We start from the raw sequence: 144,179 nt of genomic DNA, 5'->3' as shown, positions 1-144,179 counted from the left end.
GTTTTGATGGTTTTCAGCAAATGAACATATTTCAGCGAGCTGGAAGTTTTTTCCTTAATAGAGTAAGATTTTATCTTAAAATACAAGAACTTTTCATGGTTCTTGTCAATTTTTGTTGGTTTTCATCGAATGAACTTATTTCAGTCAGCTAGATCTTTCTTCTTCAAAGCAAAAAGATTTTATCTTCAAATACAAAAACTTTTCGTGGTTTTGATGGTTTTCAGCAAATGAACAGATTTCAGCGAGCTGGAAGTTTTTTCTTTAATAGCCTAAGATTTTAGCTTAAAATACAAGAACTTTTCATGGTTCTTGTCAATTTTTGTTGGTTTTCATCTAATGAACTTATTTCAGTCAGCTGGATCTTTCTTCTTCAAAGCAAAAAGATTTTATCTTCAAATACAAGAACTTTTCGTGGTTTTGATGGTTTTCAGCAAATGAACATATTTCAGCGAGCTGGAAGTTTTTTCCTTAATACAGTAAGATTTGATCTTAAAATACAAGAACTTTTCGTGGTTCTTGTCAATTTTTGTTGGTTTTCATCTAATGAACTTATTTCAGTCAGCTAGATCTTTCTTCTTCAAAGCAAAAAGATTTTATCTTCAAATACAAGAACTTTTCGTGGTTTTGATGGTTTTCAGCAAATGAACATATTTCAGCGAGCTGGAAGTTTTTTCCTTAATAGAGTAAGATTTTATCTTAAAATACAAGAACTTTTCGTGGTTCTTGTCAATTTTTGTTGGTTTTCATCTAATGAACTTATTTCAGTCAGCTAGATCTTTCTTCTTCAAAGCAAAAAGATTTTATCTTCAAATACAAGAACTTTTCGTGGTTTTGATGGTTTTCAGCAAATGAACATATTTCAGCGAGCTGGAAGTTTTTTCCTTAATACAGTAAGATTTTATCTTAAAATACAAGAACTTTTCGTGGTTCTTGTCAATTTTTGTTGGTTTTCATCTAATAAACTTATTTCAGTCAGCTAGATCTTTCTTCTTCAAAGCAAAAAGATTTTATCTTCAAATACAAGAACTTTTCGTGGTTTTGATGGTTTTCAGCAAATTAACATATTTCAGCGAGCTGGAAGTTTTTTCCTTAATAGAGTAAGATTTTATCTTAAAATACAAGAACTTTTCGTGGTTCTTGTCAATTTTTGTTGGTTTTCATCTAATGAACTTATTTCAGTCAGCTAGATCTTTCTTCTTCAAAGCAAAAAGATTTTATCTTCAAATACAAGAAATTTTCGTGGTTTTGTTGGTTTTCAGCAACTGAACATATTTCAGCGAGCTGGGAGTTTTTTCTTTAATAGCGTAAGATTTTATCTTAAAATACAAGAACTTTTCGTGGTTCTTGTCATTTTTTGTTGGTTTTCATCTAATGAACTTATTTCAGTCAGCTAGATCTTTCTTCTTCAAAGCAAAAAGATTTTATCTTCAAATACAAGAACTTTTCGTGGTTTTGATGGTTTTCAGCAAATGAACATATTTCAGCGAGCTGGAGGTTTTTTCCTTAATACAGCAAGATTTTATCTTAAAATACAAGAACTTTTCGTGGTTCTTGTCAATTTTTGTTGGTTTTCATCTAATGAACTTATTTCAGTCAGCTAGATCTTTCTTCTTCAAAGCAAAAAGATTTTATCTTCAAATACAAGAACTTTTCGTGGTTTTGATGGTTTTCAGCAAATGAACATATTTCAGCGAGCTGGAAGTTTTTTCCTTAATAGAGTAAGATTTTATCTTAAAATACAAGAACTTTTCATGGTTCTTGTCAATTTTTGTTGGTTTTCATCGAATGAACTTATTTCAGTCAGCTAGATCTTTCTTCTTCAAAGCAAAAAGATTTTATCTTCAAATACAAAAACTTTTCGTGGTTTTGATGGTTTTCAGCAAATGAACAGATTTCAGCGAGCTGGAAGTTTTTTCTTTAATAGCCTAAGATTTTATCTTAAAATACAAGAACTTTTCGTGGTTCTTGTCAATTTTTGTTGGTTTTCATCTAATGAACTTATTTCAGTCAGCTAGATCTTTCTTCTTCAAAGCAAAAAGATTTTATCTTCAAATACAAGAACTTTTCGTGGTTTTGATGGTTTTCAGCAAATGAACATATTTCAGCGAGCTGGAAGTTTTTTCCTTAATAGAGTAAGATTTTATCATAAAATACAAGAACTTTTCGTGGTTCTTGTCAATTTTTGTTGGTTTCCATCTAATGAACTTATTTCAGTCAGCTAGATCTTTCTTCTTCAAAGCAAAAAGATTTTATCTTCAAATACAAGAACTTTTCGTGGTTTTGATGGTTTTCAGCAAATGAACATATTTCAGCGAGCTGGAAGTTTTTTCCTTAATAGAGTAAGATTTTATCTTAAAATACAAGAACTTTTCGTGGTTCTTGTCAATTTTTGTTGGTTTTCATCTAATGAACTTATTTCAGTCAGCTAGATCTTTCTTCTTCAAAGCAAAAAGATTTTATCTTCAAATACAAGAACTTTTCGTGGTTTTGATGGTTTTCAGCAAATGAACATATTTCAGCGAGCTGGAAGTTTTTTCCTTAATAGAGTAAGATTTTATCTTAAAATACAAGAACTTTTCGTGGTTTTGATGGTTTTCAGCAAATGAACATATTTCAGCGAGCTGGAAGTTTTTTCCTTAAAAGAGTAAGATTTTATCTTAAAATACAAGAACTTTTCGTGGTTCTTGTCAATTTTTGTTGGTTTTCATCTAATGAACTTATTTCAGTCAGCTAGATCTTTCTTCTTCAAAGCAAAAAGATTTTATCTTCAAATACAAGAACTTTTCGTGGTTTTGATGGTTTTCAGCAAATTAACATATTTCAGCGAGCTGGAAGTTTTTTCCTTAATGGAGTAAGATTTTATCTTAAAATACAAGAACTTTTCGTGGTTCTTGTCAATTTTTGTTGGTTTTCATCTAATGAACTTATTTCAGTCAGCTAGATCTTTCTTCTTCAAAGCAAAAAGATTTTATCTTCAAATACAAGAAATTTTCGTGGTTTTGTTGGTTTTCAGCAACTGAACATATTTCAGCGAGCTGGGAGTTTTTTCTTTAATAGCGTAAGATTTTATCTTAAAATACAAGAACTTTTCGTGGTTCTTGTCATTTTTTGTTGGTTTTCATCTAATGAACTTATTTCAGTCAGCTAGATCTTTCTTCAAAGCAAAAAGATTTTATCTTCAAATACAAGAACTTTTCGTGGTTTTGATGGTTTTCAGCAAATGAACATATTTCAGCGAGCTGGAGGTTTTTTCCTTAATACAGTAAGATTTTATCTTAAAATACAAGAACTTTTCGTGGTTCTTGTCAATTTTTGTTGGTTTTCATCTAATGAACTTATTTCAGTCCGCTAGATCTTTCTTCTTCAAAGCAAAAAGATTTTATCTTCAAATACAAGAACTTTTCGTGGTTTTGATGGTTTTCAGCAAATGAACATATTTCAGCGAGCTGGAGGTTTTTTCCTTAATACAGTAAGATTTTATCTTAAAATACAAGAACTTTTCGTGGTTCTTGTCAATTTTTGTTGGTTTTCATCTAATGAACTTATTTCAGTCAGCTAGATCTTTCTTCTTCAAAGCAAAAAGATTTTATCTTCAAATACAAGAAATTTTCGTGGTTTTGTTGGTTTTCAGCAACTGAACATATTTCAGCGAGCTGGGAGTTTTTTCTTTAATAGCGTAAGATTTTATCTTAAAATACAAGAACTTTTCGTGGTTCTTGTCAATTTTTGTTGGTTTTCATCTAATGAACTTATTTCAGTCAGCTAGATCTTTCTTCTTCAAAGCAAAAAGATTTTATCTTCAAATACAAGAACTTTTCGTGGTTTTGATGGTTTTCAGCAAATGAACAGATTTCAGCGAGCTGGAAGTTTTTTCCTTAATAGAGTAAGAATTTATCTTAAAATACAAGAACTTTTCGTGGTTCTTGTCAATTTTTGTTGGTTTTCATCTAATGAACTTATTTCAGTCAGCTAGATCTTTCTTCTTCAAAGCAAAAAGATTTTATCTTCAAATACAAGAACTTTTCGTGGTTTTGATGGTTTTCAGCAAATGAACATATTTCAGCGAGCTGGAAGTTTTTTCCTTAATAGAGTAAGATTTTATCTTAAAATACAAGAACTTTTCGTGGTTCTTGTCAATTTTTGTTGGTTTTCATCTAATGAACTTATTTCAGTCAGCTAGATCTTTCTTCTTCAAAGCAAAAAGATTTTATCTTCAAATACAAGAACTTTTCGTGGTTTTGATGGTTTTCAGCAAATGAACATATTTCAGCGAGCTGGAAGTTTTTTCCTTAATAGAGTAAGATTTTATCTTAAAATACAAGAACTTTTCGTGGTTCTTGTCAATTTTTGTTGGTTTCCATCTAATGAACTTATTTCAGTCAGCTAGATCTTTCTTCTTCAAAGCAAAAAGATTTTATCTTCAAATACAAGAACTTTTCGTGGTTTTGTTGGTTTTCAGCAAATGAACATATTTCAGCGAGCTGGAAGTTTTTTCCTTAATAGAGTAAGATTTTATCTTAAAATACAAGAACTTTTCGTGGTTCTTGTCAATTTTTGTTGGTTTTCATCTCATGAACTTGTTTCAGTCAGCTAGATCTTTCTTCTTCAAAGAAAAAAGATTTTATCTTCAAATACAAGAAATTTTCGTGGTTTTGTTGGTTTTCAGCAACTGAACATATTTCAGCGAGCTGGGAGTTTTTTCTTTAATAGCGTAAGATTTTATCTTAAAATACAAGAACTTTTCGTGGTTCTTGTCAATTTTTGTTGGTTTTCATCTAATGAACTTATTTCAGTCAGCTAGATCTTTCTTCTTCAAAGAAAAAAGATTTTATCTTCAAATACAAGAAATTTTCGTGGTTTTGTTGGTTTTCAGCAACTGAACATATTTCAGCGAGCTGGGAGTTTTTTCTTTAATAGCGTAAGATTTTATCTTAAAATACAAGAACTTTTCGTGGTTCTTGTCATTTTTTGTTGGTTTTCATCTAATGAACTTATTTCAGTCAGCTAGATCTTTCTTCTTCAAAGCAAAAAGATTTTATCTTCAAATACAAGAACTTTTCGTGGTTTTGATGGTTTTCAGCAAATGAACATATTTCAGCGAGCTGGAAGTTTTTTCCTTAATACAGTAAGATTTTATCTTAAAATACAAGAACTTTTCGTGGTTCTTGTCAATTTTTGTTGGTTTTCATCTAATGAACTTATTTCAGTCAGCTAGATCTTTCTTCTTCAAAGCAAAAAGATTTTATCTTCAAATACAAGAACTTTTCGTGGTTTTGATGGTTTTCAGCAAATGAACATATTTCAGCGAGCTGGAAGTTTTTTCCTTAATAGAGTAAGATTTTATCTTAAAATACAAGAACTTTTCATGGTTCTTGTCAATTTTTGTTGGTTTTCATCGAATGAACTTATTTCAGTCAGCTAGATCTTTCTTCTTCAAAGCAAAAAGATTTTATCTTCAAATACAAAAACTTTTCGTGGTTTTGATGGTTTTCAGCAAATGAACAGATTTCAGCGAGCTGGAAGTTTTTTCTTTAATAGCCTAAGATTTTAGCTTAAAATACAAGAACTTTTCATGGTTCTTGTCAATTTTTGTTGGTTTTCATCTAATGAACTTATTTCAGTCAGCTGGATCTTTCTTCTTCAAAGCAAAAAGATTTTATCTTCAAATACAAGAACTTTTCGTGGTTTTGATGGTTTTCAGCAAATGAACATATTTCAGCGAGCTGGAAGTTTTTTCCTTAATACAGTAAGATTTGATCTTAAAATACAAGAACTTTTCGTGGTTCTTGTCAATTTTTGTTGGTTTTCATCTAATGAACTTATTTCAGTCAGCTAGATCTTTCTTCTTCAAAGCAAAAAGATTTTATCTTCAAATACAAGAACTTTTCGTGGTTTTGATGGTTTTCAGCAAATGAACATATTTCAGCGAGCTGGAAGTTTTTTCCTTAATAGAGTAAGATTTTATCTTAAAATACAAGAACTTTTCGTGGTTCTTGTCAATTTTTGTTGGTTTTCATCTAATGAACTTATTTCAGTCAGCTAGATCTTTCTTCTTCAAAGCAAAAAGATTTTATCTTCAAATACAAGAACTTTTCGTGGTTTTGATGGTTTTCAGCAAATGAACATATTTCAGCGAGCTGGAAGTTTTTTCCTTAATACAGTAAGATTTTATCTTAAAATACAAGAACTTTTCGTGGTTCTTGTCAATTTTTGTTGGTTTTCATCTAATAAACTTATTTCAGTCAGCTAGATCTTTCTTCTTCAAAGCAAAAAGATTTTATCTTCAAATACAAGAACTTTTCGTGGTTTTGATGGTTTTCAGCAAATTAACATATTTCAGCGAGCTGGAAGTTTTTTCCTTAATAGAGTAAGATTTTATCTTAAAATACAAGAACTTTTCGTGGTTCTTGTCAATTTTTGTTGGTTTTCATCTAATGAACTTATTTCAGTCAGCTAGATCTTTCTTCTTCAAAGCAAAAAGATTTTATCTTCAAATACAAGAAATTTTCGTGGTTTTGTTGGTTTTCAGCAACTGAACATATTTCAGCGAGCTGGGAGTTTTTTCTTTAATAGCGTAAGATTTTATCTTAAAATACAAGAACTTTTCGTGGTTCTTGTCATTTTTTGTTGGTTTTCATCTAATGAACTTATTTCAGTCAGCTAGATCTTTCTTCTTCAAAGCAAAAAGATTTTATCTTCAAATACAAGAACTTTTCGTGGTTTTGATGGTTTTCAGCAAATGAACATATTTCAGCGAGCTGGAGGTTTTTTCCTTAATACAGCAAGATTTTATCTTAAAATACAAGAACTTTTCGTGGTTCTTGTCAATTTTTGTTGGTTTTCATCTAATGAACTTATTTCAGTCAGCTAGATCTTTCTTCTTCAAAGCAAAAAGATTTTATCTTCAAATACAAGAACTTTTCGTGGTTTTGATGGTTTTCAGCAAATGAACATATTTCAGCGAGCTGGAAGTTTTTTCCTTAATAGAGTAAGATTTTATCTTAAAATACAAGAACTTTTCATGGTTCTTGTCAATTTTTGTTGGTTTTCATCGAATGAACTTATTTCAGTCAGCTAGATCTTTCTTCTTCAAAGCAAAAAGATTTTATCTTCAAATACAAAAACTTTTCGTGGTTTTGATGGTTTTCAGCAAATGAACAGATTTCAGCGAGCTGGAAGTTTTTTCTTTAATAGCCTAAGATTTTATCTTAAAATACAAGAACTTTTCGTGGTTCTTGTCAATTTTTGTTGGTTTTCATCTAATGAACTTATTTCAGTCAGCTAGATCTTTCTTCTTCAAAGCAAAAAGATTTTATCTTCAAATACAAGAACTTTTCGTGGTTTTGATGGTTTTCAGCAAATGAACATATTTCAGCGAGCTGGAAGTTTTTTCCTTAATAGAGTAAGATTTTATCATAAAATACAAGAACTTTTCGTGGTTCTTGTCAATTTTTGTTGGTTTCCATCTAATGAACTTATTTCAGTCAGCTAGATCTTTCTTCTTCAAAGCAAAAAGATTTTATCTTCAAATACAAGAACTTTTCGTGGTTTTGATGGTTTTCAGCAAATGAACATATTTCAGCGAGCTGGAAGTTTTTTCCTTAATAGAGTAAGATTTTATCTTAAAATACAAGAACTTTTCGTGGTTCTTGTCAATTTTTGTTGGTTTTCATCTAATGAACTTATTTCAGTCAGCTAGATCTTTCTTCTTCAAAGCAAAAAGATTTTATCTTCAAATACAAGAACTTTTCGTGGTTTTGATGGTTTTCAGCAAATGAACATATTTCAGCGAGCTGGAAGTTTTTTCCTTAATAGAGTAAGATTTTATCTTAAAATACAAGAACTTTTCGTGGTTTTGATGGTTTTCAGCAAATGAACATATTTCAGCGAGCTGGAAGTTTTTTCCTTAAAAGAGTAAGATTTTATCTTAAAATACAAGAACTTTTCGTGGTTCTTGTCAATTTTTGTTGGTTTTCATCTAATGAACTTATTTCAGTCAGCTAGATCTTTCTTCTTCAAAGCAAAAAGATTTTATCTTCAAATACAAGAACTTTTCGTGGTTTTGATGGTTTTCAGCAAATTAACATATTTCAGCGAGCTGGAAGTTTTTTCCTTAATGGAGTAAGATTTTATCTTAAAATACAAGAACTTTTCGTGGTTCTTGTCAATTTTTGTTGGTTTTCATCTAATGAACTTATTTCAGTCAGCTAGATCTTTCTTCTTCAAAGCAAAAAGATTTTATCTTCAAATACAAGAAATTTTCGTGGTTTTGTTGGTTTTCAGCAACTGAACATATTTCAGCGAGCTGGGAGTTTTTTCTTTAATAGCGTAAGATTTTATCTTAAAATACAAGAACTTTTCGTGGTTCTTGTCATTTTTTGTTGGTTTTCATCTAATGAACTTATTTCAGTCAGCTAGATCTTTCTTCAAAGCAAAAAGATTTTATCTTCAAATACAAGAACTTTTCGTGGTTTTGATGGTTTTCAGCAAATGAACATATTTCAGCGAGCTGGAGGTTTTTTCCTTAATACAGTAAGATTTTATCTTAAAATACAAGAACTTTTCGTGGTTCTTGTCAATTTTTGTTGGTTTTCATCTAATGAACTTATTTCAGTCCGCTAGATCTTTCTTCTTCAAAGCAAAAAGATTTTATCTTCAAATACAAGAACTTTTCGTGGTTTTGATGGTTTTCAGCAAATGAACATATTTCAGCGAGCTGGAGGTTTTTTCCTTAATACAGTAAGATTTTATCTTAAAATACAAGAACTTTTCGTGGTTCTTGTCAATTTTTGTTGGTTTTCATCTAATGAACTTATTTCAGTCCGCTAGATCTTTCTTCTTCAAAGCAAAAAGATTTTATCTTCAAATACAAGAACTTTTCGTGGTTTTGATGGTTTTCAGCAAATGAACATATTTCAGCGAGCTGGAAGTTTTTTCCTTAATAGAGTAAGATTTTATCTTAAAATACAAGAACTTTTCATGGTTCTTGTCAATTTTTGTTGGTTTTCATCGAATGAACTTATTTCAGTCAGCTAGATCTTTCTTCTTCAAAGCAAAAAGATTTTATCTTCAAATACAAAAACTTTTCGTGGTTTTGATGGTTTTCAGCAAATGAACAGATTTCAGCGAGCTGGAAGTTTTTTCTTTAATAGCCTAAGATTTTATCTTAAAATACAAGAACTTTTCGTGGTTCTTGTCAATTTTTGTTGGTTTTCATCTAATGAACTTATTTCAGTCAGCTAGATCTTTCTTCTTCAAAGCAAAAAGATTTTATCTTCAAATACAAGAACTTTTCGTGGTTTTGATGGTTTTCAGCAAATGAACATATTTCAGCGAGCTGGAAGTTTTTTCCTTAATAGAGGAAGATTTTATCTTAAAATACAAGAACTTTTCGTGGTTCTTGTCAATTTTTGTTGGTTTCCATCTAATGAACTTATTTCAGTCAGCTAGATCTTTCTTCTTCAAAGCAAAAAGATTTTATCTTCAAATACAAGAACTTTTCGTGGTTTTGATGGTTTTCAGCAAATGAACATATTTCAGCGAGCTGGAAGTTTTTTCCTTAATAGAGTAAGATTTTATCTTAAAATACAAGAACTTTTCGTGGTTCTTGTCAATTTTTGTTGGTTTTCATCTAATGAACTTATTTCAGTCAGCTAGATCTTTCTTCTTCAAAGCAAAAAGATTTTATCTTCAAATACAAGAACTTTTCGTGGTTTTGATGGTTTTCAGCAAATGAACATATTTCAGCGAGCTGGAAGTTTTTTCCTTAATAGAGTAAGATTTTATCTTAAAATACAAGAACTTTTCGTGGTTTTGATGGTTTTCAGCAAATGAACATATTTCAGCGAGCTGGAAGTTTTTTCCTTAATAGAGTAAGATTTTATCTTAAAATACAAGAACTTTTCGTGGTTCTTGTCAATTTTTGTTGGTTTTCATCTCATGAACTTATTTCAGTCAGCTAGATCTTTCTTCTTCAAAGAAAAAAGATTTTATCTTCAAATACAAGAAATTTTCGTGGTTTTGTTGGTTTTCAGCAACTGAACATATTTCAGCGAGCTGGGAGTTTTTTCTTTAATAGCGTAAGATTTTATCTTAAAATACAAGAACTTTTCGTGGTTCTTGTCAATTTTTGTTGGTTTTCATCTCATGAACTTATTTCAGTCAGCTAGATCTTTCTTCTTCAAAGAAAAAAGATTTTATCTTCAAATACAAGAAATTTTCGTGGTTTTGTTGGTTTTCAGCAACTGAACATATTTCAGCGAGCTGGGAGTTTTTTCTTTAATAGCGTAAGATTTTATCTTAAAATACAAGAACTTTTCGTGGTTCTTGTCATTTTTTGTTGGTTTTCATCTAATGAACTTATTTCAGTCAGCTAGATCTTTCTTCTTCAAAGCAAAAAGATTTTATCTTCAAATACAAGAACTTTTCGTGGTTTTGATGGTTTTCAGCAAATGAACATATTTCAGCGAGCTGGAAGTTTTTTCCTTAATACAGTAAGATTTTATCTTAAAATACAAGAACTTTTCGTGGTTCTTGTCAATTTTTGTTGGTTTTCATCCAATGAACTTATTTCAGTCAGCTAGATCTTTCTTCTTCAAAGCAAAAAGATTTTATCTTCAAATACAAGAACTTTTCGTGGTTTTGATGGTTTTCAGCAAATGAACATATTTCAGCGAGCTGGAAGTTTTTTCCTTAATAGAGTAAGATTTTATCTTAAAATACAAGAACTTTTCATGGTTCTTGTCAATTTTTGTTGGTTTTCATCTAATGAACTTATTTCAGTCAGCTAGATCTTTCTTCTTCAAAGCAAAAAGATTTTATCTTCAAATACAAAAACTTTTCGTGGTTTTGATGGTTTTCAGCAAATGAACAGATTTCAGCGAGCTGGAAGTTTTTTCCTTAATAGAGTGAGATTTTATCTTAAAATGCAAGAACTTTTCATGGTTCTTGTCAATTTTTGTTGGTTTTCATCGAATGAACTTATTTCAGTCAGCTAGATCTTTCTTCTTCAAAGCAAAAAGATTTTATCTTCAAATACAAAAACTTTTCGTGGTTTTGATGGTTTTCAGCAAATGAACAGATTTCAGCGAGCTGGAAGTTTTTTCTTTAATAGCCTAAGATTTTATCTTAAAATACAAGAACTTTTCGTGGTTCTTGTCAATTTTTGTTGGTTTTCATCTAATGAACTTATTTCAGTCAGCTAGATCTTTCTTCTTCAAAGCAAAAAGATTTTATCTTCAAATACAAGAACTTTTCGTGGTTTTGATGGTTTTCAGCAAATGAACATATTTCAGCGAGCTGGAAGTTTTTTCCTTAATAGAGGAAGATTTTATCTTAAAATACAAGAACTTTTCGTGGTTCTTGTCAATTTTTGTTGGTTTCCATCTAATGAACTTATTTCAGTCAGCTAGATCTTTCTTCTTCAAAGCAAAAAGATTTTATCTTCAAATACAAGAACTTTTCGTGGTTTTGATGGTTTTCAGCAAATGAACATATTTCAGCGAGCTGGAAGTTTTTTCCTTAATAGAGTAAGATTTTATCTTAAAATACAAGAACTTTTCGTGGTTCTTGTCAATTTTTGTTGGTTTTCATCTAATGAACTTATTTCAGTCAGCTAGATCTTTCTTCTTCAAAGCAAAAAGATTTTATCTTCAAATACAAGAACTTTTCGTGGTTTTGATGGTTTTCAGCAAATGAACATATTTCAGCGAGCTGGAAGTTTTTTCCTTAATAGAGTAAGATTTTATCTTAAAATACAAGAACTTTTCGTGGTTTTGATGGTTTTCAGCAAATGAACATATTTCAGCGAGCTGGAAGTTTTTTCCTTAATAGAGTAAGATTTTATCTTAAAATACAAGAACTTTTCGTGGTTCTTGTCAATTTTTGTTGGTTTTCATCTCATGAACTTATTTCAGTCAGCTAGATCTTTCTTCTTCAAAGAAAAAAGATTTTATCTTCAAATACAAGAAATTTTCGTGGTTTTGTTGGTTTTCAGCAACTGAACATATTTCAGCGAGCTGGGAGTTTTTTCTTTAATAGCGTAAGATTTTATCTTAAAATACAAGAACTTTTCGTGGTTCTTGTCAATTTTTGTTGGTTTTCATCTCATGAACTTATTTCAGTCAGCTAGATCTTTCTTCTTCAAAGAAAAAAGATTTTATCTTCAAATACAAGAAATTTTCGTGGTTTTGTTGGTTTTCAGCAACTGAACATATTTCAGCGAGCTGGGAGTTTTTTCTTTAATAGCGTAAGATTTTATCTTAAAATACAAGAACTTTTCGTGGTTCTTGTCATTTTTTGTTGGTTTTCATCTAATGAACTTATTTCAGTCAGCTAGATCTTTCTTCTTCAAAGCAAAAAGATTTTATCTTCAAATACAAGAACTTTTCGTGGTTTTGATGGTTTTCAGCAAATGAACATATTTCAGCGAGCTGGAAGTTTTTTCCTTAATACAGTAAGATTTTATCTTAAAATACAAGAACTTTTCGTGGTTCTTGTCAATTTTTGTTGGTTTTCATCCAATGAACTTATTTCAGTCAGCTAGATCTTTCTTCTTCAAAGCAAAAAGATTTTATCTTCAAATACAAGAACTTTTCGTGGTTTTGATGGTTTTCAGCAAATGAACATATTTCAGCGAGCTGGAAGTTTTTTCCTTAATAGAGTAAGATTTTATCTTAAAATACAAGAACTTTTCATGGTTCTTGTCAATTTTTGTTGGTTTTCATCTAATGAACTTATTTCAGTCAGCTAGATCTTTCTTCTTCAAAGCAAAAAGATTTTATCTTCAAATACAAAAACTTTTCGTGGTTTTGATGGTTTTCAGCAAATGAACAGATTTCAGCGAGCTGGAAGTTTTTTCCTTAATAGAGTGAGATTTTATCTTAAAATGCAAGAACTTTTCATGGTTCTTGTCAATTTTTGTTGGTTTTCATCGAATGAACTTATTTCAGTCAGCTAGATCTTTCTTCTTCAAAGCAAAAAGATTTTATCTTCAAATACAAAAACTTTTCGTGGTTTTGATGGTTTTCAGCAAATGAACAGATTTCAGCGAGCTGGAAGTTTTTTCTTTAATAGCCTAAGATTTTATCTTAAAATACAAGAACTTTTCGTGGTTCTTGTCAATTTTTGTTGGTTTTCATCTAATGAACTTATTTCAGTCAGCTAGATCTTTCTTCTTCAAAGCAAAAAGATTTTATCTTCAAATACAAGAACTTTTCGTGGTTTTGATGGTTTTCAGCAAATGAACATATTTCAGCGAGCTGGAAGTTTTTTCCTTAATAGAGTAAGATTTTATCTTAAAATACAAGAACTTTTCGTGGTTCTTGTCATTTTTTGTTGGTTTTCATCTAATGAACTTATTTCAGTCAGCTAGATCTTTCTTCTTCAAAGCAAAAAGATTTTATCTTCAAATACAAGAATTTTTCGTGGTTTTGATGGTTTTCAGCAAATGAACATATTTCAGCGAGCTGGAGGTTTTTTCCTTAATACAGCAAGATTTTATCTTAAAATACAAGAACTTTTCGTGGTTCTTGTCAATTTTTGTTGGTTTTCATCTAATGAACTTATTTCAGTCAGCTAGATCTTTCTTCTTCAAAGCAAAAAGATTTTATCTTCAAATACAAGAACTTTTCGTGGTTTTGATGGTTTTCAGCAAATGAACATATTTCAGCGAGCTGGAAGTTTTTTCCTTAATAGAGTAAGATTTTATCTTAAAATACAAGAACTTTTCATGGTTCTTGTCAATTTTTGTTGGTTTTCATCGAATGAACTTATTTCAGTCAGCTAGATCTTTCTTCTTCAAAGCAAAAAGATTTTATCTTCAAATACAAAAACTTTTCGTGGTTTTGATGGTTTTCAGCAAATGAACAGATTTCAGCGAGCTGGAAGTTTTTTCTTTAATAGCCTAAGATTTTATCTTAAAATACAAGAACTTTTCGTGGTTCTTGTCAATTTTTGTTGGTTTTCATCTAATGAACTTATTTCAGTCAGCTAGATCTTTCTTCTTCAAAGCAAAAAGATTTTATCTTCAAATACAAGAACTTTTCGTGGTTTTGATGGTTTTCAGCAAATGAACATATTTCAGCGAGCTGGAAGTTTTTTCCTTAAAAGAGTAAGATTTTATCATAAAATACAAGAACTTTTCGTGGTTCTTGTCAATTTTTGTTGGTTTCCATCTAATGAACTTATTTCAGTCAGCTAGATCTTTCTTCTTCAAAGCAAAAAGATTTTATCTTCAAATACAAGAACTTTTCGTGGTTTTGATGGTTTTCTGCAAATGAACATATTTCAGCGAGCTGGAAGTTTTTTCCTTAATAGAGTAAGATTTTATCTTAAAATACAAGAACTTTTCGTGGTTCTTGTCAATTTTTGTTGGTTTTCATCTAATGAACTTATTTCAGTCAGCTAGATCTTTCTTCTTCAAAGCAAAAAGATTTTATCTTCAAATACAAGAACTTTTCGTGGTTTTGATGGTTTTCAGCAAATGAACATATTTCAGCGAGCTGGAAGTTTTTTCCTTAATAGAGTAAGATTTTATCTTAAAATACAAGAACTTTTCGTGGTTTTGATGGTTTTCAGCAAATGAACATATTTCAGCGAGCTGGAAGTTTTTTCCTTAAAAGAGTAAGATTTTATCTTAAAATACAAGAACTTTTCGTGGTTCTTGTCAATTTTTGTTGGTTTTCATCTAATGAACTTATTTCAGTCAGCTAGATCTTTCTTCTTCAAAGCAAAAAGATTTTATCTTCAAATACAAGAACTTTTCGTGGTTTTGATGGTTTTCAGCAAATTAACATATTTCAGCGAGCTGGAAGTTTTTTCCTTAATAGAGTAAGATTTTATCTTAAAATACAAGAACTTTTCGTGGTTCTTGTCAATTTTTGTTGGTTTTCATCTAATGAACTTATTTCAGTCAGCTAGATCTTTCTTCTTCAAAGCAAAAAGATTTTATCTTCAAATACAAGAAATTTTCGTGGTTTTGTTGGTTTTCAGCAACTGAACATATTTCAGCGAGCTGGGAGTTTTTTCTTTAATAGCGTAAGATTTTATCTTAAAATACAAGAACTTTTCGTGGTTCTTGTCATTTTTTGTTGGTTTTCATCTAATGAACTTATTTCAGTCAGCTAGATCTTTCTTCAAAGCAAAAAGATTTTATCTTCAAATACAAGAACTTTTCGTGGTTTTGATGGTTTTCAGCAAATGAACATATTTCAGCGAGCTGGAGGTTTTTTCCTTAATACAGTAAGATTTTATCTTAAAATACAAGAACTTTTCGTGGTTCTTGTCAATTTTTGTTGGTTTTCATCTAATGAACTTATTTCAGTCCGCTAGATCTTTCTTCTTCAAAGCAAAAAGATTTTATCTTCAAATACAAGAACTTTTCGTGGTTTTGATGGTTTTCAGCAAATGAACATATTTCAGCGAGCTGGAGGTTTTTTCCTTAATACAGTAAGATTTTATCTTAAAATACAAGAACTTTTCGTGGTTCTTGTCAATTTTTGTTGGTTTTCATCGAATGAACTTATTTCAGTCCGCTAGATCTTTCTTCTTCAAAGCAAAAAGATTTTATCTTCAAATACAAGAACTTTTCGTGGTTTTGATGGTTTTCAGCAAATGAACATATTTCAGCGAGCTGGAAGTTTTTTCCTTAATAGAGTAAGATTTTATCTTAAAATACAAGAACTTTTCATGGTTCTTGTCAATTTTTGTTGGTTTTCATCGAATGAACTTATTTCAGTCAGCTAGATCTTTCTTCTTCAAAGCAAAAAGATTTTATCTTCAAATACAAAAACTTTTCGTGGTTTTGATGGTTTTCAGCAAATGAACAGATTTCAGCGAGCTGGAAGTTTTTTCTTTAATAGCCTAAGATTTTATCTTAAAATACAAGAACTTTTCGTGGTTCTTGTCAATTTTTGTTGGTTTTCATCTAATGAACTTATTTCAGTCAGCTAGATCTTTCTTCTTCAAAGCAAAAAGATTTTATCTTCAAATACAAGAACTTTTCGTGGTTTTGATGGTTTTCAGCAAATGAACATATTTCAGCGAGCTGGAAGTTTTTTCCTTAATAGAGGAAGATTTTATCTTAAAATACAAGAACTTTTCGTGGTTCTTGTCAATTTTTGTTGGTTTCCATCTAATGAACTTATTTCAGTCAGCTAGATCTTTCTTCTTCAAAGAAAAAAGATTTTATCTTCAAATACAAGAACTTTTCGTGGTTTTGATGGTTTTCAGCAAATGAACATATTTCAGCGAGCTGGAAGTTTTTTCCTTAATAGAGTAAGATTTTATCTTAAAATACAAGAACTTTTCGTGGTTCTTGTCAATTTTTGTTGGTTTTCATCTAATGAACTTATTTCAGTCAGCTAGATCTTTCTTCTTCAAAGCAAAAAGATTTTATCTTCAAATACAAGAACTTTTCGTGGTTTTGATGGTTTTCAGCAAATGAACATATTTCAGCGAGCTGGAAGTTTTTTCCTTAATAGAGTAAGATTTTATCTTAAAATACAAGAACTTTTCGTGGTTTTGATGGTTTTCAGCAAATGAACATATTTCAGCGAGCTGGAAGTTTTTTCCTTAATAGAGTAAGATTTTATCTTAAAATACAAGAACTTTTCGTGGTTCTTGTCAATTTTTGTTGGTTTTCATCTCATGAACTTATTTCAGTCAGCTAGATCTTTCTTCTTCAAAGAAAAAAGATTTTATCTTCAAATACAAGAAATTTTCGTGGTTTTGTTGGTTTTCAGCAACTGAACATATTTCAGCGAGCTGGGAGTTTTTTCTTTAATAGCGTAAGATTTTATCTTAAAATACAAGAACTTTTCGTGGTTCTTGTCAATTTTTGTTGGTTTTCATCTCATGAACTTATTTCAGTCAGCTAGATCTTTCTTCTTCAAAGAAAAAAGATTTTATCTTCAAATACAAGAAATTTTCGTGGTTTTGTTGGTTTTCAGCAACTGAACATATTTCAGCGAGCTGGGAGTTTTTTCTTTAATAGCGTAAGATTTTATCTTAAAATACAAGAACTTTTCGTGGTTCTTGTCAATTTTTGTTGGTTTTCATCCAATGAACTTATTTCAGTCAGCTAGATCTTTCTTCTTCAAAGCAAAAAGATTTTATCTTCAAATACAAGAACTTTTCGTGGTTTTGATGGTTTTCAGCAAATGAACATATTTCAGCGAGCTGGAAGTTTTTTCCTTAATAGAGTAAGATTTTATCTTAAAATACAAGAACTTTTCATGGTTCTTGTCAATTTTTGTTGGTTTTCATCTAATGAACTTATTTCAGTCAGCTAGATCTTTCTTCTTCAAAGCAAAAAGATTTTATCTTCAAATACAAAAACTTTTCGTGGTTTTGATGGTTTTCAGCAAATGAACAGATTTCAGCGAGCTGGAAGTTTTTTCCTTAATAGAGTGAGATTTTATCTTAAAATACAAGAACTTTTCATGGTTCTTGTCAATTTTTGTTGGTTTTCATCGAATGAACTTATTTCAGTCAGCTAGATCTTTCTTCTTCAAAGCAAAAAGATTTTATCTTCAAATACAAAAACTTTTCGTGGTTTTGATGGTTTTCAGCAAATGAACAGATTTCAGCGAGCTGGAAGTTTTTTCTTTAATAGCCTAAGATTTTATCTTAAAATACAAGAACTTTTCGTGGTTCTTGTCAATTTTTGTTGGTTTTCATCTAATGAACTTATTTCAGTCAGCTAGATCTTTCTTCTTCAAAGCAAAAAGATTTTATCTTCAAATACAAGAACTTTTCGTGGTTTTGATGGTTTTCAGCAAATGAACATATTTCAGCGAGCTGGAAGTTTTTTCCTTAATAGAGTAAGATTTTATCTTAAAATACAAGAACTTTTCGTGGTTCTTGTCAATTTTTGTTGGTTTTCATCTAATGAACTTATTTCAGTCAGCTAGATCTTTCTTCTTCAAAGCAAAAAGATTTTATCTTCAAATACAAGAACTTTTCGTGGTTTTGATGGTTTTCAGCAAATGAACATATTTCAGCGAGCTGGAAGTTTTTTCCTTAATAGAGTAAGATTTTATCTTAAAATACAAGAACTTTTCGTGGTTCTTGTCAATTTTTGTTGGTTTTCATCTAATGAACTTATTTCAGTCAGCTAGATCTTTCTTCTTCAAAGCAAAAAGATTTTATCTTCAAATACAAGAACTTTTCGTGGTTTTGATGGTTTTCAGCAAATGAACAGATTTCAGCGAGCTGGAAGTTTTTTCCTTAATAGAGTAAGATTTTATCTTAAAATACAAGAACTTTTCGTGGTTCTTGTCAATTTTTGTTGGTTTTCATCTCATGAACTTATTTCAGTCAGCTAGATCTTTCTTCTTCAAAGAAAAAAGATTTTATCTTCAAATACAAGAAATTTTCGTGGTTTTGTTGGTTTTCAGCAACTGAACATATTTCAGCGAGCTGGGAGTTTTTTCTTTAATAGCGTAAGATTTTATCTTAAAATACAAGAACTTTTCGTGGTTCTTGTCATTTTTTGTTGGTTTTCATCTAATGAACTTATTTCAGTCAGCTAGATCTTTCTTCTTCAAAGCAAAAAGATTTTATCTTCAAATACAAGAACTTTTCGTGGTTTTGATGGTTTTCAGCAAATGAACATATTTCAGCGAGCTGGAAGTTTTTTCCTTAATACAGTAAGATTTTATCTTAAAATACAAGAACTTTTCATGGTTCTTGTCAATTTTTGTTGGTTTTCATCGAATGAACTTATTTCAGTCAGCTGGATCTTTCTTCTTCAAAGCAAAAAGATTTTATCTTCAAATACAAAAACTTTTCGTGATTTTGATGGTTTTCAGCAAATGAACAGATTTCAGCGAGCTGGAAGTTTTTTCTTTAATAGCCTAAGATTTTATCTTACAATACAAGAACTTTTCGTGGTTCTTGTCAATTTTTGTTGGTTTTCATCTAATGAACTTATTTCAGTCAGCTAGATCTTTCTTCTTCAAAGCAAAAAGATTTTATCTTCAAATACAAGAACTTTTCGTGGTTTTGATGGTTTTCAGCAAATGAACATATTTCAGCGAGCTGGAAGTTTTTTCCTTAAAAGTGTAAGATTTTATCTTAAAATACAAGAACTTTTCGTGGTTCTTGTCAATTTTTGTTGGTTTTCATCTAATGAACTTATTTCAGTCAGCCAGATCTTTCTTCTTCAAAGCAAAAAGATTTTATCTTCAAATACAAGAACTTTTCGTGGTTTTGATGGTTTTCAGCAAATTAACATATTTCAGCGAGCTGGAAGTTTTTTCCTTAATAGAGTAAGATTTTATCTTAAAATACAAGAACTTTTCGTGGTTCTTGTCAATTTTTGTTGGTTTTCATCTAATGAACTTATTTCAGTCAGCTAGATCTTTCTTCTTCAAAGCAAAAAGATTTTATCTTCAAATACAAGAACTTTTCGTGGTTTTGATGGTTTTCAGCAAATGAACATATTTCAGCGAGCTGGAAGTTTTTTCCTTAATAGAGTAAGATTTTATCTTAAAATACAAGAACTTTTCGTGGTTCTTGTCAATTTTTGTTGGTTTTCATCTAATGAACTTATTTCAGTCAGCTAGATCTTTCTTCTTCAAAGCAAAAAGATTTTATCTTCAAATACAAGAACTTTTGGTGGTTTTGTTGGTTTTCAGCAAATGAACATATTTCAGCGAGCTGGAAGTTTTTTCCTTAATAGCCTAAGATTTTAGCTTAAAATACAAGAACTTTTCATGGTTCTTGTCAATTTTTGTTGGTTTTCATCTAATGAACTTATTTCAGTCAGCTGGATCTTTCTTCTTCAAAGCAAAAAGATTTTATCTTCAAATACAAGAACTTTTCGTGGTTTTGATGGTTTTCAGCAAATGAACATATTTCAGCGAGCTGGAAGTTTTTTCCTTAATACAGTAAGATTTGATCTTAAAATACAAGAACTTTTCGTGGTTCTTGTCAATTTTTGTTGGTTTTCATCTAATGAACTTATTTCAGTCAGCTAGATCTTTCTTCTTCAAAGCAAAAAGATTTTATCTTCAAATACAAGAACTTTTCGTGGTTTTGATGGTTTTCAGCAAATGAACATATTTCAGCGAGCTGGAAGTTTTTTCCTTAATAGAGTAAGATTTTATCTTAAAATACAAGAACTTTTCGTGGTTCTTGTCAATTTTTGTTGGTTTTCATCTAATGAACTTATTTCAGTCAGCTAGATCTTTCTTCTTCAAAGCAAAAAGATTTTATCTTCAAATACAAAAACTTTTCGTGGTTTTGATGGTTTTCAGCAAATGAACAGATTTCAGCGAGCTGGAAGTTTTTTCTTTAATAGCCTAAGATTTTAGCTTAAAATACAAGAACTTTTCATGGTTCTTGTCAATTTTTGTTGGTTTTCATCTAATGAACTTATTTCAGTCAGCTGGATCTTTCTTCTTCAAAGCAAAAAGATTTTATCTTCAAATACAAGAACTTTTCGTGGTTTTGATGGTTTTCAGCAAATGAACATATTTCAGCGAGCTGGAAGTTTTTTCCTTAATACAGTAAGATTTGATCTTAAAATACAAGAACTTTTCGTGGTTCTTGTCAATTTTTGTTGGTTTTCATCTAATGAACTTATTTCAGTCAGCTAGATCTTTCTTCTTCAAAGCAAAAAGATTTTATCTTCAAATACAAGAACTTTTCGTGGTTTTGATGGTTTTCAGCAAATGAACATATTTCAGCGAGCTGGAAGTTTTTTCCTTAATAGAGTAAGATTTTATCTTAAAATACAAGAACTTTTCGTGGTTCTTGTCAATTTTTGTTGGTTTTCATCTAATGAACTTATTTCAGTCAGCTAGATCTTTCTTCTTCAAAGCAAAAAGATTTTATCTTCAAATACAAGAACTTTTCGTGGTTTTGATGGTTTTCAGCAAATGAACATATTTCAGCGAGCTGGAAGTTTTTTCCTTAATACAGTAAGATTTTATCTTAAAATACAAGAACTTTTCGTGGTTCTTGTCAATTTTTGTTGGTTTTCATCTAATAAACTTATTTCAGTCAGCTAGATCTTTCTTCTTCAAAGCAAAAAGATTTTATCTTCAAATACAAGAAATTTTCGTGGTTTTGATGGTTTTCAGCAAATTAACATATTTCAGCGAGCTGGAAGTTTTTTCCTTAATAGAGTAAGATTTTATCTTAAAATACAAGAACTTTTCGTGGTTCTTGTCAATTTTTGTTGGTTTTCATCTAATGAACTTATTTCAGTCAGCTAGATCTTTCTTCTTCAAAGCAAAAAGATTTTATCTTCAAATACAAGAACTTTTCGTGGTTTTGATGGTTTTCAGCAAATGAACATATTTCAGCGAGCTGGAAGTTTTTTCCTTAATAGAGTAAGATTTTATCTTAAAATACAAGAACTTTTCGTGGTTCTTGTCAATTTTTGTTGGTTTTCATCTAATGAACTTATTTCAGTCAGCTAGATCTTTCTTCTTCAAAGCAAAAAGATTTTATCTTCAAATACAAGAACTTTTCGTGGTTTTGATGGTTTTCAGCAAATGAACATATTTCAGCGAGCTGGAAGTTTTTTCCTTAATAGAGTAAGATTTTATCTTAAAATACAAGAACTTTTCGTGGTTTTGATGATTTTCAGCAAATGAACATATTTCAGCGAGCTGGAAGTTTTTTCCTTAAAAGAGTAAGATTTTATCTTAAAATACAAGAACTTTTCGTGGTTCTTGTCAATTTTTGTTGGTTTTCATCTAATGAACTTATTTCAGTCAGCTAGATCTTTCTTCTTCAAAGCAAAAAGATTTTATCTTCAAATACAAGAACTTTTCGTGGTTTTGATGGTTTTCAGCAAATTAACATATTTCAGCGAGCTGGAAGTTTTTTCCTTAATAGAGTAAGATTTTATCTTAAAATACAAGAACTTTTCGTGGTTCTTGTCAATTTTTGTTGGTTTTCATCTAATGAACTTATTTCAGTCAGCTAGATCTTTCTTCTTCAAAGCAAAAAGATTTTATCTTCAAATACAAGAAATTTTCGTGGTTTTGTTGGTTTTCAGCAACTGAACATATTTCAGCGAGCTGGGAGTTTTTTCTTTAATAGCGTAAGATTTTATCTTAAAATACAAGAACTTTTCGTGGTTCTTGTCATTTTTTGTTGGTTTTCATCTAATGAACTTATTTCAGTCAGCGAGATCTTTCTTCTTCAAAGCAAAAAGATTTTATCTTCAAATACAAGAACTTTTCGTGGTTTTGATGGTTTTCAGCAAATGAACATATTTCAGCGAGCTGGAGGTTTTTTCCTTAATACAGCAAGATTTTATCTTAAAATACAAGAACTTTTCATGGTTCTTGTCAATTTTTGTTGGTTTTCATCGAATGAACTTATTTCAGTCAGCTAGATCTTTCTTCTTCAAAGCAAAAAGATTTTATCTTCAAATACAAAAACTTTTCGTGGTTTTGATGGTTTTCAGCAAATGAACAGATTTCAGCGAGCTGGAAGTTTTTTCTTTAATAGCCTAAGATTTTATCTTAAAATACAAGAACTTTTCGTGGTTCTTGTCAATTTTTGTTGGTTTTCATCTAATGAACTTATTTCAGTCAGCTAGATCTTTCTTCTTCAAAGCAAAAAGATTTTATCTTCAAATACAAGAACTTTTCGTGGTTTTGATGGTTTTCAGCAAATGAACATATTTCAGCGAGCTGGAAGTTTTTTCCTTAATAGAGTAAGATTTTATCATAAAATACAAGAACTTTTCGTGGTTCTTGTCAATTTTTGTTGGTTTCCATCTAATGAACTTATTTCAGTCAGCTAGATCTTTCTTCTTCAAAGCAAAAAGATTTTATCTTCAAATACAAGAACTTTTCGTGGTTTTGATGGTTTTCAGCAAATGAACATATTTCAGCGAGCTGGAAGTTTTTTCCTTAATAGAGTAAGATTTTATCTTAAAATACAAGAACTTTTCGTGGTTCTTGTCAATTTTTGTTGGTTTTCATCTAATGAACTTATTTCAGTCAGCTAGATCTTTCTTCTTCAAAGCAAAAAGATTTTATCTTCAAATACAAGAACTTTTCGTGGTTTTGATGGTTTTCAGCAAATGAACATATTTCAGCGAGCTGGAAGTTTTTTCCTTAATAGAGTAAGATTTTATCTTAAAATACAAGAACTTTTCGTGGTTCTTGTCAATTTTTGTTGGTTTTCATCTAATGAACTTATTTCAGTCAGCTAGATCTTTCTTCTTCAAAGCAAAAAGATTTTATCTTCAAATACAAGAACTTTTCGTGGTTTTGATGGTTTTCAGCAAATGAACATATTTCAGCGAGCTGGAAGTTTTTTCCTTAATAGAGTAAGATTTTATCTTAAAATACAAGAACTTTTCGTGGTTTTGATGGTTTTCAGCAAATGAACATATTTCAGCGAGCTGGAAGTTTTTTCCTTAATAGAGTAAGATTTTATCTTAAAATACAAGAACTTTTCGTGGTTCTTGTCAATTTTTGTTGGTTTTCATCTCATGAACTTATTTCAGTCAGCTAGATCTTTCTTCTTCAAAGCAAAAAGATTTTATCTTCAAATACAAGAAATTTTCGTGGTTTTGTTGGTTTTCAGCAACTGAACATATTTCAGCGAGCTGGGAGTTTTTTCTTTAATAGCGTAAGATTTTATCTTAAAATACAAGAACTTTTCGTGGTTCTTGTCATTTTTTGTTGGTTTTCATCTAATGAACTTATTTCAGTCAGCTAGATCTTTCTTCAAAGCAAAAAGATTTTATCTTCAAATACAAGAACTTTTCGTGGTTTTGATGGTTTTCAGCAAATGAACATATTTCAGCGAGCTGGAGGTTTTTTCCTTAATACAGTAAGATTTTATCTTAAAATACAAGAACTTTTCGTGGTTTTGATGGTTTTCAGCAAATGAACATATTTCAGCGAGCTGGAAGTTTTTTCCTTAATAGAGTAAGATTTTATCTTAAAATACAAGAACTTTTCATGGTTCTTGTCAATTTTTGTTGGTTTTCATCGAATGAACTTATTTCAGTCAGCTAGATCTTTCTTCTTCAAAGCAAAAAGATTTTATCTTCAAATACAAGAAATTTTCGTGGTTTTGTTGGTTTTCAGCAACTGAACATATTTCAGCGAGCTGGGAGTTTTTTCTTTAATAGCGTAAGATTTTATCTTAAAATACAAGAACTTTTCGTGGTTCTTGTCATTTTTTGTTGGTTTTCATCTAATGAACTTATTTCAGTCAGCTAGATCTTTCTTCAAAGCAAAAAGATTTTATCTTCAAATACAAGAACTTTTCGTGGTTTTGATGGTTTTCAGCAAATGAACATATTTCAGCGAGCTGGAGGTTTTTTCCTTAATACAGTAAGATTTTATCTTAAAATACAAGAACTTTTCGTGGTTCTTGTCAATTTTTGTTGGTTTTCATCAAATGAACTTATTTCAGTCCGCTAGATCTTTCTTCTTCAAAGCAAAAAGATTTTATCTTCAAATACAAGAACTTTTCGTGGTTTTGATGGTTTTCAGCAAATGAACATATTTCAGCGAGCTGGAAGTTTTTTCCTTAATAGAGTAAGATTTTATCTTAAAATACAAGAACTTTTCATGGTTCTTGTCAATTTTTGTTGGTTTTCATCGAATGAACTTATTTCAGTCAGCTAGATCTTTCTTCTTCAAAGCAAAAAGATTTTATCTTCAAATACAAAAACTTTTCGTGGTTTTGATGGTTTTCAGCAAATGAACAGATTTCAGCGAGCTGGAAGTTTTTTCTTTAATAGCCTAAGATTTTATCTTAAAATACAAGAACTTTTCGTGGTTCTTGTCAATTTTTGTTGGTTTTCATCTAATGAACTTATTTCAGTCAGCTAGATCTTTCTTCTTCAAAGCAAAAAGATTTTATCTTCAAATACAAGAACTTTTCGTGGTTTTGATGGTTTTCAGCAAATGAACATATTTCAGCGAGCTGGAAGTTTTTTCCTTAATAGAGGAAGATTTTATCTTAAAATACAAGAACTTTTCGTGGTTCTTGTCAATTTTTGTTGATTTCCATCTAATGAACTTATTTCAGTCAGCTAGATCTTTCTTCTTCAAAGCAAAAAGATTTTATCTTCAAATACAAGAACTTTTCGTGGTTTTGATGGTTTTCAGCAAATGAACATATTTCAGCGAGCTGGAAGTTTTTTCCTTAATAGAGTAAGATTTTATCTTAAAATACAAGAACTTTTCGTGGTTCTTGTCAATTTTTGTTGGTTTTCATCTAATGAACTTATTTCAGTCAGCTAGATCTTTCTTCTTCAAAGCAAAAAGATTTTATCTTCAAATACAAGAACTTTTCGTGGTTTTGATGGTTTTCAGCAAATGAACATATTTCAGCGAGCTGGAAGTTTTTTCCTTAATAGAGTAAGATTTTATCTTAAAATACAAGAACTTTTCGTGGTTTTGATGGTTTTCAGCAAATGAACATATTTCAGCGAGCTGGAAGTTTTTTCCTTAATAGAGTAAGATTTTATCTTAAAATACAAGAACTTTTCGTGGTTCTTGTCAATTTTTGTTGGTTTTCATCTCATGAACTTATTTCAGTCAGCTAGATCTTTCTTCTTCAAAGAAAAAAGATTTTATCTTCAAATACAAGAAATTTTCGTGGTTTTGTTGGTTTTCAGCAACTGAACATATTTCAGCGAGCTGGGAGTTTTTTCTTTAATAGCGTAAGATTTTATCTTAAAATACAAGAACTTTTCGTGGTTCTTGTCAATTTTTGTTGGTTTTCATCTCATGAACTTATTTCAGTCAGCTAGATCTTTCTTCTTCAAAGAAAAAAGATTTTATCTTCAAATACAAGAAATTTTCGTGGTTTTGTTGGTTTTCAGCAACTGAACATATTTCAGCGAGCTGGGAGTTTTTTCTTTAATAGCGTAAGATTTTATCTTAAAATACAAGAACTTTTCGTGGTTCTTGTCATTTTTTGTTGGTTTTCATCTAATGAACTTATTTCAGTCAGCTAGATCTTTCTTCTTCAAAGCAAAAAGATTTTATCTTCAAATACAAGAACTTTTCGTGGTTTTGATGGTTTTCAGCAAATGAACATATTTCAGCGAGCTGGAAGTTTTTTCCTTAATACAGTAAGATTTTATCTTAAAATACAAGAACGTTTCGTGGTTCTTGTCAATTTTTGTTGGTTTTCATCTAATGAACTTGTTTCAGTCAGCTCGATCTTTCTTCTTCAAAGCAAAAAGATTTTATCTTCAAATACAAGAACTTTTCGTGGTTTTGATGGTTTTCAGCAAATGAACATATTTCAGCGAGCTGGAAGTTTTTTCCTTAATAGAGTAAGATTTTATCTTAAAATACAAGAACTTTTCATGGTTCTTGTCAATTTTTGTTGGTTTTCATCTAATGAACTTATTTCAGTCAGCTAGATCTTTCTTCTTCAAAGCAAAAAGATTTTATCTTCAAATACAAAAACTTTTCGTGGTTTTGATGGTTTTCAGCAAATGAACAGATTTCAGCGAGCTGGAAGTTTTTTCTTTAATAGCCTAAGATTTTAGCTTAAAATACAAGAACTTTTCATGGTTCTTGTCAATTTTTGTTGGTTTTCATCTAATGAACTTATTTCAGTCAGCTAGATCTTTCTTCTTCAAAGCAAAAAGATTTTATCTTCAAATACAAGAACTTTTCGTGGTTTTGATGGTTTTCAGCAAATGAACATATTTCAGCGAGCTGGAAGTTTTTTCCTTAATAGAGTAAGATTTTATCTTAAAATACAAGAACTTTTCGTGGTTCTTGTCAATTTTTGTTGGTTTTCATCTAATGAACTTATTTCAGTCAGCTAGATCTTTCTTCTTCAAAGAAAAAAGATTTTATCTTCAAATACAAGAAATTTTCGTGGTTTTGTTGGTTTTCAGCAACTGAACATATTTCAGCGAGCTGGGAGTTTTTTCTTTAATAGTGTAAGATTTTATCTTAAAATACAAGAACTTTTCGTGGTTCTTGTCAATTTTTGTTGGTTTTCATCTCATGAACTTATTTCAGTCAGCTAGATCTTTCTTCTTCAAAGAAAAAAGATTTTATCTTCAAATACAAGAAATTTTCGTGGTTTTGTTGGTTTTCAGCAACTGAACATATTTCAGCGAGCTGGGAGTTTTTTCTTTAATAGCGTAAGATTTTATCTTAAAATACAAGAACTTTTCGTGGTTCTTGTCATTTTTTGTTGGTTTTCATCTAATGAACTTATTTCAGTCAGCTAGATCTTTCTTCTTCAAAGCAAAAAGATTTTAACTTCAAATACAAGAACTTTTCGTGGTTTTGATGGTTTTCAGCAAATGAACATATTTCAGCGAGCTGGAAGTTTTTTCCTTAATAGAGTAAGATTTTATCTTAAAATACAAGAACTTTTCATGGTTCTTGTCAATTTTTGTTGGTTTTCATCTAATGAACTTATTTCAGTCAGCTAGATCTTTCTTCTTCAAAGCAAAAAGATTTTATCTTCAAATACAAGAACTTTTCGTGGTTTTGATGGTTTTCAGCAAATGAACATATTTCAGCGAGCTGGAAGTTTTTTCCTTAATACAGTAAGATTTTATCTTAAAATACAAGAACTTTTCGTGGTTCTTGTCAATTTTTGTTGGTTTTCATCTAATGAACTTATTTCAGTCAGCTAGATCTTTCTTCTTCAAAGCAAAAAGATTTTCTCTTCAAATACAAGAACTTTTCGTGGTTTTGATGGTTTTCAGCAAATGAACATATTTCAGCGAGCTGGAAGTTTTTTCCTTAATAGAGTAAGATTTTATCTTAAAATACAAGAACTTTTCGTGGTTCTTGTCAATTTTTGTTGGTTTTCATCTAATGAACTTATTTCAGTCAGCTAGATCTTTCTTCTTCAAAGAAAAAAGATTTTATCTTCAAATACAAGAACTTTTCGTGGTTTTGATGGTTTTCAGCAAATGAACATATTTCAGCGAGCTGGAAGTTTTTTCCTTAATAGAGTAAGATTTTATCTTAAAATACAAGAACTTTTCGTGGTTCTTGTCAATTTTTGTTGGTTTTCATCTAATGAACTTATTTCAGTCAGCTAGATCTTTCTTCTTCAAAGCAAAAAGATTTTATCTTCAAATACAAGAACTTTTCGTGGTTTTGATGGTTTTCAGCAAATGAACAGATTTCAGCGAGCTGGAAGTTTTTTCCTTAATAGAGTAAGATTTTATCTTAAAATACAAGAACTTTTCGTGGTTCTTGTCAATTTTTGTTGGTTTTCATCTCATGAACTTATTTCAGTCAGCTGGATCTTTCTTCTTCAAAGAAAAAAGATTTTATCTTCAAATACAAGAACTTTTCGTGGTTTTGTTGGTTTTAAGCAACTGAACATATTTCAGCGAGCTGGGAGTTTTTTCTTTAATAGCGTAAGATTTTATCTTAAAATACAAGAACTTTTCGTGGTTCTTGTCAATTTTTGTTGGTTTTCATCTAATGAACTTATTTCAGTCAGCTAGATCTTTCTTCTTCAAAGCAAAAAGATTTTATCTTCAAATACAAGAACTTTTCGTGGTTTTGATGGTTTTCAGCAAATGAACATATTTCAGCGAGCTGGAAGTTTTTTCCTTAATAGAGTAAGATTTTATCTTAAAATACAAGAACTTTTCGTGGTTCTTGTCAATTTTTGTTGGTTTTCATCTAATGAACTTATTTCAGTCAGCTGGATCTTTCTTCTTCAAAGCAAAAAGATTTTATCTTCAAATACAAGAACTTTTCGTGGTTTTGTTGGTTTTCAGCAAATGAACATATTTCAGCGAGCCAGAAGTTTTTTCTTTAATAGCGTAAGATATTATCTTAAAATACAAGAACTTTTCGTGGTTCTTGTCAATTTTTGTTGGTTTTCATCTAATGAACTTATTTCAGTCAGCTGGATCTTTCTTCTTCAAAGCAAAAAGATTTCATCTTCAAATACAAGAACTTTTCGTGGTTTTGTTGGTTTTCAGCAAATGAACATATTTCAGCGAGCCAGAAGTTTTTTCTTTAATAGCGTAAGATATTATCTTAAAACACAAGAACTTTTCGTGGCTCTTGTCAATTTTTGTTGGTTTTCATCCAATGAACTTATTTCAGTCAGCTAGATCTTTCTTCATCAAAGCAAAAAGATTTTATCTTCAAATACAAGAACTTTTCGTGGTTTTGATGGTTTTCAGCAAATGAACACATTTCAGCGAGCTGGAAGTTTTTTCCTTAATAGAGTAAGATTTTATCTTAAAATACAAGAACTTTTCGTGGTTCTTGTCAATTTTTGTTGGTTTTCATCTAATGAACTTATTTCAGTCAGCTAGATCTTTCTTCTTCAAAGCAAAAAGATTTTATCTTCAAATACAAAAACTTTTCGTGGTTTTGATGGTTTTCAGCAAATGAACAGATTTCAGCGAGCTGGAAGTTTTTTCTTTAATAGCCTAAGATTTTATCTTAAAATACAAGAACTTTTCGTGGTTCTTGTCAATTTTTGTTGGTTTTCATCTAATGAACTTATTTCAGTCAGCTAGATCTTTCTTCTTCAAAGCAAAAAGATTTTATCTTCAAATACAAGAACTTTTCGTGGTTTTGATGGTTTTCAGCAAATGAACATATTTCAGCGAGCTGGAAGTTTTTTCCTTAATAGAGTAAGATTTTATCTTAAAATACAAGAACTTTTCGTGGTTCTTGTCAATTTTTGTTGGTTTTCATCTAATGAACTTATTTCAGTCAGCTAGATCTTTCTTCTTCAAAGCAAAAAGATTTTATCTTCAAATACAAAAACTTTTCGTGGTTTTGATGGTTTTCAGCAAATGAACAGATTTCAGCGAGCTGGAAGTTTTTTCTTTAATAGCCTAAGATTTTATCTTAAAATACAAGAACTTTTCGTGGTTCTTGTCAATTTTTGTTGGTTTTCATCTAATGAACTTATTTCAGTCAGCTAGATCTTTCTTCTTCAAAGCAAAAAGATTTTATCTTCAAATACAAGAACTTTTCGTGGTTTTGATGGTTTTCAGCAAATGAACATATTTCAGCGAGCTGGAAGTTTTTTCCTTAATAGAGTAAGATTTTATCTTAAAATACAAGAACTTTTCATGGTTCTTGTCAATTTTTGTTGGTTTTCATCGAATGAACTTATTTCAGTCAGCTGGATCTTTCTTCTTCAAAGCAAAAAGATTTTATCTTCAAATACAAAAACTTTTCGTGGTTTTGATGGTTTTCAGCAAATGAACAGATTTCAGCGAGCTGGAAGTTTTTTCTTTAATAGCCTAAGATTTTAGCTTAAAATACAAGAACTCTTCATGGTTCTTGTCAATTTTTGTTGGTTTTCATCTAATGAACTTATTTCAGTCAGCTGGATCTTTCTTCTTCAAAGCAAAAAGATTTTATCTTCAAATACAAGAACTTTTCGTGGTTTTGATGGTTTTCAGCAAATGAACATATTTCAGCGAGCTGGAAGTTTTTTCCTTAATACAGTAAGATTTGATCTTAAAATACAAGAACTTTTCGTGGTTCTTGTCAATTTTTGTTGGTTTTCATCTAATGAACTTATTTCAGTCAGCTAGATCTTTCTTCTTCAAAGCAAAAAGATTTTATCTTCAAATACAAGAACTTTTCGTGGTTTTGATGGTTTTCAGCAAATGAACATATTTCAGCGAGCTGGAAGTTTTTTCCTTAATAGAGTAAGATTTTATCTTAAAATACAAGAACTTTTCGTGGTTCTTGTCAATTTTTGTTGGTTTTCATCTAATGAACTTATTTCAGTCAGCTAGATCTTTCTTCTTCAAAGCAAAAAGATTTTATCTTCAAATACAAGAACTTTTCGTGGTTTTGATGGTTTTCAGCAAATGAACATATTTCAGCGAGCTGGAAGTTTTTTCCTTAATACAGTAAGATTTTATCTTAAAATACAAGAACTTTTCGTGGTTCTTGTCAATTTTTGTTGGTTTTCATCTAATAAACTTATTTCAGTCAGCTAGATCTTTCTTCTTCAAAGCAAAAAGATTTTATCTTCAAATACAAGAACTTTTCGTGGTTTTGATGGTTTTCAGCAAATGAACATATTTCAGCGAGCTGGAAGTTTTTTCCTTAATAGAGTAAGATTTTATCTTAAAATACAAGAACTTTTCGTGGTTCTTGTCAATTTTTGTTGGTTTTCATCTAATGAACTTATTTCAGTCAGCTAGATCTTTCTTCTTCAAAGCAAAAAGATTTTATCTTCAAATACAAGAAATTTTCGTGGTTTTGTTGGTTTTCAGCAACTGAACATATTTCAGCGAGCTGGGAGTTTTTTCTTTAATAGCGTAAGATTTTATCTTAAAATACAAGAACTTTTCGTGGTTCTTGTCATTTTTTGTTGGTTTTCATCTAATGAACTTATTTCAGTCAGCTAGATCTTTCTTCTTCAAAGCAAAAAGATTTTATCTTCAAATACAAGAACTTTTCGTGGTTTTGATGGTTTTCAGCAAATGAACATATTTCAGCGAGCTGGAGGTTTTTTCCTTAATACAGCAAGATTTTATCTTAAAATACAAGAACTTTTCGTGGTTCTTGTCAATTTTTGTTGGTTTTCATCTAATGAACTTATTTCAGTCAGCTAGATCTTTCTTCTTCAAAGCAAAAAGATTTTATCTTCAAATACAAGAACTTTTCGTGGTTTTGATGGTTTTCAGCAAATGAACATATTTCAGCGAGCTGGAAGTTTTTTCCTTAATAGAGTAAGATTTTATCTTAAAATACAAGAACTTTTCATGGTTCTTGTCAATTTTTGTTGGTTTTCATCGAATGAACTTATTTCAGTCAGCTAGATCTTTCTTCTTCAAAGCAAAAAGATTTTATCTTCAAATACAAAAACTTTTCGTGGTTTTGATGGTTTTCAGCAAATGAACAGATTTCAGCGAGCTGGAAGTTTTTTCTTTAATAGCCTAAGATTTTATCTTAAAATACAAGAACTTTTCGTGGTTCTTGTCAATTTTTGTTGGTTTTCATCTAATGAACTTATTTCAGTCAGCTAGATCTTTCTTCTTCAAAGCAAAAAGATTTTATCTTCAAATACAAGAACTTTTCGTGGTTTTGATGGTTTTCAGCAAATGAACATATTTCAGCGAGCTGGAAGTTTTTTCCTTAATAGAGTAAGATTTTATCATAAAATACAAGAACTTTTCGTGGTTCTTGTCAATTTTTGTTGGTTTCCATCTAATGAACTTATTTCAGTCAGCTAGATCTTTCTTCTTCAAAGCAAAAAGATTTTATCTTCAAATACAAGAACTTTTCGTGGTTTTGATGGTTTTCAGCAAATGAACATATTTCAGCGAGCTGGAAGTTTTTTCCTTAATAGAGTAAGATTTTATCTTAAAATACAAGAACTTTTCGTGGTTCTTGTCAATTTTTGTTGGTTTTCATCTAATGAACTTATTTCAGTCAGCTAGATCTTTCTTCTTCAAAGCAAAAAGATTTTATCTTCAAATACAAGAACTTTTCGTGGTTTTGATGGTTTTCAGCAAATGAACATATTTCAGCGAGCTGGAAGTTTTTTCCTTAATAGAGTAAGATTTTATCTTAAAATACAAGAACTTTTCGTGGTTCTTGTCAATTTTTGTTGGTTTTCATCTAATGAACTTATTTCAGTCAGCTAGATCTTTCTTCTTCAAAGCAAAAAGATTTTATCTTCAAATACAAGAAATTTTCGTGGTTTTGTTGGTTTTCAGCAACTGAACATATTTCAGCGAGCTGGGAGTTTTTTCTTTAATAGCGTAAGATTTTATCTTAAAATACAAGAACTTTTCGTGGTTCTTGTCATTTTTTGTTGGTTTTCATCTAATGAACTTATTTCAGTCAGCTAGATCTTTCTTCAAAGCAAAAAGATTTTATCTTCAAATACAAGAACTTTTCGTGGTTTTGATGGTTTTCAGCAAATGAACATATTTCAGCGAGCTGGAGGTTTTTTCCTTAATACAGTAAGATTTTATCTTAAAATACAAGAACTTTTCGTGGTTCTTGTCAATTTTTGTTGGTTTTCATCTAATGAACTTATTTCAGTCCGCTAGATCTTTCTTCTTCAAAGCAAAAAGATTTTATCTTCAAATACAAGAACTTTTCGTGGTTTTGATGGTTTTCAGCAAATGAACATATTTCAGCGAGCTGGAAGTTTTTTCCTTAATAGAGTAAGATTTTATCTTAAAATACAAGAACTTTTCATGGTTCTTGTCAATTTTTGTTGGTTTTCATCGAATGAACTTATTTCAGTCAGCTAGATCTTTCTTCTTCAAAGCAAAAAGATTTTATCTTCAAATACAAAAACTTTTCGTGGTTTTGATGGTTTTCAGCAAATGAACAGATTTCAGCGAGCTGGAAGTTTTTTCTTTAATAGCCTAAGATTTTATCTTAAAATACAAGAACTTTTCGTGGTTCTTGTCAATTTTTGTTGGTTTTCATCTAATGAACTTATTTCAGTCAGCTAGATCTTTCTTCTTCAAAGCAAAAAGATTTTATCTTCAAATACAAGAACTTTTCGTGGTTTTGATGGTTTTCAGCAAATGAACATATTTCAGCGAGCTGGAAGTTTTTTCCTTAATAGAGGAAGATTTTATCTTAAAATACAAGAACTTTTCGTGGTTCTTGTCAATTTTTGTTGGTTTCCATCTAATGAACTTATTTCAGTCAGCTAGATCTTTCTTCTTCAAAGCAAAAAGATTTTATCTTCAAATACAAGAACTTTTCGTGGTTTTGATGGTTTTCAGCAAATGAACATATTTCAGCGAGCTGGAAGTTTTTTCCTTAATAGAGTAAGATTTTATCTTAAAATACAAGAACTTTTCGTGGTTCTTGTCAATTTTTGTTGGTTTTCATCTAATGAACTTATTTCAGTCAGCTAGATCTTTCTTCTTCAAAGCAAAAAGATTTTATCTTCAAATACAAGAACTTTTCGTGGTTTTGATGGTTTTCAGCAAATGAACATATTTCAGCGAGCTGGAAGTTTTTTCCTTAATAGAGTAAGATTTTATCTTAAAATACAAGAACTTTTCGTGGTTTTGATGGTTTTCAGCAAATGAACATATTTCAGCGAGCTGGAAGTTTTTTCCTTAATAGAGTAAGATTTTATCTTAAAATACAAGAACTTTTCGTGGTTCTTGTCAATTTTTGTTGGTTTTCATCTCATGAACTTATTTCAGTCAGCTAGATCTTTCTTCTTCAAAGAAAAAAGATTTTATCTTCAAATACAAGAAATTTTCGTGGTTTTGTTGGTTTTCAGCAACTGAACATATTTCAGCGAGCTGGGAGTTTTTTCTTTAATAGCGTAAGATTTTATCTTAAAATACAAGAACTTTTCGTGGTTCTTGTCAATTTTTGTTGGTTTTCATCTCATGAACTTATTTCAGTCAGCTAGATCTTTCTTCTTCAAAGAAAAAAGATTTTATCTTCAAATACAAGAAATTTTCGTGGTTTTGTTGGTTTTCAGCAACTGAACATATTTCAGCGAGCTGGGAGTTTTTTCTTTAATAGCGTAAGATTTTATCTTAAAATACAAGAACTTTTCGTGGTTCTTGTCATTTTTTGTTGGTTTTCATCTAATGAACTTATTTCAGTCAGCTAGATCTTTCTTCTTCAAAGCAAAAAGATTTTATCTTCAAATACAAGAACTTTTCGTGGTTTTGATGGTTTTCAGCAAATGAACATATTTCAGCGAGCTGGAAGTTTTTTCCTTAATACAGTAAGATTTTATCTTAAAATACAAGAACTTTTCGTGGTTCTTGTCAATTTTTGTTGGTTTTCATCTAATGAACTTATTTCAGTCAGCTAGATCTTTCTTCTTCAAAGCAAAAATATTTTATCTTCAAATACAAAAACTTTTCGTGGTTTTGATGGTTTTCAGCAAATGAACAGATTTCAGCGAGCTGGAAGTTTTTTCTTTAATAGCCTAAGATTTTAGCTTAAAATACAAGAACTTTTCATGGTTCTTGTCAATTTTTGTTGGTTTTCATCTAATGAACTTATTTCAGTCAGCTAGATCTTTCTTCTTCAAAGCAAAAAGATTTTATCTTCAAATACAAGAACTTTTCGTGGTTTTGATGGTTTTCAGCAAATGAACATATTTCAGCGAGCTGGAAGTTTTTTCCTTAATAGAGTAAGATTTTATCTTAAAATACAAGAACTTTTCGTGGTTCTTGTCAATTTTTGTTGGTTTTCATCTAATGAACTTATTTCAGTCAGCCAGATCTTTCTTCTTCAAAGCAAAAAGATTTTATCTTCAAATACAAGAACTTTTCGTGGTTTTGATGGTTTTCAGCAACTGAACATATTTCAGCGAGCTGGGAGTTTTTTCTTTAATAGCGTAAGATTTTATCTTAAAATACAAGAACTTTTCGTGGTTCTTGTCATTTTTTGTTTGTTTTCATCTAATGAACTTATTTCAGTCAGCTAGATCTTTCTTCTTCAAAGCAAAAAGATTTTATCTTCAAATACAAGAACTTTTCGTGGTTTTGATGGTTTTCAGCAAATGAACATATTTCAGCGAGCTGGAAGTTTTTTCCTTAATACAGTAAGATTTTATCTTAAAATACAAGAACTTTTCGTGGTTCTTGTCAATTTTTGTTGGTTTTCATCTAATGAACTTATTTCAGTCAGCTAGATCTTTCTTCTTCAAAGCAAAAAGATTTTATCTTCAAATACAAGAACTTTTCGTGGTTTTGATGGTTTTCAGCAAATGAACATATTTCAGCGAGCTGGAAGTTTTTTCCTTAATAGAGTAAGATTTTATCTTAAAATACAAGAACTTTTCATGGTTCTTGTCAATTTTTGTTGGTTTCATCGAATGAACTTATTTCAGTCAGCTAGATCTTTCTTCTTCAAAGCAAAAAGATTTTATCTTCAAATACAAAAACTTTTCGTGGTTTTGATGGTTTTCAGCAAATGAACAGATTTCAGCGAGCTGGAAGTTTTTTCTTTAATAGCCTAAGATTTTAGCTTAAAATACAAGAACTTTTCATGGTTCTTGTCAATTTTTGTTGGTTTTCATCTAATGAACTTATTTCAGTCAGCTAGATCTTTCTTCTTCAAAGCAAAAAGATTTTATCTTCAAATACAAGAACTTTTCGTGGTTTTGATGGTTTTCAGCAAATGAACATATTTCAGCGAGCTGGAAGTTTTTTCCTTAATACAGTAAGATTTTATCTTAAAATACAAGAACTTTTCGTGGTTCTTGTCAATTTTTGTTGGTTTTCATCTAATGAACTTATTTCAGTCAGCTAGATCTTTCTTCTTCAAAGCAAAAAGATTTTATCTTCAAATACAAGAACTTTTCGTGGTTTTGATGGTTTTCAGCAAATGAACATATTTCAGCGAGCTGGAAGTTTTTTCCTTAATAGAGTAAGATTTTATCTTAAAATACAAGAACTTTTCGTGGTTCTTGTCAATTTTTGTTGGTTTTCATCTAATGAACTTATTTCAGTCAGCTGGATCTTTCTTCTTCAAAGAAAAAAGATTTTATCTTCGAATACAAGAACTTTTCGTGGTTTTGATGGTTTTCAGCAAATGAACATATTTCAGCGAGCTGGAAGTTTTTTCCTTAATAGAGTAAGATTTTATCTTAAAATACAAGAACTTTTCGTGGTTCTTGTCAATTTTTGTTGGTTTTCATCTAATGAACTTATTTCAGTCAGCTAGATCTTGCTTCTTCAAAGCAAAAAGATTTTATCTTCAAATACAAGAACTTTTCGTGGTTTTGATGGTTTTCAGCAAATGAACAGATTTCAGCGAGCTGGAAGTTTTTTCCTTAATAGAGTAAGATTTTATCTTAAAATACAAGAACTTTTCGTGGTTCTTGTCAATTTTTGTAGGTTTTCATCTCATGAACTTATTTCAGTCAGCTGGATCTTTCTTCTTCAAAGAAAAAAGATTTTATCTTCAAATACAAGAACTTTTCGTGGTTTTGTTGGTTTTCAGCAACTGAACATATTTCAGCGAGCTGGGAGTTTTTTCTTTAATAGCGTAAGATTTTATCTTAAAATACAAGAACTTTTCGTGGTTCTTGTCAATTTTTGTTGGTTTTCATCTAATGAACTTATTTCAGTCAGCTAGATCTTTCTTCTTCAAAGCAAAAAGATTTTATCTTCAAATACAAGAACTTTTCGTGGTTTTGATGGTTTTCAGCAAATGAACATATTTCAGCGAGCCAGAAGTTTTTTCTTTAATAGCGTAAGATATTATCTTAAAATACAAGAACTTTTCGTGGTTCTTGTCAATTTTTGTTGGTTTTCATCTAATGAACTGATTTCAGTCAGCTGGATCTTTCTTCTTCAAAGCAAAAAGATTTCATCTTCAAATACAAGAACTTTTCGTGGTTTTGTTGGTTTTCAGCAAATGAACATATTTCAGCGAGCCAGAAGTTTTTTCTTTAATAGCGTAAGATATTATCTTAAAATACAAGAACTTTTCGTGGCTCTTGTCAATTTTTGTTGGTTTTCATCCAATGAACTTATTTCAGTCAGCTAGATCTTTCTTCATCAAAGCAAAAAGATTTTATCTTCAAATACAAGAACTTTTCGTGGTTTTGATGGTTTTCAGCAAATGAACACATTTCAGCGAGCTGGAAGTTTTTTCCTTAATACAGTAAGATTTTATCTTAAAATACAAGAACTTTTCGTGGTTCTTGTCAATTTTTGTTGGTTTTCATCTAATGAACTTATTTCAGTCAGCTAGATCTTTCTTCTTCAAAGCAAAAAGATTTTATCTTCAAATACAAGAACTTTTCGTGGTTTTGATGGTTTTCAGCAAATGAACATATTTCAGCGAGCTGGAAGTTTTTTCCTTAATAGAGTAAGATTTTATCTTAAAATACAAGAACTTTTCGTGGTTCTTGTCAATTTTTGTTGGTTTTCATCTAATGAACTTATTTCAGTTAGCTAGATCTTTCTTCTTCAAAGCAAAAAGATTTTATCTTCAAATACAAGAACTTTTCGTGGTTTTGTTGGTTTTCAGCAAATGAACATATTTCAGCGAGCCAGAAGTTTTTTCTTTAATAGCGTAAGATATTATCTTAAAATACAAGAACTTTTCGTGGTTCTTGTCAATTTTTGTTGGTTTTCATCCAATGAACTTATTTCAGTCAGCTGGATCTTTCTTCTTCAAAGCAAAAAGATTTCATCTTCAAATACAAGAACTTTTCGTGGTTTTGTTGGTTTTCAGCAAATGAACATATTTCAGCGAGCCAGAAGTTTTTTCTTTAATAGCGTAAGATATTATCTTAAAATACAAGAACTTTTCGTGGCTCTTGTCAATTTTTGTTGGTTTTCATCCAATGAACTTATTTCAGTCAGCTAGATCTTTCTTCATCAAAGCAAAAAGATTTTATCTTCAAATACAAGAACTTTTCGTGGTTTTGATGGTTTTCAGCAAATGAACACATTTCAGCGAGCTGGAAGTTTTTTCCTTAATACAGTAAGATTTTATCTTAAAATACAAGAACTTTTCGTGGTTCTTGTCAATTTTTGTTGGTTTTCATCTAATGAACTTATTTCAGTCAGCTAGATCTTTCTTCTTCAAAGCAAAAAGATTTTATCTTCAAATACAAGAACTTTTCGTGGTTTTGATGGTTTTCAGCAAATGAACATATTTCAGCGAGCTGGAAGTTTTTTCCTTAATAGAGTAAGATTTTATCTTAAAATACAAGAACTTTTCATGGTTCTTGTCAATTTTTGTTGGTTTTCATCTAATGAACTTATTTCAGTCAGCTAGATCTTTCTTCTTCAAAGCAAAAAGATTTTATCTTCAAATACAAAAACTTTTCGTGGTTTTGATGGTTTTCAGCAAATGAACAGATTTCAGCGAGCTGGAAGTTTTTTCTTTAATAGCCTAAGATTTTATCTTAAAATACAAGAACTTTTCGTGGTTCTTGTCAATTTTTGTTGGTTTTCATCTAATGAACTTATTTCAGTCAGCTAGATCTTTCTTCTTCAAAGCAAAAAGATTTTATCTTCAAATACAAGAACTTTTCGTGGTTTTGATGGTTTTCAGCAAATGAACATATTTCAGCGAGCTGGAAGTTTTTTCCTTAATAGAGTAAGATTTTATCTTAAAATACAACAACTTTTCGTGGTTCTTGTCAATTTTTGTTGGTTTTCATCTAATGAACTTATTTCAGTCAGCTCGATCTTTCTTCTTCAAAGCAAAAAGATTTTATCTTCAAATACAAGAACTTTTCGTGGTTTTGATGGTTTTCAGCAAATGAACATATTTCAGCGAGCTGGAAGTTTTTACCTTAATAGAGTAAGATTTTATCTTAAAATACAAGAACTTTTCGTGGTTCTTGTCAATTTTTGTTGGTTTTCATCTAATGAACTTATTTCAGTCAGCTCGATCTTTCTTCTTCAAAGCAAAAAGATTTTATCTTCAAATACAAGAACTTTTCGTGGTTTTGATGGTTTTCAGCAAATGAACATATTTCAGCGAGCTGGAAGTTTTTACCTTAATAGAGTAAGATTTTATCTTAAAATACAAGAACTTTTCGTGGTTCTTGTCAATTTTTGTTGGTTTTCATCGAATGAACTTATTTCAGTCAGCTAGATCTTTCTTCTTCAAAGAAAAAAGATTTTATCTTCAAATACAAGAACTTTTCGTGGTTTTGTTGGTTTTCAGCAAATGAACATATTTCAGCGAGCTGGGAGTTTTTTCTTTAATAGCGTAAGATTTTATCTTAAAATACAAGAACTTTTCGTGGTTCTTGTCAATTTTTGTTGGTTTTCATCTAATGAACTTATTTCAGTCAGCTAGATCTTTCTTCTTCAAAGCAAAAAGATTTTATCTTCAAATACAAGAACTTTTCGTGGTTTTGATGGTTTTCAGCAAATGAACATATTTCAGCGAGCTGGAAGTTTTTTCCTTAATAGAGTAAGATTTTATCTTAAAATACAAGAACTTTTCGTGGTTCTTGTCAATTTTTGTTGGTTTTCATCTCATGAACTTATTTCAGTCAGCTGGATCTTTCTTCTTCAAAGCAAAAAGATTTTATCTTCAAATACAAGAACTTTTCGTGGTTTTGATGGTTTTCAGCAAATGAACATATTTCAGCGAGCTGGAAGTTTTTTCCTTAATACAGTAAGATTTTATCTTAAAATACAAGAACTTTTCGTGGTTCTTGTCAATTTTTGTTGGTTTTCATCTAATGAACTTATTTCAGTCAGCTAGATCTTTCTTCTTCAAAGCAAAAAGATTTTATCTTCAAATACAAGAACTTTTCGTGGTTTTGATGGTTTTCAGCAAATGAACATATTTCAGCGAGCTGGAAGTTTTTTCCTTAATAGAGTAAGATTTTATCTTAAAATACAAGAACTTTTCGTGGTTCTTGTCAATTTTTGTTGGTTTTCATCTAATGAACTTATTTCAGTCAGCTGGATCTTTCTTCTTCAAAGAAAAAAGATTTTATCTTCGAATACAAGAACTTTTCGTGGTTTTGATGGTTTTCAGCAAATGAACATATTTCAGCGAGCTGGAAGTTTTTTCCTTAATAGAGTAAGATTTTATCTTAAAATACAAGAACTTTTCGTGGTTCTTGTCAATTTTTGTTGGTTTTCATCTAATGAACTTATTTCAGTCAGCTAGATCTTGCTTCTTCAAAGCAAAAAGATTTTATCTTCAAATACAAGAACTTTTCGTGGTTTTGATGGTTTTCAGCAAATGAACAGATTTCAGCGAGCTGGAAGTTTTTTCCTTAATAGAGTAAGATTTTATCTTAAAATACAAGAACTTTTCGTGGTTCTTGTCAATTTTTGTAGGTTTTCATCTCATGAACTTATTTCAGTCAGCTGGATCTTTCTTCTTCAAAGAAAAAAGATTTTATCTTCAAATACAAGAACTTTTCGTGGTTTTGTTGGTTTTCAGCAACTGAACATATTTCAGCGAGCTGGGAGTTTTTTCTTTAATAGCGTAAGATTTTATCTTAAAATACAAGAACTTTTCGTGGTTCTTGTCAATTTTTGTTGGTTTTCATCTAATGAACTTATTTCAGTCAGCTAGATCTTTCTTCTTCAAAGCAAAAAGATTTTATCTTCAAATACAAGAACTTTTCGTGGTTTTGATGGTTTTCAGCAAATGAACATATTTCAGCGAGCTGGAAGTTTTTTCCTTAATAGAGTAAGATTTTATCTTAAAATACAAGAACTTTTCGTGGTTCTTGTCAATTTTTGTTGGTTTTCATCTAATGAACTTATTTCAGTCAGCTGGATCTTTCTTCTTCAAAGCAAAAAGATTTTATCTTCAAATACAAGAACTTTTCGTGGTTTTGTTGGTTTTCAGCAAATGAACATATTTCAGCGAGCCAGAAGTTTTTTCTTTAATAGCGTAAGATATTATCTTAAAATACAAGAACTTTTCGTGGTTCTTGTCAATTTTTGTTGGTTTTCATCTAATGAACTGATTTCAGTCAGCTGGATCTTTCTTCTTCAAAGCAAAAAGATTTCATCTTCAAATACAAGAACTTTTCGTGGTTTTGTTGGTTTTCAGCAAATGAACATATTTCAGCGAGCCAGAAGTTTTTTCTTTAATAGCGTAAGATATTATCTTAAAATACAAGAACTTTTCGTGGCTCTTGTCAATTTTTGTTGGTTTTCATCCAATGAACTTATTTCAGTCAGCTAGATCTTTCTTCATCAAAGCAAAAAGATTTTATCTTCAAATACAAGAACTTTTCGTGGTTTTGATGGTTTTCAGCAAATGAACACATTTCAGCGAGCTGGAAGTTTTTTCCTTAATACAGTAAGATTTTATCTTAAAATACAAGAACTTTTCGTGGTTCTTGTCAATTTTTGTTGGTTTTCATCTAATGAACTTATTTCAGTCAGCTAGATCTTTCTTCTTCAAAGCAAAAAGATTTTATCTTCAAATACAAGAACTTTTCGTGGTTTTGATGGTTTTCAGCAAATGAACATATTTCAGCGAGCTGGAAGTTTTTTCCTTAATAGAGTAAGATTTTATCTTAAAATACAAGAACTTTTCGTGGTTCTTGTCAATTTTTGTTGGTTTTCATCTAATGAACTTATTTCAGTTAGCTAGATCTTTCTTCTTCAAAGCAAAAAGATTTTATCTTCAAATACAAGAACTTTTCGTGGTTTTGTTGGTTTTCAGCAAATGAACATATTTCAGCGAGCCAGAAGTTTTTTCTTTAATAGCGTAAGATATTATCTTAAAATACAAGAACTTTTCGTGGTTCTTGTCAATTTTTGTTGGTTTTCATCCAATGAACTTATTTCAGTCAGCTGGATCTTTCTTCTTCAAAGCAAAAAGATTTCATCTTCAAATACAAGAACTTTTCGTGGTTTTGTTGGTTTTCAGCAAATGAACATATTTCAGCGAGCCAGAAGTTTTTTCTTTAATAGCGTAAGATATTATCTTAAAATACAAGAACTTTTCGTGGCTCTTGTCAATTTTTGTTGGTTTTCATCCAATGAACTTATTTCAGTCAGCTAGATCTTTCTTCATCAAAGCAAAAAGATTTTATCTTCAAATACAAGAACTTTTCGTGGTTTTGATGGTTTTCAGCAAATGAACACATTTCAGCGAGCTGGAAGTTTTTTCCTTAATACAGTAAGATTTTATCTTAAAATACAAGAACTTTTCGTGGTTCTTGTCAATTTTTGTTGGTTTTCATCTAATGAACTTATTTCAGTCAGCTAGATCTTTCTTCTTCAAAGCAAAAAGATTTTATCTTCAAATACAAGAACTTTTCGTGGTTTTGATGGTTTTCAGCAAATGAACATATTTCAGCGAGCTGGAAGTTTTTTCCTTAATAGAGTAAGATTTTATCTTAAAATACAAGAACTTTTCATGGTTCTTGTCAATTTTTGTTGGTTTTCATCTAATGAACTTATTTCAGTCAGCTAGATCTTTCTTCTTCAAAGCAAAAAGATTTTATCTTCAAATACAAAAACTTTTCGTGGTTTTGATGGTTTTCAGCAAATGAACAGATTTCAGCGAGCTGGAAGTTTTTTCTTTAATAGCCTAAGATTTTATCTTAAAATACAAGAACTTTTCGTGGTTCTTGTCAATTTTTGTTGGTTTTCATCTAATGAACTTATTTCAGTCAGCTAGATCTTTCTTCTTCAAAGCAAAAAGATTTTATCTTCAAATACAAGAACTTTTCGTGGTTTTGATGGTTTTCAGCAAATGAACATATTTCAGCGAGCTGGAAGTTTTTTCCTTAATAGAGTAAGATTTTATCTTAAAATACAACAACTTTTCGTGGTTCTTGTCAATTTTTGTTGGTTTTCATCTAATGAACTTATTTCAGTCAGCTCGATCTTTCTTCTTCAAAGCAAAAAGATTTTATCTTCAAATACAAGAACTTTTCGTGGTTTTGATGGTTTTCAGCAAATGAACATATTTCAGCGAGCTGGAAGTTTTTACCTTAATAGAGTAAGATTTTATCTTAAAATACAAGAACTTTTCGTGGTTCTTGTCAATTTTTGTTGGTTTTCATCTAATGAACTTATTTCAGTCAGCTCGATCTTTCTTCTTCAAAGCAAAAAGATTTTATCTTCAAATACAAGAACTTTTCGTGGTTTTGATGGTTTTCAGCAAATGAACATATTTCAGCGAGCTGGAAGTTTTTACCTTAATAGAGTAAGATTTTATCTTAAAATACAAGAACTTTTCGTGGTTCTTGTCAATTTTTGTTGGTTTTCATCGAATGAACTTATTTCAGTCAGCTAGATCTTTCTTCTTCAAAGAAAAAAGATTTTATCTTCAAATACAAGAACTTTTCGTGGTTTTGTTGGTTTTCAGCAAATGAACATATTTCAGCGAGCTGGGAGTTTTTTCTTTAATAGCGTAAGATTTTATCTTAAAATACAAGAACTTTTCGTGGTTCTTGTCAATTTTTGTTGGTTTTCATCTAATGAACTTATTTCAGTCAGCTAGATCTTTCTTCTTCAAAGCAAAAAGATTTTATCTTCAAATACAAGAACTTTTCGTGGTTTTGATGGTTTTCAGCAAATGAACATATTTCAGCGAGCTGGAAGTTTTTTCCTTAATAGAGTAAGATTTTATCTTAAAATACAAGAACTTTTCGTGGTTCTTGTCAATTTTTGTTGGTTTTCATCTCATGAACTTATTTCAGTCAGCTGGATCTTTCTTCTTCAAAGCAAAAAGATTTTATCTTCAAATACAAGAACTTTTCGTGGTTTTGTTGGTTTTCAGCAAATGAACATATTTCAGCGAGCCAGAAGTTTTTTCTTTAATAGCGTAAGATATTATCTTAAAATACAAGAACTTTTCGTGGTTCTTGTCAATTTTTGTTGGTTTTCATCTCATGAACTTATTTCAGTCAGCTGGATCTTTCTTCTTCAAAGCAAAAAGATTTCATCTTCAAATACAAGAACTTTTCGTGGTTTTGTTGGTTTTCAGCAAATGAACATATTTCAGCGAGCCAGAAGTTTTTTCTTTAATAGCGTAAGATATTATCTTAAAATACAAGAACTTTTCGTGGCTCTTGTCAATTTTTGTTGGTTTTAATCTAATGAACTTATTTCAGTCAGCTGGATCTTTCTTCTTCAAAGCAAAAAGATTTTATCTTCAAATACAAGAACTTTTCGTGGTTTTGTTGGTTTTCAGTAAATGAACATATTTCAGCGCGCCAGAAGTTTTTTCTTTAATAGCGTAAGATATTATCTTAAAATACAAGAACTTTTCGTGGTTCTTGTCAATTTTTGTTGGTTTTCATCTAATGAACCTATTTCAGTCAGCTAGATCTTTCTTCTTCAAAGCAAAAAGATTTTATCTTCAAATACAAAAACTTTTCGTGGTTTTGATGGTTTTCAGCAAATGAACAGATTTCAGCGAGATGGAAGTTTTTTCTTTAATAGCCTAAGATTTTATCTTAAAATACAAGAACTTTTCATGGTTCTTGTCAATTTTTGTTGGTTTTGATCTAATGAACTTATTTCAGTCAGCTGGATCTTTCTTCTTCAAAGCAAAAAGATTTTATCTTCAAATACAAGAACTTTTCGTGGTTTTGATGGTTTTCAGCAAATGAACATATTTCAGCGAGCTGGAAGTTTTTTCCTTAATAGAGTAAGATTTTATCTTAAAATACAAGAACTTTTCATGGTTCTTGTCAATTTTTGTTGGTTTTCATCTAATGAACTTATTTCAGTCAGCTAGATCTTTCTTCTTCAAAGCAAAAAGATTTTATCTTCAAAAACAAAAACTTTTCGTGGTTTTGATGGTTTTCAGCAACTGAACAGATTTCAGCGAGCTGGAAGTTTTTTCTTTAATAGCCTAAGATTTTATCTTAAAATACAAGAACTTTTCGTGGTTCTTGTCAATTTTTGTTGGTTTTCATCTAATGAACTTATTTCAGTCAGCTAGATCTTTCTTCTTCAAAGCAAAAAGATTTTATCTTCAAATACAAGAACTTTTCGTGGTTTTGATGGTTTTCAGCAAATGAACATATTTCAGCGAGCTGGAAGTTTTTTCCTTAATAGAGTAAGATTTTATCTTAAAATACAACAACTTTTCGTGGTTCTTGTCAATTTTTGTTGGTTTTCATCTAATGAACTTATTTCAGTCAGCTCGATCTTTCTTCTTCAAAGCAAAAAGATTTTATCTTCAAATACAAGAACTTTTCGTGGTTTTGATGGTTTTCAGCAAATGAACATATTTCAGCGAGCTGGAAGTTTTTTCCTTAATAGAGTAAGATTTTATCTTAAAATACAAGAACTTTTCGTGGTTCTTGTCAATTTTTGTTGGTTTTCATCTAATGAACTTATTTCAGTCAACTAGATTTTTCTTCTTCAAAGAAAAAAGATTTTATCTTCAAATACAAGAACTTTTCGTGGTTTTGTTGGTTTTCAGCAAATGAACATATTTCAGCGAGCTGGGAGTTTTTTCTTTAATAGCGTAAGATTTTATCTTAAAATACAAGAACTTTTCGTGGTTCTTGTCAATTTTTGTTGGTTTTCATCTAATGAACTTATTTCAGTCAGCTAGATCTTTCTTCTTCAAAGCAAAAAGATTTTATCTTCAAATACAAGAACTTTTCGTGGTTTTGATGGTTTTCAGCAAATGAACATATTTCAGCGAGCTGGAAGCTTTTTCCTTAATAGAGTAAGATTTTATCTTAAAATACAAGAACTTTTCGTGGTTCTTGTCAATTTTTGTTGGTTTTCATCTCATGAACTTATTTCAGTCAGCTGGATCTTTCTTCTTCAAAGCAAAAAGATTTTATCTTCAAATACAAGAACTTTTCGTGGTTTTGTTGGTTTTCAGCAAATGAACATATTTCAGCGAGCCAGAAGTTTTTTCTTTAATAGCGTAAGATATTATCTTAAAATACAAGAACTTTTCGTGGTTCTTGTCAATTTTTCTTGGTTTTCATCTAATGAACTTATTTCAGTCAGCTGGATCTTTCTTCTTCAAAGCAAAAAGATTTCATCTTCAAATACAAGAACTTTTCGTGGTTTTGTTGGTTTTCAGCAAATGAACATATTTCAGCGAGCCAGAAGTTTTTTCTTTAATAGCGTAAGATATTATCTTAAAATACAAGAACTTTTCGTGGCTCTTGTCAATTTTTGTTGGTTTTAATCTAATGAACTTATTTCAGTCAGCTGGATCTTTCTTCTTCAAAGCAAAAAGATTTTATCTTCAAATACAAGAACTTTTCGTGGTTTTGATGGTTTTCAGCAAATGAACATATTTCAGCGAGCTGGAAGTTTTTTCCTTAATAGAGTAAGATTTTATCTTAAAATACAAGAACTTTTCGTGGTTCTTGTCAATTTTTGTTGGTTTTCATCTCATGAACTTATTTCAGTCAGCTGGATCTTTCTTCTTCAAAGCAAAAAGATTTTATCTTCAAATACAAGAACTTTTCGTGGTTTTGTTGGTTTTCAGCAAATGAACATATTTCAGCGAGCCAGAAGTTTTTTCTTTAATAGCGTAAGATATTATCTTAAAATACAAGAACTTTTCGTGGTTCTTGTCAATTTTTGTTGGTTTTCATCTCATGAACTTATTTCAGTCAGCTGGATCTTTCTTCTTCAAAGCAAAAAGATTTCATCTTCAAATACAAGAACTTTTCGTGGTTTTGTTGGTTTTCAGCAAATGAACATATTTCAGCGAGCCAGAAGTTTTTTCTTTAATAGCGTAAGATATTATCTTAAAATACAAGAACTTTTCGTGGCTCTTGTCAATTTTTGTTGGTTTTAATCTAATGAACTTATTTCAGTCAGCTGGATCTTTCTTCTTCAAAGCAAAAAGATTTTATCTTCAAATACAAGAACTTTTCGTGGTTTTGTTGGTTTTCAGTAAATGAACATATTTCAGCGCGCCAGAAGTTTTTTCTTTAATAGCGTAAGATATTATCTTAAAATACAAGAACTTTTCGTGGTTCTTGTCAATTTTTGTTGGTTTTCATCTAATGAACCTATTTCAGTCAGCTAGATCTTTCTTCTTCAAAGCAAAAAGATTTTATCTTCAAATACAAAAACTTTTCGTGGTTTTGATGGTTTTCAGCAAATGAACAGATTTCAGCGAGATGGAAGTTTTTTCTTTAATAGCCTAAGATTTTATCTTAAAATACAAGAACTTTTCATGGTTCTTGTCAATTTTTGTTGGTTTTCATCTAATGAACTTATTTCAGTCAGCTGGATCTTTCTTCTTCAAAGCAAAAAGATTTTATCTTCAAATACAAGAACTTTTCGTGGTTTTGATGGTTTTCAGCAAATGAACATATTTCAGCGAGCTGGAAGTTTTTTCCTTAATAGAGTAAGATTTTATCTTAAAATACAAGAACTTTTCGTGGTTCTTGTCAATTTTTGTTGGTTTTCATCTAATGAACTTATTTCAGTCAACTAGATTTTTCTTCTTCAAAGAAAAAAGATTTTATCTTCAAATACAAGAACTTTTCGTGGTTTTGTTGGTTTTCAGCAAATGAACATATTTCAGCGAGCTGGGAGTTTTTTCTTTAATAGCGTAAGATTTTATCTTAAAATACAAGAACTTTTCGTGGTTCTTGTCAATTTTTGTTGGTTTTCATCTAATGAACTTATTTCAGTCAGCTAGATCTTTCTTCTTCAAAGCAAAAAGATTTTATCTTCAAATACAAGAACTTTTCGTGGTTTTGATGGTTTTCAGCAAATGAACATATTTCAGCGAGCTGGAAGCTTTTTCCTTAATAGAGTAAGATTTTATCTTAAAATACAAGAACTTTTCGTGGTTCTTGTCAATTTTTGTTGGTTTTCATCTCATGAACTTATTTCAGTCAGCTGGATCTTTCTTCTTCAAAGCAAAAAGATTTTATCTTCAAATACAAGAACTTTTCGTGGTTTTGTTGGTTTTCAGCAAATGAACATATTTCAGCGAGCCAGAAGTTTTTTCTTTAATAGCGTAAGATATTATCTTAAAATACAAGAACTTTTCGTGGTTCTTGTCAATTTTTGTTGGTTTTCATCTAATGAACCTATTTCAGTCAGCTAGATCTTTCTTCTTCAAAGCAAAAAGATTTTATCTTCAAATACAAAAACTTTTCGTGGTTTTGATGGTTTTCAGCAAATGAACAGATTTCAGCGAGATGGAAGTTTTTTCTTTAATAGCCTAAGATTTTATCTTAAAATACAAGAACTTTTCATGGTTCTTGTCAATTTTTGTTGGTTTTCATCTAATGAACTTATTTCAGTCAGCTGGATCTTTCTTCTTCAAAGCAAAAAGATTTTATCTTCAAATACAAGAACTTTTCGTGGTTTTGATGGTTTTCAGCAAATGAACATATTTCAGCGAGCTGGAAGTTTTTTCCTTAATAGAGTAAGATTTTATCTTAAAATACAAGAACTTTTCGTGGTTCTTGTCAATTTTTGTTGGTTTTCATCTAATGAACTTATTTCAGTCAACTAGATTTTTCTTCTTCAAAGAAAAAAGATTTTATCTTCAAATACAAGAACTTTTCGTGGTTTTGTTGGTTTTCAGCAAATGAACATATTTCAGCGAGCTGGGAGTTTTTTCTTTAATAGCGTAAGATTTTATCTTAAAATACAAGAACTTTTCGTGGTTCTTGTCAATTTTTGTTGGTTTTCATCTAATGAACTTATTTCAGTCAGCTAGATCTTTCTTCTTCAAAGCAAAAAGATTTTATCTTCAAATACAAGAACTTTTCGTGGTTTTGATGGTTTTCAGCAAATGAACATATTTCAGCGAGCTGGAAGTTTTTTCCTTAATAGAGTAAGATTTTATCTTAAAATACAAGAACTTTTCATGGTTCTTGTCAATTTTTGTTGGTTTTCATCTCATGAACTTATTTCAGTCAGCTAGATCTTTCTTCGTCAAAGCAAAAAGATTTTATCTTCAAATACAAAAACTTTTCGTGGTTTTCATGGTTTTGAGCAAATGAACAGATTTCAGCGAGCTGGAAGTTTTTTCTTTAATAGTCTTTGATTTTATCTAAAAATACAAGAACTTTTCGTGGTTCTTGTCAATTTTTGTTGGTTTTCATCTCATGAACTTATTTCAGTCAGCTAGATCTTTCTTCTTCAAAGCAAAAAGATTTTATCTTCAAATACAAGAACTTTTCGTGGTTTTGATGGTTTTCAGCAAATGAACATATTTCAGCGAGCTGGAAGTTTTTACCTTAATAGAGTAAGATTTTATTTTAAAATACAAGAACTTTTCGTGGTTTCTTGTCAATTTTTGTTGGTTTTCATCTAATGAACTTATTTCAGTCAGCTCGATCTTTCTTCTTCAAAGCAAAAAGATTTTATCTTCAAATACAAGAACTTTTCGTGGTTTTGATGGTTTTCAGCAAATGAACATATTTCAGCGAGCTGGAAGTTTTTACCTTAATAGAGTAAGATTTTATCTTAAAATACAAGAACTTTTCGTGGTTCTTGTCAATTTTTGTTGGTTTTCATCGAATGAACTTATTTCAGTCAGCTAGATCTTTCTTCTTCAAAGAAAAAAGATTTTATCTTCAAATACAAGAACTTTTCGTGGTTTTGTTGGTTTTCAGCAAATGAACATATTTCAGCGAGCTGGGAGTTTTTTCTTTAATAGCGTAAGATTTTATCTTAAAATACAACAACTTTTCGTGGTTCTTGTCAATTTTTGTTGGTTTTCATCTAATGAACTTATTTCAGTCAGCTAGATCTTTCTTCTTCAAAGCAAAAAGATTTTATCTTCAAATACAAGAACTTTTCGTGGTTTTGATGGTTTTCAGCAAATGAACATATTTCAGCGAGCTGGAAGTTTTTTCCTTAATAGAGTAAGATTTTATCTTAAAATACAAGAACTTTTCGTGGTTCTTGTCAATTTTTGTTGGTTTTCATCTCATGAACTTATTTCAGTCAGCTGGATCTTTCTTCTTCAAAGCAAAAAGATTTTATCTTCAAATACAAGAACTTTTCGTGGTTTTGTTGGTTTTCAGCAAATGAACATATTTCAGCGAGCCAGAAGTTTTTTCTTTAATAGCGTAAGATATTATCTTAAAATACAAGAACTTTTCGTGGTTCTTGTCAATTTTTGTTGGTTTTCATCTCATGAACTTATTTCAGTCAGCTGGATCTTTCTTCTTCAAAGCAAAAAGATTTCATCTTCAAATACAAGAACTTTTCGTGGTTTTGTTGGTTTTCAGCAAATGAACATATTTCAGCGAGCCAGAAGTTTTTTCTTTAATAGCGTAAGATATTATCTTAAAATACAAGAACTTTTCGTGGCTCTTGTCAATTTTTGTTGGTTTTAATCTAATGAACTTATTTCAGTCAGCTGGATCTTTCTTCTTCAAAGCAAAAAGATTTTATCTTCAAATACAAGAACTTTTCGTGGTTTTGTTGGTTTTCAGTAAATGAACATATTTCAGCGCGCCAGAAGTTTTTTCTTTAATAGCGTAAGATATTATCTTAAAATACAAGAACTTTTCGTGGTTCTTGTCAATTTTTGTTGGTTTTCATCTAATGAACCTATTTCAGTCAGCTAGATCTTTCTTCTTCAAAGCAAAAAGATTTTATCTTCAAATACAAAAACTTTTCGTGGTTTTGATGGTTTTCAGCAAATGAACAGATTTCAGCGAGATGGAAGTTTTTTCTTTAATAGCCTAAGATTTTATCTTAAAATACAAGAACTTTTCATGGTTCTTGTCAATTTTTGTTGGTTTTCATCTAATGAACTTATTTCAGTCAGCTGGATCTTTCTTCTTCAAAGCAAAAAGATTTTATCTTCAAATACAAGAACTTTTCGTGGTTTTGATGGTTTTCAGCAAATGAACATATTTCAGTGAGCTGGAAGTTTTTTCCTTAATAGAGTAAGATTTTATCTTAAAATACAAGAACTTTTCGTGGTTCTTGTCAATTTTTGTTGGTTTTCATCTAATGAACTTATTTCAGTCAACTAGATTTTTCTTCTTCAAAGAAAAAAGATTTTATCTTCAAATACAAGAACTTTTCGTGGTTTTGTTGGTTTTCAGCAAATGAACATATTTCAGCGAGCTGGGAGTTTTTTCTTTAATAGCGTAAGATTTTATCTTAAAATACAAGAACTTTTCGTGGTTCTTGTCAATTTTTGTTGGTTTTCATCTAATGAACTTATTTCAGTCAGCTAGATCTTTCTTCTTCAAAGCAAAAAGATTTTATCTTCAAATACAAGAACTTTTCGTGGTTTTGATGGTTTTCAGCAAATGAACATATTTCAGCGAGCTGGAAGCTTTTTCCTTAATAGAGTAAGATTTTATCTTAAAATACAAGAACTTTTCGTGGTTCTTGTCAATTTTTGTTGGTTTTCATCTCATGAACTTATTTCAGTCAGCTGGATCTTTCTTCTTCAAAGCAAAAAGATTTTATCTTCAAATACAAGAACTTTTCGTGGTTTTGTTGGTTTTCAGCAAATGAACATATTTCAGCGAGCCAGAAGTTTTTTCTTTAATAGCGTAAGATATTATCTTAAAATACAAGAACTTTTCGTGGTTCTTGTCAATTTTTGTTGGTTTTAATCTAATGAACTTATTTCAGTCAGCTGGATCTTTCTTCTTCAAAGCAAAAAGATTTTATCTTCAAATACAAGAACTTTTCGTGGTTTTGTTGGTTTTCAGTAAATGAACATATTTCAGCGCGCCAGAAGTTTTTTCTTTAATAGCGTAAGATATTATCTTAAAATACAAGAAGTTTTCGTGGTTCTTGTCAAATTTTGTTGGTTTTCATCTAATGAACTTATTTCAGTCAGCTAGATCTTTCTTCTTCAAAGCAAAAAGATTTTATCTTCAAATACAAGAACCTTTTGTGGTTTTGATGGTTTTCAGCAAATGAACAGATTTCAGCGAGCTGGAAGTTTTTTCTTCAATAGCCTAAGATTTTATTTTAAAATACAAGAACTTTTCGTGGTTCTTGTCAATTTTTGTTGGTTTTCATCTGATGAACTTATTTCAGTCAGCTAGATCTTTCTTCGCAAAGCAAAAAGATTTTATCTTCAAATACAAGAACTTTTGGTGGTTTTGTTGGTTTTCAGCAAATGAACAGATTTCAGCGAGCTGGAAGTTTTTTCCTTAATAGAGTAAGATTTTATCTTAAAATACAAGAACTTTTCGTGGTTCTTGTCAATTTTTGTTGGTTTTCATCTAATGAACTTATTTCAGTCAGCTAGATCTTTCTTCTTCAAAGCAAAAAGATTTTATCTTCAAATACAAGAACTTTTCGTGGTTTTGATGGTTTTCAGCAAATGAACATATTTCAGTGAGCTGGAAGTTTTTTCCTTAATACAGTAAGATTTTATCTTAAAATACAAGAACTTTTCGTGGTTCTTGTCAATTTTTGTTGGTTTTCATCTAATGAACTTATTTCAGTCAGCTAGATCTTTCTTCTTCAAAGCAAAAAGATTTTATCTTCAAATACAAGAACTTTTCGTGGTTTTGATGGTTTTCAGCAAATGAACATATTTCAGCGAGCTGGAAGTTTTTTCCTTAATAGAGTAAGATTTTATCTTAAAATACAAGAACTTTTCATGGTTCTTGTCAATTTTTGTTGGTTTTCATCTCATGAACTTATTTCAGTCAGCTAGATCTTTCTTCGTCAAAGCAAAAAGATTTTATCTTCAAATACAAAAACTTTTCGTGGTTTTCATGGTTTTGAGCAAATGAACAGATTTCAGCGAGCTGGAAGTTTTTTCTTTAATAGTCTTTGATTTTATCTAAAAATACAAGAACTTTTCGTGGTTCTTGTCAATTTTTGTTGGTTTTCATCTCATGAACTTATTTCAGTCAGCTAGATCTTTCTTCTTCAAAGCAAAAAGATTTTATCTTCAAATACAAGAACTTTTCGTGGTTTTGATGGTTTTCAGCAAATGAACATATTTCAGCGAGCTGGAAGTTTTTACCTTAATAGAGTAAGATTTTATCTTAAAATACAAGAACTTTTCGTGGTTCTTGTCAATTTTTGTTGGTTTTCATCTAATGAACTTATTTCAGTCAGCTCGATCTTTCTTCTTCAAAGCAAAAAGATTTTATCTTCAAATACAAGAACTTTTCGTGGTTTTGATGGTTTTCAGCAAATGAACATATTTCAGCGAGCTGGAAGTTTTTACCTTAATAGAGTAAGATTTTATCTTAAAATACAAGAACTTTTCGTGGTTCTTGTCAATTTTTGTTGGTTTTCATCGAATGAACTTATTTCAGTCAGCTAGATCTTTCTTCTTCAAAGAAAAAAGATTTTATCTTCAAATACAAGAACTTTTCGTGGTTTTGTTGGTTTTCAGCAAATGAACATATTTCAGCGAGCTGGGAGTTTTTTCTTTAATAGCGTAAGATTTTATCTTAAAATACAACAACTTTTCGTGGTTCTTGTCAATTTTTGTTGGTTTTCATCTAATGAACTTATTTCAGTCAGCTAGATCTTTCTTCTTCAAAGCAAAAAGATTTTATCTTCAAATACAAGAACTTTTCGTGGTTTTGATGGTTTTCAGCAAATGAACATATTTCAGCGAGCTGGAAGTTTTTTCCTTAATAGAGTAAGATTTTATCTTAAAATACAAGAACTTTTCGTGGTTCTTGTCAATTTTTGTTGGTTTTCATCTCATGAACTTATTTCAGTCAGCTGGATCTTTCTTCTTCAAAGCAAAAAGATTTTATCTTCAAATACAAGAACTTTTCGTGGTTTTGTTGGTTTTCAGCAAATGAACATATTTCAGCGAGCCAGAAGTTTTTTCTTTAATAGCGTAAGATATTATCTTAAAATACAAGAACTTTTCGTGGTTCTTGTCAATTTTTGTTGGTTTTCATCTCATGAACTTATTTCAGTCAGCTGGATCTTTCTTCTTCAAAGCAAAAAGATTTCATCTTCAAATACAAGAACTTTTCGTGGTTTTGTTGGTTTTCAGCAAATGAACATATTTCAGCGAGCCAGAAGTTTTTTCTTTAATAGCGTAAGATATTATCTTAAAATACAAGAACTTTTCGTGGCTCTTGTCAATTTTTGTTGGTTTTAATCTAATGAACTTATTTCAGTCAGCTGGATCTTTCTTCTTCAAAGCAAAAAGATTTTATCTTCAAATACAAGAACTTTTCGTGGTTTTGTTGGTTTTCAGTAAATGAACATATTTCAGCGCGCCAGAAGTTTTTTCTTTAATAGCGTAAGATATTATCTTAAAATACAAGAACTTTTCGTGGTTCTTGTCAATTTTTGTTGGTTTTCATCTAATGAACCTATTTCAGTCAGCTAGATCTTTCTTCTTCAAAGCAAAAAGATTTTATCTTCAAATACAAAAACTTTTCGTGGTTTTGATGGTTTTCAGCAAATGAACAGATTTCAGCGAGATGGAAGTTTTTTCTTTAATAGCCTAAGATTTTATCTTAAAATACAAGAACTTTTCATGGTTCTTGTCAATTTTTGTTGGTTTTCATCTAATGAACTTATTTCAGTCAGCTGGATCTTTCTTCTTCAAAGCAAAAAGATTTTATCTTCAAATACAAGAACTTTTCGTGGTTTTGATGGTTTTCAGCAAATGAACATATTTCAGCGAGCTGGAAGTTTTTTCCTTAATAGAGTAAGATTTTATCTTAAAATACAAGAACTTTTCATGGTTCTTGTCAATTTTTGTTGGTTTTCATCTAATGAACTTATTTCAGTCAGCTAGATCTTTCTTCTTCAAAGCAAAAAGATTTTATCTTCAAAAACAAAAACTTTTCGTGGTTTTGATGGTTTTCAGCAACTGAACAGATTTCAGCGAGCTGGAAGTTTTTTCTTTAATAGCCTAAGATTTTATCTTAAAATACAAGAACTTTTCGTGGTTCTTGTCAATTTTTGTTGGTTTTCATCTAATGAACTTATTTCAGTCAGCTAGATCTTTCTTCTTCAAAGCAAAAAGATTTTATCTTCAAATACAAGAACTTTTCGTGGTTTTGATGGTTTTCAGCAAATGAACATATTTCAGCGAGCTGGAAGTTTTTTCCTTAATAGAGTAAGATTTTATCTTAAAATACAACAACTTTTCGTGGTTCTTGTCAATTTTTGTTGGTTTTCATCTAATGAACTTATTTCAGTCAGCTCGATCTTTCTTCTTCAAAGCAAAAAGATTTTATCTTCAAATACAAGAACTTTTCGTGGTTTTGATGGTTTTCAGCAAATGAACATATTTCAGCGAGCTGGAAGTTTTTTCCTTAATAGAGTAAGATTTTATCTTAAAATACAAGAACTTTTCGTGGTTCTTGTCAATTTTTGTTGGTTTTCATCTAATGAACTTATTTCAGTCAACTAGATTTTTCTTCTTCAAAGAAAAAAGATTTTATCTTCAAATACAAGAACTTTTCGTGGTTTTGTTGGTTTTCAGCAAATGAACATATTTCAGCGAGCTGGGAGTTTTTTCTTTAATAGCGTAAGATTTTATCTTAAAATACAAGAACTTTTCGTGGTTCTTGTCAATTTTTGTTGGTTTTCATCTAATGAACTTATTTCAGTCAGCTAGATCTTTCTTCTTCAAAGCAAAAAGATTTTATCTTCAAATACAAGAACTTTTCGTGGTTTTGATGGTTTTCAGCAAATGAACATATTTCAGCGAGCTGGAAGCTTTTTCCTTAATAGAGTAAGATTTTATCTTAAAATACAAGAACTTTTCGTGGTTCTTGTCAATTTTTGTTGGTTTTCATCTCATGAACTTATTTCAGTCAGCTGGATCTTTCTTCTTCAAAGCAAAAAGATTTTATCTTCAAATACAAGAACTTTTCGTGGTTTTGTTGGTTTTCAGCAAATGAACATATTTCAGCGAGCCAGAAGTTTTTTCTTTAATAGCGTAAGATATTATCTTAAAATACAAGAACTTTTCGTGGTTCTTGTCAATTTTTCTTGGTTTTCATCTAATGAACTTATTTCAGTCAGCTGGATCTTTCTTCTTCAAAGCAAAAAGATTTCATCTTCAAATACAAGAACTTTTCGTGGTTTTGTTGGTTTTCAGCAAATGAACATATTTCAGCGAGCCAGAAGTTTTTTCTTTAATAGCGTAAGATATTATCTTAAAATACAAGAACTTTTCGTGGCTCTTGTCAATTTTTGTTGGTTTTAATCTAATGAACTTATTTCAGTCAGCTGGATCTTTCTTCTTCAAAGCAAAAAGATTTTATCTTCAAATACAAGAACTTTTCGTGGTTTTGTTGGTTTTCAGTAAATGAACATATTTCAGCGCGCCAGAAGTTTTTTCTTTAATAGCGTAAGATATTATCTTAAAATACAAGAAGTTTTCATGGTTCTTGTCAAATTTTGTTGGTTTTCATCTGATGAACTTATTTCAGTCAGCTAGATCTTTCTTCTTCAAAGCAAAAAGATTTTATCTTCAAATACAAGAACCTTTCGTGGTTTTGATGGTTTTCAGCAAATGAACATATTTCAGCGAGCTGGAAGTTTTTTCTTTAATAGCCTAAGATTTTATCTTAAAATACAAGAACTTTTCATGGTTCTTGTCAATTTTTGTTGGTTTTCATCCAATGAACTTATTTCAGTCAGCTGGATCTTTCTTCTTCAAAGCAAAAAGATTTTATCTTCAAATACAAGAACTTTTCGTGGTTTTGATGGTTTTCAGCAAATGAACATATTTCAGCGAGCTGGAAGTTTTTTCCTTAATAGAGTAAGATTTTATCTTAAAATACAAGAACTTTTCATGGTTCTTGTCAATTTTTGTTGGTTTTCATCTAATGAACTTATTTCAGTCAGCTAGATCTTTCTTCTTCAAAGCAAAAAGATTTTATCTTCAAAAACAAAAACTTTTCGTGGTTTTGATGGTTTTCAGCAAATGAACAGATTTCAGCGAGCTGGAAGTTTTTTCTTTAATAGCCTAAGATTTTATCTTAAAATACAAGAACTTTTCGTGGTTCTTGTCAATTTTTGTTGGTTTTCATCTAATGAACTTATTTCAGTCAGCTAGATCTTTCTTCTTCAAAGCAAAAAGATTTTATCTTCAAATACAAGAACTTTTCGTGGTTTTGATGGTTTTCAGCAAATGAACATATTTCAGCGAGCTGGAAGTTTTTTCCTTAATAGAGTAAGATTTTATCTTAAAATACAACAACTTTTCGTGGTTCTTGTCAATTTTTGTTGGTTTTCATCTAATGAACTTATTTCAGTCAGCTCGATCTTTCTTCTTCAAAGCAAAAAGATTTTATCTTCAAATACAAGAACTTTTCGTGGTTTTGATGGTTTTCAGCAAATGAACATATTTCAGCGAGCTGGAAGTTTTTTCCTTAATAGAGTAAGATTTTATCTTAAAATACAAGAACTTTTCGTGGTTCTTGTCAATTTTTGTTGGTTTTCATCTAATGAACTTATTTCAGTCAACTAGATCTTTCTTCTTCAAAGAAAAAAGATTTTATCTTCAAATACAAGAACTTTTCGTGGTTTTGTTGGTTTTCAGCAAATGAACATATTTCAGCGAGCTGGGAGTTTTTTCTTTAATAGCGTAAGATTTTATCTTAAAATACAAGAACTTTTCGTGGTTCTTGTCAATTTTTGTTGGTTTTCATCTAATGAACTTATTTCAGTCAGCGAGATCTTTCTTCTTCAAAGCAAAAAGATTTTATCTTCAAATACAAGAACTTTTCGTGGTTTTGATGGTTTTCAGCAAATGAACATATTTCAGCGAGCTGGAAGTTTTTTCCTTAATAGAGTAAGATTTTATCTTAAAATACAAGAACTTTTCGTGGTTCTTGTCAATTTTTGTTGGTTTTCATCTCATGAACTTATTTCAGTCAGCTGGATCTTTCTTCTTCAAAGCAAAAAGATTTTATCTTCAAATACAAGAACTTTTCGTGGTTTTGTTGGTTTTCAGCAAATGAACATATTTCAGCGAGCCAGAAGTTTTTTCTTTAATAGCGTAAGATATTATCTTAAAATACAAGAACTTTTCGTGGTTCTTGTCAATTTTTGTTGGTTTTAATCTAATGAACTTATTTCAGTCAGCTGGATCTTTCTTCTTCAAAGCAAAAAGATTTTATCTTCAAATACAAGAACTTTTCGTGGTTTTGTTGGTTTTCAGTAAATGAACATATTTCAGCGCGCCAGAAGTTTTTTCTTTAATAGCGTAAGATATTATCTTAAAATACAAGAAGTTTTCGTGGTTCTTGTCAAATTTTGTTGGTTTTCATCTAATGAACTTATTTCAGTCAGCTAGATCTTTCTTCTTCAAAGCAAAAAGATTTTATCTTCAAATACAAGAACCTTTCGTGGTTTTGATGGTTTTCAGCAAATGAACAGATTTCAGCGAGCTGGAAGTTTTTTCTTCAATAGCCTAAGATTTTATTTTAAAATACAAGAACTTTTCGTGGTTCTTGTCAATTTTTGTTGGTTTTCATCTGATGAACTTATTTCAGTCAGCTAGATCTTTCTTCGCAAAGCAAAAAGATTTTATCTTCAAATACAAGAACTTTTGGTGGTTTTGTTGGTTTTCAGCAAATGAACAGATTTCAGCGAGCTGGAAGTTTTTTCCTTAATAGAGTAAGATTTTATCTTAAAATACAAGAACTTTTCGTGGTTCTTGTCAATTTTTGTTGGTTTTCATCTAATGAACTTATTTCAGTCAGCTAGATCTTTCTTCTTCAAAGCAAAAAGATTTTATCTTCAAATACAAGAACTTTTCGTGGTTTTGATGGTTTTCAGCAAATGAACATATTTCAGTGAGCTGGAAGTTTTTTCCTTAATACAGTAAGATTTTATCTTAAAATACAAGAACTTTTCGTGGTTCTTGTCAATTTTTGTTGGTTTTCATCTAATGAACTTATTTCAGTCAGCTAGATCTCTCTTCTTCAAAGCAAAAAGATTTTATCTTCAAATACAAGAACTTTTCGTGGTTTTGATGGTTTTCAGCAAATGAACATATTTCAGCGAGCTGGAAGTTTTTTCCTTAATAGAGTAAGATTTTATCTTAAAATACAAGAACTTTTCATGGTTCTTATCAATTTTTGTTGGTTTTCATCTGATGAACTTATTTCAGTCAGCTAGATCTTTCTTCTTCAAAGCAAAAAGATTTTATCTTCAAATACAAGAACTTTTCGTGGTTTTGATGGTTTTCAGCAAATGAACATATTTCAGCGAGCTGGAAGTTTTTTCCTTAATAGAGTAAGATTTTATCTTAAAATACAAGAACTTTTCATGGTTCTTGTCAATTTTTGTTGGTTTTCATCTCATGAACTTATTTCAGTCAGCTAGATCTTTCTTCGTCAAAGCAAAAAGATTTTATCTTCAAATACAAAAACTTTTCGTGGTTTTCATGGTTTTGAGCAAATGAACAGATTTCAGCGAGCTGGAAGTTTTTTCTTTAATAGTCTTTGATTTTATCTTAAAATACAAGAACTTTTCGTGGTTCTTGTCAATTTTTGTTGGTTTTCATCTAATGAACTTATTTCAGTCAGCTAGATCTTTCTTCTTCAAAGCAAAAAGATTTTATCTTCAAATACAAGAACTTTTCGTGGTTTTGATGGTTTTCAGCAAATGAACATATTTCAGCGAGCTGGAAGTTTTTTCCTTAATAGAGTAAGATTTTATCTTAAAATACAAGAACTTTTCGTGTTTCTTGTCAATTTTTGTTGGTTTTCATCTCATGAACTTATTTCAGTCAGCTGGATCTTTCTTCTTCAAAGCAAAAAGATTTTATCTTCAAATACAAGAACTTTTCGTGGTTTTGTTGGTTTTCAGCAAATGAACATATTTCAGCGAGCCAGAAGTTTTTTCTTTAATAGCGTAAGATATTATCTTAAAATACAAGAACTTTTCGTGGTTCTTGTCAATTTTTGTTGGTTTTCATCTAATGAACTTATTTCAGTCAGCTGGATCTTTCTTCTTCAAAGCAAAAAGATTTTATCTTCAAATACAAGAACTTTTCGTGGCTTTGTTGGTTTTCAGCAAATGAACATATTTCAGCGAGCCAGAAGTTTTTTCTTTAATAGCGTAGGATTTTATCTTAAAATACAAGAACTTTTCGTGGTTCTTGTCAATTTTTGTTGGTTTTCATCGAATGAACTTATTTCAGTCAGCTAGATCTTTCTTCTTCAAAGCAAAAAGATTTTATCTTCAAATACAAGAACTTTTCGTGGTTTTGATGGTTTTCAGCAAATGAACATATTTCAGCGAGCTGGAAGTTTTTTCCTTAATAGAGTAAGATTTTATCTTAAAATACAAGAACTTTTCATGGTTCTTGTCAATTTTTGTTGGTTTTCATCCAATGAACTTATTTCAGTCAGCTAGATCTTTCTTCTTCAAAGCAAAATGATTTTATCTTCAAATGCAAGAACTTTTGGTGGTTTTGTTGGTTTTCAGCAAATGAACAGATTTCAGCGAGCTGGAAGTTTTTTCCTTAATAGAGTAAGATTTTATCTTAAAATACAAGAACTTTTCGTGGTTCTTGTCAATTTTTGTTGGTTTTCATCTAATGAACTTATTTCAGTCAGCTAGATCTTTCTTCTTCAAAGCAAAAAGATTTTATCTTCAAATACAAGAACTTTTCGTGGTTTTGATGGTTTTCAGCAAATGAACAGATTTCAGCGAGCTGGAAGTTTTTTCTTTAATAGCGTAAGATTTTATCTTAAAATACAAGAACTTTTCGTGGTTCTTGTCAATTTTTGTTGGTTTTCATCTAATGAACTTATTTCAGTCAGCTAGATCTTTCTTCTTCAAAGCAAAAAGATTTTATCTTCAAATACAAGAACTTTTCGTGGTTTTGATGGTTTTCAGCAAATGAACATATTTCAGCGAGCTGGAAGTTTTTTCCTTAATGGAGTAAGATTTTATCTTAAAATACAAGAACTTTTCGTGGTTCTTGTCAATTTTTGTTGGTTTTCATCTCATGAACTTATTTCAGTCAGCTGGATCTTTCTTCTTCGAAGCAAAAAGATTTCATCTTCAAATACACGAACTTTTCGTGGTTTTGTTGGTTTTCAGCAAATGAACATATTTCAGCGCGCCAGAAGTTTTTTCTTTAGTAGCGTAAGATGTTATCTTAAAATACAAGAAGTTTTCGTGGTTCTTGTCAAATTTTGTTGGTTTTCATCTAATGAACTTATTTCAGTCAGCTAGATCTTTCTTCTTCAAAGCAAAAAGATTTTATCTTCAAATACAAGAACCCTTCGTGGTTTTGATGGTTTTCAGCAAATGAACAGATTTCAGCGAGCTGGAAGTTTTTTCTTTAATAGCCTAAGATTTTATCTTAAAATACAAGAACTATTCGTGGTTCTTGTCAATTTTTGTTGGTTTTCATCTGATGAACTTATTTCAGTAAGCTAGATCTTTCTTCGTCAAAGCAAAAAGATTTTATCTTCAAATACAAGAACTTTTGGTGGTTTTGTTGGTTGTCAGCAAATGAACAGATTTCAGCGAGCTGGAAGTTTTTTCCTTAATAGAGTAAGATTTTATCTTAAAATACAAGAACTTTTCGTGGTTCTTGTCAATTTTTGTTGGTTTTCATCTAATGAACTTATTTCAGTCAGCTAGATCTTTCTTCTTCAAAGCAAAATGATTTTATCTTCAAATGCAAGAACTTTTGGTGGTTTTGTTGGTTTTCAGCAAATGAACATATTTCAGCGAGCTGGAAGTTTTTTCCTTAATAGAGTAAGATTTAATCTTAAAATACAAGAACTTTTCGTGGTTCTTGTCAATTTTTGTTGGTTTTCATCTAATGAACTTATTTCAGTCAGCTAGATCTTTCTTCTTCAAAGCAAAAAGATTTTATCTTCAAATACAAGAACTTTTCGTGGTTTTGATGGTTTTCAGCAAATGAACATATTTCAGCGAGCTGGAAGTTTTTTCCTTAATAGAGTAAGATTTAATCTTAAAATACAAGAACTTTTCGTGGTTCTTGTCAATTTTTGTTGGTTTTCATCTCATGAACTTATTTCACTCAGCGAGATCTTTCTTCTTCAAAGCAAAAAGATTTTATCTTCAAATACAAGAACTTTTCGTGGTTTTGATGGTTTTCAGCAAATGAACAGATTTCAGCGAGCTGGAAGTTTTTTCTTTAATAGCGTAAGATTTTATCTTAAAATACAAGAACTTTTCGTGGTTCTTGTCAATTTTTGTTGGTTTTCATCTAATGAACTTATTTCAGTCAGCTAGATCTTTCTTCTTCAAAGCAAAAAGATTTTATCTTCAAATACAAGAACTTTTCGTGGTTTTGATGGTTTTCAGCAAATGAACATATTTCAGCGAGCTGGAAGTTTTTTCCTTAATAGAGTAAGATTTTATCTTAAAATACAAGAACTTTTCGTGTTTCTTGTCAATTTTTGTTGGTTTTCATCTCATGAACTTATTTCAGTCAGCTGGATCTTTCTTCTTCAAAGCAAAAAGATTTTATCTTCAAATACAAGAACTTTTCGTGGTTTTGTTGGTTTTCAGCAAATGAACATATTTCAGCGAGCCAGAAGTTTTTTCTTTAATAGCGTAAGATATTATCTTAAAATACAAGAACTTTTCGTGGTTCTTGTCAATTTTTGTTGGTTTTCATCTAATGAACTTATTTCAGTCAGCTGGATCTTTCTTCTTCAAAGCAAAAAGATTTTATCTTCAAATACAAGAACTTTTCGTGGCTTTGTTGGTTTTCAGCAAATGAACATATTTCAGCGAGCCAGAAGTTTTTTCTTTAATAGCGTAGGATTTTATCTTAAAATACAAGAACTTTTCGTGGTTCTTGTCAATTTTTGTTGGTTTTCATCGAATGAACTTATTTCAGTCAGCTAGATCTTTCTTCTTCAAAGCAAAAAGATTTTATCTTCAAATACAAGAACTTTTCGTGGTTTTGATGGTTTTCAGCAAATGAACATATTTCAGCGAGCTGGAAGTTTTTTCCTTAATAGAGTAAGATTTTATCTTAAAATACAAGAACTTTTCATGGTTCTTGTCAATTTTTGTTGGTTTTCATCCAATGAACTTATTTCAGTCAGCTAGATCTTTCTTCTTCAAAGCAAAATGATTTTATCTTCAAATGCAAGAACTTTTGGTGGTTTTGTTGGTTTTCAGCAAATGAACAGATTTCAGCGAGCTGGAAGTTTTTTCCTTAATAGAGTAAGATTTTATCTTAAAATACAAGAACTTTTCGTGGTTCTTGTCAATTTTTGTTGGTTTTCATCTAATGAACTTATTTCAGTCAGCTAGATCTTTCTTCTTCAAAGCAAAAAGATTTTATCTTCAAATACAAGAACTTTTCGTGGTTTTGATGGTTTTCAGCAAATCAACAGATTTCAGCGAGCTGGAAGTTTTTTCTTTAATAGCGTAAGATTTTATCTTAAAATACAAGAACTTTTCGTGGTTCTTGTCAATTTTTGTTGGTTTTCATCTAATGAACTTATTTCAGTCAGCTAGATCTTTCTTCTTCAAAGCAAAAAGATTTTATCTTCAAATACAAGAACTTTTCGTGGTTTTGATGGTTTTCAGCAAATCAACAGATTTCAGCGAGCTGGAAGTTTTTTCCTTAATGGAGTAAGATTTTATCTTAAAATACAAGAACTTTTCGTGGTTCTTGTCAATTTTTGTTGGTTTTCATCTCATGAACTTATTTCAGTCAGCTGGATCTTTCTTCTTCGAAGCAAAAAGATTTCATCTTCAAATACACGAACTTTTCGTGGTTTTGTTGGTTTTCAGCAAATGAACATATTTCAGCGCGCCAGAAGTTTTTTCTTTAGTAGCGTAAGATGTTATCTTAAAATACAAGAAGTTTTCGTGGTTCTTGTCAAATTTTGTTGGTTTTCATCTAATGAACTTATTTCAGTCAGCTAGATCTTTCTTCTTCAAAGCAAAAAGATTTTATCTTCAAATACAAGAACCCTTCGTGGTTTTGATGGTTTTCAGCAAATGAACAGATTTCAGCGAGCTGGAAGTTTTTTCTTTAATAGCCTAAGATTTTATCTTAAAATACAAGAACTATTCGTGGTTCTTGTCAATTTTTGTTGGTTTTCATCTGATGAACTTATTTCAGTAAGCTAGATCTTTCTTCGTCAAAGCAAAAAGATTTTATCTTCAAATACAAGAACTTTTGGTGGTTTTGTTGGTTGTCAGCAAATGAACAGATTTCAGCGAGCTGGAAGTTTTTTCCTTAATAGAGTAAGATTTTATCTTAAAATACAAGAACTTTTCGTGGTTCTTGTCAATTTTTGTTGGTTTTCATCTAATGAACTTATTTCAGTCAGCTAGATCTTTCTTCTTCAAAGCAAAATGATTTTATCTTCAAATGCAAGAACTTTTGGTGGTTTTGTTGGTTTTCAGCAAATGAACAGATTTCAGCGAGCTGGAAGTTTTTTCCTTAATAGAGTAAGATTTTATCTTAAAATACAAGAACTTTTCGTGGTTCTTGTCAATTTTTGTTGGTTTTCATCTAATGAACTTATTTCAGTCAGCTAGATCTTTCTTCTTCAAAGCAAAAAGATTTTATCTTCAAATACAAGAACTTTTCGTGGTTTTGATGGTTTTCAGCAAATGAACAGATTTCAGCGAGCTGGAAGTTTTTTCTTTAATAGCGTAAGATTTTATCTTAAAATACAAGAACTTTTCGTGGTTCTTGTCAATTTTTGTTGGTTTTCATCTAATGAACTTATTTCAGTCAGCTAGATCTTTCTTCTTCAAAGCAAAAAGATTTTATCTTCAAATACAAGAACTTTTCGTGGTTTTGATGGTTTTCAGCAAATGAACATATTTCAGCGAGCTGGAAGTTTTTTCCTTAATGGAGTAAGATTTTATCTTAAAATACAAGAACTTTTCGTGGTTCTTGTCAATTTTTGTTGGTTTTCATCTCATGAACTTATTTCAGTCAGCTAGATCTTTCTTCTTCAAAGCAAAAAGATTTTATCTTCAAATACAAGAACTTTTCGTGGTTTTGATGGTTTTCAGCAAATGAACATATTTCAGCGAGCTGGAAGTTTTTTCCTTAATAGAGTAAGATTTTATCTTAAAATACAAGAACTTTTCATGGTTCTTGTCAATTTTTGTTGGTTTTCATCCAATGAACTTATTTCAGTCAGCTAGATCTTTCTTCTTCAAAGCAAAATGATTTTATCTTCAAATGCAAGAACTTTTGGTGGTTTTGTTGGTTTTCAGCAAATGAACAGATTTCAGCGAGCTGGAAGTTTTTTCCTTAATAGAGTAAGATTTTATCTTAAAATACAAGAACTTTTCGTGGTTCTTGTCAATTTTTGTTGGTTTTCATCTAATGAACTTATTTCAGTCAGCTAGATCTTTCTTCTTCAAAGCAAAAAGATTTTATCTTCAAATACAAGAACTTTTCGTGGTTTTGATGGTTTTCAGCAAATCAACAGATTTCAGCGAGCTGGAAGTTTTTTCTTTAATAGCGTAAGATTTTATCTTAAAATACAAGAACTTTTCGTGGTTCTTGTCAATTTTTGTTGGTTTTCATCTAATGAACTTATTTCAGTCAGCTAGATCTTTCTTCTTCAAAGCAAAAAGATTTTATCTTCAAATACAAGAACTTTTCGTGGTTTTGATGGTTTTCAGCAAATGAACATATTTCAGCGAGCTGGAAGTTTTTTCCTTAATGGAGTAAGATTTTATCTTAAAATACAAGAACTTTTCGTGGTTCTTGTCAATTTTTGTTGGGTTTCATCTCATGAACTTATTTCAGTCAGCTGGATCTTTCTTCTTCGAAGCAAAAAGATTTCATCTTCAAATACACGAACTTTTCGTGGTTTTGTTGGTTTTCAGCAAATGAACATATTTCAGCGCGCCAGAAGTTTTTTCTTTAGTAGCGTAAGATGTTATCTTAAAATACAAGAAGTTTTCGTGGTTCTTGTCAAATTTTGTTGGTTTTCATCTAATGAACTTATTTCAGTCAGCTAGATCTTTCTTCTTCAAAGCAAAAAGATTTTATCTTCAAATACAAGAACCCTTCGTGGTTTTGATGGTTTTCAGCAAATGAACAGATTTCAGCGAGCTGGAAGTTTTTTCTTTAATAGCCTAAGATTTTATCTTAAAATACAAGAACTATTCGTGGTTCTTGTCAATTTTTGTTGGTTTTCATCTGATGAACTTATTTCAGTAAGCTAGATCTTTCTTCGTCAAAGCAAAAAGATTTTATCTTCAAATACAAGAACTTTTGGTGGTTTTGTTGGTTGTCAGCAAATGAACAGATTTCAGCGAGCTGGAAGTTTTTTCCTTAATAGAGTAAGATTTTATCTTAAAATACAAGAACTTTTCGTGGTTCTTGTCAATTTTTGTTGGTTTTCATCTAATGAACTTATTTCAGTCAGCTAGATCTTTCTTCTTCAAAGCAAAATGATTTTATCTTCAAATGCAAGAACTTTTGGTGGTTTTGTTGGTTTTCAGCAAATGAACAGATTTCAGCGAGCTGGAAGTTTTTTCCTTAATAGAGTAAGATTTTATCTTAAAATACAAGAACTTTTCGTGGTTCTTGTCAATTTTTGTTGGTTTTCATCTAATGAACTTATTTCAGTCAGCTAGATCTTTCTTCTTCAAAGCAAAAAGATTTTATCTTCAAATACAAGAACTTTTCGTGGTTTTGATGGTTTTCAGCAAATGAACAGATTTCAGCGAGCTGGAAGTTTTTTCTTTAATAGCGTAAGATTTTATCTTAAAATACAAGAACTTTTCGTGGTTCTTGTCAATTTTTGTTGGTTTTCATCTAATGAACTTATTTCAGTCAGCTAGATCTTTCTTCTTCAAAGCAAAAAGATTTTATCTTCAAATACAAGAACTTTTCGTGGTTTTGATGGTTTTCAGCAAATGAACATATTTCAGCGAGCTGGAAGTTTTTTCCTTAATGGAGTAAGATTTTATCTTAAAATACAAGAACTTTTCATGGTTCTTGTGAATTTTTGTTGGTTTTCATCTCATGAACTTATTTCAGTCAGCTGGATCTTTCTTCTTCGAAGCAAAAAGATTTCATCTTCAAATACACGAACTTTTCGTGGTTTTGTTGGTTTTCAGCAAATGAACATATTTCAGCGCGCCAGAAGTTTTTTCTTTAGTAGCGTAAGATGTTATCTTAAAATACAAGAAGTTTTCGTGGTTCTTGTCAAATTTTGTTGGTTTTCATCTAATGAACTTATTTCAGTCAGCTAGATCTTTCTTCTTCAAAGCAAAAAGATTTTATCTTCAAATACAAGAACCCTTCGTGGTTTTGATGGTTTTCAGCAAATGAACAGATTTCAGCGAGCTGGAAGTTTTTTCTTTAATAGCCTAAGATTTTATCTTAAAATACAAGAACTATTCGTGGTTCTTGTCAATTTTTGTTGGTTTTCATCTGATGAACTTATTTCAGTAAGCTCGATCTTTCTTCGTCAAAGCAAAAAGATTTTATCTTCAAATACAAGAACTTTTGGTGGTTTTGTTGGTTGTCAGCAAATGAACAGATTTCAGCGAGCTGGAAGTTTTTTCCTTAATAGAGTAAGATTTTATCTTAAAATACAAGAACTTTTCGTGGTTCTTGTCAATTTTTGTTGGTTTTCATCTAATGAACTTATTTCAGTCAGCTAGATCTTTCTTCTTCAAAGCAAAAAGATTTTATCTTCAAATACAAGAACTTTTCGTGGTTTTGATGGTTTTCAGCAAATGAACATATTTCAGCGAGCTGGAAGTTTTTTCCTTAATAGAGTAAGATTTTATCTTAAAATACAAGAACTTTTCGTGGTTCTTGTCAATTTTTGTTGGCTTTCATCGCATCAACTTATTTCAGTCAGCTGGATCTTTCTTCTTCAAAGCAAAAAGATTTTATCTTCAAATACAAGAACTTTTCGTGGTTTTGTTGGTTTTCAGCAAATGAACATATTTCAGCGAGCCAGAAGTTTTTTCTTTAATAGCGTAAGATATTATCTTAAAATACAAGAACTTTTCGTGGTTCTTGTCAATTTTTGTTGGTTTTCATCTAATGAACTTATTTCAGTCAGCTGGATCTTTCTTCTTCAAAGCAAAAAGATTTTATCTTCAAATACAAGAACTTTTCGTGGCTTTGTTGGTTTTCAGCAAATGAACATATTTCAGCGAGCCAGAAGTTTTTTCTTTAATAGCGTAGGATTTTATCTTCAAATACAAGAACTTTTCGTGGTTCTTGTCAATTTTTGTTGGTTTTCATCTAATGAACTTGTTTCAGTCAGCTAGATCTTTCTTCTTCAAAGCAAAAAGATTTTATCTTCAAATACAAGAACTTTTCGTGGTTTTGATGGTTTTCAGCAAATGAACATATTTCAGCGAGCTGGAAGTTTTTTCCTTAATAGAGTAAGATTTTATCTTAAAATACAAGAACTTTTCATGGTTCTTGTCAATTTTTGTTGGTTTTCATCCAATGAACTTATTTCAGTCAGCTAGATCTTTCTTCTTCAAAGCAAAATGATTTTATCTTCAAATACAAGAACTTTTGGTGGTTTTGTTGGTTTTCAGCAAATGAACAGATTTCAGCGAGCTGGAAGTTTTTTCCTTAATAGAGTAAGATTTTATCTTAAAATACAAGAACTTTTCGTGGTTATTGTCAATTTTTGTTGGTTTTCATCTAATGAAATTATTTCAGTCAGCTAGATCTTTCTTCTTCAAAGCAAAAAGATTTTATCTTCAAATACAAGAACTTTTCGTGGTTTTGATGGTTTTCAGCAAATGAACAGATTTCAGCGAGCTGGAAGTTTTTTCTTTAATAGCGTAAGATTTTATCTTAAAATACAAGAACTTTTCGTGGTTCTTGTCAATTTTTGTTGGTTTTCATCTAATGAACTTATTTCAGTCAGCTAGATCTTTCTTCTTCAAAGCAAAAAGATTTTATCTTCAAATACAAGAACTTTTCGTGGTTTTGATGGTTTTCAGCAAATGAACATATTTCAGCGAGCTGGAAGTTTTTTCCTTAATAGAGTAAGATTTTATCTTAAAATACAAGAACTTTTCGTGGTTCTTGTCAATTTTTGTTGGTTTTCATCTCATGAACTTATTTCAGTCAGCTGGATCTTTCTTCTTCAAAGCAAAAAGATTTTATCTTCAAATACAAGAACTTTTCGTGGTTTTGTTGGTTTTCAGCAAATGAACATATTTCAGCGAGCCAGAAGTTTTTTCTTTAATAGCGTAAGATATTATCTTAAAATACAAGAACTTTTCGTGGTTCTTGTCAATTTTTGTTGGTTTTCATCTCATGAACTTATTTCAGTCAGCTGGATCTTTCTTCTTCGAAGCAAAAAGATTTCATCTTCAAATACACGAACTTTTCGTGGTTTTGTTGGTTTTCAGCAAATGAACATATTTCAGCTAGCCAGAAGTTTTTTCTTTAATAGCGTAAGATATTATCTTAAAATACAAGAACTTTTCGTGGCTCTTGTCAATTTTTGTTGGTTTTCATCTAATGAACTTATTTCAGTCAGCTGGATCTTTCTTCTTCAAAGCAAAAAGATTTTATCTTCAAATACAAGAACTTTTCGTGGTTTTGTTGGTTTTCAGTAAATGAACATATTTCAGCGCGCCAGAAGTTTTTTCTTTAATAGCGTAAGATGTTATCTTAAAATACAAGAAGTTTTCGTGGTTCTTGTCAAATTTTGTTGGTTTTCATCTGATGAACTTATTTCAGTCAGCTAGATCTTTCTTCTTCAAAGCAAAAAGATTTTATCTTCAAATACAAGAACCCTTCGTGGTTTTGATGGTTTTCAGCAAATGAACAGATTTCAGCGAGCTGGAAGTTTTTTCTTTAATAGCCTAAGATTTTATCTTAAAATACAAGAACTTTTCGTGGTTCTTGTCAATTTTTGTTGGTTTTCATCTGATGAACTTATTTCAGTAAGCTAGATCTTTCTTCTTCAAAGCAAAAAGATTTTATCTTCAAATACAAGAACTTTTGGTGGTTTTGTTGGTTGTCAGCAAATGAACAGATTTCAGCGAGCTGGAAGTTTTTTCCTTAATAGAGTAAGATTTTATCTTAAAATACAAGAACTTTTCGTGGTTCTTGTCAATTTTTGTTGGTTTTCATCTAATGAACTTATTTCAGTCAGCTAGATCTTTCTTCTTCAAAGCAAAAAGATTTTATCTTCAAATACAAGAACTTTTCGTGGTTTTGATGGTTTTCAGCAAATGAACATATTTCAGCGAGCTGGAAGTTTTTTCCTTAATACAGTAAGATTTTATCTTAAAATACAAGAACTTTTCGTGGTTCTTGTCAATTTTTGTTGGTTTTCATCTAATGAACTTATTTCAGTCAGCTAGATCTTTCTTCTTCAAAGCAAAAAGATTTTATCTTCAAATACAAGAACTTTTCGTGGTTTTGATGGTTTTCAGCAAATGAACATATTTCAGCGAGCTGGAAGTTTTTTCCTTAATACAGTAAGATTTTATCTTAAAATACAAGAACTTTTCATGGTTCTTGTCAATTTTTGTTGGTTTTCATCGAATGAACTTATTTCAGTCAGCTAGATCTTTCTTCTTCAAAGCAAAAATATTTTATCTTCAAATACAAGAACTTTTGGTGGTTTTGTTGGTTTTCAGCAAATGAACAGATTTCAGCGAGCTGGAAGTTTTTTCCTTAATAGAGTAAGATTTTATCTTAAAATACAAGAACTTTTCGTGGTTCTTGTCAATTTTTGTTGGTTTTCATCCAATGAACTTATTTCAGTCAGCTCGATCTTTCTTCTTCAAAGAAAAAAGATTTTATCTTCAAATACAAGAACTTTTCGTGGTTGTGATGGTTTTCAGCAAATGAACATATTTCAGCGAGCTGGAAGTTTTTTCCTTAATAGAGTAAGATTTTATCTTAAAATACAAGAACTTTTCGCGGTTCTTGTCAATTTTTGTTGGTTTTCATCTAATGAACTTATTTCAGTCAGCTAGATCTTTCTTCTTCAAAGCAAAAAGATTTTATCTTCAAATACAAGAACTTTTCGTGGTTTTGATGGTTTTCAGCAAATGAACATATTTCAGCGAGCTGGAAGTTTTTTCCTTAATACAGTAAGATTTTATCTTAAAATACAAGAACTTTTCGTGGTTCTTGTCAATTTTTGTTGGTTTTCATCTAATGAACTTATTTCAGTCAGCGAGATCTTTCTTCTTCAAAGCAAAAAGATTTTATCTTCAAATACAAGAACTTTTCGTGGTTTTGATGGTTTTCAGCAAATGAACATATTTCAGCGAGCTGGAAGTTTTTTCCTTAATAGAGTAAGATTTTATCTTAAAATACAAGAACTTTTCATGGTTCTTGTCAATTTTTGTTGGTTTTCATCGAATGAACTTATTTCAGTCAGCTAGATCTTTCTTCTTCAAAGCAAAAAGATTTTATCTTCAAATACAAGAACTTTTGGTGGTTTTGTTGGTTTTCAGCAAATGAACAGATTTCAGCGAGCTGGAAGTTTTTTCCTTAATAGAGTAAGATTTTATCTTAAAATACAAGAACTTTTCGTGGTTCTTGTCAATTTTTGTTGGTTTTCATCTCATGAACTTATTTCAGTCAGCTGGATCTTTCTTCTTCAAAGCAAAAAGATTTTATCTTCAAATACAAGAACTTTTCGTGGTTTTGATGGTTTTCAGCAAATGAACATATTTCAGCGAGCTGGAAGTTTTTTCCTTAATAGAGTAAGATTTTATCTTAAAATACAAGAACTTTTCGTGGTTCTTGTCAATTTTTGTTGGTTTTCATCTAATGAACTTATTTCAGTCAGCGAGATCTTTCTTCTTCAAAGCAAAAAGATTTTATCTTCAAATACAAGAACTTTTCGTGGTTTTGATGGTTTTCAGCAAATGAACATATTTCAGCGAGCTGGAAGTTTTTTCCTTAATAGAGTAAGATTTTATCTTAAAATACAAGAACTTTTCATGGTTCTTGTCAATTTTTGTTGGTTTTCATCGAATGAACTTATTTCAGTCAGCTAGATCTTTCTTCTTCAAAGCAAAAAGATTTTATCTTCAAATACAAGAACTTTTGGTGGTTTTGTTGGTTTTCAGCAAATGAACAGATTTCAGCGAGCTGGAAGTTTTTTCCTTAATAGAGTAAGATTTTATCTTAAAATACAAGAACTTTTCGTGGTTCTTGTCAATTTTTGTTGGTTTTCATCTCATGAACTTATTTCAGTCAGCTGGATCTTTCTTCTTCAAAGCAAAAAGATTTTATCTTCAAATACAAGAACTTTTCGTGGTTTTGATGGTTTTCAGCAAATGAACATATTTCAGCGAGCTGGAAGTTTTTTCCTTAATAGAGTAAGATTTTATCTTAAAATACAAGAACTTTTCGTGGTTCTTGTCAATTTTTGTTGGTTTTCATCTAATTAACTTATTTCAGTCAGCGAGATCTTTCTTCTTCAAAGCAAAAAGATTTTATCTTCAAATACAAGAACTTTTCGTGGTTTTGATGGTTTTCAGCAAATGAACATATTTCAGCAAGCTGGAAGTTTTTTCCTGAATAGAGTAAGATTTTATCTTAAAATACAAGAACTTTTCGTGGTTATTGTCAATTTTTGTTGGTTTTCATCTAATGAAATTATTTCAGTCAGCTAGATCTTTCTTCTTCAAAGCAAAAAGATTTTATCTTCAAATACAAGGACTTTTCGTGGTTTTGATGGTTTTCAGCAAATGAACATATTTCAGTGAGCTGGAAGTTTTTTCCTTAATAGAGTAAGATTTTATCTTAAAATACAAGAACTTTTCATGGTTCTTGTCAATTTATGTTGGTTTTCATCTGATGAACTTATTTCAGTCAGCGAGATCTTTCTTCTTCAAAGCAAAAAGATTTTATCTTCAAATACAAAAACTTTTCGTGGTTTTGATGGTTTTCAGCAAATGAACAGATTTCAGCGAGCTGGAAGTTTTTTCTTTAATAGCCTAAGATTTTACCTTAAAATACAAGAACTTTTCGTGGTTCTTGTCAATTTTTGTTGGTTTTCATCTAATGAACTTATTTCAGTCAGCTAGAGCTTTCTTCTTCAAAGCAAAAAGATTTTATCTTCAAATACAAGAACTTTTCATGGTTTTGTTGGTTTTCAGCAAATGAACAGATTTCAGCGAGCTGGAAGTTTTTTCCTTAATAGCGTAAGATATTATCTTAAAATACAAGAACTTTTCGTGGTTCTTGTCAATTTTTGTTGGTTTTCATCTCATGAACTTATTTCAGTCAGCTGGATCTTTCTTCTTTGAAGCAAAAAGATTTCATCTTCAAATACACGAACTTTTCATGGTTTTGTTGGTTTTCAGCAAATGAACATATTTCAGCGAGCCAGAAGTTTTTTCTTTAATAGCGTAAGATATTATCTTAAAATACAAGAACTTTTCGTGGCTCTTGTCAATTTTTGTTGGTTTTCATCTAACGAACTTATTTCAGTCAGCTGGATCTTTCTTCTTCAAAGCAAAAAGATTTTATCTTCAAATACAAGAACTTTTCGTGGTTTTGTTGGTTTTCAGTAAATGAACATATTTCAGCGCGCCAGAAGTTTTTTCTTTAATAGCGTAAGATGTTATCTTAAAATACAAGAAGTTTTCGTGGTTCTTGTCAATTTTTGTTGGTTTTCATCCAATGAACTTATTTCAGTCAGCTAGATCTTTCTTCTTCAAAGCAAAAAGATTTTATCTTCAAATACAAGAACTTTTCGTGGTTTTGATGGTTTTCAGCAAATGAACATATTTCAGCGAGCTGGAAGTTTTTTCCTTCATAGAGTAAGATTTTATCTTAAAATACAAGAACTTTTCGCGGTTCTTGTCAATTTTTGTTGGTTTTCATCTAATGAACTTATTTCAGTCAGCTAGATCTTTCTTCTTCAAAGCAAAAAGATTTTATCTTCAAATACAAGAACTTTTCGTGGTTTTGATGGTTTTCAGCAAATGAACATATTTCAGCGAGCTGGAAGTTTTTTCCTGAATGGAGTAAGATTTTATCTTAAAATACAAGAACTTTTCGTGGTTCTTGTCAATTTTTGTTGGTTTTCATCTAATGAACTTATTTCAGTCAGCTGGATCTTTCTTCTTCAAAGCAAAAAGATTTTATCTTCAAATACAAGAACTTTTCGTGGTTTTGATGGTTTTCAGCAAATGAACAGATTTCAGCGAGCTGGAAGTTTTTTCCTTAATAGAGTAAGATTTTATCTTAAAATACAAGAACTTTTCGTGGTTCTTGTCAATTTTTGTTGGTTTTCATCTAATGAACTTATTTCAGTCAGCTAGATCTTTCTTCTTCAAAGCAAAAAGATTTTATCTTCAAATACAAGAACTTTTCGTGGTTTTGATGGTTTTCAGCAAATGAACATATTTCAGCGAGCTGGAAGTTTTTTCCTTAATACAGTAAGATTTTATCTTAAAATACAAGAACTTTTCGTGGTTCTTGTCAATTTTTGTTGGTTTTCATCTAATGAACTTATTTCAGTCAGCGAGATCTTTCTTCTTCAAAGCAAAAAGATTTTATCTTCAAATACAAGAACTTTTCGTGGTTTTGATGGTTTTCAGCAAATGAACATATTTCAGCGAGCTGGAAGTTTTTTCCTTAATAGAGTAAGATTTTATCTTAAAATACAAGAACTTTTCATGGTTCTTGTCAATTTTTGTTGGTTTTCATCGAATGAACTTATTTCAGTCAGCTAGATCTTTCTTCTTCAAAGCAAAAAGATTTTATCTTCAAATACAAGAACTTTTGGTGGTTTTGTTGGTTTTCAGCAAATGAACAGATTTCAGCGAGCTGGAAGTTTTTTCCTTAATAGAGTAAGATTTTATCTTAAAATACAAGAACTTTTCGTGGTTCTTGTCAATTTTTGTTGGTTTTCATCTCATGAACTTATTTCAGTCAGCTGGATCTTTCTTCTTCAAAGCAAAAAGATTTTATCTTCAAATACAAGAACTTTTCGTGGTTTTGATGGTTTTCAGCAAATGAACATATTTCAGCGAGCTGGAAGTTTTTTCCTTAATAGAGTAAGATTTTATCTTAAAATACAAGAACTTTTCGTGGTTCTTGTCAATTTTTGTTGGTTTTCATCTCATCAACTTATTTCAGTCAGCTAGATCTTTCTTCTTCAAAGCAAAAAGATTTTATCTTCAAATACAAGAACTTTTCGTGGTTTTGATGGTTTTCAGCAAATGAACATATTTCAGCGAGCTGGAAGTTTTTTCCTGAATAGAGTAAGATTTTATCTTAAAATACAAGAACTTTTCGTGGTTATTGTCAATTTTTGTTGGTTTTCATCTAATGAAATTATTTCAGTCAGCTAGATCTTTCTTCTTCAAAGCAAAAAGATTTTATCTTCAAATACAAGAACTTTTCGTGGTTTTGATGGTTTTCAGCAAATGAACATATTTCAGTGAGCTGGAAGTTTTTTCCTTAATAGAGTAAGATTTTATCTTAAAATACAAGAACTTTTCATGGTTCTTGTCAATTTATGTTGGTTTTCATCTAATGAACTTATTTCAGTCAGCTAGATCTTTCTTCTTCAAAGCAAAAAGATTTTATCTTCAAATACAAAAACTTTTCGTGGTTTTGATGGTTTTCAGCAAATGAACAGATTTCAGCGAGCTGGAAGTTTTTTCTTTAATAGCCTAAGATTTTACCTTAAAATACAAGAACTTTTCGTGGTTCTTGTCAATTTTTGTTGGTTTTCATCTAATGAACTTATTTCAGTCAGCTAGATCTTTCTTCTTCAAAGCAAAAAGATTTTATCTTCAAATAGAAGAACTTTTCATGGTTTTGTTGGTTTTCAGCAAATGAACATATTTCAGCGAGTTGGAAGTTTTTTCCTTAATAGAGTAAGATTTTATCTTAAAATACAAGAACTTTTCGTGGTTGTTGTCAATTTTTGTTGGTTTTCATCTAATGAACTTATTTCAGTCAGCCAGATCTTTCTTCTTCAAAGCAAAAAGATTTTATCTTCAAATACAAGAACTTTTCGTGGTTTTGTTGGTTTTCAGCAAATGAACATATTTCAGCGAGCCAGAAGTTTTTTCTTTAATAGCGTAAGATATTATCTTAAAATACAAGAAGTTTTCGTGGTTCTTGTCAATTTTTGTTGGTTTTCATCTAATGAACTTATTTCAGTCAGCTAGATCTTTCTTCTTCAAAGCAAAAAGATTTTATCTTCAAATACAAGAACTTTTCGTGGTTTTGATGGTTTTCAGCAAATGAACATATTTCAGCGAGCTGGAAGTTTTTTCCTTTATAGAGTAAGATTTTATCTTAAAATACAAGAACTTTTCGTGGTTCTTGTCAATTTTTGTTGGTTTTCATCGAATGAACTTATTTCAGTCAGCTAGATCTTTCTTCTTCAAAGCAAAAAGATTTTATCTTCAAATACAAGAACTTTTCGTGGTTTTGTTGGTTTTCAGCAAATGAACATATTTCAGCGAGCCAGAAGTTTTTTCTTTAATAGCGTAAGATATTATCTTAAAATACAAGAACTTTCCGTGGTTCTTGTCAATTTTTGTTGGTTTTCATCTAATGAACTTATTTCAGTCAGCTAGATCTTTCTTCTTCAAAGCAAAAAGATTTTATCTTCAAATACAAGAACTTTTGGTGGTTTTGTTGGTTTTCAGCAAATGAACATATTTCAGCGAGCTGGGAGTTTTTTCTTTAATAGCGTAAGATTTTATCTTAAAATACAAGAACTTTTCGTGGTTCTTGTCAATTTTTGTTGGTTTTCATCTAATGAACTTATTTCAGTCAGCTAGATCTTTCTTCTTCAAAGCAAAAAGATTTTATCTTCAAATTCAAGAACTTTTCGTGGTTTTGATGGTTTTCAGCAAATGAACATATTTCAGCGAGCTGGAAGTTTTTTCCTTAATAGAGTAAGATTTTATCTTAAAATACAAGAACTTTTCGTGGTTCTTGTCAATTTTTGTTGGTTTTCATCTAATGAACTTATTTCAGTCAGCTAGATCTTTCTTCTTCAAAGCAAAAAGATTTTATCTTCAAATACAAGAACTTTTCGTGGTTTTGATGGTTTTCAGCAAATGAACATATTTCAGCGAGCTGGAAGTTTTTTCCTTAATAGAGTAAGATTTTATCTTAAAATACAAGAACTTTTCGTGGTTCTTGTCAATTTTTGTTGGTTTTCATCTAATGAACTTATTTCAGTCAGCTGGATCTTTCTTCTTCAAAGCAAAAAGATTTTATCTTCAAATACAAGAACTTTTCGTGGTTTTGTTGGTTTTCAGCAAATGAACATATTTCAGCGAGCCAGAAGTTTTTTCTTTAATAGCGTAAGATATTATCTTAAAATACAAGAAGTTTTCGTGGTTCTTGTCAAATTTTGTTGGTTTTCATCTAATGAACTTATTTCAGTCAGCAAGATCTTTCTTCTTCAAAGCAAAAAGATTTTATCTTCAAATACAAGAACTTTTCGTGGTTTTGTTGGTTTTCAGCAAATGAACATATTTCAGCGAGCTGGGAGTTTTTTCTTTAATAGCGTAAGATTTTATCTTAAAATACAAGAACTTTTCGTGGTTCTTGTCAATTTTTGTTGGTTTTCATCTAATGAACTTATTTCAGTCAGCTCGATCTTTCTTCTTCAAAGCAAAAAGATTTTATCTTCAAATACAAGAACTTTTCGTGGTTCTTGTCAATTTTTGTTGGTTTTCATCTAATGAACTTATTTCAGTCAGCTGGATCTTTCTTCTTCAAAGCAAAAAGATTTTATCTTCAAATACAAGAACTTTTCGTGGTTTTGATGGTTTTCAGCAAATGAACATATTTCAGCGAGCTGGGAGTTTTTTCTTTAATAGCGTAAGATTTTATCTTAAAATACAAGAACTTTTCGTGGTTCTTGTCAATTTTTGTTGGTTTTCATCTAATGAACTTATTTCAGTCAGCTAGATCTTTCTTCTTCAAAGCAAAAAGATTTTATCTTCAAATACAAGAACTTTTCGTGGTTTTGATGGTTTTCAGCAAATGAACAGATTTCAGCGAGCTGGAAGTTTTTTCTTTAATAGCGTAAGATTTTATCTTAAAATACAAGAACTTTTCGTGGTTCTTGTCAATTTTTGTTGGTTTTCATCTAATGAACTTATTTCAGTCAGCTAGATCTTTCTTCTTCAAAGCAAAAAGATTTTATCTTCAAATACAAGAACTTTTCGTGGTTTTGATGGTTTTCAGCAAATGAACATATTTCAGCGAGCTGGAAGATTTTTCCTTCATCGAGTAAGATTTTATCTTAAAATACAAGAACTTTTCGTGGTTCTTGTCAATTTTTGTTGGTTTTCATCTCATGAACTTATTTCAGTCAGCTGGATCTTTCTTCTTCAAAGCAAAAAGATTTTATCTTCAAATACAAGAACTTTTCGTGGTTTTGTTGGTTTTCAGCAAATGAACATATTTCAGCGAGCCAGAAGTTTTTTCTTTAATAGCGTAAGATATTATCTTAAAATACAAGAACTTTTCGTGGTTCTTGTCAATTTTTGTTGGTTTTCATCTCATGAACTTATTTCAGTCAGCTGGATCTTTCTTCTTCGAAGCAAAAAGATTTCATCTTCAAATACACGAACTTTTCGTGGTTTTGTTGGTTTTCAGCAAATGAACATATTTCAGCTAGCCAGAAGTTTTTTCTTTAATAGCGTAAGATATTATCTTAAAATACAAGAACTTTTCGTGGCTCTTGTCAATTTTTGTTGGTTTTCATCTAATGAACTTATTTCAGTCAGCTGGATCTTTCTTCTTCAAAGCAAAAAGATTTTATCTTCAAATACAAGAACTTTTCGTGGTTTTGTTGGTTTTCAGTAAATGAACATATTTCAGCGCGCCAGAAGTTTTTTCTTTAATAGCGTAAGATGTTATCTTAAAATACAAGAAGTTTTCGTGGTTCTTGTCAAATTTTGTTGGTTTTCATCTGATGAACTTATTTCAGTCAGCTAGATCTTTCTTCTTCAAAGCAAAAAGATTTTATCTTCAAATACAAGAACCCTTCGTGGTTTTGATGGTTTTCAGCAAATGAACAGATTTCAGCGAGCTGGAAGTTTTTTCTTTAATAGCCTAAGATTTTATCTTAAAATACAAGAACTTTTCGTGGTTCTTGTCAATTTTTGTTGGTTTTCATCTGATGAACTTATTTCAGTAAGCTAGATCTTTCTTCTTCAAAGCAAAAAGATTTTATCTTCAAATACAAGAACTTTTGGTGGTTTTGTTGGTTGTCAGCAAATGAACAGATTTCAGCGAGCTGGAAGTTTTTTCCTTAATAGAGTAAGATTTTATCTTAAAATACAAGAACTTTTCGTGGTTCTTGTCAATTTTTGTTGGTTTTCATCTAATGAACTTATTTCAGTCAGCTAGATCTTTCTTCTTCAAAGCAAAAAGATTTTATCTTCAAATACAAGAACTTTTCGTGGTTTTGATGGTTTTCAGCAAATGAACATATTTCAGCGAGCTGGAAGTTTTTTCCTTAATACAGTAAGATTTTATCTTAAAATACAAGAACTTTTCGTGGTTCTTGTCAATTTTTGTTGGTTTTCATCTAATGAACTTATTTCAGTCAGCTAGATCTTTCTTCTTCAAAGCAAAAAGATTTTATCTTCAAATACAAGAACTTTTCGTGGTTTTGATGGTTTTCAGCAAATGAACATATTTCAGCGAGCTGGAAGTTTTTTCCTTAATACAGTAAGATTTTATCTTAAAATACAAGAACTTTTCATGGTTCTTGTCAATTTTTGTTGGTTTTCATCGAATGAACTTATTTCAGTCAGCTAGATCTTTCTTCTTCAAAGCAAAAATATTTTATCTTCAAATACAAGAACTTTTGGTGGTTTTGTTGGTTTTCAGCAAATGAACAGATTTCAGCGAGCTGGAAGTTTTTTCCTTAATAGAGTAAGATTTTATCTTAAAATACAAGAACTTTTCGTGGTTCTTGTCAATTTTTGTTGGTTTTCATCCAATGAACTTATTTCAGTCAGCTGGATCTTTCTTCTTCAAAGAAAAAAGATTTTATCTTCAAATACAAGAACTTTTCGTGGTTGTGATGGTTTTCAGCAAATGAACATATTTCAGCGAGCTGGAAGTTTTTTCCTTAATAGAGTAAGATTTTATCTTAAAATACAAGAACTTTTCGCGGTTCTTGTCAATTTTTGTTGGTTTTCATCTAATGAACTTATTTCAGTCAGCTAGATCTTTCTTCTTCAAAGCAAAAAGATTTTATCTTCAAATACAAGAACTTTTCGTGGTTTTGATGGTTTTCAGCAAATGAACATATTTCAGCGAGCTGGAAGTTTTTTCCTTAATACAGTAAGATTTTATCTTAAAATACAAGAACTTTTCGTGGTTCTTGTCAATTTTTGTTGGTTTTCATCTGATGAACTTATTTCAGTCAGCGAGATCTTTCTTCTTCAAAGCAAAAAGATTTTATCTTCAAATACAAGAACTTTTCGTGGTTTTGATGGTTTTCAGCAAATGAACATATTTCAGCGAGCTGGAAGTTTTTTCCTTAATAGAGTAAGATTTTATCTTAAAATACAAGAACTTTTCATGGTTCTTGTCAATTTTTGTTGGTTTTCATCTAATGAACTTATTTCAGTCAGCTAGATCTTTCTTCTTCAAAGCAAAAAGATTTTATCTTCAAATACAAGAACTTTTGGTGGTTTTGTTGGTTTTCAGCAAATGAACAGATTTCAGCGAGCTGGAAGTTTTTTCCTTAATAGAGTAAGATTTTATCTTAAAATACAAGAACTTTTCGTGGTTCTTGTCAATTTTTGTTGGTTTTCATCTCATGAACTTATTTCAGTCAGCTGGATCTTTCTTCTTCAAAGCAAAAAGATTTTATCTTCAAATACAAGAACTTTTCGTGGTTTTGATGGTTTTCAGCAAATGAACATATTTCAGCGAGCTGGAAGTTTTTTCCTTAATACAGTAAGATTTTATCTTAAAATACAAGAACTTTTCATGGTTCTTGTCAATTTTTGTTGGTTTTCATCGAATGAACTTATTTCAGTCAGCCAGATCTTTCTTCTTCAAAGCAAAAATATTTTATCTTCAAATACAAGAACTTTTGGTGGTTTTGTTGGTTTTCAGCAAATGAACAGATTTCAGCGAGCTGGAAGTTTTTTCCTTAATAGAGTAAGATTTTATCTTAAAATACAAGAACTTTTCGTGGTTCTTGTCAATTTTTGTTGGTTTTCATCCAATGAACTTATTTCAGTCAGCTGGATCTTTCTTCTTCAAAGAAAAAAGATTTTATCTTCAAATACAAGAACTTTTCGTGGTTGTGATGGTTTTCAGCAAATGAACATATTTCAGCGAGCTGGAAGTTTTTTCCTTAATAGAGTAAGATTTTATCTTAAAATACAAGAACTTTTCGCGGTTCTTGTCAATTTTTGTTGGTTTTCATCTAATGAACTTATTTCAGTCAGCTAGATCTTTCTTCTTCAAAGCAAAAAGATTTTATCTTCAAATACAAGAACTTTTCGTGGTTTTGATGGTTTTCAGCAAATGAACATATTTCAGCGAGCTGGAAGTTTTTTCCTTAATACAGTAAGATTTTATCTTAAAATACAAGAACTTTTCGTGGTTCTTGTCAATTTTTGTTGGTTTTCATCTGATGAACTTATTTCAGTCAGCGAGATCTTTCTTCTTCAAAGCAAAAAGATTTTATCTTCAAATACAAGAACTTTTCGTGGTTTTGATGGTTTTCAGCAAATGAACATATTTCAGCGAGCTGGAAGTTTTTTCCTTAATAGAGTAAGATTTTATCTTAAAATACAAGAACTTTTCATGGTTCTTGTCAATTTTTGTTGGTTTTCATCTAATGAACTTATTTCAGTCAGCTAGATCTTTCTTCTTCAAAGCAAAAAGATTTTATCTTCAAATACAAGAACTTTTGGTGGTTTTGTTGGTTTTCAGCAAATGAACAGATTTCAGCGAGCTGGAAGTTTTTTCCTTAATAGAGTAAGATTTTATCTTAAAATACAAGAACTTTTCGTGGTTCTTGTCAATTTTTGTTGGTTTTCATCTCATGAACTTATTTCAGTCAGCTGGATCTTTCTTCTTCAAAGCAAAAAGATTTTATCTTCAAATACAAGAACTTTTCGTGGTTTTGATGGTTTTCAGCAAATGAACATATTTCAGCGAGCTGGAAGTTTTTTCCTTAATAGAGTAAGATTTTATCTTAAAATACAAGAACTTTTCGTGGTTCTTGTCAATTTGTGTTGGTTTTCATCTAATGAACTTATTTCAGTCAGCGAGATCTTTCTTCTTCAAAGCAAAAAGATTTTATCTTCAAATACAAGAACTTTTCGTGGTTTTGATGGTTTTCAGCAAATGAACATATTTCAGCAAGCTGGAAGTTTTTTCCTGAATAGAGTAAGATTTTATCTTAAAATACAAGAACTTTTCGTGGTTATTGTCAATTTTTGTTGGTTTTCATCTAATGAAATTATTTCAGTCAGCTAGATCTTTCTTCTTCAAAGCAAAAAGATTTTATCTTCAAATACAAGGACTTTTCGTGGTTTTGATGGTTTTCAGCAAATGAACATATTTCAGTGAGCTGGAAGTTTTTTCCTTAATAGAGTAAGATTTTATCTTAAAATACAAGAACTTTTCATGGTTCTTGTCAATTTATGTTGGTTTTCATCTGATGAACTTATTTCAGTCAGCGAGATCTTTCTTCTTCAAAGCAAAAAGATTTTATCTTCAAATACAAAAACTTTTCGTGGTTTTGATGGTTTTCAGCAAATGAACAGATTTCAGCGAGCTGGAAGTTTTTTCTTTAATAGCCTAAGATTTTACCTTAAAATACAAGAACTTTTCGTGGTTCTTGTCAATTTTTGTTGGTTTTCATCTAATGAACTTATTTCAGTCAGCTAGAGCTTTCTTCTTCAAAGCAAAAAGATTTTATCTTCAAATACAAGAACTTTTCATGGTTTTGTTGGTTTTCAGCAAATGAACAGATTTCAGCGAGCTGGAAGTTTTTTCCTTAATAGCGTAAGATATTATCTTAAAATACAAGAACTTTTCGTGGTTCTTGTCAATTTTTGTTGGTTTTCATCTCATGAACTTATTTCAGTCAGCTGGATCTTTCTTCTTTGAAGCAAAAAGATTTCATCTTCAAATACACGAACTTTTCGTGGTTTTGTTGGTTTTCAGCAAATGAACATATTTCAGCGAGCCAGAAGTTTTTTCTTTAATAGCGTAAGATATTATCTTAAAATACAAGAACTTTTCGTGGCTCTTGTCAATTTTTGTTGGTTTTCATCTAACGAACTTATTTCAGTCAGCTGGATCTTTCTTCTTCAAAGCAAAAAGATTTTATCTTCAAATACAAGAACTTTTCGTGGTTTTGTTGGTTTTCAGTAAATGAACATATTTCAGCGCGCCAGAAGTTTTTTCTTTAATAGCGTAAGATGTTATCTTAAAATACAAGAAGTTTTCGTGGTTCTTGTCAAATTTTGTTGGTTTTCATCTAATGAACTTATTTCAGTCAGCTAGATCTTTCTTCTTCAAAGCAAAAAGATGTTATCTTCAAATACAAGAACCCTTTGTGGTTTTGATGGTTTTCAGCAAATGAACAGATTTCAGCGAGCTGGTAGTTTTTTCTTTAATAGCCTAAGATTTTATCTTAAAATACAAGAACTTTTCGTGGTTCTTGTCAATTTTTGTTGGTTTTCATCTGATGAACTTATTTCAGTAAGCTAGATCTTTCTTCGTCAAAGCAAAAAGATTTTATCTTCAAATACAAGAACTTTTGGTGGTTTTGTTGGTTGTCAGCAAATGAACAGATTTCAGCGAGCTGGAAGTTTTTTCCTTAATAGAGTAAGATTTTATCTTAAAATACAAGAACTTTTCGTGGTTCTTGTCAATTTTTGTTGGTTTTCATCTAATGAACTTATTTCAGTCAGCTAGATCTTTCTTCTTCAAAGCAAAAAGATTTTATCTTCAAATACAAGAACGTTTCGTGGTTTTGATGGTTTTCAGCAAATGAACATATTTCAGCGAGCTGGAAGTTTTTTCCTTAATACAGTAAGATTTTATCTTAAAATACAAGAACTTTTCGTGGTTCTTGTCAATTTTTGTTGGTTTTCATCTAATGAACATATTTCAGTCAGCTAGATCTTTCTTCTTCAAAGCAAAAAGATTTTATCTTCAAATACAAGAACTTTTCGTGGTTTTGATGGTTTTCAGCAAATGAACATATTTCAGCGAGCTGGAAGTTTTTTCCTTAATACAGTAAGATTTTATCTTAAAATACAAGAACTTTTCATGGTTCTTGTCAATTTTTGTTGGTTTTCATCGAATGAACTTATTTCAGTCAGCTAGATCTTTCTTCTTCAAAGCAAAAATATTTTATCTTCAAATACAAGAACTTTTGGTGGTTTTGTTGGTTTTCAGCAAATGAACAGATTTCAGCGAGCTGGAAGTTTTTTCCTTAATAGAGTAAGATTTTATCTTAAAATACAAGAACTTTTCGTGGTTCTTGTCAATTTTTGTTGGTTTTCATCCAATGAACTTATTTCAGTCAGCTAGATCTTTCTTCTTCAAAGCAAAAAGATTTTATCTTCAAATACAAGAACTTTTCGTGGTTTTGATGGTTTTCAGCAAATGAACATATTTCAGCGAGCTGGAAGTTTTTTCCTTAATAGAGTAAGATTTTATCTTAAAATACAAGAACTTTTCGCGGTTCTTGTCAATTTTTGTTGGTTTTCATCTGATGAACTTATTTCAGTCAGCTAGATCTTTCTTCTTCAAAGCAAAAAGATTTTATCTTCAAATACAAGAACTTTTCGTGGTTTTGATGGTTTTCAGCAAATGAACATATTTCAGCGAGCTGGAAGTTTTTTCCTGAATAGAGTAAGATTTTATCTTAAAATACAAGAACTTTTCGTGGTTCTTGTCAATTTTTGTTGGTTTTCATCTAATGAACTTATTTCAGTCAGCTGGATCTTTCTTCTTCAAAGCAAAAAGATTTTATCTTCAAATACAAGAACTTTTCGTGGTTTTGATGGTTTTCAGCAAATGAACAGATTTCAGCGAGCTGGAAGTTTTTTCCTTAATAGAGTAAGATTTTATCTTAAAATACAAGAACTTTTCGTGGTTCTTGTCAATTTTTGTTGGTTTTCATCTAATGAACTTATTTCAGTCAGCTAGATCTTTCTTCTTCAAAGCAAAAAGATTTTATCTTCAAATACAAGAACTTTTCGTGGTTTTGATGGTTTTCAGCAAATGAACATATTTCAGCGAGCTGGAAGTTTTTTCCTTAATACAGTAAGATTTTATCTTAAAATACAAGAACTTTTCGTGGTTCTTGTCAATTTTTGTTGGTTTTCATCTAATGAACTTATTTCAGTCAGCGAGATCTTTCTTCTTCAAAGCAAAAAGATTTTATCTTCAAATACAAGAACTTTTCATGGTTTTGATGGTTTTCAGCAAATGAACATATTTCAGCGAGCTGGAAGTTTTTTCCTTAATAGAGTAAGATTTTATCTTAAAATACAAGAACTTTTCATGGTTCTTGTCAATTTTTGTTGGTTTTCATCGAATGAACTTATTTCAGTCAGCTAGATCTTTCTTCTTCAAAGCAAAAAGATTTTATCTTCAAATACAAGAACTTTTGGTGGTTTTGTTTGTTTTCAGCAAATGAACAGATTTCAGCGAGCTGGAAGTTTTTTCCTTAATAGAGTAAGATTTTATCTTAAAATACAAGAACTTTTCGTGGTTCTTGTCAATTTTTGTTGGTTTTCATCTCATGAACTTATTTCAGTCAGCTGGATCTTTCTTCTTCAAAGCAAAAAGATTTTATCTTCAAATACAAGAACTTTTCGTGGTTTTGATGGTTTTCAGCAAATGAACATATTTCAGCGAGCTGGAAGTTTTTTCCTTCATAGAGTAAGATTTTATCTTAAAATACAAGAACTTTTCGTGGTTCTTGTCAATTTTTGTTGGTTTTCATCTAATGAACTTATTTCAGTCAGCTAGATCTTTCTTCTTCAAAGCAAAAAGATTTTATCTTCAAATACAAGAACTTTTCGTGGTTTTGATGGTTTTCAGCAAATGAACATATTTCAGCGAGCTGGAAGTTTTTTCCTTAATACAGTAAGATTTTATCTTAAAATACAAGAACTTTTCGTGGTTCTTGTCAATTTTTGTTGGATTTCATCTAATGAACTTATTTCAGTCAGCTAGATCTTTCTTCTTCAAAGCAAAAAGATTTTATCTTCAAATACAAGAACTTTTCGTGGTTTTGATGGTTTTTAGCAAATGAACATATTTCAGCGAGCTGGAAGTTTTTTCCTTAATACAGTAAGATTTTATCTTAAAATACAAGAACTTTTCATGGTTCTTGTCAATTTTTGTTGGTTTTCATCGAATGAACTTATTTCAGTCAGCTAGATCTTTCTTCTTCAAAGCAAAAATATTTTATCTTCAAATACAAGAACTTTTGGTGGTTTTGTTGGTTTTCAGCAAATGAACAGATTTCAGCGAGCTGGAAGTTTTTTCCTTAATAGAGTAAGATTTTATCTTAAAATACAAGAACTTTTCGTGGTTCTTGTCAATTTTTGTTGGTTTTCATCCAATGAACTTATTTCAGTCAGCTAGATCTTTCTTCTTCAAAGCAAAAAGATTTTATCTTCAAATACAAGAACTTTTCGTGGTTTTGATGGTTTTCAGCAAATGAACATATTTCAGCGAGCTGGAAGTTTTTTCCTTAATAGAGTAAGATTTTATCTTAAAATACAAGAACTTTTCGCGGTTCTTGTCAATTTTTGTTGGTTTTCATCTAATGAACTTATTTCAGTCAGCTAGATCTTTCTTCTTCAAAGCAAAAAGATTTTATCTTCAAATACAAGAACTTTTCGTGGTTTTGATGGTTTTCAGCAAATGAACATATTTCAGCGAGCTGGAAGTTTTTTCCTGAATAGAGTAAGATTTTATCTTAAAATACAAGAACTTTTCGTGGTTCTTGTCAATTTTTGTTGGTTTTCATCTAATGAACTTATTTCAGTCAGCTGGATCTTTCTTCTTCAAAGCAAAAAGATTTTATCTTCAAATACAAGAACTTTTCGTGGTTTTGATGGTTTTCAGCAAATGAACAGATTTCAGCGAGCTGGAAGTTTTTTCCTTAATAGAGTAAGATTTTATCTTAAAATACAAGAACTTTTCGTGGTTCTTGTCAATTTTTGTTGGTTTTCATCTAATGAACTTATTTCAGTCAGCTAGATCTTTCTTCTTCAAAGCAAAAAGATTTTATCTTCAAATACAAGAACTTTTCGTGGTTTTGATGGTTTTCAGCAAATGAACATATTTCAGCGAGCTGGAAGTTTTTTCCTTAATACAGTAAGATTTTATCTTAAAATACAAGAACTTTTCGTGGTTCTTGTCAATTTTTGTTGGTTTTCATCTAATGAACTTATTTCAGTCAGCGAGATCTTTCTTCTTCAAAGCAAAAAGATTTTATCTTCAAATACAAGAACTTTTCGTGGTTTTGATGGTTTTCAGCAAATGAACATATTTCAGCGAGCTGGAAGTTTTTTCCTTAATAGAGTAAGATTTTATCTTAAAATACAAGAACTTTTCATGGTTCTTGTCAATTTTTGTTGGTTTTCATCGAATGAACTTATTTCAGTCAGCTAGATCTTTCTTCTTCAAAGCAAAAAGATTTTATCTTCAAATACAAGAACTTTTGGTGGTTTTGTTGGTTTTCAGCAAATGAACAGATTTCAGCGAGCTGGAAGTTTTTTCCTTAATAGAGTAAGATTTTATCTTAAAATACAAGAACTTTTCGTGGTTCTTGTCAATTTTTGTTGGTTTTCATCTCATGAACTTATTTCAGTCAGCTGGATCTTTCTTCTTCAAAGCAAAAAGATTTTATCTTCAAATACAAGAACTTTTCGTGGTTTTGATGGTTTTCAGCAAATGAACATATTTCAGCGAGCTGGAAGTTTTTTCCTTAATAGAGTAAGATTTTATCTTAAAATACAAGAACTTTTCGTGGTTCTTGTCAATTTTTGTTGGTTTTCATCTCATCAACTTATTTCAGTCAGCTAGATCTTTCTTCTTCAAAGCAAAAAGATTTTATCTTCAAATACAAGAACTTTTCGTGGTTTTGATGGTTTTCAGCAAATGAACATATTTCAGCGAGCTGGAAGTTTTTTCCTGAACAGAGTAAGATTTTATCTTAAAATACAAGAACTTTTCGTGGTTATTGTCAATTTTTGTTAGTTTTCATCTAATGAAATTATTTCAGTCAGCTAGATCTTTCTTCTTCAAAGCAAAAAGATTTTATCTTCAAATACAAGAACTTTTCGTGGTTTTGATGGTTTTCAGCAAATGAACATATTTCAGTGAGCTGGAAGTTTTTTCCTTAATAGAGTAAGATTTTATCTTAAAATACAAGAACTTTTCATGGTTCTTGTCAATTTATGTTGGTTTTCATCTAATGAACTTATTTCAGTCAGCTAGATCTTTCTTCTTCAAAGCAAAAAGATTTTATCTTCAAATACAAAAACTTTTCGTGGTTTTGATGGTTTTCAGCAAATGAACAGATTTCAGCGAGCTGGAAGTTTTTTCTTTAATAGCCTAAGATTTTACCTTAAAATACAAGAACTTTTCGTGGTTCTTGTCAATTTTTGTTGGTTTTCATCTAATGAACTTATTTCAGTCAGCTAGATCTTTCTTCTTCAAAGCAAAAAGATTTTATCTTCAAATAGAAGAACTTTTCATGGTTTTGTTGGTTTTCAGCAAATGAACATATTTCAGCGAGTTGGAAGTTTTTTCCTTAATAGAGTAAGATTTTATCTTAAAATACAAGAACTTTTCGTGGTTGTTGTCAATTTTTGTTGGTTTTCATCTAATGAACTTATTTCAGTCAGCCAGATCTTTCTTCTTCAAAGCAAAAAGATTTTATCTTCAAATACAAGAACTTTTCGTGGTTTTGATGGTTTTCAGCAAATGAACATATTTCAGCGAGCTGGAAGTTTTTTCCTTAATAGAGTAAGATTTTATCTTAAAATACAAGAACTTTTCGTGGTTCTTGTCAATTTTTGTTGGTTTTCATCTCATGAACTTATTTCAGTCAGCTGGATCTTTCTTCTTCAAAGAAAAAAGATTTTATCTTCAAATACAAGAACTTTTCGTGGTTTTGTTGGTTTTCAGCAAATGAACATATTTCAGCGAGCCAGAAGTTTTTTCTTTAATAGCGTAAGATATTATCTTAAAATACAAGAAGTTTTCGTGGTTCTTGTCAATTTTTGTTGGTTTTCATCTAATGAACTTATTTCAGTCAGCTTGATCTTTCTTCTTCAAAGCAAAAAGATTTTATCTTCAAATACAAGAACTTTTCGTGGTTTTGTTGGTTTTCAGCAAATGAACATATTTCAGCGAGCTGGAAGTTTTTTCCTTAATAGAGTAAGATTTTATCTTAAAATACAAGAAGTTTTCGTGGTTTTGTTGGTTTTCAGCAAATGAACATATTTCAGCGCGCCAGAAGTTTTTTCTTTAATAGCGTAAGATATTATCTTAAAATACAAGAAGTTTTCGTGGTTCTTGTCAAATTTTGTTGGTTTTCATCTCATGAACTTATTTCAGTCAGCTAGATCTTTCTTCTTCAAAGCAAAAAGATTTTATCTTCAAATACAAGAACCTTTCGTGGTTTTGATGGTTTTCAGCAAATGAACAGATTTCAGTGAGCTGGAAGTTTTTTCTTTAATAGCCTAAGATTTTATCTTAAAATACAAGAACTTTTCGTGTTTCTTGTCAATTTTTGTTGGTTTTCATCTGATGAACTTATGTCAGTCAGCTAGATCTTTCTTCTTCAAAGCAAAAAGACTTTATCTTCAAATACAAGAACTTTTCGTGGTTTTGATGGTTTTCAGCAAATGAACATATTTCAGCGAGCTGGAAGTTTTTTCCTTAATAGAGTAAGATTTTATCTTAAAATACAAGAACTTTCCGTGGTTCTTGTCAATTTTTGTTGGTTTTCATCTAATGAACTTATTTCAGTCAGCTAGATCTTTCTTCTTCAAAGCAAAAAGATGTTATCTTCAAATACAAGAACTTTTCGTGGTTTTGATGGTTTTCAGCAAATGAACATATTTCAGCGAGCTGGAAGTTTTTTCCTTAATACAGTAAAATTTTATCTTAAAATACAAGAACTTTTCGTGGTTCTTGTCAATTTTTGTTGGTTTTCATCTAATGAACTTATTTCAGTCAGCTAGATCTTTCTTCTTCAAAGCAAAAAGATTTTATCTTCAAATACAAGAACTTTTCGTGGTTTTGTTGGTTTTCAGCAAATGAACATATTTCAGCGAGCTGGGAGTTTTTTCCATAATAGCGTAAGATTTTATCTTAAAATACAAGAACTTTTCGTGGTTCTTGTCAATTTTTGTTGGTTTTCATCTAATGAACTTATTTCAGTCAGCTAGATCTTTCTTCTTCAAAGCAAAAAGATTTTATCTTCAAATACAAGAACTTTTCGTGGTTTTGATGGTTTTCAGCAAATGAACATATTTCAGCGAGCTGGAAGTTTTTTCCTTAATAGAGTAAGATTTTATCTTAAAATACAAGAACTTTTCGTGGTTCTTGTCAATTTTTGTTGGTTTTCATCGAATGAACTTATTTCAGTCAGCTAGATCTTTCTTCTTCAAAGCAAAAAGATTTTATCTTCAAATACAAGAACTTTTCGTGGTTTTGTTGGTTTTCAGCAAATGAACATATTTCAGCGAGCCAGAAGTTTTTTCTTTAATAGCGTAAGATATTATCTTAAAATACAAGAACTTTCCGTGGTTCTTGTCAATTTTTGTTGGTTTTCATCTAATGAACTTATTTCAGTCAGCTAGATCTTTCTTCTTCAAAGCAAAAAGATTTTATCTTCAAATACAAGAACTTTTGGTGGTTTTGTTGGTTTTCAGCAAATGAACATATTTCAGCGAGCTGGGAGTTTTTTCTTTAATAGCGTAAGATTTTATCTTAAAATACAAGAACTTTTCGTGGTTCTTGTCAATTTTTGTTGGTTTTCATCTAATGAACTTATTTCAGTCAGCTAGATCTTTCTTCTTCAAAGCAAAAAGATTTTATCTTCAAATTCAAGAACTTTTCGTGGTTTTGATGGTTTTCAGCAAATGAACATATTTCAGCGAGCTGGAAGTTTTTTCCTTAATAGAGTAAGATTTTATCTTAAAATACAAGAACTTTTCGTGGTTCTTGTCAATTTTTGTTGGTTTTCATCTAATGAACTTATTTCAGTCAGCTAGATCTTTCTTCTTCAAAGCAAAAAGATTTTATCTTCAAATACAAGAACTTTTCGTGGTTTTGATGGTTTTCAGCAAATGAACATATTTCAGCGAGCTGGAAGTTTTTTCCTTAATAGAGTAAGATTTTATCTTAAAATACAAGAACTTTTCGTGGTTCTTGTCAATTTTTGTTGGTTTTCATCTAATGAACTTATTTCAGTCAGCTGGATCTTTCTTCTTCAAAGCAAAAAGATTTTATCTTCAAATACAAGAACTTTTCGTGGTTTTGTTGGTTTTCAGCAAATGAACATATTTCAGCGAGCCAGAAGTTTTTTCTTTAATAGCGTAAGATATTATCTTAAAATACAAGAAGTTTTCGTGGTTCTTGTCAAATTTTGTTGGTTTTCATCTAATGAACTTATTTCAGTCAGCAAGATCTTTCTTCTTCAAAGCAAAAAGATTTTATCTTCAAATACAAGAACTTTTCGTGGTTTTGTTGGTTTTCAGCAAATGAACATATTTCAGCGAGCTGGGAGTTTTTTCTTTAATAGCGTAAGATTTTATCTTAAAATACAAGAACTTTTCGTGGTTCTTGTCAATTTTTGTTGGTTTTCATCTAATGAACTTATTTCAGTCAGCTCGATCTTTCTTCTTCAAAGCAAAAAGATTTTATCTTCAAATACAAGAACTTTTCGTGGTTCTTGTCAATTTTTGTTGGTTTTCATCTAATGAACTTATTTCAGTCAGCTGGATCTTTCTTCTTCAAAGCAAAAAGATTTTATCTTCAAATACAAGAACTTTTCGTGGTTTTGTTGGTTTTCAGCAAATGAACATATTTCAGCGAGCTGGGAGTTTTTTCTTTAATAGCGTAAGATTTTATCTTAAAATACAAGAACTTTTCGTGGTTCTTGTCAATTTTTGTTGGTTTTCATCTAATGAACTTATTTCAGTCAGCTGGATCTTTCTTCTTCAAAGCAAAAAGATTTTATCTTCAAATACAAGAACTTTTCGTGGTTTTGATGGTTTTCAGCAGATGAACATATTTCAGCGAGCTGGAAGTTTTTTCCTTGATAGAGTAAGATTTTATCTTAAAATACAAGAACTTTTCGTGGTTCTTGTCAATTTTTGTTGGTTTTCATCTAATGAACTTATTTCAGTCAGCTAGATCTTTCTTCTTCAAAGCAAAAAGATTTTATCTTCAAATACAAGAAATTTTCGTGGTTTTGATGGTTTTCAGCAAATGAACATATTTCAGCGAGCTGGAAGTTTTTTAATTAATAGAGTAAGATTTTATCTTAAAATACAAGAACTTTTCGTGGTTCTTGTCAATTTTTGTTGGTTTTCATCTGATGAACTTATTTCAGTCAGCTAGATCTTTCTTCTTCAAAGCAAAAAGATTTCATCTTCAAATACAAGAACTTTTCGTGGTTTTGATGGTTTTCAGCAAATGAACATATTTCAGCGAGCTGGAAGTTTTTTCCTTAATAGAGTAAGATTTTATCTTAAAATACAAGAACTTTTCGTGGTTCTTGTCAATTTTTGTTGGTTTTCATCGAATGAACTTATTTCAGTCAGCTAGATCTTTCTTCTTCAAAGCAAAAAGATTTTATCTTCAAATACAAGAACTTTTCGTGGTTTTGTTGGTTTTCAGCAAATGAACATATTTCAGCGAGCCAGAAGTTTTTTCTTTAATAGCGTAAGATATTATCTTAAAATACAAGAAGTTTTCGTGGTTCTTGTCAAATTTTGTTGGTTTTCATCCAATGAACTTATTTCAGTCAGCTAGATCTTTCTTCTTCAAAGCAAAAAGATTTTATCTTCAAATACAAGAACTTTTGGTGGTTTTGTTGGTTTTCAGCAAATGAACATATTTCAGCGAGCTGGGAGTTTTTTCCATAATAGCGTAAGATTTTATCTTAAAATACAAGAACTTTTCGTGGTTCTTGTCAATTTTTGTTGGTTTTCATCTAATGAACTTATTTCAGTCAGCTAGATCTTTCTTCTTCAAAGCAAAAAGATTTTATCTTCAAATACAAGAACTTTTCGTGGTTTTGATGGTTTTCAGCAAATGAACATATTTCAGCGAGCTGGAAGTTTTTTCCTTAATAGAGTAAGATTTTATCTTAAAATACAAGAACTTTTCGTGGTTCTTGTCAATTTTTGTTGGTTTTCATCGAATGAACTTATTTCAGTCAGCTAGATCTTTCTTCTTCAAAGCAAAAAGATTTTATCTTCAAATACAAGAACTTTTCGTGGTTTTGTTGGTTTTCAGCAAATGAACATATTTCAGCGAGCCAGAAGTTTTTTCTTTAATAGCGTAAGATATTATCTTAAAATACAAGAACTTTCCGTGGTTCTTGTCAATTTTTGTTGGTTTTCATCTAATGAACTTATTTCAGTCAGCTAGATCTTTCTTCTTCAAAGCAAAAAGATTTTATCTTCAAATACAAGAACTTTTGGTGGTTTTGTTGGTTTTCAGCAAATGAACATATTTCAGCGAGCTGGGAGTTTTTTCTTTAATAGCGTAAGATTTTATCTTAAAATACAAGAACTTTTCGTGGTTCTTGTCAATTTTTGTTGGTTTTCATCTAATGAACTTATTTCAGTCAGCTAGATCTTTCTTCTTCAAAGCAAAAAGATTTTATCTTCAAATTCAAGAACTTTTCGTGGTTTTGATGGTTTTCAGCAAATGAACATATTTCAGCGAGCTGGAAGTTTTTTCCTTAATAGAGTAAGATTTTATCTTAAAATACAAGAACTTTTCGTGGTTCTTGTCAATTTTTGTTGGTTTTCATCTAATGAACTTATTTAAGTCAGCTAGATCTTTCTTCTTCAAAGCAAAAAGATTTTATCTTCAAATACAAGAACTTTTCGTGGTTTTGATGGTTTTCAGCAAATGAACATATTTCAGCGAGCTGGAAGTTTTTTCCTTAATAGAGTAAGATTTTATCTTAAAATACAAGAACTTTTCGTGGTTCTTGTCAATTTTTGTTGGTTTTCATCTAATGAACTTATTTCAGTCAGCTGGATCTTTCTTCTTCAAAGCAAAAAGATTTTATCTTCAAATACAAGAACTTTTCGTGGTTTTGTTGGTTTTCAGCAAATGAACATATTTCAGCGAGCCAGAAGTTTTTTCTTTAATAGCGTAAGATATTATCTTAAAATACAAGAAGTTTTCGTGGTTCTTGTCAAATTTTGTTGGTTTTCATCTAATGAACTTATTTCAGTCAGCAAGATCTTTCTTCTTCAAAGCAAAAAGATTTTATCTTCAAATACAAGAACTTTTCGTGGTTTTGTTGGTTTTCAGCAAATGAACATATTTCAGCGAGCTGGGAGTTTTTTCTTTAATAGCGTAAGATTTTATCTTAAAATACAAGAACTTTTCGTGGTTCTTGTCAATTTTTGTTGGTTTTCATCTAATGAACTTATTTCAGTCAGCTCGATCTTTCTTCTTCAAAGCAAAAAGATTTTATCTTCAAATACAAGAACTTTTCGTGGTTCTTGTCAATTTTTGTTGGTTTTCATCTAATGAACTTATTTCAGTCAGCTGGATCTTTCTTCTTCAAAGCAAAAATATTTTATCTTCAAATACAAGAACTTTTCGTGGTTTTGTTGGTTTTCAGCAAATGAACATATTTCAGCGAGCTGGGAGTTTTTTCTTTAATAGCGTAAGATTTTATCTTAAAATACAAGAACTTTTCGTGGTTCTTGTCAATTTTTGTTGGTTTTAATCTAATGAACTTATTTCAGTCAGCTAGATCTTTCTTCTTCAAAGCAAAAAGATTTCATCTTCAAATACAAGAACTTTTCGTGGTTTTGATGGTTTTCAGCAAATGAACATATTTCAGCGAGCTGGAAGTTTTTTCCTTAATAGAGTAAGATTTTATCTTAAAATACAAGAACTTTTCGTGGTTCTTGTCAATTTTTGTTGGTTTTCATCGAATGAACTTATTTCAGTCAGCTAGATCTTTCTTCTTCAAAGCAAAAAGATTTTATCTTCAAATACAAGAACTTTTCGTGGTTTTGTTGGTTTTCAGCAAATGAACATATTTCAGCGAGCCAGAAGTTTTTTCTTTAATAGCGTAAGATATTATCTTAAAATACAAGAACTTTCCGTGGTTCTTGTCAATTTTTGTTGGTTTTCATCTAATGAACTTATTTCAGTCAGCTAGATCTTTCTTCTTCAAAGCAAAAAGATTTTATCTTCAAATACAAGAACTTTTGGTGGTTTTGTTGGTTTTCAGCAAATGAACATATTTCAGCGAGCTGGGAGTTTTTTCTTTAATAGCGTAAGATTTTATCTTAAAATACAAGAACTTTTCGTGGTTCTTGTCAATTTTTGTTGGTTTTCATCTAATGAACTTATTTCAGTCAGCTAGATCTTTCTTCTTCAAAGCAAAAAGATTTTATCTTCAAATTCAAGAACTTTTCGTGGTTTTGATGGTTTTCAGCAAATGAACATATTTCAGCGAGCTGGAAGTTTTTTCCTTAATAGAGTAAGATTTTATCTTAAAATACAAGAACTTTTCGTGGTTCTTGTCAATTTTTGTTGGTTTTCATCTAATGAACTTATTTCAGTCAGCTAGATCTTTCTTCTTCAAAGCAAAAAGATTTTATCTTCAAATACAAGAACTTTTCGTGGTTTTGATGGTTTTCAGCAAATGAACATATTTCAGCGAGCTGGAAGTTTTTTCCTTAATAGAGTAAGATTTTATCTTAAAATACAAGAACTTTTCGTGGTTCTTGTCAATTTTTGTTGGTTTTCATCTAATGAACTTATTTCAGTCAGCTGGATCTTTCTTCTTCAAAGCAAAAAGATTTTATCTTCAAATACAAGAACTTTTCGTGGTTTTGTTGGTTTTCAGCAAATGAACATATTTCAGCGAGCCAGAAGTTTTTTCTTTAATAGCGTAAGATATTATCTTAAAATACAAGAAGTTTTCGTGGTTCTTGTCAAATTTTGTTGGTTTTCATCTAATGAACTTATTTCAGTCAGCAAGATCTTTCTTCTTCAAAGCAAAAAGATTTTATCTTCAAATACAAGAACTTTTCGTGGTTTTGTTGGTTTTCAGCAAATGAACATATTTCAGCGAGCTGGGAGTTTTTTCTTTAATAGCGTAAGATTTTATCTTAAAATACAAGAACTTTTCGTGGTTCTTGTCAATTTTTGTTGGTTTTCATCTAATGAACTTATTTCAGTCAGCTCGATCTTTCTTCTTCAAAGCAAAAAGATTTTATCTTAAAATACAAGAACTTTTCGTGGTTCTTGTCAATTTTTGTTGGTTTTCATCTAATGAACTTATTTCAGTCAGCTGGATCTTTCTTCTTCAAAGCAAAAAGATTTTATCTTCAAATACAAGAACTTTTCGTGGTTTTGTTGGTTTTCAGCAAATGAACATATTTCAGCGAGCTGGGAGTTTTTTCTTTAATAGCGTAAGATTTTATCTTAAAATACAAGAACTTTTCGTGGTTCTTGTCAATTTTTGTTGGTTTTCATCTAATGAACTTATTTCAGTCAGCTAGATCTTTCTTCTTCAAAGCAAAAAGATTTTATCTTCAAATACAAGAACTTTTCGTGGTTTTGATGGTTTTCAGCAAATGAACATATTTCAGCGAGCTGGAAGTTTTTTCCTTAATAGAGTAAGATTTTATCTTAAAATACAAGAACTTTTCGTGGTTCTTGTCAATTTTTGTTGGTTTTCATCGAATGAACTTATTTCAGTCAGCTAGATCTTTCTTCTTCAAAGCAAAAAGATTTTATCTTCAAATACAAGAACTTTTCGTGGTTTTGTTGGTTTTCAGCAAATGAACATATTTCAGCGAGCCAGAAGTTTTTTCTTTAATAGCGTAAGATATTATCTTAAAATACAAGAACTTTCCGTGGTTCTTGTCAATTTTTGTTGGTTTTCATCTAATGAACTTATTTCAGTCAGCTAGATCTTTCTTCTTCAAAGCAAAAAGATTTTATCTTCAAATACAAGAACTTTTGGTGGTTTTGTTGGTTTTCAGCAAATGAACATATTTCAGCGAGCTGGGAGTTTTTTCTTTAATAGCGTAAGATTTTATCTTAAAATACAAGAACTTTTCGTGGTTCTTGTCAATTTTTGTTGGTTTTCATCTAATGAACTTATTTCAGTCAGCTAGATCTTTCTTCTTCAAAGCAAAAAGATTTTATCTTCAAATTCAAGAACTTTTCGTGGTTTTGATGGTTTTCAGCAAATGAACATATTTCAGCGAGCTGGAAGTTTTTTCCTTAATAGAGTAAGATTTTATCTTAAAATACAAGAACTTTTCGTGGTTCTTGTCAATTTTTGTTGGTTTTCATCTAATGAACTTATTTCAGTCAGCTAGATCTTTCTTCTTCAAAGCAAAAAGATTTTATCTTCAAATACAAGAACTTTTCGTGGTTTTGATGGTTTTCAGCAAATGAACATATTTCAGCGAGCTGGAAGTTTTTTCCTTAATAGAGTAAGATTTTATCTTAAAATACAAGAACTTTTCGTGGTTCTTGTCAATTTTTGTTGGTTTTCATCTAATGAACTTATTTCAGTCAGCTGGATCTTTCTTCTTCAAAGCAAAAAGATTTTATCTTCAAATACAAGAACTTTTCGTGGTTTTGTTGGTTTTCAGCAAATGAACATATTTCAGCGAGCCAGAAGTTTTTTCTTTAATAGCGTAAGATATTATCTTAAAATACAAGAAGTTTTCGTGGTTCTTGTCAAATTTTGTTGGTTTTCATCTAATGAACTTATTTCAGTCAGCAAGATCTTTCTTCTTCAAAGCAAAAAGATTTTATCTTCAAATACAAGAACTTTTCGTGGTTTTGTTGGTTTTCAGCAAATGAACATATTTCAGCGAGCTGGGAGTTTTTTCTTTAATAGCGTAAGATTTTATCTTAAAATACAAGAACTTTTCGTGGTTCTTGTCAATTTTTGTTGGTTTTCATCTAATGAACTTATTTCAGTCAGCTCGATCTTTCTTCTTCAAAGCAAAAAGATTTTATCTTCAAATACAAGAACTTTTCGTGGTTCTTGTCAATTTTTGTTGGTTTTCATCTAATGAACTTATTTCAGTCAGCTGGATCTTTCTTCTTCAAAGCAAAAATATTTTATCTTCAAATACAAGAACTTTTCGTGGTTTTGTTGGTTTTCAGCAAATGAACATATTTCAGCGAGCTGGGAGTTTTTTCTTTAATAGCGTAAGATTTTATCTTAAAATACAAGAACTTTTCGTGGTTCTTGTCAATTTTTGTTGGTTTTAATCTAATGAACTTATTTCAGTCAGCTAGATCTTTCTTCTTCAAAGCAAAAAGATTTTATCTTCAAATACAAGAACTTTTCGTGGTTTTGATGGTTTTCAGCAGATGAACATATTTCAGCGAGCTGGAAGTTTTTTCCTTGATAGAGTAAGATTTTATCTTAAAATACAAGAACTTTTCGTGGTTCTTGTCAATTTTTGTTGGTTTTCATCTAATGAACTTATTTCAGTCAGCTAGATCTTTCTTCTTCAAAGCAAAAAGATTTTATCTTCAAATACAAGAAATTTTCGTGGTTTTGATGGTTTTCAGCAAATGAACATATTTCAGCGAGCTGGAAGTTTTTTAATTAATAGAGTAAGATTTTATCTTAAAATACAAGAACTTTTCGTGGTTCTTGTCAATTTTTGTTGGTTTTCATCTGATGAACTTATTTCAGTCAGCTAGATCTTTCTTCTTCAAAGCAAAAAGATTTCATCTTCAAATACAAGAACTTTTCGTGGTTTTGATGGTTTTCAGCAAATGAACATATTTCAGCGAGCTGGAAGTTTTTTCCTTAATAGAGTAAGATTTTATCTTAAAATACAAGAACTTTTCGTGGTTCTTGTCAATTTTTGTTGGTTTTCATCGAATGAACTTATTTCAGTCAGCTAGATCTTTCTTCTTCAAAGCAAAAAGATTTTATCTTCAAATACAAGAACTTTTCGTGGTTTTGTTGGTTTTCAGCAAATGAACATATTTCAGCGAGCCAGAAGTTTTTTCTTTAATAGCGTAAGATATTATCTTAAAATACAAGAACTTTCCGTGGTTCTTGTCAATTTTTGTTGGTTTTCATCTAATGAACTTATTTCAGTCAGCTAGATCTTTCTTCTTCAAAGCAAAAAGATTTTATCTTCAAATACAAGAACTTTTGGTGGTTTTGTTGGTTTTCAGCAAATGAACATATTTCAGCGAGCTGGGAGTTTTTTCTTTAATAGCGTAAGATTTTATCTTAAAATACAAGAACTTTTCGTGGTTCTTGTCAATTTTTGTTGGTTTTCATCTAATGAACTTATTTCAGTCAGCTAGATCTTTCTTCTTCAAAGCAAAAAGATTTTATCTTCAAATTCAAGAACTTTTCGTGGTTTTGATGGTTTTCAGCAAATGAACATATTTCAGCGAGCTGGAAGTTTTTTCCTTAATAGAGTAAGATTTTATCTTAAAATACAAGAACTTTTCGTGGTTCTTGTCAATTTTTGTTGGTTTTCATCTAATGAACTTATTTCAGTCAGCTAGATCTTTCTTCTTCAAAGCAAAAAGATTTTATCTTCAAATACAAGAACTTTTCGTGGTTTTGATGGTTTTCAGCAAATGAACATATTTCAGCGAGCTGGAAGTTTTTTCCTTAATAGAGTAAGATTTTATCTTAAAATACAAGAACTTTTCGTGGTTCTTGTCAATTTTTGTTGGTTTTCATCTAATGAACTTATTTCAGTCAGCTGGATCTTTCTTCTTCAAAGCAAAAAGATTTTATCTTCAAATACAAGAACTTTTCGTGGTTTTGTTGGTTTTCAGCAAATGAACATATTTCAGCGAGCCAGAAGTTTTTTCTTTAATAGCGTAAGATATTATCTTAAAATACAAGAAGTTTTCGTGGTTCTTGTCAAATTTTGTTGGTTTTCATCTAATGAACTTATTTCAGTCAGCAAGATCTTTCTTCTTCAAAGCAAAAAGATTTTATCTTCAAATACAAGAACTTTTCGTGGTTTTGTTGGTTTTCAGCAAATGAACATATTTCAGCGAGCTGGGAGTTTTTTCTTTAATAGCGTAAGATTTTATCTTAAAATACAAGAACTTTTCGTGGTTCTTGTCAATTTTTGTTGGTTTTCATCTAATGAACTTATTTCAGTCAGCTCGATCTTTCTTCTTCAAAGCAAAAAGATTTTATCTTAAAATACAAGAACTTTTCGTGGTTCTTGTCAATTTTTGTTGGTTTTCATCTAATGAACTTATTTCAGTCAGCTGGATCTTTCTTCTTCAAAGCAAAAAGATTTTATCTTCAAATACAAGAACTTTTCGTGGTTTTGTTGGTTTTCAGCAAATGAACATATTTCAGCGAGCTGGGAGTTTTTTCTTTAATAGCGTAAGATTTTATCTTAAAATACAAGAACTTTTCGTGGTTCTTGTCAATTTTTGTTGGTTTTCATCTAATGAACTTATTTCAGTCAGCTAGATCTTTCTTCTTCAAAGCAAAAAGATTTTATCTTCAAATACAAGAACTTTTCGTGGTTTTGATGGTTTTCAGCAGATGAACATATTTCAGCGAGCTGGAAGTTTTTTCCTTGATAGAGTAAGATTTTATCTTAAAATACAAGAACTTTTCGTGGTTCTTGTCAATTTTTGTTGGTTTTCATCTAATGAACTTATTTCAGTCAGCTAGATCTTTCTTCTTCAAAGCAAAAAGATTTTATCTTCAAATACAAGAAATTTTCGTGGTTTTGATGGTTTTCAGCAAATGAACATATTTCAGCGAGCTGGAAGTTTTTTAATTAATAGAGTAAGATTTTATCTTAAAATACAAGAACTTTTCGTGGTTCTTGTCAATTTTTGTTGGTTTTCATCTGATGAACTTATTTCAGTCAGCTAGATCTTTCTTCTTCAAAGCAAAAAGATTTCATCTTCAAATACAAGAACTTTTCGTGGTTTTGATGGTTTTCAGCAAATGAACATATTTCAGCGAGCTGGAAGTTTTTTCCTTAATAGAGTAAGATTTTATCTTAAAATACAAGAACTTTTCGTGGCTCTTGTCAATTTTTGTTGGTTTTCATCTAATGAACTTATTTCAGTCAGCTGGATCTTTCTTCTTCAAAGCAAAAAGATTTTATCTTCAAATACAAGAACTTTTCGTGGTTTTGTTGGTTTTCAGTAAATGAACATATTTCAGCGCGCCAGAAGTTTTTTCTTTAATAGCGTAAGATATTATCTTAAAATACAAGAAGTTTTCGTGGTTCTTGTCAAATTTTGTTGGTTTTCATCTAATGAACTTATTTCAGTCAGCTAGATCTTTCTTCTTCAAAGCAAAAAGATTTTATCTTCAAATACAAGAACTTTTCGTGGTTTTGATGGTTTTCAGCAAATGAACATATTTCAGCGAGCTGGAAGTTTTTTCCTTAATAGAGTAAGATTTTATCTTAAAATACAAGAACTTTCCGTGGTTCTTGTCAATTTTTGTTGGTTTTCATCTAATGAACTTATTTCAGTCAGCTGGATCTTTCTTCTTCAAAGCAAAAAGATTTTATCTTCAAATACAAGAAATTTTCGTGGTTTTGATGGTTTTCAGCAAATGAACATATTTCAGCGAGCTGGAAGTTTTTTAATTAATAGAGTAAGATTTTATCTTAAAATACAAGAACTTTTCGTGGTTCTTGTCAATTTTTGTTGGTTTTCATCTGATGAACTTATTTCAGTCAGCTAGATCTTTCTTCTTCAAAGCAAAAAGATTTCATCTTCAAATACAAGAACTTTTCGTGGTTTTGATGGTTTTCAGCAAATGAACATATTTCAGCGAGCTGGAAGTTTTTTCCTTAATAGAGTAAGATTTTATCTTAAAATACAAGAACTTTTCGTGGCTCTTGTCAATTTTTGTTGGTTTTCATCGAATGAACTTATTTCAGTCAGCTGGATCTTTCTTCTTCAAAGCAAAAAGATTTTATCTTCAAATACAAGAACTTTTCGTGGTTTTGTTGGTTTTCAGTAAATGAACATATTTCAGCGCGCCAGAAGTTTTTTCTTTAATAGCGTAAGATATTATCTTAAAATACAAGAAGTTTTCGTGGTTCTTGTCAAATTTTGTTGGTTTTCATCTAATGAACTTATTTCAGTCAGCTAGATCTTTCTTCTTCAAAGCAAAAAGATTTTATCTTCAAATACAAGAACCTTTCGTGGTTTTGATGGTTTTCAGCTAATGAACAGATTTCAGCGAGCTGGAAGTTTTTTCTTTAATAGCCTAAGATTTTATCTTAAAATACAAGAACTTTTCGTGGTTCTTGTCAATTTTTGTTGGTTTTCATCCAATGAACTTATTTCAGTCAGCTGGATCTTTCTTCTTCAAAGCAAAAAGATTTTATCTTCAAATACAAGAACTTTTCGTGGTTTTGATGGTTTTCAGCAAATGAACATATTTCAGCGAGCTGGAAGTTTTTTCCATAATAGAGTAAGATTTTATCTTAAAATACAAGAACTTTTCGTGGTTCTTGTCAATTTTTGTTGGTTTTCATCAAATGAACTTATTTCAGTCAGCTGGATCTTTCTTCTTCAAAGCAAAAAGATTTTATCTTCAAATACAAGAACTTTTCGTGGTTTTGTTGGTTTTCAGCAAAAGAACATATTTCAGCGAGCCGGAAGTTTTTTCTTTAATAGCGTAAGATATTATCTTAAAATACAAGAAGTTTTCGTGGTTCTTGTCAAATTTTGTTGGTTTTCATCTAATGAACTTATTTCAGTCAGCTAGATCTTTCTTCTTCAAAGCAAAAAGATTTTATCTTCAAATACAAGAACTTTTCGTGGTTTTGATGGTTTTCAGCAAATGAACATATTTCAGCGAGCTGGAAGTTTTTTCCTTAATAGAGTAAGATTTTATCTTAAAATACAAGAACCTTTCGTGGTTCTTGTCAATTTTTGTTGGTTTTCATCTAATGAACTTATTTCAGTCAGCTGGATCTTTCTTCTTCAAAGCAAAAAGATTTTATCTTCAAATACAAGAACTTTTCGTGGTTTTGTTGGTTTTCAGCAAATGAACATATTTCAGCGAGCCAGAAGTTTTTTCTTTAATAGCGTAAGATATTATCTTAAAATACAAGAAGTTTTCGTGGTTCTTGTCAATTTTTGTTGGTTTTCATCTAATGAACTTATTTCAGTCAGCTGGATCTTTCTTCTTCAAAGCAAAAAGATTTTATCTTCAAATACAAGAACTTTTCGTGGTTTTGTTGGTTTTCAGCAAATGAACATATTTCAGCGAGCCAGAAGTTTTTTCTTTAATAGCGTAAGATATTATCTTAAAATACAAGAAGTTTTCGTGGTTCTTGTCAAATTTTGTTGGTTTTCATCTGATGAACTTATTTCAGTCAGCTAGATCTTTCTTCTTCAAAGCAAAAAGATTTTATCTTCAAATACAAGAACTTTTCGTGGTTTTGATGGTTTTCAGCAAATGAACATATTTCAGCGAGCTGGAAGTTTTTTCCTTAATAGAGTAAGATTTTATCTTAAAATACAAGAACTTTTCGTGGTTCTTGTCAATTTTTGTTGGTTTTCATCTAATGAACTTATTTCAGTAAGCTAGATCTTTCTTCTTCAAAGCAAAAAGATTTTATCTTCAAATACAAGAACTTTTCGTGGTTTTGATGGTTTTCAGCAAATGAACATATTTCAGCGAGCTGGAAGTTTTTTCCTGAATAGAGTAAGATTTTATCTTAAAATACAAGAACTTTTCGTGGTTCTTGTCAATTTTTGTTGGTTTTCATCTAATGAACTTATTTCAGTCAGCTGGATCTTTCTTCTTCAAAGCAAAAAGATTTTATCTTCAAATACAAGAACTTTTCGTGGTTTTGTTGGTTTTCAGCAAATGAACATATTTCAGCGAGCTGGGAGTTTTTTCTTTAATAGCGTAAGATTTTATCTTAAAATACAAGAACTTTTCGTGGTTCTTGTCAATTTTTGTTGGTTTTCATCTAATGAACTTATTTCAGTCAGCGAGATCTTTCTTCTTCAAAGCAAAAAGATTTTATCTTCAAATACAAGAACTTTTCGTGGTTTTGATGGTTTTCAGCAGATGAACATATTTCAGCGAGCTGGAAGTTTTTTCCTTGATAGAGTAAGATTTTATCTTAAAATACAAGAACTTTTCGTGGTTAATGTCAATTTTTGTTGGTTTTCATCTAATGAACTTATTTCAGTCAGCTAGATCTTTCTTCTTCAAAGCAAAAAGATTTTATCTTCAAATACAAGAACTTTTCGTGGTTTTGATGGTTTTCAGCAAATGAACATATTTCAGCGAGCTGGAAGTTTTTTAATTAATAGAGCAAGATTTTATCTTAAAATACAAGAACTTTTCGTGGTTCTTGTCAATTTTTGTTGGTTTTCATCTAATGAACTTATTTCAGTCAGCTAGATCTTTCTTCTTCAAAGCAAAAAGATTTCATCTTCAAATACAAGAACTTTTCGTGGTTTTGATGGTTTTCAGCAAATGAACATATTTCAGCGAGCTGGAAGTTTTTTCCTTAATAGAGTAAGATTTTATCTTAAAATACAAGAACTTTTCGTGGCTCTTGTCAATTTTTGTTGGTTTTCATCTGATGAACTTATTTCAGTCAGCTGGATCTTTCTTCTTCAAAGCAAAAAGATTTTATCTTCAAATACAAGAATTTTTCGTGGTTTTGTTGGTTTTCAGTAAATGAACATATTTCAGCGCGCCAGAAGTTTTTTCTTTAATAGCGTAAGATATTATCTTAAAATACAAGAAGTTTTCGTGGTTCTTGTCAAATTTTGTTGGTTTTCATCTAATGAACTTATTTCAGTCAGCTAGATCTTTCTTCTTCAAAGCAAAAAGATTTTATCTTCAAATACAAGAACCTTTCGTGGTTTTGATGGTTTTCAGCTAATGAACAGATTTCAGCGAGCTGGAAGTTTTTTCTTTAATAGCCTAAGATTTTATCTTAAAATACAAGAACTTTTCGTGGTTCTTGTCAATTTTTGTTGGTTTTCATCCAATGAACTTATTTCAGTCAGCTGGATCTTTCTTCTTCAAAGCAAAAAGATTTTATCTTCAAATACAAGAACTTTTCGTGGTTTTGATGGTTTTCAGCAAATGAACATATTTCAGCGAGCTGGAAGTTTTTTCCTTAATAGAGTAAGATTTTATCTTAAAATACAAGAACTTCTCGTGGTTCTTGTCAATTTTTGTTGGTTTTCATCTAATGAACTTATTTCAGTCAGCTAGATCTTTCTTCTTCAAAGCAAAAAGATTTTATCTTCAAATACAAGAACTTTTCGTGGTTTTGATGGTTTTCAGCAAATGAACATATTTCAGCGAGCTGGAAGTTTTTTCCTGAATAGAGTAAGATTTTATCTTAAAATACAAGAACTTTTCGTGGTTCTTGTCAATTTTTGTTGGTTTTCATCTAATGAACTTATTTCAGTCAGCTGGATCTTTCTTCTTCAAAGCAAAAAGATTTTATCTTCAAATACAAGAACTTTTCATGGTTTTGTTGGTTTTCAGCAAATGAACATATTTCAGCGAGCCAGAAGTTTTTTCTTTAATAGCGTAAGATATTATCTTAAAATACAAGAAGTTTTCGTGGTTCTTGTCAAATTTTGTTGGTTTTCATCTAATGAACTTATTTCAGTCAGCTAGATCTTTCTTCTTCAAAGCAAAAATATTTCATCTTCAAATACAAGAACTTTTCGTGGTTTTGATGGTTTTCAGCAAATGAACATATTTCAGCGAGCTGGAAGTTTTTTCCTTAATAGAGTAAGATTTTATCTTAAAATACAAGAACTTTTCGTGGCTCTTGTCAATTTTTGTTGGTTTTCATCTAATGAACTTATTTCAGTCAGCTGGATCTTTCTTCTTCAAAGCAAAAAGATTTTATCTTCAAATCCAAGAACTTTTCGTGGTTTTGTTGGTTTTCAGTAAATGAACATATTTCAGCGCGCCAGAAGTTTTTTCTTTAATAGCGTAAGATATTATCTTAAAATACAAGAAGTTTTCGTGGTTCTTGTCAAATTTTGTTGGTTTTCATCAAATGAACTTATTTCAGTCAGCTAGATCTTTCTTCTTCAAAGCAAAAAGATTTTATCTTCAAATACAAGAACCTTTCGTGGTTTTGATGGTTTTCAGCTAATGAACAGATTTCAGCGAGCTGGAAGTTTTTTCTTTAATAGCCTAAGATTTTATCTTAAAATACAAGAACTTTTCGTGGTTCTTGTCAATTTTTGTTGGTTTTCATCCAATGAACTTATTTCAGTCAGCTGGATCTTTCTTCTTCAAAGCAAAAAGATTTTATCTTCAAATACAAGAACTTTTCGTGGTTTTGATGGTTTTCAGCAAATGAACATATTTCAGCGAGCTGGAAGTTTTTTCCTTAATAGAGTAAGATTTTATCTTAAAATACAAGAACTTTCCGTGGTTCTTGTCAATTTTTGTTGGTTTTCATCTAATGAACTTATTTCAGTCAGCTGGATCTTTCTTCTTCAAAGCAAAAAGATTTTATCTTCAAATACAAGAACTTTTCGTGGTTTTGATGGTTTTCAGCAAATGAACATATTTCAGCGAGCTGGAAGTTTTTTCCTTAATAGAGTAAGATTTTATCTTAAAATACAAGAACTTTCCGTGGTTCTTGTCAATTTTTGTTGGTTTTCATCTAATGAACTTATTTCAGTCAGCCAGATCTTTGTTCTTCAAAGCAAAAAGATTTTATCTTCAAATACAAGAACTTTTCGTGGTTTTGATGGTTTTCAGCAAATGAACATATTTCAGCGAGCTGGAAGTTTTTTCCTTAATGCAGTAAGATATTATCTTAAAATACAAGAAGTTTTCGTGGTTCTTGTCAAATTTTGTTGGTTTTCATCTAATGAACTTATTTCAGTCAGCTAGATCTTTCTTCTTCAAAGCAAAAAGATTTTATCTTCAAATACAAGAACCTTTCGTGGTTTTGATGGTTTTCAGCTAATGAACAGATTTCAGCGAGCTGGAAGTTTTTTCTTTAATAGCCTAAGATTTTATCTTAAAATACAAGAACTTCTCGTGGTTCTTGTCAATTTTTGTTGGTTTTCATCTAATGAACTTATTTCAGTCAGCTAGATCTTTCTTCTTCAAAGCAAAAAGATTTTATCTTCAAATACAAGAACTTTTCGTGGTTTTGATGGTTTTCAGCAAATGAACATATTTCAGCGAGCTGGAAGTTTTTTCCTGAATAGAGTAAGATTTTATCTTAAAATACAAGAACTTTTCGTGGTTCTTGTCAATTTTTGTTGGTTTTCATCTAATGAACTTATTTCAGTCAGCTGGATCTTTCTTCTTCAAAGCAAAAAGATTTTATCTTCAAATACAAGAACTTTTCATGGTTTTGTTGGTTTTCAGCAAATGAACATATTTCAGCGAGCCAGAAGTTTTTTCTTTAATAGCGTAAGATATTATCTTAAAATACAAGAAGTTTTCGTGGTTCTTGTCAAATTTTGTTGGTTTTCATCTAATGAACTTATTTCAGTCAGCTAGATCTTTCTTCTTCAAAGCAAAAATATTTCATCTTCAAATACAAGAACTTTTCGTGGTTTTGATGGTTTTCAGCAAATGAACATATTTCAGCGAGCTGGAAGTTTTTTCCTTAATAGAGTAAGATTTTATCTTAAAATACAAGAACTTTTCGTGGCTCTTGTCAATTTTTGTTGGTTTTCATCTAATGAACTTATTTCAGTCAGCTGGATCTTTCTTCTTCAAAGCAAAAAGATTTTATCTTCAAATACAAGAACTTTTCGTGGTTTTGTTGGTTTTCAGTAAATGAACATATTTCAGCGCGCCAGAAGTTTTTTCTTTAATAGCGTAAGATATTATCTTAAAATACAAGAAGTTTTCGTGGTTCTTGTCAAATTTTGTTGGTTTTCATCAAATGAACTTATTTCAGTCAGCTAGATCTTTCTTCTTCAAAGCAGAAAGATTTTATCTTCAAATACAAGAACCTTTCGTGGTTTTGATGGTTTTCAGCTAATGAACAGATTTCAGCGAGCTGGAAGTTTTTTCTTTAATAGCCTAAGATTTTATCTTAAAATACAAGAACTTTTCGTGGTTCTTGTCAATTTTTGTTGGTTTTCATCCAATGAACTTATTTCAGTCAGCTGGATCTTTCTTCTTCAAAGCAAAAAGATTTTATCTTCAAATACAAGAACTTTTCGTGGTTTTGATGGTTTTCAGCAAATGAACATATTTCAGCGAGCTGGAAGTTTTTTCCTTAATAGAGTAAGATTTTATCTTAAAATACAAGAACTTTCCGTGGTTCTTGTCAATTTTTGTTGGTTTTCATCTAATGAACTTATTTCAGTCAGCTGGATCTTTCTTCTTCAAAGCAAAAAGATTTTATCTTCAAATGCAAGAACTTTTCGTGGTTTTGATGGTTTTCAGCAAATGAACATATTTCAGCGAGCTGGAAGTTTTTTCCTTAATAGAGTAAGATTTTATCTTAAAATACAAGAACTTTCCGTGGTTCTTGTCAATTTTTGTTGGTTTTCATCTCATGAACTTATTTCAGTCAGCCAGATCTTTGTTCTTCAAAGCAAAAAGATTTTATCTTCAAATACAAGAACTTTTCGTGGTTTTGATGGTTTTCAGCAAATGAACATATTTCAGCGAGCTGGAAGTTTTTTCCTTAATGCAGTAAGATTTTATCTTAAAATACAAGAACTTTTCGTGGTTCTTGTCAATTTTTGTTGGTTTTCATCTAATGAACTTATTTCAGTCAGCTAGATCTTTCTTCTTCAAAGCAAAAAGATTTTATCTTCAAATACAAGAACTTTTCGTGGTTTTGATGGTTTTCAGCAAATGAACATATTTCAGCGAGCTGGAAGTTTTTTCCTTAATAGAGTAAGATTTTATCTTAAAATACAAGAACTTTTCGTGGTTCTTGTCAATTTTTGTTGGTTTTCATCTAATGAACTTATTTCAGTCAGCTAGATCTTTCTTCTTCAAAGCAAAAAGATTTTATCTTCAAATACAAGAACTTTTCGTGGTTTTGATGGTTTTCAGCAAATGAACATATTTCAGCGAGCCAGAAGTTTTTTCTTTAATAGCGTAAGATATTATCTTAAAATACAAGAACTTTTCGTGGTTCTTGTCAATTTTTGTTGGTTTTCATCTCATGAACTTATTTCAGTCAGCTGGATCTTTCTTCTTCAAAGCAAAAAGATTTTATCTTCAAATACAAGAATTTTTCGTGGTTTTGTTGGTTTTCAGTAAATGAACATATTTCATCGCGCCAGAAGTTTTTTCTTTAATAGCGTAAGATATTATCTTAAAATACAAGAAGTTTTCGTGGTTCTTGTCAAATTTTGTTGGTTTTCATCTAATGAACTTATTTCAGTCAGCTAGATCTTTCTTCTTCAAAGCAAAAAGATTTTATCTTCAAATACAAGAACCTTTCGTGGTTTTGATGGTTTTCAGCTAATGAACAGATTTCAGCGAGCTGGAAGTTTTTTCTTTAATAGCCTAAGATTTTATCTTAAAATACAAGAACTTTTCGTGGTTCTTGTCAATTTTTGTTGGTTTTCATCCAATGAACTTATTTCAGTCAGCTGGATCTTTCTTCTTCAAAGCAAAAAGATTTTATCTTCAAATACAAGACCTTTTCGTGGTTTTGATGGTTTTCAGCAAATGAACATATTTCAGCGAGCTGGAAGTTTTTTCCTTAATAGAGTAAGATTTTATCTTAAAATACAAGAACTTCTCGTGGTTCTTGTCAATTTTTGTTGGTTTTCATCTAATGAACTTATTTCAGTCAGCTAGATCTTTCTTCTTCAAAGCAAAAAGATTTTATCTTCAAATACAAGAACTTTTCGTGGTTTTGATGGTTTTCAGCAAATGAACATATTTCAGCGAGCTGGAAGTTTTTTCTTTAATAGCGTAAGATATTATCTTAAAATACAAGAAGTTTTCGTGGTTCTTGTCAAATTTTGTTGGTTTTCATCTAATGAACTTATTTCAGTCAGCTAGATCTTTCTTCTTCAAAGCAAAAAGATTTTATCTTCAAATACAAGAACTTTTCGTGGTTTTGTTGGTTTTCAGCAAATGAACATATTTCAGCGAGCTGGGAGTTTTTTCTTTAATAGCGTAAGATTTTATCTTAAAATACAAGAACTTTTCGTGGTTCTTGTCAATTTTTGTTGGTTTTCATCTAATGAACTTATTTCAGTCAGCTAGATCTTTCTTCTTCAAAGCAAAAAGATTTTATCTTCAAATACAAGAACTTTTCGTGGTTTTGATGGTTTTCAGCAGATGAACATATTTCAGCGAGCTGGAAGTTTTTTCCTTGATAGAGTAAGATTTTATCTTAAAATACAAGAACTTTTCGTGGTTCCTGTCAATTTTTGTTGGTTTTCATCTAATGAACTTATTTCAGTCAGCTAGATCTTTCTTCAAAGCAAAAAGATTTTATCTTCAAATACAAGAACTTTTCGTGGTTTTGATGGTTTTCAGCAAATGAACATATTTCAGCGAGCTGGAAGTTTTTTAATTAATAGAGTAAGATTTTATCTTAAAATACAAGAACTTTTCGTGGTTCTTGTCAATTTTTGTTGGTTTTCATCTGATGAACTTATTTCAGTCAGCTGGATCTTTCTTCTTCAAAGCAAAAAGATTTTATCTTCAAATACAAGAACTTTTCGTGGTTTTGTTGGTTTTCAGTAAATGAACATATTTCAGCGAGCCAGAAGATTTTTCTTTAATAGCGTAAGATATTATCTTAAAATACAAGAAGTTTTCGTGGTTCTTGTCAAATTTTGTTGGTTTTCATCTAATGAACTTATTTCAGTCAGCTAGATCTTTCTTCTTCAAAGCAAAAAGATTTTATCTTCAAATACAAGAACTTTTCGTGGTTTTGATGGTTTTCAGCAAATGAACATATTTCAGCGAGCTGGAAGTTTTTTCCTTAATAGAGTAAGATTTTATCTTAAAATACAAGAACTTTTCGTGGTTCTTGTCAATTTTTGTTGGTTTTCATCTAATGAACTTATTTCAGTCAGCTGGATCTTTCTTCTTCAAAGCAAAAAGATTTTATCTTCAAATACAAGAACTTTTCGTGGTTTTGTTGGTTTTTAGTAAATGAACATATTTCAGCGCGCCAGAAGTTTTTTCTTTAATAGCGTAAGATATTATCTTAAAATACAAGAAGTTTTCGTGGTTCTTGTCAAATTTTGTTGGTTTTCATCGAATGAACTTATTTCAGTCAGCCAGATCTTTCTTCTTCAAAGCAAAAAGATTTTATCTTCAAATACAAGAACCTTTCGTGGTTTTGATGGTTTTCAGCTCATGAACAGATTTCAGCGAGCTGGAAGTTTTTTCTTTAATAGCCTAAGATTTTATCTTAAAATACAAGAACTTTTCGTGGTTCTTGTCAATTTTTGTTGGTTTTCATCCAATGAAATTATTTCAGTCAGCTGGATCTTTCTTCTTCAAAGCAAAAAGATTTTATCTTCAAATACAAGAACTTTTCATGGTTTTGATGGTTTTCAGCAAATGAACATATTTCAGCGAGCTGGATGTTTTTTCCTTAATAGAGTAAGATTTTATCTTAAAATACAAGAAATTTTCGTGGTTCTTGTCAATTTTTGTTGGTTTTCATCTAATGAACTTATTTCAGTCAGCTAGATCTTTCTTCTTCAAAGCAAAAAGATTTTATCTTCAAATACAAGAACTTTTCGTGGTTTTGATGGTTTTCAGCAAATGAACATATTTCAGCGAGCTGGAAGTTTTTTCCTTAATAGAGTAAGATTTTATCTTAAAATACAAGAACTTTTCGTGGTTCTTGTCAATTTTTGTTGGTTTTCATCTAATGAACTTATTTCAGTCAGCTAGATCTTTCTTCTTCAAAGCAAAAAGATTTTATCTTCAAATACAAGAACTTTTCGTGGTTTTGATGGTTTTCAGCAAATGAACATATTTCAGCGAGCTGGAAGTTTTTTAATTAATAGAGCAAGATTTTATCTTAAAATACAAGAACTTTTCGTGGTTCTTGTCAATTTTTGTTGGTTTTCATCTCATGAACTTATTTCAGTCAGCTAGATCTTTCTTCTTCAAAGCAAAAAGATTTCATCTTCAAATACAAGAACTTTTCGTGGTTTTGATGGTTTTCAGCAAATGAACATATTTCAGCGAGCTGGAAGTTTTTTCCTTAATAGAGTAAGATTTTATCTTAAAATACAAGAACTTTTCGTGGCTCTTGTCAATTTTTGTTGGTTTTCATCTGATGAACTTATTTCAGTCAGCTGGATCTTTCTTCTTCAAAGCAAAAAGATTTTATCTTCAAATACAAGAATTTTTCGTGGTTTTGTTGGTTTTCAGTAAATGAACATATTTCATCGCGCCAGAAGTTTTTTCTTTAATAGCGTAAGATATTATCTTAAAATACAAGAAGTTTTCGTGGTTCTTGTCAAATTTTGTTGGTTTTCATCTAATGAACTTATTTCAGTCAGCTAGATCTTTCTTCTTCAAAGCAAAAAGATTTTATCTTCAAATACAAGATCCTTTCGTGGTTTTGATGGTTTTCAGCTAATGAACAGATTTCAGCGAGCTGGAAGTTTTTTCTTTAATAGCCTAAGATTTTATCTTAAAATACAAGAACTTTTCGTGGTTCTTGTCAATTTTTGTTGGTTTTCATCCAATGAACTTATTTCAGTCAGCTGGATCTTTCTTCTTCAAAGCAAAAAGATTTTATCTTCAAATACAAGACCTTTTCGTGGTTTTGATGGTTTTCAGCAAATGAACATATTTCAGCGAGCTGGAAGTTTTTTCCTTAATAGAGTAAGATTTTATCTTAAAATACAAGAACTTCTCGTGGTTCTTGTCAATTTTTGTTGGTTTTCATCTAATGAACTTATTTCAGTCAGCTAGATCTTTCTTCTTCAAAGCAAAAAGATTTTATCTTCAAATACAAGAACTTTTCGTGGTTTTGATGGTTTTCAGCAAATGAACATATTTCAGCGAGCTGGAAGTTTTTTCCTGAATAGAGTAAGATTTTATCTTAAAATACAAGAACTTTTCGTGGTTCTTGTCAATTTTTGTTGGTTTTCATCTAATGAACTTATTTCAGTCAGCTGGATCTTTCTTCTTCAAAGCAAAAAGATTTTATCTTCAAATACAAGAACTTTTCATGGTTTTGTTGGTTTTCTTACGCTATTAAGGAAAAAACTTCTTGCTCGCTGAAATCTGTTCATTTGCTGAAAACCAACAAAACCACGAAAAGTTCTTGTATTTGAAGATAAAATCTTTTTGCTTTGAAGAAGAAAGATCTAGCTGACTGAAATAAGTTCATTGGATGAAAACCAACAAAAATTGACAAGAACCACGAAAAGTTCTTGTATTTTAAGATTAAATCTTACGCTATTAAAGAAAAAACTTCTTGCTCGCTCAAATCTGTTCATTTGCTGAAAACCAACAAAACCACAAAATGTTCTTGTATTTGAAGATGAAATCTTTTTGCTTTGAAGAAGAAAGGTCCAGCTGACTGAAATAAGTTCACTCGATGAAAACCAAGAAAAATTGACAAGAACCACGAAAAGTTCTTGTATTTTAAGATAAAATCTTACTCTATTAAGGAAAAAACTTCCAGCTCGCTGAAATATGTTCATTTGCTGAAAACCATCAAAACCACGAAAAGTTCTTGTATTTGAAGATAAAATCTTTTTGCTTTGAAGAAGAAAGATCTAGCTGACTGAAATAAGTTCATTAGATGAAAACCAACAAAAATTGACAAGAACCACAAAAAATTCTTGTATTTTAAGATAAAATCTTACGCTATTAAAGAAAAAACTTCTTGCTCGCTGAAATCTGTTCATTTGCTGAAAACCAACAAAACCACGAAAAGTTCTTGTATTTGAAGAGAAAATCTTTTTGCTTTGCAGAAGAAAGATCCAGCTGACTGAAATAAGTTCATTGGATGAAAACCAACAAAAATTGACAAGAACCACGAAAAGTTCTTGTATTTTAAGATAAAATCTTACGCTATTAAAGAAAAAACTTCTTGCTCGCTGAAATCTGTTCATTTGCTGAAAACCAACAAAACCACGAAATGTTCTTGTATTTGAAGATAAAATCTTTTTGCTTTGAAGAAGAAAGGTCCAGCTGACTGAAATAAGTTCACGAGATGAAAACCAACAAAAATTGACAAGAACCACGAAAAGTTCTTGTATTTTAAGATAAAATCTTACGCTATTAAAGAACAAACTTCTTGCTCGCTGAAATCTGTTCATTTGCTGAAAACCAACAAAACCACGAAAAGTTCTTGTATTTGAAGATAAAATCTTCTTGCTTTGAAGAAGAAAGATCCAGCTGACTGAAATAAGTTCATTAGATGAAAACCAACAAAAATTGACAAGAACCACGAAAAGTTCTTGTATTTTAAGATAAAATCTTACGCTATTAAAGAAAAAACTCTCAGCTCGCTGAAATCTGTTCATTTGCTGAAAACCAACAAAACCACGAAATGTTCTTGTATTTGAAGATAAAATCTTTTTGCTTTGCAGAAGAAAGATCCAGCTGACTGAAATAAGTTCATTGGATGAAAACCAACAAAAATTGACAAGAACCACGAAAAGTTCTTGTATTTTAAGATAAAATCTTACGCTATTCAAGAAAAAACTTCTGCTCGCTGAAATCTGTTCATTTGCTGAAAACCAACAAAACCACGAAATGTTCTTGTATTTGAAGATAAAATCTTTTTGCTTTGAAGAAGAAAGGTCCAGCTGACTGAAATAAGTTCACGAGATGAAAACCAACAAAAATTGACAAGAACCACGAAAAGTTCTTGTATTTTAAGATAAAATCTTACTCTATTAAGGAAAAAACTTCCAGCTCGCTGAAATATGTTCATTTGCTGAAAACCATCAAAACCACGAAAAGTTCTTGTATTTGAAGATAAAATCTTTTTGCTTTGAAGAAGAAAGATCCAGCTGACTGAAATAAGTTCATTAGATGAAAACGAACAAAAATTGACAAGAACCACGAAAAGTTCTTGTATTTTAAGATAAAATCTTACGCTATTAAAGAAAAAACTTCTTGCTCGCTGAAATCTGTTCATTTGCTGAAAACCAACAAAACCACGAAAAGTTCTTGTATTTGAAGATAAAATCTTTTTGCTTTGAAGAAGAAAGATCCAGCTGACTGAAATAAGTTCATTAGATGAAAACCAACAAAAATTGACAAGAACCACGAAAAGTTATTGTATTTTAAGATAAAATCTTACGCTATTAGAGAAAAAACTCCCAGCTCGCTGAAATATGTTCATTTGCTGAAAACCAACAAAACCACGAAAAGTTCTTGTATTTGAAGATAAAATCTTTTTGCTTTGAAGAAGAAAGATCTAGCTGACTGAAATAAGTTCATTAGATGAAAACGAACAAAAATTGACAAGAACCACGAAAAGTTCTTGTATTTTAAGATAAAATCTTACGCTATTTAAGAAAAAACTTCTTGCTCGCTGAAATCTGTTCATTTGCTGAAAACCAACAAAACCACGAAAAGTTCTTGTATTTGAAGATAAAATCTTTTTGCTTTGAAGAAGAAAGATCCAGCTGACTGAAATAAGTTCATTAGATGAAAACCAACAAAAATTGACAAGAACCACGAAAAGTTCTTGTATTTTAAGATAAAATCTTACGCTATTAAAGAAAAAACTCCCAGCTCGCTGAAATCTGTTCATTTGCTGAAAACCAACAAAACCACGAAATGTTCTTGTATTTGAAGATAAAATCTTTTTGCTTTGAAGAAGAAAGATCCAGCTGACTGAAATAAGTTCACGAGATGAAAACCAACAAAAATTGACAAGAACCACGAAAAGTTCTTGTATTTTAAGATAAAATCTTACTCTATTAAGGAAAAAACTTCCAGCTCGCTGAAATATGTTCATTTGCTGAAAACCATCAAAACCACGAAAAGTTCTTGTATTTGAAGATAAAATCTTTTTGCTTTGAAGAAGAAAGATCCAGCTGACTGAAATAAGTTCATTAGATGAAAACGAACAAAAATTGACAAGAACCACGAAAAGTTCTTGTATTTTAAGATAAAATCTGACACTATTAAAGAAAAAACTTCTTGCTCGCTCAAATCTGTTCATTTGCTGAAAACCAACAAAACCACGAAAAGTTCTTGTATTTGAAGATAAAATCTTTTTGCTTTGAAGAAGAAAGATCCAGCTGACTGAAATAAGTTCATTAGATGAAAACGAACAAAAATTGACAAGAACCACGAAAAGTTCTTGTATTTTAAGATAAAATCTTACGCTATTAGAGAAAAAACTCCCAGCTCGCTGAAATATGTTCATTTGCTGAAAACCAACAAAACCACGAAAAGTTCTTGTATTTGAAGATAAAATCTTTTTGCTTTGAAGAAGAAAGATCTAGCTGACTGAAATAAGTTCATCAGATGAAAACCAACAAAAATTGACAAGAACCACGAAAAGTTCTTGTATTTTAAGATAAAATCTTACTCTATTAAGGAAAAAACTTCCAGCTCGCTGAAATATGTTCATTTGCTGAAAACCATCAAAACCACGAAAAGTTCTTGTATTTGAAGATAAAATCTTTTTGCTTTGAAGAAGAAAGATCTAGCTGACTGAAATAAGTTCATTAGATGAAAACGAACAAAAATTGACAAGAACCACGAAAAGTTCTTGTATTTTAAGATAAAATCTTACGCTATTAAAGAAAAAACTTCTTTCTCGCTGAAATCTGTTCATTTGCTGAAAACTAACAAAACCACGAAAAGTTCTTGTATTTGAAGATAAAATCTTTTTGCTTTGAAGAAGAAAGATCCAGCTGACTGAAATAAGTTCATTAGATGAAAACGAACAAAAATTGACAAGAACCACGAAAAGTTCTTGTATTTTAAGATAAAATCTTACGCTATTAAGGAAAAAACTCCCAGCTCGCTGAAATCTGTTCATTTGCTGAAAACCAACAAAACCACGAAAAGTTCTTGTATTTGAAGATAAAATCTTTTTGCTTTGAAGAAGAAAGATCTAGCTGACTGAAATAAGTTCATGAGATGAAAACCAACAAAAATTGACAAGAACCACGAAAAGTTCTTGTATTTTAAGATAAAATCTTACGCTATTAAAGAAAAAACTTCTTGCTCGCTGAAATCTGTTCATTTGCTGCAAACCAACAAAACCACAAAATGTTCTTGTATTTGAAGATAAAATCTTTTTGCTTTGAAGAAGAAAGGTCCAGCTGACTGAAATAAGTTCACGAGATGAAAACCAACAAAAATTGATAAGAACCACGAAAAGTTCTTGTATTTTAAGATAAAATCTTACTCTATTAAGGAAAAAACTTCCAGCTCGCTGAAATATGTTCATTTGCTGAAAACCATCAAAACCACGAAAAGTTCTTGTATTTGAAGATAAAATCTTTTTGCTTTGAAGAAGAAAGATCCAGCTGACTGAAATAAGTTCATTAGATGAAAACGAACAAAAATTGACAAGAACCACGAAAAGTTCTTGTATTTTAAGATAAAATCTTACGCTATTAAAGAAAAAACTTCTTGCTCGCTCAAATCTGTTCATTTGCTGAAAACCAACAAAACCACGAAAAGTTCTTGTATTTGAAGATAAAATCTTTTTGCTTTGAAGAAGAAAGATCCAGCTGACTGAAATAAGTTCATGAGATGAAAACCAACAAAAATTGACAAGAACCACGAAAAGTTATTGTATTTTAAGATAAAATCTTACGCTATTAGAGAAAAAACTCCCAGCTCGCTGAAATATGTTCATTTGCTGAAAACCAACAAAACCACGAAAAGTTCTTGTATTTGAAGATAAAATCTTTTTGCTTTGAAGAAAGATCGAGCTGACTGAAATAAGTTCATTAGATGAAAACGAACAAAAATTGACAAGAACCACGAAAAGTTCTTGTATTTTAAGATAAAATCTTACGCTATTAAAGAAAAAACTTCTTGCTCGCTGAAATCTGTTCATTTGCTGAAAACCAACAAAACCACGAAAAGTTCTTGTATTTGAAGATAAAATCTTTTTGCTTTGAAGAAGAAAGATCCAGCTGACTGAAATAAGTTCATTCGATGAAAACCAACAAAAATTGACAAGAACCACGAAAAGTTCTTGTATTTTAAGATAAAATCTTACGCTATTAAAGAAAAAACTCCCAGCTCGCTGAAATCTGTTCATTTGCTGAAAACCAACAAAACCACGAAATGTTCTTGTATTTGAAGATAAAATCTTTTTGCTTTGAAGAAGAAAGATCCAGCTGACTGAAATAAGTTCACGAGATGAAAACCAACAAAAATTGACAAGAACCACGAAAAGTTCTTGTATTTTAAGATAAAATCTTACTCTATTAAGGAAAAAACTTCCAGCTCGCTGAAATATGTTCATTTGCTGAAAACCATCAAAACCACGAAAAGTTCTTGTATTTGAAGATAAAATCTTTTTGCTTTGAAGAAGAAAGATCCAGCTGACTGAAATAAGTTCATTAGATGAAAACGAACAAAAATTGACAAGAACCACGAAAAGTTCTTGTATTTTAAGATAAAATCTTACGCTATGAAAGAAAAAACTTCTTGCTCGCTCAAATCTGTTCATTTGCTGAAAACCAACAAAACCACGAAAAGTTCTTGTATTTGAAGATAAAATCTTTTTGCTTTGAAGAAGAAAGATCCAGCTGACTGAAATAAGTTCATTAGATGAAAACCAACAAAAATTGACAATAACCACGAAAAGTTATTGTAGTTTAAGATAAAATCTTACGCTATTAGAGAAAAAACTCCCAGCTCGCTGAAATATGTTCATTTGCTGAAAACCAACAAAACCACGAAAAGTTCTTGTATTTGAAGATAAAATCTTTTTGCTTTGAAGAAGAAAGATCTAGCTGACTGAAATAAGTTCATTAGATGAAAACCAACAAAAATTGACAAGAACCACGAAAAGTTCTTGTATTTTAAGATAAAATCTTACTCTATTAAGGAAAAAACTTCCAGCTCGCTGAAATATGTTCATTTGCTGAAAACCATCAAAACCACGAAAAGTTCTTGTATTTGAAGATAAAATCTTTTTGCTTTGAAGAAGAAAGATCTAGCTGACTGAAATAACTTCATTAGATGAAAACGAACAAAAATTGACAAGAACCACGAAAAGTTCTTGTATTTTAAGATAAAATCTTACGCTATTAAAGAAAAAACTTCTTGCTCGCTGAAATCTGTTCATTTGCTGAAAACCAACAAAACCACGAAAAGTTCTTGTATTTGAAGAGAAAATCTTTTTGCTTTGAAGAAGAAAGATCTAGCTGACTGAAATAAGTTCATTGGATGAAAACCAACAAAAATTGACAAGAACCACGAAAAGTTCTTGTATTTTAAGATTAAATCTTACGCTATTAAAGAAAAAACTTCTTGCTCGCTCAAATCTGTTCATTTGCTGAAAACCAACAAAACCACGAAATGTTCTTGTATTTGAAGATAAAATCTTTTTGCTTTGAAGAAGAAAGGTCCAGCTGACTGAAATAAGTTCACTCGATGAAAACCAAGAAAAATTGACAAGAACCACGAAAAGTTCTTGTATTTTAAGATAAAATCTTACTCTATTAAGGAAAAAACTTCCAGCTCGCTGAAATATGTTCATTTGCTGAAAACCATCAAAACCACGAAAAGTTCTTGTATTTGAAGATAAAATCTTTTTGCTTTGAAGAAGAAAGATCCAGCTGACTGAAATAAGTTCATTAGATGAAAACGAACAAAAATTGACAAGAACCACGAAAAGTTCTTGTATTTTAAGATAAAATCTTACGCTATTAAAGAAAAAACTTCTTGCTCGCTCAAATCTGTTCATTTGCTGAAAACCAACAAAACCACGAAAAGTTCTTGTATTTGAAGATAAAATCTTTTTGCTTTGAAGAAGAAAGATCCAGCTGACTGAAATAAGTTCATTAGATGAAAACCAACAAAAATTGACAAGAACCACGAAAAGTTATTGTAGTTTAAGATAAAATCTTACGCTATTAGAGAAAAAACTCCCAGCTCGCTGAAATATGTTCATTTGCTGAAAACCAACAAAACCACGAAAAGTTCTTGTATTTGAAGATAAAATCTTTTTGCTTTGAAGAAGAAAGATCTAGCTGACTGAAATAAGTTCATTAGATGAAAACCAACAAAAATTGACAAGAACCACGAAAAGTTCTTGTATTTTAAGATAAAATCTTACTCTATTAAGGAAAAAACTTCCAGCTCGCTGAAATATGTTCATTTGCTGAAAACCATCAAAACCACGAAAAGTTCTTGTATTTGAAGATAAAATCTTTTTGCTTTGAAGAAGAAAGATCTAGCTGACTGAAATAAGTTCATTAGATGAAAACCAACAAAAATTGACAAGAACCACGAAAAATTCTTGTATTTTAAGATAAAATCTTACGCTATTAAAGAAAAAACTTCTTGCTCGCTGAAATCTGTTCATTTGCTGAAAACCAACAAAACCACGAAAAGTTCTTGTATTTGAAGAGAAAATCTTTTTGCTTTGCAGAAGAAAGATCCAGCTGACTGAAATAAGTTCATTGGATGAAAACCAACAAAAATTGACAAGAACCACGAAAAGTTCTTGTATTTTAAGATAAAATCTTACGCTATTAAAGAAAAAACTTCTTGCTCGCTGAAATCTGTTCATTTGCTGAAAACCAACAAAACCACGAAATGTTCTTGTATTTGAAGATAAAATCTTTTTGCTTTGAAGAAGAAAGGTCCAGCTGACTGAAATAAGTTCACGAGATGAAAACCAACAAAAATTGACAAGAACCACGAAAAGTTCTTGTATTTTAAGATAAAATCTTACTCTATTAAGGAAAAAACTTCCAGCTCGCTGAAATATGTTCATTTGCTGTAAACCATCAAAACCACGAAAAGTTCTTGTATTTGAAGATAAAATCTTTTTGCTTTGAAGAAGAAAGATCCAGCTGACTGAAATAAGTTCATTAGATGAAAACGAACAAAAATTGACAAGAACCACGAAAAGTTCTTGTATTTTAAGATAAAATCTTACGCTATTAAAGAAAAAACTTCTTGCTCGCTCAAATCTGTTCATTTGCTGAAAACCAACAAAACCACGAAAAGTTCTTGTATTTGAAGATAAAATCTTTTTGCTTTGAAGAAGAAAGATCCAGCTGACTGAAATAAGTTCATTAGATGAAAACCAACAAAAATTTACAAGAACCACGAAAAGTTATTGTATTTTAAGATAAAATCTTACGCTATTAGAGAAAAAACTCCCAGCTCGCTGAAATATGTTCATTTGCTGAAAACCAACAAAACCACGAAAAGTTCTTGTATTTGAAGATAAAATCTTTTTGCTTTGAAGAAGAAAGATCTAGCTGACTGAAATAAGTTCATTCGATGAAAACGAACAAAAATTGACAAGAACCACGAAAAGTTCTTGTATTTTAAGATAAAATCTTACGCTATTAAAGAAAAAACTTCTTGCTCGCTGAAATCTGTTCATTTGCTGAAAACCAACAAAACCACGAAAAGTTCTTGTATTTGAAGATAAAATCTTTTTGCTTTGAAGAAGAAAGATCCAGCTGACTGAAATAAGTTCATTAGATGAAAACCAACAAAAATTGACAAGAACCACGAAAAGTTCTTGTATTTTAAGATAAAATCTTACGCTATTAAAGAAAAAACTCTCAGCTCGCTGAAATCTGTTCATTTGCTGAAAACCAACAAAACCACGAAATGTTCTTGTATTTGAAGATAAAATCTTTTTGCTTTGCAGAAGAAAGATCCAGCTGACTGAAATAAGTTCATTGGATGAAAACCAACAAAAATTGACAAGAACCACGAAAAGTTCTTGTATTTTAAGATAAAATCTTACGCTATTCAAGAAAAAACTTCTGCTCGCTGAAATCTGTTCATTTGCTGAAAACCAACAAAACCACGAAATGTTCTTGTATTTGAAGATGAAATCTTTTTGCTTTGAAGAAGAAAGGTCCAGCTGACTGAAATAAGTTCACGAGATGAAAACCAACAAAAATTGACAAGAACCACGAAAAGTTGTTGTATTTTAAGATAAAATCTTACTCTATTAAGGAAAAAACTTCCAGCTCGCTGAAATATGTTCATTTGCTGAAAACCATCAAAACCACGAAAAGTTCTTGTATTTGAAGATAAAATCTTTTTGCTTTGAAGAAGAAAGATCCAGCTGACTGAAATAAGTTCATTAGATGAAAACCAACAAAAATTGACAAGAACCACGAAAAGTTATTGTATTTTAAGATAAAATCTTACGCTATTAGAGAAAAAACTCCCAGCTCGCTGAAATATGTTCATTTGCTGAAAACCAACAAAACCACGAAAAGTTCTTGTATTTGAAGATAAAATCTTTTTGCTTTGAAGAAGAAAGATCTAGCTGACTGAAATAAGTTCATTAGATGAAAACGAACAAAAATTGACAAGAACCACGAAAAGTTCTTGTATTTTAAGATAAAATCTTACGCTATTTAAGAAAAAACTTCTTGCTCGCTGAAATCTGTTCATTTGCTGAAAACCAACAAAACCACGAAAAGTTCTTGTATTTGAAGATAAAATCTTTTTGCTTTGAAGAAGAAAGATCCAGCTGACTGAAATAAGTTCATTAGATGAAAACCAACAAAAATTGACAAGAACCACGAAAAGTTCTTGTATTTTAAGATAAAATCTTACGCTATTAAAGAAAAAACTCCCAGCTCGCTGAAATCTGTTCATTTGCTGAAAACCAACAAAACCACGAAATGTTCTTGTATTTGAAGATAAAATCTTTTTGCTTTGAAGAAGAAAGATCCAGCTGACTGAAATAAGTTCACGAGATGAAAACCAACAAAAATTGACAAGAACCACGAAAAGTTCTTGTATTTTAAGATAAAATCTTACTCTATTAAGGAAAAAACTTCCAGCTCGCTGAAATATGTTCATTTGCTGAAAACCATCAAAACCACGAAAATTTCTTGTATTTGAAGATAAAATCTTTTTGCTTTGAAGAAGAAAGATCCAGCTGACTGAAATAAGTTCATTAGATGAAAACGAACAAAAATTGACAAGAACCACGAAAAGTTCTTGTGTTTTAAGATAAAATCTGACGCTATTAAAGAAAAAACTTCTTGCTCGCTCAAATCTGTTCATTTGCTGAAAACCAACAAAACCACGAAAAGTTCTTGTATTTGAAGATAAAATCTTTTTGCTTTGAAGAAGAAAGATCCAGCTGACTGAAATAAGTTCATTAGATGAAAACGAACAAAAATTGACAAGAACCACGAAAAGTTCTTGTATTTTAAGATAAAATCTTACGCTATTAGAGAAAAAACTCCCAGCTCGCTGAAATATGTTCATTTGCTGAAAACCAACAAAACCACGAAAAGTTCTTGTATTTGAAGATAAAATCTTTTTGCTTTGAAGAAGAAAGATCTAGCTGACTGAAATAAGTTCATTAGATGAAAACCAACAAAAATTGACAAGAACCACGAAAAGTTCTTGTATTTTAAGATAAAATCTTACTCTATTAAGGAAAAAACTTCCAGCTCGCTGAAATATGTTCATTTGCTGAAAACCATCAAAACCACGAAAAGTTCTTGTATTTGAAGATAAAATCTTTTTGCTTTGAAGAAGAAAGATCTAGCTGACTGAAATAAGTTCATTAGATGAAAACGAACAAAAATTGACAAGAACCACGAAAAGTTCTTGTATTTTAAGATAAAATCTTACGCTATTAAAGAAAAAACTTCTTGCTCGCTGAAATCTGTTCATTTGCTGAAAACCAACAAAACCACGAAAAGTTCTTGTATTTGAAGATAAAATCTTTTTGCTTTGAAGAAGAAAGATCTAGCTGACTGAAATAAGTTCATTAGATGAAAACGAACAAAAATTGACAAGAACCACGAAAAGTTCTTGTATTTTAAGATAAAATCTTACGCTATTAAGGAAAAAACTCCCAGCTCGCTGAAATCTGTTCATTTGCTGAAAACCAACAAAACCACGAAAAGTTCTTGTATTTGAAGATAAAATCTTTTTGCTTTGAAGAAGAAAGATCTAGCTGACTGAAATAAGTTCATGAGATGAAAACCAACAAAAATTGACAAGAACCACGAAAAGTTCTTGTATTTTAAGATAAAATCTTACGCTATTAAAGAAAAAATTTCTTGCTCGCTGAAATCTGTTCATTTGCTGCAAACCAACAAAACCACGAAATGTTCTTGTATTTGAAGATAAAATCTTTTTGCTTTGAAGAAGAAAGGTCCAGCTGACTGAAATACGTTCACGAGATGAAAACCAACAAAAATTGATAAGAACCACGAAAAGTTCTTGTATTTTAAGATAAAATCTTACTCTATTAAGGAAAAAACTTCCAGCTCGCTGAAATATGTTCATTTGCTGTAAACCATCAAAACCACGAAAAGTTCTTGTATTTGAAGATAAAATCTTTTTGCTTTGAAGAAGAAAGATCCAGCTGACTGAAATAAGTTCATTAGATGAAAACGAACAAAAATTGACAAGAACCACGAAAAGTTCTTGTATTTTAAGATAAAATCTTACGCTATTAAAGAAAAAACTTCTTGCTCGCTCAAATCTGTTCATTTGCTGAAAACCAACAAAACCACGAAAAGTTCTTGTATTTGAAGATAAAATCTTTTTGCTTTGAAGAAGAAAGATCCAGCTGACTGAAATAAGTTCATTAGATGAAAACCAACAAAAATTTACAAGAACCACGAAAAGTTATTGTATTTTAAGATAAAATCTTACGCTATTAGAGAAAAAACTCCCAGCTCGCTGAAATATGTTCATTTGCTGAAAACCAACAAAACCACGAAAAGTTCTTGTATTTGAAGATAAAATCTTTTTGCTTTGAAGAAGAAAGATCTAGCTGACTGAAATAAGTTCATTCGATGAAAACGAACAAAAATTGACAAGAACCACGAAAAGTTCTTGTATTTTAAGATAAAATCTTACGCTATTAAAGAAAAAACTTCTTGCTCGCTGAAATCTGTTCATTTGCTGAAAACCAACAAAACCACGAAAAGTTCTTGTATTTGAAGATAAAATCTTTTTGCTTTGAAGAAGAAAGATCCAGCTGACTGAAATAAGTTCATTAGATGAAAACCAACAAAAATTGACAAGAACCACGAAAAGTTCTTGTATTTTAAGATAAAATCTTACGCTATTAAAGAAAAAACTCTCAGCTCGCTGAAATCTGTTCATTTGCTGAAAACCAACAAAACCACGAAATGTTCTTGTATTTGAAGATAAAATCTTTTTGCTTTGCAGAAGAAAGATCCAGCTGACTGAAATAAGTTCATTGGATGAAAACCAACAAAAATTGACAAGAACCACGAAAAGTTCTTGTATTTTAAGATAAAATCTTACGCTATTCAAGAAAAAACTTCTGCTCGCTGAAATCTGTTCATTTGCTGAAAACCAACAAAACCACGAAATGTTCTTGTATTTGAAGATGAAATCTTTTTGCTTTGAAGAAGAAAGGTCCAGCTGACTGAAATAAGTTCACGAGATGAAAACCAACAAAAATTGACAAGAACCACGAAAAGTTGTTGTATTTTAAGATAAAATCTTACTCTATTAAGGAAAAAACTTCCAGCTCGCTGAAATATGTTCATTTGCTGAAAACCATCAAAACCACGAAAAGTTCTTGTATTTGAAGATAAAATCTTTTTGCTTTGAAGAAGAAAGGTCCAGCTGACTGAAATAAGTTCACGAGATGAAAACCAACAAAAATTGACAAGAACCACGAAAAGTTCTTGTATTTTAAGATAAAATCTTACGCTATTAAAGAAAAAACTTCTTGCTCGCTGAAATCTGTTCATTTGCTGAAAACCAACAAAACCACGAAAAGTTCTTGTATTTGAAGATAAAATCTTTTTGCTTTGAAGAAGAAAGATCCAGCTGACTGAAATAAGTTCATTAGATGAAAACCAACAAAAATTGACAAGAACCACGAAAAGTTATTGTATTTTAAGATAAAATCTTACGCTATTAGAGAAAAAACTCCCAGCTCGCTGAAATATGTTCATTTGCTGAAAACCAACAAAACCACGAAAAGTTCTTGTATTTGAAGATAAAATCTTTTTGCTTTGAAGAAGAAAGATCTAGCTGACTGAAATAAGTTCATTAGATGAAAACGAACAAAAATTGACAAGAACCACGAAAAGTTCTTGTATTTTAAGATAAAATCTTACGCTATTTAAGAAAAAACTTCTTGCTCGCTGAAATCTGTTCATTTGCTGAAAACCAACAAAACCACGAAAAGTTCTTGTATTTGAAGATAAAATCTTTTTGCTTTGAAGAAGAAAGATCCAGCTGACTGAAATAAGTTCATTAGATGAAAACCAACAAAAATTGACAAGAACCACGAAAAGTTCTTGTATTTTAAGATAAAATCTTACGCTATTAAAGAAAAAACTCCCAGCTCGCTGAAATCTGTTCATTTGCTGAAAACCAACAAAACCACGAAATGTTCTTGTATTTGAAGATAAAATCTTTTTGCTTTGAAGAAGAAAGATCCAGCTGACTGAAATAAGTTCACGAGATGAAAACCAACAAAAATTGACAAGAACCACGAAAAGTTCTTGTATTTTAAGATAAAATCTTACTCTATTAAGGAAAAAACTTCCAGCTCGCTGAAATATGTTCATTTGCTGAAAACCATCAAAACCACGAAAAGTTCTTGTATTTGAAGATAAAATCTTTTTGCTTTGAAGAAGAAAGATCCAGCTGACTGAAATAAGTTCATTAGATGAAAACGAACAAAAATTGACAAGAACCACGAAAAGTTCTTGTGTTTTAAGATAAAATCTGACGCTATTAAAGAAAAAACTTCTTGCTCGCTCAAATCTGTTCATTTGCTGAAAACCAACAAAACCACGAAAAGTTCTTGTATTTGAAGATAAAATCTTTTTGCTTTGAAGAAGAAAGATCCAGCTGACTGAAATAAGTTCATTAGATGAAAACGAACAAAAATTGACAAGAACCACGAAAAGTTCTTGTATTTTAAGATAAAATCTTACGCTATTAGAGAAAAAACTCCCAGCTCGCTGAAATATGTTCATTTGCTGAAAACCAACAAAACCACGAAAAGTTCTTGTATTTGAAGATAAAATCTTTTTGCTTTGAAGAAGAAAGATCTAGCTGACTGAAATAAGTTCATTAGATGAAAACCAACAAAAATTGACAAGAACCACGAAAAGTTCTTGTATTTTAAGATAAAATCTTACTCTATTAAGGAAAAAACTTCCAGCTCGCTGAAATATGTTCATTTGCTGAAAACCATCAAAACCACGAAAAGTTCTTGTATTTGAAGATAAAATCTTTTTGCTTTGAAGAAGAAAGATCTAGCTGACTGAAATAAGTTCATTAGATGAAAACGAACAAAAATTGACAAGAACCACGAAAAGTTCTTGTATTTTAAGATAAAATCTTACGCTATTAAAGAAAAAACTTCTTGCTCGCTGAAATCTGTTCATTTGCTGAAAACCAACAAAACCACGAAAAGTTCTTGTATTTGAAGATAAAATCTTTTTGCTTTGAAGAAGAAAGATCTAGCTGACTGAAATAAGTTCATTAGATGAAAACGAACAAAAATTGACAAGAACCACGAAAAGTTCTTGTATTTTAAGATAAAATCTTACGCTATTAAGGAAAAAACTCCCAGCTCGCTGAAATCTGTTCATTTGCTGAAAACCAACAAAACCACGAAAAGTTCTTGTATTTGAAGATAAAATCTTTTTGCTTTGAAGAAGAAAGATCTAGCTGACTGAAATAAGTTCATGAGATGAAAACCAACAAAAATTGACAAGAACCACGAAAAGTTCTTGTATTTTAAGATAAAATCTTACGCTATTAAAGAAAAAATTTCTTGCTCGCTGAAATCTGTTCATTTGCTGCAAACCAACAAAACCACGAAATGTTCTTGTATTTGAAGATAAAATCTTTTTGCTTTGAAGAAGAAAGGTCCAGCTGACTGAAATACGTTCACGAGATGAAAACCAACAAAAATTGATAAGAACCACGAAAAGTTCTTGTATTTTAAGATAAAATCTTACTCTATTAAGGAAAAAACTTCCAGCTCGCTGAAATATGTTCATTTGCTGAAAACCATCAAAACCACGAAAAGTTCTTGTATTTGAAGATAAAATCTTTTTGCTTTGAAGAAGAAAGATCCAGCTGACTGAAATAAGTTCATTAGATGAAATCGAACAAAAATTGACAAGAACCACGAAAAGTTCTTGTATTTTAAGATAAAATCTTACGCTATTAAAGAAAAAACTTCTTGCTCGCTCAAATCTGTTCATTTGCTGAAAACCAACAAAACCACGAAAAGTTCTTGTATTTGAAGATAAAATCTTTTTGCTTTGAAGAAGAAAGATCCAGCTGACTGAAATAAGTTCATGAGATGAAAACCAACAAAAATTGACAAGAACCACGAAAAGTTATTGTATTTTAAGATAAAATCTTACGCTATTAGAGAAAAAACTCCCAGCTCGCTGAAATATGTTCATTTGCTGAAAACCAACAAAACCACGAAAAGTTCTTGTATTTGAAGATAAAATCTTTTTGCTTTGAAGAAAGATCTCGCTGACTGAAATAAGTTCATCAGATGAAAACGAACAAAAATTGACAAGAACCACGAAAAGTTCTTGTATTTTAAGATAAAATCTTACGCTATTAAAGAAAAAACTTCTTGCTCGCTGAAATCTGTTCATTTGCTGAAAACCAACAAAACCACGAAAAGTTCATGTATTTGAAGATAAAATCTTTTTGCTTTGAAGAAGAAAGATCCAGCTGACTGAAATAAGTTCATCAGATGAAAACCAACAAAAATTGACAAGAACCACGAAAAGTTCTTGTATTTTAAGATAAAATCTTACGCTATTAAAGAAAAAACTCCCAGCTCGCTGAAATCTGTTCATTTGCTGAAAACCAACAAAACCACGAAATGTTCTTGTATTTGAAGATAAAATCTTTTTGCTTTGCAGAAGAAAGATCCAGCTGACTGAAATAAGTTCATTGGATGAAAACCAACAAAAATTGACAAGAACCACGAAAAGTTCTTGTATTTTAAGATAAAATCTTACGCTATTCAAGAAAAAACTTCTGCTCGCTGAAATCTGTTCATTTGCTGAAAACCAACAAAACCACGAAATGTTCTTGTATTTGAAGATGAAATCTTTTTGCTTTGAAGAAGAAAGGTCCAGCTGACTGAAATAAGTTCACGAGATGAAAACCAACAAAAATTGACAAGAACCACGAAAAGTTGTTGTATTTTAAGATAAAATCTTACTCTATTAAGGAAAAAACTTCCAGCTCGCTGAAATATGTTCATTTGCTGAAAACCATCAAAACCACGAAAAGTTCTTGTATTTGAAGATAAAATCTTTTTGCTTTGAAGAAGAAAGGTCCAGCTGACTGAAATAAGTTCACGAGATGAAAACCAACAAAAATTGACAAGAACCACGAAAAGTTCTTGTATTTTAAGATAAAATCTTACGCTATTAAAGAAAAAACTTCTTGCTCGCTGAAATCTGTTCATTTGCTGAAAACCAACAAAACCACGAAAAGTTCTTGTATTTGAAGATAAAATCTTTTTGCTTTGAAGAAGAAAGATCCAGCTGACTGAAATAAGTTCATTAGATGAAAACCAACAAAAATTGACAAGAACCACGAAAAGTTATTGTATTTTAAGATAAAATCTTACGCTATTAGAGAAAAAACTCCCAGCTCGCTGAAATATGTTCATTTGCTGAAAACCAACAAAACCACGAAAAGTTCTTGTATTTGAAGATAAAATCTTTTTGCTTTGAAGAAGAAAGATCTAGCTGACTGAAATAAGTTCATTAGATGAAAACGAACAAAAATTGACAAGAACCACGAAAAGTTCTTGTATTTTAAGATAAAATCTTACGCTATTTAAGAAAAAACTTCTTGCTCGCTGAAATCTGTTCATTTGCTGAAAACCAACAAAACCACGAAAAGTTCTTGTATTTGAAGATAAAATCTTTTTGCTTTGAAGAAGAAAGATCCAGCTGACTGAAATAAGTTCATTAGATGAAAACCAACAAAAATTGACAAGAACCACGAAAAGTTCTTGTATTTTAAGATAAAATCTTACGCTATTAAAGAAAAAACTCCCAGCTCGCTGAAATCTGTTCATTTGCTGAAAACCAACAAAACCACGAAATGTTCTTGTATTTGAAGATAAAATCTTTTTGCTTTGAAGAAGAAAGATCCAGCTGACTGAAATAAGTTCACGAGATGAAAACCAACAAAAATTGACAAGAACCACGAAAAGTTCTTGTATTTTAAGATAAAATCTTACTCTATTAAGGAAAAAACTTCCAGCTCGCTGAAATATGTTCATTTGCTGAAAACCATCAAAACCACGAAAAGTTCTTGTATTTGAAGATAAAATCTTTTTGCTTTGAAGAAGAAAGATCCAGCTGACTGAAATAAGTTCATTAGATGAAAACGAACAAAAATTGACAAGAACCACGAAAAGTTCTTGTGTTTTAAGATAAAATCTGACGCTATTAAAGAAAAAACTTCTTGCTCGCTCAAATCTGTTCATTTGCTGAAAACCAACAAAACCACGAAAAGTTCTTGTATTTGAAGATAAAATCTTTTTGCTTTGAAGAAGAAAGATCCAGCTGACTGAAATAAGTTCATTAGATGAAAACGAACAAAAATTGACAAGAACCACGAAAAGTTCTTGTATTTTAAGATAAAATCTTACGCTATTAGAGAAAAAACTCCCAGCTCGCTGAAATATGTTCATTTGCTGAAAACCAACAAAACCACGAAAAGTTCTTGTATTTGAAGATAAAATCTTTTTGCTTTGAAGAAGAAAGATCTAGCTGACTGAAATAAGTTCATTAGATGAAAACCAACAAAAATTGACAAGAACCACGAAAAGTTCTTGTATTTTAAGATAAAATCTTACTCTATTAAGGAAAAAACTTCCAGCTCGCTGAAATATGTTCATTTGCTGAAAACCATCAAAACCACGAAAAGTTCTTGTATTTGAAGATAAAATCTTTTTGCTTTGAAGAAGAAAGATCTAGCTGACTGAAATAAGTTCATTAGATGAAAACGAACAAAAATTGACAAGAACCACGAAAAGTTCTTGTATTTTAAGATAAAATCTTACGCTATTAAAGAAAAAACTTCTTGCTCGCTGAAATCTGTTCATTTGCTGAAAACCAACAAAACCACGAAAAGTTCTTGTATTTGAAGATAAAATCTTTTTGCTTTGAAGAAGAAAGATCTAGCTGACTGAAATAAGTTCATTAGATGAAAACGAACAAAAATTGACAAGAACCACGAAAAGTTCTTGTATTTTAAGATAAAATCTTACGCTATTAAGGAAAAAACTCCCAGCTCGCTGAAATCTGTTCATTTGCTGAAAACCAACAAAACCACGAAAAGTTCTTGTATTTGAAGATAAAATCTTTTTGCTTTGAAGAAGAAAGATCTAGCTGACTGAAATAAGTTCATGAGATGAAAACCAACAAAAATTGACAAGAACCACGAAAAGTTCTTGTATTTTAAGATAAAATCTTACGCTATTAAAGAAAAAATTTCTTGCTCGCTGAAATCTGTTCATTTGCTGCAAACCAACAAAACCACGAAATGTTCTTGTATTTGAAGATAAAATCTTTTTGCTTTGAAGAAGAAAGGTCCAGCTGACTGAAATACGTTCACGAGATGAAAACCAACAAAAATTGATAAGAACCACGAAAAGTTCTTGTATTTTAAGATAAAATCTTACTCTATTAAGGAAAAAACTTCCAGCTCGCTGAAATATGTTCATTTGCTGAAAACCATCAAAACCACGAAAAGTTCTTGTATTTGAAGATAAAATCTTTTTGCTTTGAAGAAGAAAGATCCAGCTGACTGAAATAAGTTCATTAGATGAAATCGAACAAAAATTGACAAGAACCACGAAAAGTTCTTGTATTTTAAGATAAAATCTTACGCTATTAAAGAAAAAACTTCTTGCTCGCTCAAATCTGTTCATTTGCTGAAAACCAACAAAACCACGAAAAGTTCTTGTATTTGAAGATAAAATCTTTTTGCTTTGAAGAAGAAAGATCCAGCTGACTGAAATAAGTTCATGAGATGAAAACCAACAAAAATTGACAAGAACCACGAAAAGTTATTGTATTTTAAGATAAAATCTTACGCTATTAGAGAAAAAACTCCCAGCTCGCTGAAATATGTTCATTTGCTGAAAACCAACAAAACCACGAAAAGTTCTTGTATTTGAAGATAAAATCTTTTTGCTTTGAAGAAAGATCTCGCTGACTGAAATAAGTTCATCAGATGAAAACGAACAAAAATTGACAAGAACCACGAAAAGTTCTTGTATTTTAAGATAAAATCTTACGCTATTAAAGAAAAAACTTCTTGCTCGCTGAAATCTGTTCATTTGCTGAAAACCAACAAAACCACGAAAAGTTCTTGTATTTGAAGATAAAATCTTTTTGCTTTGAAGAAGAAAGATCCAGCTGACTGAAATAAGTTCATCAGATGAAAACCAACAAAAATTGACAAGAACCACGAAAAGTTCTTGTATTTTAAGATAAAATCTTACGCTATTAAAGAAAAAACTCCCAGCTCGCTGAAATCTGTTCATTTGCTGAAAACCAACAAAACCACGAAATGTTCTTGTATTTGAAGATAAAATCTTTTTGCTTTGAAGAAGAAAGATCCAGCTGACTGAAATAAGTTCACGAGATGAAAACCAACAAAAATTGACAAGAACCACGAAAAGTTCTTGTATTTTAAGATTAAATCTTACTCTATTAAGGAAAAAACTTCCAGCTCGCTGAAATATGTTCATTTGCTGAAAACCATCAAAACCACGAAAAGTTCTTGTATTTGAAGATAAAATCTTTTTGCTTTGAAGAAGAAAGATCCAGCTGACTGAAATAAGGTCATTCGATGAAAACGAACAAAAATTGACAAGAACCACGAAAAGTTCTTGTATTTTAAGATAAAATCTTACGCTATTAAAGAAAAAACTTCTTGCTCGCTCAAATCTGTTCATTTGCTGAAAACCAACAAAACCACGAAAAGTTCTTGTATTTGAAGATAAAATCTTTTTGCTTTGAAGAAGAAAGATCCAGCTGACTGAAATAAGTTCATTAGATGAAAACCAACAAAAATTGACAAGAACCACGAAAAGTTATTGTAGTTTAAGATAAAATCTTACGCTATTAGAGAAAAAACTCCCAGCTCGCTGAAATATGTTCATTTGCTGAAAACCAACAAAACCACGAAAAGTTCTTGTATTTGAAGATAAAATCTTTTTGCTTTGAAGAAGAAAGATCTAGCTGACTGAAATAAGTTCATTAGATGAAAACCAAGAAAAATTGACAAGAACCACGAAAAGTTCTTGTATTTTAAGATAAAATCTTACTCTATTAAGGAAAAAACTTCCAGCTCGCTGAAATATGTTCATTTGCTGAAAACCATCAAAACCACGAAAAGTTCTTGTATTTGAAGATAAAATCTTTTTGCTTTGAAGAAGAAAGATCTAGCTGACTGAAATAAGTTCATTAGATGAAAACGAACAAAAATTGACAAGAACCACGAAAAGTTCTTGTATTTTAAGATAAAATCTTACGCTATTAAAGAAAAAACTTCTTGTTCGCTGAAATCTGTTCATTTGCTGAAAACCAACAAAACCACGAAAAGTTCTTGTATTTGAAGATAAAATCTTTTTGCTTTGAAGAAGAAAGATCTAGCTGACTGAAATAAGTTCATTAGATGAAAACCAACAAAAATTAACAAGAACCACGAAAAGTTCTTGTATTTTAAGATAAAATCTTACGCTATTAAAGAAAAAACTCCCAGCTCGCTGAAATATGTTCATTTGCTGAAAACCAACAAAACCACGAAAAGTTCTTGTATTTGAAGATAAAATCTTTTTGCTTTGAAGAAGTAAGATCTGGCTGACTGAAACAAGTTCATTAGATGAAAACCAACAAAAATTGACAAGAACCACGAAAAGTTCTTGTATTTTAAGATAAAATCTTACGCTATTAGAGAAAAAACTTCTTGCTCGCTCAAATCTGTTCATTTGCTGAAAACCAACAAAACCACGAAAAGTTCTTGTATTTGAAGATAAAATCTGTTTGCTTTGAAGAAGAAAGATCTAGCTGACTGAAATAAGTTCATTAGATGAAAACCAACAAAAATTGACAAGAACCACGAAAAGTTCTTGTATTTTAAGATAAAATCTTACTCTATTAAGGAAAAAACTTCCAGCTCGCTGAAATATGTTCATTTGCTGAAAACCATCAAAACCACGAAAAGTTCTTGTATTTGAAGATAAAATCTTTTTGCTTTGAAGAAGAAAGATCTAGCTGACTGAAATAAGTTCATTCGATGAAAACGAACAAAAATTGACAAGAACCACGAAAAGTTCTTGTATTTTAAGATAAAATCTTACGCTATTAAAGAAAAAACTTCTTGTTCGCTGAAATCTGTTCATTTGCTGAAAACCAACAAAACCACGAAAAGTTCTTGTATTTGAAGATAAAATCTTTTTGCTTTGAAGAAGAAAGATCCAGCTGACTGAAATAAGTTCATTAGATGAAAACCAACAAAAATTAACAAGAACCACGAAAAGTTCTTGTATTTTAAGATAAAATCTTACGCTATTAAAGAAAAAACTCCCAGCTCGCTGAAATATGTTCATTTGCTGAAAACCAACAAAACCACGAAAAGTTCTTGTATTTGAAGATAAAATCTTTTTGCTTTGAAGAAGTAAGATCTGGCTGACTGAAACAAGTTCATTAGATGAAAACCAACAAAAATTGACAAGAACCACGAAAAGTTCTTGTATTTTAAGATAAAATCTTACGCTATTAAAGAAAAAACTTCTTGCTCGCTCAAATCTGTTCATTTGCTGAAAACCAACAAAACCACGAAAAGTTCTTGTATTTGAAGATAAAATCTGTTTGCTTTGAAGAAGAAAGATCTAGCTGACTGAAATAAGTTCATTAGATGAAAACCAACAAAAATTGACAAGAACCACGAAAAGTTCTTGTATTTTAAGATAAAATCTTACTCTATTAAGGAAAAAACTTCCAGCTCGCTGAAATATGTTCATTTGCTGAAAACCATCAAAACCACGAAAAGTTCTTGTATTTGAAGATAAAATCTTTTTGCTTTGAAGAAGAAAGATCTAGCTGACTGAAATAAGATCATTAGATGAAAATGAACAAAAATTGACAAGAACCACGAAAAGTTCTTGTATTTTAAGATAAAATCTTACGCTATTAAAGAAAAAACTTCTTGCTCGCTGAAATCTGTTCATTTGCTGAAAACCAACAAAACCACGAAAAGTTCTTGTATTTGAAGAGAAAATCTTTTTGCTTTGAAGAAGAAAGATCCAGCTGACTGAAATAAGTTCATTAGATGAAAACGAACAAAAATTGACAAGAACCACGAAAAGTTCTTGTATTTTAAGATAAAATCTTACGCTATTAAAGAAAAAACTTCTTGCTCGCTGAAATCTGTTCATTTGCTGAAAACCAACAAAACCACGAAAAGTTCTTGTATTTGAAGATAAAATCTTTTTGCTTTGATGAAGAAAGGTCCAGCTGACTGAAATAAGTTCACTAGATGAAAACCAACAAAAATTGACAAGAACCACGAAAAGTTCTTGTATTTTAAGAGAAAATCTTACTCCATTAAGGAAAAAACTTCCAGCTCGCTGAAATATGTTCATTTGCTGAAAACCATCAAAACCACGAAAAGTTCTTGTATTTGAAGATAAAATCTTTTTGCTTTGAAGAAGAAAGATCCAGCTGACTGAAATAAGTTCATGAGATGAAAACGAACAAAAATTGACAAGAACCACGAAAAGTTCTTGTATTTTAAGATAAAATCTTACGCTATTAAAGAAAAAACTCCCAGCTCGCTGAAATCTGTTCATTTGCTGAAAACCAACAAAACCACGAAATGTTCTTGTATTTGAAGATAAAATCTTTTTGCTTTGAAGAAGAAAGATCCAGCTGACTGAAATAAGTTCACGAGATGAAAACCAACAAAAATTGACAAGAACCACGAAAAGTTCTTGTATTTTAAGATAAAATCTTACTCTATTAAGGAAAAAACTTCCAGCTCGCTGAAATATGTTCATTTGCTGAAAACCATCAAAACCACGAAAAGTTCTTGTATTTGAAGATAAAATCTTTTTGCTTTGAAGAAGAAAGATCCAGCTGACTGAAATAAGTTCATTAGATGAAAACGAACAAAAATTGACAAGAACCACGAAAAGTTCTTGTATTTTAAGATAAAATCTTACTCTATTAAGGAAAAAACTTCCAGCTCGCTGAAATATGTTCATTTGCTGAAAACCATCAAAACCACGAAAAGTTCTTGTATTTGAAGATAAAATCTTTTTGCTTTGAAGAAGAAAGATCTAGCTGACTGAAATAACTTCATTAGATGAAAACGAACAAAAATTGACAAGAACCACGAAAAGTTCTTGTATTTTAAGATAAAATCTTACGCTATTAAAGAAAAAACTTCTTGCTCGCTGAAATCTGTTCATTTGCTGAAAACCAACAAAACCACGAAAAGTTCTTGTATTTGAAGATAAAATCTTTTTGCTTTGAAGAAGAAAGATCCAGCTGACTGAAATAAGTTCATTAGATGAAAACCAACAAAAATTGACAAGAACCACGAAAAGTTCTTGTATTTTAAGATAAAATCTTACGCTATTAAAGAAAAAACTCCCAGCTCGCTGAAATATGTTCATTTGCTGAAAACCAACAAAACCACGAAAAGTTCTTGTATTTGAAGATAAAATCTTTTTGCTTTGAAGAAGTAAGATCTGGCTGACTGAAACAAGTTCATTAGATGAAAACCAACAAAAATTGACAAGAACCACGAAAAGTTCTTGTATTTTAAGATAAAATCTTACGCTATTAAAGAAAAAACTTCTGGCTCGCTGAAATATGTTCATTTGCTGAAAACCAACAAAACCACGAAAAGTTCTTGTATTTGAAGATAAAATCTTTTTGCTTTGAAGAAGAAAGATCCAGCTGACTGAAATAAGTTCATTAGATGAAAACCAACAAAAATTGACAAGAACCACGAAAAGTTCTTGTATTTTAAGATAAAATCTTACTCTATTAAGGAAAAAACTTCCAGCTCGCTGAAATATGTTCATTTGCTGAAAACCATCAAAACCACGAAAAGTTCTTGTATTTGAAGATAAAATCTTTTTGCTTTGAAGAAGAAAGATCTAGCTGACTGAAATAAGATCATTAGATGAAAACGAACAAAAATTGACAAGAACCACGAAAAGTTCTTGTATTTTAAGATAAAATCTTACTCTATTAAGGAAAAAACTTCCAGCTCGCTGAAATCTGTTCATTTGCTGAAAACCAACAAAACCACGAAAAGTTCTTGTATTTGAAGATAAAATCTTTTTGCTTTGAAGAAGAAAGATCCAGCTGACTGAAATAAGTTCATTAGATGAAAACCAACAAAAATTGACAAGAACCACGAAAAGTTCTTGTATTTTAAGATAAAATCTTACGCTATTAAAGAAAAAACTCCCAGCTCGCTGAAATATGTTCATTTGCTGAAAACCAACAAAACCACGAAAAGTTCTTGTATTTGAAGATAAAATCTTTTTGCTTTGAAGAAGTAAGATCTGGCTGACTGAAACAAGTTCATTAGATGAAAACCAACAAAAATTGACAAGAACCACGAAAAGTTCTTGTATTTTAAGATAAAATCTTACGCTATTAAAGAAAAAACTTCTGGCTCGCTGAAATATGTTCATTTGCTGAAAACCAACAAAACCACGAAAAGTTCTTGTATTTGAAGATAAAATCTTTTTGCTTTGAAGAAGAAAGATCCAGCTGACTGAAATAAGTTCATTAGATGAAAACCAACAAAAATTGACAAGAACCACGAAAAGTTCTTGTATTTTAAGATAAAATCTTACGCTATTAGAGAAAAAACTCCCAGCTCGCTGAAATCTGTTCATTTGCTGAAAACCAACAAAACCACGAAAAGTTCTTGTATTTGAAGATAAAATCTTTTTGCTTTGAAGAAGAAAGATCTAGCTGACTGAAATAAGTTCATTAGATGAAAACCAACAAAAATTGACAAGAACCACGAAAAGTTCTTGTATTTTAAGATAAAATCTTACTCTATTAAGGAAAAAACTTCCAGCTCGCTGAAATATGTTCATTTGCTGAAAACCATCAAAACCACGAAAAGTTCTTGTATTTGAAGATAAAATCTTTTTGCTTTGAAGAAGAAAGATCTAGCTGACTGAAATAAGATCATTAGATGAAAACGAACAAAAATTGACAAGAACCACGAAAAGTTCTTGTATTTTAAGATAAAATCTTACGCTATTAAAGAAAAAACTTCTTGCTCGCTGAAATCTGTTCATTTGCTGAAAACCAACAAAACCACGAAAAGTTCTTGTATTTGAAGAGAAAATCTTTTTGCTTTGAAGAAGAAAGATCTAGCTGACTGAAATAAGTTCATTAGATGAAAACGAACAAAAATTGACAAGAACCACGAAAAGTTCTTGTATTTTAAGATAAAATCTTACGCTATTAAAGAAAAAACTTCTTGCTCGCTGAAATCTGTTCATTTGCTGAAAACCAACAAAACCACGAAAAGTTCTTGTATTTGAAGAGAAAATCTTTTTGCTTTGATGAAGAAAGGTCCAGCTGACTGAAATAAGTTCACTAGATGAAAACCAACAAAAATTGACAAGAACCACGAAAAGTTCTTGTATTTTAAGAGAAAATCTTACTCTATTAAGGAAAAAACTTCCAGCTCGCTGAAATATGTTCATTTGCTGAAAACCATCAAAACCACGAAAAGTTCTTGTATTTGAAGATAAAATCTTTTTGCTTTGAAGAAGAAAGATCCAGCTGACTGAAATAAGTTCATTAGATGAAAACGAACAAAAATTGACAAGAACCACGAAAAGTTCTTGTATTTTAAGATAAAATCTTACTCTATTAATCAAAAAACTTCTTGCTCGCTCAAATCTGTTCATTTGCTGAAAACCAACAAAACCACGAAAAGTTCTTGTATTTGAAGATAAAATCTTTTTGCTTTGAAGAAGAAAGATCTAGCTGACTGAAATAAGTTCATTAGATGAAAACCAACAAAAATTGAAAAGAACCACGAAAAGTTCTTGTATTTTAAGATAAAATCTTACGCTATTAAAGAAAAAACTTCTTGCTCGCTGAAATCTGTTCATTTGCTGAAAACCAACAAAACCACGAAAAGTTCTTGTATTTGAAGATAAAATCTTTTTGCTTTGACGAAGAAAGAGCAAGCTGACTGAAATAAGTTCATTGGATGAAAACCAACAAAAATTGACAAGAACCACGAAAAGTTCTTGTATTTTAAGATAAAATCTTACTCTATTAAGGAAAAAACTTCCAGCTCGCTGAAATATGTTCATTTTCTGAAAACCATCAAAACCACGAAAAGTTCTTGTATTTGAAGATAAAATCTTTTTGCTTTGAAGAAGAAAGTTCGAGCTGACTGAAATAACTTCATTAGATGAAAACGAACAAAAATTGACAAGAACCACGAAAAGTTCTTGTATTTTAAGATAAAATCTTACGCTATTAAAGAAAAACTTCTTGCTCGCTGAAATCTGTTCATTTGCTGAAAACCTACAAAACCACAAAAAGTTCTTGTATTTGAAGATAAAATCTTTTTGCTTTGAAGAAGAAAGATCTAGCTGACTGAAATAAGTTCATTAGATGAAAACCAACAAAAATTTACAAGAACCACGAAAAGTTCTTGTATTTTTAGATAAAATCTTACGCTATTAAAGAAAAAACTCCCAGCTCGCGGAAATCTGTTCATTTGCTGAAAACCAACAAAACCACAAAAAGTTCTTGTATTTTTAGATAAAATCTTACGCTATTAAAGAAAAAACTTCTTGCTCGCTCAAATCTGTTCATTTGCTGAAAACCAACAAAACCACGAAAAGTTCTTGTATTTGAAGATAAAATCTTTTTGCTTTGAAGAAGAAAGATCGAGCTGACTGAAATAAGTTCATTGGATGAAAACCAACAAAAATTGACAAGAACCACGAAAAGTTATTGTATTTTAAGATAAAATCTTACGCTATTAGAGAAAAAACTCCCAGCTCGCTGAAATATGTTCATTTGCTGAAAACCAACAAAACCACGAAAAGTTCTTGTATTTGAAGATAAAATCTTTTTGCTTTGAAGAAAGATCTCGCTGACTGAAATAAGTTCATCAGATGAAAACGAACAAAAATTGACAAGAACCACGAAAAGTTCTTGTATTTTAAGATAAAATCTTACGCTATTAAAGAAAAAACTTCTTGCTCGCTGAAATCTGTTCATTTGCTGAAAACCAACAAAACCACGAAAAGTTCTTGTATTTGAAGATAAAATCTTTTTGCTTTGAAGAAGAAAGATCCAGCTGACTGAAATAAGTTCATCAGATGAAAACCAACAAAAATTGACAAGAACCACGAAAAGTTCTTGTATTTTAAGATAAAATCTTACGCTATTAAAGAAAAAACTCCCAGCTCGCTGAAATCTGTTCATTTGCTGAAAACCAACAAAACCACGAAATGTTCTTGTATTTGAAGATAAAATCTTTTTGCTTTGAAGAAGAAAGATCCAGCTGACTGAAATAAGTTCACGAGATGAAAACCAACAAAAATTGACAAGAACCACGAAAAGTTCTTGTATTTTAAGATTAAATCTTACTCTATTAAGGAAAAAACTTCCAGCTCGCTGAAATATGTTCATTTGCTGAAAACCATCAAAACCACGAAAAGTTCTTGTATTTGAAGATAAAATCTTTTTGCTTTGAAGAAGAAAGATCCAGCTGACTGAAATAAGGTCATTCGATGAAAACGAACAAAAATTGACAAGAACCACGAAAAGTTCTTGTATTTTAAGATAAAATCTTACGCTATTAAAGAAAAAACTTCTTGCTCGCTCAAATCTGTTCATTTGCTGAAAACCAACAAAACCACGAAAAGTTCTTGTATTTGAAGATAAAATCTTTTTGCTTTGAAGAAGAAAGATCCAGCTGACTGAAATAAGTTCATTAGATGAAAACCAACAAAAATTGACAAGAACCACGAAAAGTTATTGTAGTTTAAGATAAAATCTTACGCTATTAGAGAAAAAACTCCCAGCTCGCTGAAATATGTTCATTTGCTGAAAACCAACAAAACCACGAAAAGTTCTTGTATTTGAAGATAAAATCTTTTTGCTTTGAAGAAGAAAGATCTAGCTGACTGAAATAAGTTCATTAGATGAAAACCAAGAAAAATTGACAAGAACCACGAAAAGTTCTTGTATTTTAAGATAAAATCTTACTCTATTAAGGAAAAAACTTCCAGCTCGCTGAAATATGTTCATTTGCTGAAAACCATCAAAACCACGAAAAGTTCTTGTATTTGAAGATAAAATCTTTTTGCTTTGAAGAAGAAAGATCTAGCTGACTGAAATAAGTTCATTAGATGAAAACGAACAAAAATTGACAAGAACCACGAAAAGTTCTTGTATTTTAAGATAAAATCTTACGCTATTAAAGAAAAAACTTCTTGTTCGCTGAAATCTGTTCATTTGCTGAAAACCAACAAAACCACGAAAAGTTCTTGTATTTGAAGATAAAATCTTTTTGCTTTGAAGAAGAAAGATCTAGCTGACTGAAATAAGTTCATTAGATGAAAACCAACAAAAATTAACAAGAACCACGAAAAGTTCTTGTATTTTAAGATAAAATCTTACGCTATTAAAGAAAAAACTCCCAGCTCGCTGAAATATGTTCATTTGCTGAAAACCAACAAAACCACGAAAAGTTCTTGTATTTGAAGATAAAATCTTTTTGCTTTGAAGAAGTAAGATCTGGCTGACTGAAACAAGTTCATTAGATGAAAACCAACAAAAATTGACAAGAACCACGAAAAGTTCTTGTATTTTAAGATAAAATCTTACGCTATTAGAGAAAAAACTTCTTGCTCGCTCAAATCTGTTCATTTGCTGAAAACCAACAAAACCACGAAAAGTTCTTGTATTTGAAGATAAAATCTGTTTGCTTTGAAGAAGAAAGATCTAGCTGACTGAAATAAGTTCATTAGATGAAAACCAACAAAAATTGACAAGAACCACGAAAAGTTCTTGTATTTTAAGATAAAATCTTACTCTATTAAGGAAAAAACTTCCAGCTCGCTGAAATATGTTCATTTGCTGAAAACCATCAAAACCACGAAAAGTTCTTGTATTTGAAGATAAAATCTTTTTGCTTTGAAGAAGAAAGATCTAGCTGACTGAAATAAGTTCATTCGATGAAAACGAACAAAAATTGACAAGAACCACGAAAAGTTCTTGTATTTTAAGATAAAATCTTACGCTATTAAAGAAAAAACTTCTTGTTCGCTGAAATCTGTTCATTTGCTGAAAACCAACAAAACCACGAAAAGTTCTTGTATTTGAAGATAAAATCTTTTTGCTTTGAAGAAGAAAGATCCAGCTGACTGAAATAAGTTCATTAGATGAAAACCAACAAAAATTAACAAGAACCACGAAAAGTTCTTGTATTTTAAGATAAAATCTTACGCTATTAAAGAAAAAACTCCCAGCTCGCTGAAATATGTTCATTTGCTGAAAACCAACAAAACCACGAAAAGTTCTTGTATTTGAAGATAAAATCTTTTTGCTTTGAAGAAGTAAGATCTGGCTGACTGAAACAAGTTCATTAGATGAAAACCAACAAAAATTGACAAGAACCACGAAAAGTTCTTGTATTTTAAGATAAAATCTTACGCTATTAAAGAAAAAACTTCTTGCTCGCTCAAATCTGTTCATTTGCTGAAAACCAACAAAACCACGAAAAGTTCTTGTATTTGAAGATAAAATCTGTTTGCTTTGAAGAAGAAAGATCTAGCTGACTGAAATAAGTTCATTAGATGAAAACCAACAAAAATTGACAAGAACCACGAAAAGTTCTTGTATTTTAAGATAAAATCTTACTCTATTAAGGAAAAAACTTCCAGCTCGCTGAAATATGTTCATTTGCTGAAAACCATCAAAACCACGAAAAGTTCTTGTATTTGAAGATAAAATCTTTTTGCTTTGAAGAAGAAAGATCTAGCTGACTGAAATAAGATCATTAGATGAAAATGAACAAAAATTGACAAGAACCACGAAAAGTTCTTGTATTTTAAGATAAAATCTTACGCTATTAAAGAAAAAACTTCTTGCTCGCTGAAATCTGTTCATTTGCTGAAAACCAACAAAACCACGAAAAGTTCTTGTATTTGAAGAGAAAATCTTTTTGCTTTGAAGAAGAAAGATCCAGCTGACTGAAATAAGTTCATTAGATGAAAACGAACAAAAATTGACAAGAACCACGAAAAGTTCTTGTATTTTAAGATAAAATCTTACGCTATTAAAGAAAAAACTTCTTGCTCGCTGAAATCTGTTCATTTGCTGAAAACCAACAAAACCACGAAAAGTTCTTGTATTTGAAGATAAAATCTTTTTGCTTTGATGAAGAAAGGTCCAGCTGACTGAAATAAGTTCACTAGATGAAAACCAACAAAAATTGACAAGAACCACGAAAAGTTCTTGTATTTTAAGAGAAAATCTTACTCCATTAAGGAAAAAACTTCCAGCTCGCTGAAATATGTTCATTTGCTGAAAACCATCAAAACC

Source organism: Heptranchias perlo, unplaced genomic scaffold (genome assembly GCF_035084215.1).
Source record: "Heptranchias perlo isolate sHepPer1 unplaced genomic scaffold, sHepPer1.hap1 HAP1_SCAFFOLD_79, whole genome shotgun sequence".
NCBI lineage: Eukaryota > Metazoa > Chordata > Chondrichthyes > Hexanchiformes > Hexanchidae > Heptranchias > Heptranchias perlo.
Note: the sequence above shows the minus strand (reverse complement) of the source record.